A 144,179-nucleotide genomic window follows, 5' to 3' on the forward strand; every position below is an offset into this window, starting at 1 on the left:
ACATCAGATTATTTCCATCATCCACTCAAGTTGTGATAGAAAGGGAGTGTAACTTTATAAATACCATATGAATAATCAAAATAGGTGGCAAGCCTTCTTTTCTCGATGTGGGTGTATGAACAAGACATTTCATAAATGGATTTTTTGGCACAATTGTTTACTGATTCGTATTGTCATTTTGGTTATCGTGAGCATTGATTACTATCGTAAAAGGACACAAAGGGTGGATTTGGCAAGACGTAGAAAATAATCTAGTAATGATCAAAATGACATGTTAATGAATTCCTGCACAAGATATAGCTGGCAACGATCATTTACGGATGGAAAGAGAATGCTCACATGTGCCATGAAGAGTGGTTTTTTTTTTGACAAATATTGGGGGCATATGATGGTCATGCAATGCCTATTTATTTTATTTGTTGAGGTTCTTTATCCAACAACTTTAGAACCTGCAACAAGGCTATGTTGTCTGAAGAATTAGTGGTTGATCTGGGTGATAGCATGGGTAATAGTGATTGCATTGAACCAGTGGGTGTGGAAGATAGCATTCATAAAAGAAAGGTGGTGATGGTTTACTTGTAGGAAGGTGGCATGTTACTATATATGGAGGCTATGGTGAAGCACGATGAGATTATATCGATGCAATTCTTCTAGACTAGGAAGGATGGGAAGGTAACTATCAATGGCATGAGTTTTGATATTTCAAAGGAAATCATTGTGAGAGATGGTGAATTTTCTATAGAAGGAAAAAATAGGTGGAGGCAGGCCAAGGTTAATGAGGAAGCTAACTTACAAGAATTCTCCAAAGCCAAGGAGCAACCAGCGAGAATGCATAAAGGGTTTTCATAGGTAGACCTTCCTAAGCTTTGGGATATGATCTACTATGTTATCATGTGGTACATCACCTTGGAGGACTATTTTTAGGCATTATATATTACTACCATTTCTCCATCCTAAATCATTTTAGGAATCTACACCAGTTCTCCTTCCTATTTCTATTATTGCATTCACTAGAGGATTATATTTTTAAGGCTGGGAGGAAACACAAGGACGAGAAAACCTTCTACCTCATCCACTAGGGGCTAATGAATAAACTTTATATCCAACATCTGCCCTAAATCCACTACTTTTGGTTAACCCTCTTTCCTTTGTCACCCTCCAAGCTTCCCTTGACACTAGCCCTAGCCCTAGCCCTAGCCATAGGAAGTTCAAGAAAACCCCTACCACAGATGCCAAAATTAACCCCAAGGTTAAAATTAGCCTAATAGATTCAAATTCGAACACTAGCAAGGATAAGAAAAGCGTTAGGAGGGCAAGCAAACATCTCCAGATAGAAAAATTTAAGTCCCCCCCCCTACATGATTCCATCTTTGGCTCGTCTGAAAGTCATATCAAACCTGCTAAAAAGAAGAGAATTCCTACGGACAAAAAACCTACCCCTGACCCTATAAACCCCTTCCATGTCTCTAACACCCTTGAGGTTACCCTGGCTACAAGTGGGTGGGGAAGATATTATTTCCTTGAGGAAAGAAACCCCCAAAGGTGTTGGCAATAAAGGAAAGAATAGCCATAGAAAGGTGAGATTGGAAAGGCTGGAGAAATCCACGAGAGACCTGGTCGACAACCAAACTGCTATCTACTATAGGTTTGAAACCTTGGTGGAGATTTCAACCAAGGTCATGCACTCTATGGCCACCACCCTCTTCTTTCTACAGGTGAAAAATGAGGAGAAGGACTTGGTCAAAGTCATTGAGACCACTCGATCCATCTATGGGTTCCTAGCTACAGATTGGTTAAAGACCATCCTAGAAAAACTGGTTAAATTGGAGGAGGATGTGGACAAGGATGTTTTTGAGAAGGATGACAGTCATGGGCTAGAAGAGGGTAGTTAGCCATGTGTCCTTTGTTTATTTTTGTATTTTTTAGGATTATGCCTACAAACTTGGTACCCCACCAGGTTTTTATGTTTATATCAATTAAGGGGACCTATAGTAGGGATTTTTATAAGGGTTGTTTTATTTTACAGTATGTTATGCATATTATTTTAAAGATTGATAGTATTGTTAAGCTAACTATCTACATATATTGTTTTTTGATGTTTAAAGTTGGTATTGGTTAGTTGACTGGGAGGTTAGCTCCTGTTGATTTATCAGCCTTTTTCCTACTTCAAGGTCAACCCCCCATCTTTTTGGCTATTATCAATTACTTCAAAAAAAAATTCATTTTTTTAATAAACCTTCGGAAAATTGTAAACTAATTGTTTGATGTATGAATCTTCGAACTATAAATATTGAAGTATACATAATTAGGACACCACAATCAACTATTTTTGTCATATTCCATATTGACAAGATCATTGTAATATTTTAAATTCTTCATTAGGAAAACTCATATGTTTGATGTATACACTATAATATCCCAATTTTTAAAATTATTATTGTAAACTTTATATTAAATGTAAAATTACAATGCATTCAACAATTAGCAACAACAACAACAACAACAATAATAATACTCTAGAATGTACTTTCTATCTTTAATATTATTTTGTAAATTCTTTATGATCTACTATCAATAATATTGATATTTTATTTAATTTTTGTAATCTATTTTGACAATAGATCATTATTTCTTGAAAATTAATTTCTAACAACATGAATGTAAATATTAAACCTCTTTTGAACCACTTTGATCTTTGTTACAAGATAACAATAAATTTATTTTTACTACTAAAACTATTTTGAATATATAGTCCCTTTCAAAGTGGCCATGCTTGTTTTTAATTAAACCAAAATTAATTCTAACGGGACTAGAAACTTTCTTACAAAACAAATATACAAATAAAGAAAGAAAACTCTAAACATCTTCTAGACAAAAACTAATTAAGAACCAAAGAAATAAGGGGGAAACCCCTAAATTTCTAGGAATTTTTTAAGAAAGCTACAATTTATATGCATAATTTCCTCATTAATACTATATGCCTTACTCATAGTTTCATGTTGATGGAGGAATCTTTTTATCCTTTCTTCAGAGTCTAGTTTTTGATACTACAAAGCAACCAGAATTAGGGCTAACCTAGAGACAAACAACAAGGCACAAAATCACTTAAAAGTCCAATATTTTTTCACAAAAAAGGAAATTTCTAAAATAAAATACCTAAAAGAAAAATATAAAATAAGAGCAAATTCTGCTTCTTTTGGGGTCTATTTGATCCATGGAATTGTAGAAATTAGGATTTCTACAAATCTTGGTTTTGCAAATCTTCATTCCTATTTTTGGGATTTTACTCGAACTGTTTGTTTCACTCAAAGGATGTGTGTCAAGACACATTTTTATGTGTAAACTTGGAGCTGATTTCAAAAAAAGTCCAATCTATATTTTTTATACTCTCAAAAAAACATAACCAAGTTTTGTTTTTCAATTCAGACTTACTAGTAGGAAGTCAGAAAACCTAGTTTTGACACAAAATTAGAAGTTGCAAATTCTAATTCTAATTTTCCAATTTTGAAAAAAAATGCAAAAAATTTCAAATCTAGATTATGAAAAATCCAATTCATGTCATCTTCCACAAAACAAAAGGATGCTTGATTTTTTGGGGTTCTCCAATTAGAGTTACAACCCATCATCCACCAGGAAGCCATAGAGTATGGGAGTAGTCTCTGTATCTTCGGCCTCATTGATCTCGTCCTTCCCAACCTGTAGAAGATGAAGGCTAGTAGTCATGAATGCATGACATGAATAGAAAAATTAGCCACCTTATCAAACATGTCCTCTAGGTCCTCATTCTTTTTGATGAGTTTCGTGATGGTTTCCTCTAGTTTGGATAAATCCTCCTTGATAGGAGGATGTTTATCAATACTTTCTTGGTCCTAGAATTATCCCCATTTGGATTATCATCCCCCACATCATTCTCAACCTGAGTCTCCATATTTTTCTCAGTCCCCAGGCCTTGATTTTCCATGTTCACATTCCTAATTAGGGAACTAATTGTCCCGTGATCACCAATTTCACCCCCCACTTTAGACTCATGGGTATTGATCTCATTTTTAAAAGTATCTGACACATGGGACAACATAGAACTATCCTAACCCCTGACCATGGTATTGTCTTCGCTACTTCTATCCTCTTCTACCTACTCCCCATAGTTTCTCCTAGTGGCCTTCCTTTTAGGTCTTCGATGACTTTTTTTCCCGATGTTCTCAATAGATTTTGAACTAATCAATTTTTCATGGCCTGGGGGGTAGTAAGCTTCTTGTCTCTCAGCCTCTTGCTAGACTTTGAGGTCCACATCAAGGACCTCTTTCTTTTCCATTTTAACCTTCTTCACATGGTAGAGTGTTACTTATCATCAAGGGTTTGAGGGAGAGGTCGATGTTCATTTACCATGATTATGTAGGGCTTCATCCTAATCATTAAGTTTCTTTAGGCCCTAGACAAAGTGGTTATTCTTTTTACAATGATAACGTTGAATAATTTTCTTACAAACTCAACTTCTACCACTTCTTGGACTTTGATCTCTTATACCTCTCTCCACTTGAGTGGTTCTAATTAGTGTATTTTCCTTCCATTATTTTTCTTCTTACTATTGATACTTTTATTCTTTGTGATCTATGACTTTGCAAAAATTATTTCTCATCTCTTCTTTCCAATACTATTTTTCTTCGTAACAAAAGAGATATGCCTTTTCTATCAAAATTTAGAATATTTATTTTTCTCAATAACTATTACAACATAATTCCACCTTGGTATTAGATCATATAACACATTTTAAACTACAACCTTTTTGTTCACAAATTTTTCAAGAGTGGCAATTTAACTACATCCTTTATCCCCACACAATAATTGTTTATACTCATAACTTCTTACATCTTCAAATTCTCTATTTAATATTTAACTTAACAACTTTAACTCGATCATAGCCTTAATGATCTTCTATATGCATCATTGTCTATGCTTATACTTACAATTTATTGGGAAAAAAACCTCATTATGTAAATCCTCTTCTTAATCCAAACCTATGAAAGAAATTCAGAAGCCAACCGTCTTCTTTAAGTCAATTTGAAAACCAATTGCAATAATAGAACAGATTAAAATTGCAACATATACTTGCTCAATAAGATAAATTACTCACAGTTAAATCAAACTTTTCATACAGCTGCAATTGAATTTGTCAGTGAATGTAATAAAAAGCTATAAACAGCTCTTCAACACCTTTGACGGTTTTGATGTTTGTTCTCATTCAAAAATAACGATGAGGTATCTATTGTAAATAAGTATATCCACAGACACACTTAACTCGGCATAATCAACTTGCCTACAAAATAACACTCCATGAAACTTAGAACAAAAGGGAAAAAGAGAAAACAGACGAATCAATGCCGAGAATGTGCACTCGCATTTAAAGAAACAATTCTCAAAATCAATGGCCCGGCGTAAGAGAGATGCCATCATCTGACGGTGGCGAATGTGGATACGTGGATATAAATTCCATAGAAAATACGCCGCCTTCAAACACCACGTGAATAATAAGCGGGTCAACATACATCAGTTATCAATTCCTACTTGTCTTCAACCTCCTTCTCTCTCGGTGCAGCCAAGTCACAATCATTCTGAATTCTAAGGTGAAGAATATATTCTTTAGTAATTCTTTAATAATGATCTGATATTTCAGTTGCTAGATTAGATGTTATTTATTATACACATCTGGTTTCCAATAAAGCTCAACAGAAAAATAAATTTAAAGTATTTATTTGGATTGCCTGTTTAGTAATTTATTTTTATTATATATGATTATTGAATATAAAAATAATGAAATCTTATACTATATCTATGAGAAATATTTTATATTTACATATGTATGAAACAAAACAAAAAAATCTTTTTGTCCATTTTTTCAATGAGATTGTTTATATACTTGAATTTGAATTTATAATTTGATTTGAAACATTTTTTTATTTTATTGTGAAATTATATCAATAAGATACTTTTAGTTACTATCATATCTAATAAAAATATGACTATTCCTATCTTTAAATGACTTTATTTTCATGATTATTATTATTTTCTATTGTAAATTATCTTATGACACTCACTTATTCAAATATTAGATATCTTGAAGTACCCATTCTTCTTGATATTAGATTCCAAAATTTGGATATACTTTTCCTTTTCAAATAACCAATCAAAATGCTCCTTGAGTTTTTAGTTAATACTTATTTAAATCTTAAGTCAACTACAATTGAAAAATGTATGGATAGAGGGAGATTTTAATAATCTTGTCACATGCCTTAAAGAGGAATGTAAGGCATCTTGGAATAGAAGCCATATAATAAGGGAAGCTAAAGATATTAGGCAAGCATTGAAAAAAACTTAAATAGCACATTCATATCAGGAAAAAATCTTAAATAGCACATTCATATAGGGAAGACATTAATGTGGTCAATTTTTTTCCTAATAGTGGTGTTAACATTAATGATATAATCATATGGGAAGGAGAGGTAAATAAAGATATTAAATATCTCATTTTACTTGATCAGAAATCCTAAAATGGGAAAAATCAGCTATCTTCGATAGGGCACATTACCTCCTTGGCTTTCATCATAATGATGTGATTCATCCACTATGATAACCAACTTTAAAGAATAATAATGCATCATATGCTTTGTGGGTTTCATAAAAGGTTTTGTTCTTGCTTAGTTTTCTTTTTTGCATCACCAAGAGCCAGTATCTACATCAATTTAGCTCTAGGAACATTGGTGGAGATTTGAATTGAATTTAATCTACCTCTTTCTATCACTTGAAGAAGATGCCAAAGGTCTTGTAGAAATTGAAGAAAGGAGGGGTAATGAGTTAATTAGAAAAGCTGCATGGAACTAATATTTTGGTCACCAATAATTTTATTTAGTGTTAGGACAATTGTATCATAACTCTAGTTGGTAGAGAGACCATCATAAATGAAAAAAATTCTACTGCATTTTATGGTCTTTTGACAAAGGGGATGAACTTCTACAACCACAAAAAGACTTCAAACAATGTGATTATCAAGTCCCCCAAGATGGATGAAGAGACAAAATTTCTAGAGAAAGTTTTAAAAATTCTTTTTATGAACCTGAACTTTAATTCGAAAATTTTACAGGAAGCTTATTAAACCCATAATAGGATATTTTACTTTAGACAACATATATAAGAAGATTTATGGGTATCATTTTGTTATGATGGAACATTTATAGTGTGTAAGGCTTTCATTTCTGTCACTTTTTATCTCATGTTGGTTGTAAATTCTAGTGTTCAAGTTCACAAAGAAAATTGTAAGATGAAGATTAAATATCAAGATATCATCCTATTATTTTTTTATGAAATTCATGTGACCACTCCCTATTCTTGCAGTAAAAAAAGAAAGCTTGACCTTAAGGAAGGGAATTCTATTGAATGGGTTGAGGTCTTGGACTTTGATGACAAAAAGGACGCTTTCCTGAATTTCCCATCTATTTTTTTTTTTTGAATCCCCAACCATAAACAATGTGTATACTTATAAGGTAAATTCTGATTGGAAAGACCATGGGATGGATATTGGGATGCTGACTCTAAGAAGGTTCCCATTCTTAGAGGAAGCACAATAGTTCTCTGAAGAAACTTAGATCTTCTAGAGCTTGGGTCAAATGAGGGGAAAGGAGATGGAGACAAAGGAAGATGAGGATGAGAGTTTACCAAAAAATACTAAGAACCAAGTGGCCAAAAAGGTGGTCTCAAAGTAAAATCAATAAGATATCACTCCATTTCCCCACTCATGTCTAAAGGTAAATCTATGAAAACGGTAATGCAATTTTTTGATCCCTTGTGTCTAAGCCCAATGTTAGTATAACATATGATAGAAATGGTAAATCCCCAATGTTGGACGATTATAATAGAGCTACTGATCATTATGTTCCTATCTTCTAGTCCTCTTCAAAGGATTCAAATCATGTGCAGGATGATAATTCTAGGTCATCCTCTAGCTACCTTCTTCTTTAATATTTTTAGGATAAAAGGGAGGAATTGACTCTTGAGGTTTTAGATACCACTAAAGTTGGTTCTCTATATTTTTTCAGTCTAATTAAATGGGTGCTCCATAAAATCAAGACTTTGAGTTTAAAGTAGTCTTCCCTTTCTTCCAAAGTAGAGTAGTCAAAGATGAAAATCCTTGAAACCACAAACACTCTAGATTATTATGTTGATGTTTTGTGTACTCATTACACTAGATTATAGGTTTTCTTGTGTATAAATATTGACCCAAATTTGACCAAAAACCAGCCTAGCTCTAGTCTTCATACACTGACCAACAGTTGACCAAAACAAGTAGTGATGCCTTGTAAACTGGTTTATTCCAAAACTCTAATGATAACCCAGGAATTCTAACCCAAACCTAGACAAAGGCAAAAACATTATCCTCTGAATTCCATTTGGGAGCCCATTTTTGAAAAGATTGGTTATTTTCCCAATCATCTAGGGACCCCAGAAAGAATCTGATTACAATCCTCTTTATTAGAGAATTTGAAGGACAAGAAATGCTTGGGAAAGCCTGCAATCTCAACTTGGATTTCAAATACAATTTTTTATTACATGGGAATGAACTTCCTTGATAATGGGACAGGATCCAAGAAACTTACCTGTAAGTGTCAACTCCAAAGCTGAAACCGAAGAATCCAAAATAGGATCATGAATAAAAATTAAGAAGTCCCCATTTGGCATCCCACTTTGACCAGTTCCACAAGACATGAAGGCATTTTTATTCAAGGTGGGCCCAAATAGTCTCCCCTAATCCTTTTGTTCCCATTTGAAAATTCCATTGATAGGGCCCAAAGCCCACATTTGAAGGCTTCATGGGACCCTCTTTGCGAGAACCAGAGGGTCTTTTAATCTATTCGGCTTCTTCTAGGGATTTGAACTTAGGTGGGTGGCATTATTTCTTACAGACATTCTCAACAATTATGCTCAATAGATATATATAACTACAAACCTAGTAGTATTTTACAAATTTGTCTTTCTTGAATAACATTATCAAGAATTGGGACATTCTCCTACTTTATCTATTCAAAACTTTTAAACTATTAAAACAAAAGAATTTAAATTCTAATATCTTCTTCTTATTTATGAAAGTTCAATAAAAATGTCATACAAACACTATACTCTATATATAGAATATAACGTTCCAATAATCAGTACATACATTAATAAATAAAAATTAAATTAAATGATATTCTTAGATATAAGGTATATGACTCCAACCCTTACACGTCTACGCCACAGTCCAAAAATTCTGAACTAGCTGCGTCACAAACAGAGGAACGAGGGAGACACATGGAAATTATTGAAGAATGGCCCTCCGATTGTGCCCGGCATAACGCTCACCGTGCTTTTATTTCAACCAAACACAATTCTTAGTCAATCATAGCCACCACTTTCCTCTGTGATTGACAAGTCTGTCATTGTCCAAGTGGAACTTTTAGCCCTCCTTCGAAACCCTTCTTAACCAATACCATTCAAACAATACCATTAGCTGCCGCCTCGAGTGATCAAAACCAAGTTTTCTACGATGACCACTGAGGAATATAATGCAGCTCTGCAACGGATCTCACTATATTTAGTGGGCGATCCATTCATCAGTTGGTAGAGAGCATATGACTCGTAGCATTACATCGGAATGGGGGAAATATGATTCCTCAAGGCATGGGGTTCGAGTTTGACTTGGCACTTTTGAGACTGCAGAGGCGGCGGCTGTTGCATATGACTCTGCCGCTTTGAGAATAAGAGGATCCAGAGCTCTGCTCAACTTCCCACTCAATGTTTCGTCCTACGCTCACTTGGGCTCAGCCGCTCATCACATGGACTCCAAAAAGAGAGCTCTACAGGAAAAAAACAAGTGGATGTACAACGGCAGCCGGGAACAAAGATCAATTTTTTAAGGTGAGTTAATTTTAAACACTAAAAAATGTTTGACCTTCAAAATTTTGCCTGAGTTTTCTCTTTTGTTGTTCATATGTTCTCAATGACAGTTTTATGGTATGGATATATGTATTCTATCAGATTATTTTTCATCGTGTATAAAGATTCTCCCTCTTTCTATATAGAAACTTAATTAGAATTTTGAATCAGTGTTCTGATGTGAGTATTCAACCCTAATAATTTGTAGATCTTAAGATTTATCATATATTTTCCATTTTGCTTCTGTAGTATGCTTATCTGCATTTTATTCGACACTTTTGTATCCTATTTCACTCCACAGATTTGATTAGATTCAGTCTTTTATGGTGAGTTTATTAAACCCTAAAAAAATTATAAACCTTAAAATTTGCCAGTTCAATTTCCTAAATCTAGGTTTTATAGTATGACCATTTTAATTTTATCAGATATTCTTTGCATTCTCTCAATAAATTAAAAGATTTAAAGATTCTATAAGACCATAGTTATTTCATGAGATATTCTTTGCATTCTATCAATAAATTAAAAGATTTAAAATTCTATAAGATAGGTATAATTAGAATTTTGATTCAACATTTTAAAAATAACCATAGTCATTTTCAAAGAGAACCTATCGGTACTACTAACATTAACAAGTGCAACATAGTGGCTAAGTACTTGCCTTTAGTTCTAGTAAAAATAAAATAGAAATAATTTAATATTTAATTGTAATATTATGGTTCTATTTTAATTTGATAATTTTAATAATAAAGTTATAATATATTTATTTTATATAATGATAATAGGAAAATTAAGATTTAAATATAACTTATCTATGATTTTAATTTGGTTTAAATAATTTATTACATTTAATTCTACAATTTATACAATGTAAAACTATAAAATTATAAATATAATTTTTTTAATGAATTTTAGATTTAAATATAACATGTAATATGAATCATAAATTTTATTTTAACCTAGACTTTTTAATTATAATATTAGTTTATATTATTTATCTAAAAATATTTATTTTATTTTATTTTCATATGTTATATAAATTATTGATAAAATAATTAATTGAAATTTTAAGAAAATAAACATTTTTAAATGTATAACTAATATATAGTAAAATTAGTTATCTAAAATTTAAATATAAATAAATATATATTATAGTATACTATATTTATAATGTTTTTATTTAAATTAGAATTCTTTTGAAAAATGTATTTTGAAAATAAACTAAAGATTTTTATTTATTAAAGTATTTTTTAAAAATTATTTGACATACATACATCAAGTTTGTCTAAAATGAGCAAGAATTATAAAACTCTCCACTATAAGACATTAGATGATTTAGCCAATCAAGTCATCAGTAGATAATTCATTAGAAAATATAAACTTATTATCAACTTCATCATATAAAATATAAAGTTTATTAGAAATGTAAAGAATGACAATTTCTAATTCATTGATATGTATAATTTTAATGACAAGTTAAATGGAGTTATTCAAAAAGTGATACAATAGTACTTAGCCTACGGGCAAGTACTAATAACTTAAAATATTTAAACATTCTATAAGATTTTATATCTTTTTCTGCATAGATTTAATTAGAATTTTGATTGGACATTTTTAAAATAACTATAGTCATTTTCAAAGAGAACCTATCACTACTACTAACATTAATATTGTCATAGGTAATAATTAAAAATGTCTCAAGGAGTTTTTATTTCTTAGCTAGTCATTAGACTGTAAAAAATTATCCCAATCTGTATAAAGTATGTTAAGAAACCTATGCAAAGAGAGCCTATCACTACTACTACTAACATTAATATTGTTATAGGTAATCATCAAAAAACATATTAAAGAGTTTATGTTTCTAAAAATACTACTACCACTAACAGTTTTTATCCTCTTAGAGTCCAAATAGTTCAACAGAAAATAACTATGTTGTGACAACACAAAACTAATAGTAAGTTTATAACTACCATAAGGAAAGTAGAATAACAATAAGGAAAGCCTAAAAAAAGAAAAAACTAGTCATTAAAGAAATGAAATGAAATAATTGTTGAATTAAATATTTTCATTCATCAACATAGTACAAGAGCCAAGAGTTTATGTTTCTTAAAATACTACTACCACTAATAGTTTTTATCCTCTTAGAGTCCAAATAGTTCAACAAAAAATAACTATGTTGTGACAACACAAAACTAATCATAAGTTTATAACTACCATAAGGAAAGTAGAATAACAATAAGGAAAGCCTAAAAAAATAAAAATAAAAAACTAGTCATTAGAGAAATGAAATGAAATAATTGTTGAATTAAATATTGTCATTCATCAACATAGTACAAGAGCCTTATAGGGAAGAAATTCTCTTTTGAAGGTCTCGTATCTTACTTTGGAGGTTATGAGAGTTAATTTTTTCATGCATAGTAAGGGAAACTATTATGTTATCTTGAGGATCATTATTAACATGGGTTTAGGAATTACACACCATATTTACCATATTCTCCAATTCATTCAACTTCAAAATTATCTTCATCATTTTTTCCTTTTCTTCTTCCTCAATATCTCTAGCCTCCTCAATAAAACCATCATCATCTATGCTCTTAGTGTACTCATCCTCCTCTTCTAGATTCTACTCCAATCCTTCCTTTAGGCCATTTCCTCAAAAAACTACTTTTCCTTTTTTTTCTTGTAGAGGAGATGAGTGAACCTTCTTTCCCCAAAACTACAAATATGATTAGGCTTCTTGATGTGTTTAGTTTCCTCATCCCTAGTCTCCTCATTATTAATGTCAATAAAAGGCAATCATCCTTTTATCCTTTATGTTTTGGTACTTTTTTGTTGTGGAGAAGTGGGTTTAGTTGTAGTGGATTTTTTTTTCTTGTGGGGGTTGTCAAGAAGGGTCCATTCAAGGGGGATTCCCTCCTTAGTGGTTTTCATTTCTTCTTCATCCTTTTCCCAAAATGGTTGGTATTTTTCCTACTATAATTGGATATTTTAGGAAGACCATAGGTATCAATTGCATCAATTTTGATAGATCCATTGGTCAAATTTTCATTTTCATTTTGGTCCAACTAGGGGTAAGAGAGAAGACAGTTTTGAAATGGAAATTTTTCAAATTCATGTTGGTAAAGGACTAGATTAGGCCTTGGTGGAGAAAAAGTGAGGTACCCTTATCTATGATACTTCTTAAGGTTGAATAGAGGGGAAAATGAAAAATAATACTATGGTCATTTCTGAAGTGATTAAAGATATAAAAATGATACTCATGGAAGGGGTATACTGACCTTCTAGGGAGAAGTACTTCATAACAAAGACAAAAGTAAGATTATAAAAATGGGGTAAACAAAAGCCATCATTCCCATTCTCATTGGACACAACAACCAATATTTCCCTTTTCTAAGTTAGTTTCATGAAAAGCTTTCACTCTCTAGAGATCCTCTTCTCAATTATGTTTCCCTCTCATTTTAAGTCTGTAGTTTCAGCTACCAACATAGGTTCACACAAAATATTATGCTCCCAATGGTAATATTACCTTTTCTCCAAGAGTCATATTACTTTATGAATAAAGTGGTTTTATAAGCCCTCATTGCATAGTATTTAAAAGTGAAATGGAGGCAAATGAATTTTAAAATATAAACTATGTGAGATGAATTCATTAGCTAACCACTTTCACACTAGCATTAAAAATAAAAGAGAAGGAGGTGCTTCCAAATATAACTCAAGATTAATTAGCAAAACCCCAGTGGCTAAAGGGATGCCAATTCTAAACCTAGATCTACATCAAGGAATTACACAAGAAATTCCACTTTCATGCAAACTAAATTTTGATTAAAGATGTGCAAATGTAAATCTAAAATTGTACTATTTATTTAAATAAGAAGTATAAGATATGTCTAAGAGCTAAACATATGGAATTAGCCTAATAAAGATATGGAAATAGGAATTGATTGAAGAGTCGAATGAATGATGAATTACTCTCCTTGAATGTGCAAGGGAATATGCCTCTTTTTACTGATAGACCATTTTTATTAATAAAATATATAAAGTCACATATTAAGAAAAATGGATCAGGGGACAAAGGGTCACCCCACGATAGTAACTTAGCTCCAAGGATGGAAAACCATAACTATAAACTATTCATCAAAAAAATAGTTTTCAAAGACCTCAGTATGTGCCTTTTTACTCCAATGTTTTTTGGTAATTATAAAGTGAAATTCATTAAAGACATGATAAAAAATAGGATAGGATATTTGAGAATATAAAATTTGTAATCTAACAATAACTTCACTAACTATTTCTTTAACATTTTTCTCACAATGCATTAAATCAATCAAAGAAATTTGAGGACCAATAATCTCATGAAATTGTTGAATGAAAAACTTGCAAGCATTTGAAAGGAATAAATGGAATAAGTGGGTAAAAAGAAATACCATTTCAAAGCTTTTTCTATAAGAGTATGCCCAACTTAGCCATGAGTCTATAGTTGTGAGAAAAATCACTACATATAGTTTGGAAAGTCCTAACATGAATAATAGGATCAACCTTACCATTATAAGTCTCAAGATGAGGTATCTCAATCTTTTGTGGGATAAAAACAAGAGGGATGTCTAAGGAAATGGTATTAGCAATATCACATGTAGGGATATTGTACTTAGATTGAATGAATTAAGCCACTTGTTGATTCAAAGTGGTGATGGTTTGAGCCAAGCTACTAATGGTGGTATTAGAAGATGCAATAATAGGCATGCACATATTGGATGTGTTAATAAAGCTTTAAAGTGGAAGGTAATGTGCGAAGATATTGGTTTAAGATTGTAATATGTGAAAGGAACGACATTGTATGAAGGTAACAAAGAAGGTAAGTATGTATGAGGAATTATTTAGGGAAGGGAAAGATTAGGAAAACCAAAACTTACAGAATTAGATACTCATATTGAAGTTGTCAAGAGAAGTGACACCTAAGTGGTAAGACTAGGAAGAGTATTGGAAATAGGAATTGAAGGTTCAATGGTTGTGGAAGGAGGAGTGTATCCTAACTCTTTAGAATACCCTATCAAATTCTTAGAATGGATGTTAATAAGGTGATAACACACAAAATTAAGATGCTAAATAATCATCATAAGTAAGAATCTTCTTAATAGTCTCAATAGAGGCTGCACTATTAGGATTTTGGTTCGCTTACAAAAACTAATTTTCTAACTTATCAAACTCATGAGAGATCTTATTTAATGCCCTTCTCAAAAATCCAAGAGAATTTAACCTACTATGTTACAATATTTTGCTAAACATTTTTTTTTAAAGTTTGTACAACATAAGTTAACAATGCAAAAGCAATATACACATAGACATCTATACATGAAATGTTACAAATATATTTTTCATTTCCTAAAGGGTTCCTTCATGTTGAGTCACATTTAAGAAGATTTTATTTATTAGTTTTAATCTTAAGCACAATGTCCATAATAATAAATGAATAACAGATACATAATCTCACAAGAAGGTACATAAGAACAACTAATACAATTAAGTACATCCAAATAACAACATCCACTACACATATTGTAAGGTATGTAATAATAAACACAACTACATCAAAATAAAATGCATCATCCTGTAGGATCTTAAAATACAAGATAAATGATACATAAATACAATATCTAAATAGAAATTTCAAAGATAAGAATAAGAAGATAAAGGTACAATTGCGTCAACAAATATCCAATGTTTGTGTCAATCTAAGGGGAACCTAAATGGTAAAAAGTCACTACCTCCTAATTGTGTGGCAATCTAATTAGGATACCATTCCCACCATGTAGGGGAGATAATGTACAATCCACATACTAATAATCAAATTATAAAATAAACAAATGAAACCCTAGGAAACGATCCTAAAAGATCTCTACAATAAGTATTAATACTCATACATAAAGATGATCCTATAGGCAACCCAATTTTTTTATTAAAAAACATTATAAGTATAAATAGGAAACTTAATATGCATATGGGGAAGAGTCATCACATGAGTCAACTCTAAGGTTACCATGCCAATCTCTCTAGACCTTGACCCTCTTGAGACTCTATGCGGCATTTGTAATCCTTTTGTACAGATAAGGAGACTAACTATCCAACATCACAATAAAGCATCTTCTCCCACTCGCATCCTAGCCTATACTAGCACTAAGACATGGGTGAGGAACACTTAATATCTTTTTTAATTCATTGCAAAGCCCCCCATTTAATGTGTAGTATTATCACTTAATTGAATAACTTACAATGAGTTACCCTAGTGGCAACTTAGTTCCCTAGCCCCTATTTCAACCCCATTCCCTACTATACACCTGGATAACCTACCCTAATGCTCCATTTAAAATAATCCAATTAATACAAAAAATATTGTCATAAACCATAATCATGAAAGTCGGCCAACGAAATTAATTGAGCATAGGAAAGAATATCACAACCACACAAGGATTCATTATCTATGTAAATATAACATCTCATAAAATTATCCATCGCATAATGGATATTTCATAATAATAATAACAATCATAAAGCCTCATAATCACAAGAAACAATAATAAATCAATATCAATAACATCCATCTCCAAAATAAAGTGCATCACACATAAAGATACTCATAGAATAAATCATAAAGTAAAATAATACACAACACAACCATCCAAAACATACATCAACATAAATGGTAATGTAAGGTGACTAGGTAAATCAGACTTAATAAAATAATGTTCGTCACCATTTTTGGTTAAAAGGGTTAATGGTCAGAGGTCTAATTAAGACATAAAAATGGTTATATCATTTCACATGGTAAATAGAATCCCATAGGCTATGGTATTGAGTACTAATTGTCCAACAAAATAACCCCCAAACATCATAAAAGGAAAAAAAAATAACAAAACCATATATTAAAAAAGTTCACACCAATAATACAAATCTAGTTTTAAAAATTTATATTTTAAAGTTTAATTCGGCTATAAGATTTGATGTTCAAAGTCATGCATGAATACATATGATATAACTATAAATAAATTCTTCATATTTATTAAATCACCATGATTAAACAATTCTATAATGATTTTATTTTCTATAATTTATCAAATAATTTAATACTCAACTTAACAATTACCTCTTAATTAAATATTAACTATTATTATTTTAATAATTCCAACTATAACATATTACCATGTTATTGATTTCAATAGTTCTAAATCATAAAAGACTTAACTAATAGAATAAACCATTAGATTAAATATTAATATTAATATCATTAAATATTAATATTAATATCATTCCTAGAGTATTACTTTAACTTCCATATAAGTGAAATATTAATATTTAATTTAACATTGACCTCATAGTTCAAGTACAGTCAACAAGGAAAAATTTTGATGGAGTTTCAAAACTCCATGTTTCACGGGCATTTTAGAGACCTGATCTTTTTCGAACTAAACCAAAATTAGTGGTGATACAAGGATACTTTCAATAGGAGATTCCATACACCTCACTTGTAGTTTTCAATTTTCCATTCAAGAGCTATTGTACAATGGAGTCATAATCATCTAAATTCAATTGTAGAATCTAGGGTTTTAGAGAGTAAGAGAAATTTTAAAGGGAATGTGATCGTTTAGTGAGCTAATCCTTGGAGGAACAAGAAAGATAAATCCTTTCCTTTAAAAAAAAAAAATCCCTTTGATAATTGTTTCGAAACTCCACCAAAAATGCTAGAGGAAGGGGGTGAACATTCTGACAAGCCTTTGGAAGAAGGGAAGATTTCTACAAAAAATAAAGTCAATCATAAATCAACTTCTAATCTTTATAAGTATGAACAAAGTGGATCAAAGGACTTAAAGGAAAGCTACATTAAAGGAAGTTATCTATTTTGGATTCCCTTCAATTCAAAGAATAACCCAATGGGAAAAAAAAACTATGTCATGCCTTCTTCAAAACCCTTGGACAAAAACCCTAAAAGCTGAAAACATGAAATGGTTGAGGATTCACATTTTGGTTGCATTAACAATTTGTAGGTAATCCCACTATCAGATTCCCATCTTCATACCTTGGTACAAAATATACGGGTATATTCTTTAATTTTTAAGTTGTGGACATCCAAACCTAAACTAGAAATTAAAATAAAGTTCTTTGTTTGATATGGGAGGGTAGTGAGAATGTCTTCTATATTTATAGGAAATCTAGGGTTCTTCTTGTTGTCTTTCAAATAGCTAGTTTAGGAGATAAAGTTTATTGTTTCTAAACATTTTTCTATCTTTGCCTTTAGTATATCTATGTAGGCTTGGACCCCTAACTTTAAGGGCAACCATTTTCATGGTAAATATTTTACTTTTTTGGTTTAGCATCCTGGACTTGCCTTGGAATACAGAACTTGGGAGATTATTGAAATTATGGCCAATAGTTTAGGAATTTTCTCCAAAATAGATGAGGGTTTTTTGGGGGATTTAAATCTACTAGTAAGATTTTGTGTGATGATGGATACAAATACCTATTTCCTAAAACATATGAAACTGAAATTGAAAGTTAGGTTCCTATGTCCATATTGTTTTTCAAGTCCCAAATAAAATATGTCACATTTATTAAATTTTAGACCACAAATCTTCAAAATGCAATGGGGAAAAGAAAATTTTTTATCGTATTCTTTAAAATAGGGGCATTTCATCTAAAATTCTATAAATTAAATTGTCAATTCCTTCTCCTAAGGAATTGAATCCTAGTCAATGCATTCCAAGTACTAATAGGTCCCCTATCCCACTTGATCAAACTAAAAGAATGGATCATATGGTTCTTTTGGAAGGCTTTACCACCTCTTCATTGTGAGATAATCATTGGAGTAACATGATTTAACCTACAACTATTAAATCCTTGTTTCCTTTTACCTAATCAAATTCTGGCATGAAGGATAGTTTGGGTGTTACGCTGAGGGACAAGATGTGCTACACTTTTCCTTCAAGATTTTATTTGATGATAGCTTGGCCTTTGTTTGTTTAAGATATAACCTCATGAATAATAGGGGAGACTTAAAAGAAGGTTTATTTGATAATATGGTTACACTTGAGGGGAAGTGTCAACTTATGTCATGTAATATGCTTCCATCTACTATGATTCCTTATAAGATTTCCCAAGATAATAAGGGAGTTGGTAGTAGGCCTAAAGAACATACAATTACATAGGAGAAAATTTATAGAGATAGTGATATTGACTTATAGTTGTTGCCACAATTTCAAGATATAAAAATAGAGGAGATTAATAGAGGAGAGATGGATAATTAGATTTCTTAGACTGTGTAGTTTTTAGGATCAAATGATGATGATATCCCTATCTTATTAAGAAAGAGGCCTCCTATTTTTCATTCTTCTATTTTTGACAATATGATTAATGAAGAATATATTAAGGGGCCAGAGGAGGATGATTTCTTCAAAATCCCAAGGATGGGAAGTCCAGAGATACACATTGATTTTACCTCTATTCTTGAGGTGCAATTAACAATAGAGAAATCAATAAGAATAGATCATGATTTACAAAGCTAAAATAGGGATTTAAATATAAATTTTGACTTTTCCCAAGTTTATTCTTTAAACCAAACCTCCATGATTGACAAGAATCTAGCCAAAAGACCAAGAAAGAGGGGTAGCAAGCCCAATGTACAAAAGGTTAAAGATCATATTGATTTAGGAATCCAAACAACTCTTCGTGGTACATTCACTATTAGAAAAAAGATGAGGAGTTCAAGATGCACTCCTCAAAGGAAATGAAGATCATATCATGGAACTTTAGATGCTTAAACACATGTACCAAAAGGGCTCATATCAAAAAATAACTTGATACAAGTAGTAAAGATGTGATGAATTTACAAGAAACAATTTTTTTAGATAAATCATATGCAAAGTCAATAAAGAAATGAGGTCTATGGATCTCTACCACACTCAAGCTCAAGGTGCTTATAGGGGGTTGTGCATCATATGGTCTCCAAGTAGATGCAATATCTCATTGCTACACAATTATCCAAATTGGCAAAAAGCATGAGTAGTTTTCTATGACTTGGAATTTACTCTCTTTAATGTTTATTGTCACTACTTCATAGTTGAGAAGGCATCTTTATGGAATTATTTATCATTAGAAAGTGCTTCCCTACATTCTCAATTGTTCATATTATGTGGACATTTCAATTCCATTACTTCTTTGCAAAACTCTGGTGGAATCTCTCCTTCAGTTAAAATAGTTGCATCCTTTACTAGCTTTAATGATAGAAATACTCTTTTGGTTGTCCCTTCTTTAAATGGTTATTTTATCTAGACAAACACGAGAAAAGACAATATGCAAATAGCGGTGAGGCTGGATTGATTTCTTTTATCTCACTCTTGGGTTTTGGTAGACTACCTAATTTCTTCTAAGACTTTATCATTGGTAACCTCAAACCATTTTTCCATTTCACTATCTATTATGGATAGGTCAAATTATTTGGATCATATGTCATCCTTAAAGTTTGAGAAAATATGGTTCAAACATCCAGACTGTTTATACCTTCCCAAGAAATGGTGGTTAGATACACCCTATGTCAAGGGATCCAAGAAGTACCAATTTCATATGAAGATGAGATATTTAAAGAAGAAAATCATATTTTCCATAATAAATCTAATTTTAGAAAATATTATTGAATAGAAATCGGTAATTGAATAAGAGCTGAAACAAATATAAGAACAAATCTTCAAGCATGGACTTGATCAGTCCACTTTCTTAAGACAAAAAGAGTTACATTCTCAATGGGAAGAACTATGTTACAAAGAAGATATTTATTGGCAACATAAGTCTCATGAAACTTGGTTACAAGCAAGTGACAAGAACACTAAAAATTTTCATCATTCTGCAAAGGTAAAGTAGGAAAATAGGCTATTTTCTCAATTCTTCATTCGGCAATAGGAGGTCTCCTAACTAATAAGATTGAGAGAGCTCAGGCTAGAAGATACTTCTTTCAAAATTTATTTTCTCCTTGTCCTATCTTTGATGGTAATTCTATTGGAGGGGAAGAAGAATTATCAGAAAATCTACCTTCCATTATACCAAAAGATGATAAATTATATATTCTAAAATCATTCTCTCCAAATGAGATTAAAGGTGTTTCCTTTTCTCTAGTGGAAGATAAAGCCGCAGGTATGGATAGTTTTACTACGTTATTTTTTCACCGATCTTGGGAATTCATTGATTTTGACCTTATTTTATCCATGGAAGAGTCTAGGAAGAGAGGGACCATGCTATCCCATTTGAATGATACTAATATTGTTCTCATTCTAAAGGTATGAAACCCAAAATATTTTGTGGACTTCCATCTTGTCTCCCTTTGTAACTCTATTTATAATATATTCTCTAGGGCTTTGTACCTAAGGGTACAAGGCCTACTTTTGCATGTCATTTCACTACACAATGGGGATTTGTTCCTGGAAGGGAGACTGCAAATGGTGCTATTATAGCTCATGACATTATGCATTACATTAAGAAAAAAAAATTTCAGCATGTATAATCAAATTAGACATGGTCAAAGAATATGGTCAAGTCAACTGGCCATTCTTGACCAAGGTCAGTCTTAACTTTCATTTTTTGAGAAAATGGTGCAAAAGGATTTTCAATTTTCTAAAGAGTGCTTGATTTTCTATGCTCATCAATGGATCATCATGTGGTAAGTTCAATACTTCTCATAGGGTTAGACAAGGATATCCTCTGTCATCTTTTTTATTCATCAACATGGTAGAAGCATTAAGTCATATGATTATTGCTTCAAATCTACAAGGGTCATGGTTTGATATCTCAATTCCACAGATAAATATGGCTTCTATGCACTCTTTGTTTGTAGATGACATGTTGTTATTTTATAGAGATTCGATTATGGAAATCTGCCAGGTCAAAATTGTGATTTCATTATATAAGAATGTTTCAAATCAACAAATTAATCAATACAAATCATCCATTTTTTTAAATACAACTCCAAAGATCAGGATGGCAATTTTATTGCATATTGAATTTTCGGAGGCCAAGCTACCTAGCTCCTATCTGGGTATTCTTCTTTTTCAAAGCACTAAGAAGAAACAATATTGGGTTGGCATTATCGAGAGGCTTATGTCAAGAATCTAAGTTTGGATTATTAGATGGCTATCATTTGCTGGTAAACTAACTATGGTAAAATTAGTCTTGGCTTCAATTCCAAATTATTCTTTTGTGGTTTTGAAATCCCCTAAGTAAATTATAAAGAAAATAGAGAAATTAATTAGGATATTTTTGTGGAACAATAATATGGACGGAAATAGAAAATTTCTCTAATTTCCTAGGAGATGGCATATTCTAAAGAATGTGGGGGATCAAGATTACATCATTTGGCTAAGAGGAACTTAGCATTTTTTTGAAATTGGTATGGAAAATATACAACAAATCAAACATGTCATGGTGTACATTGATACGTGCTAAATATCATGATCCTATGAATCCAACTAGGGTTTTTACCATTTCCAATCCCTCAAATGATTATGAAATGTGGAACTTCATCATGACTTCCTGTCATCTCATTATAGATTATATTTCATTGGAAGTTCATAGTGGGGAAGATGTTTTATTTTGGTTAGATTCTTGGAATGGTCATGTTTCTCTAATCTGTGAGGCTCATTTCCTTGATGTACATGATAGGCTATCTGAAGTCTGGGGTCCTTATTTGATTGATTATGTATATTATGTGGAACTTAATTTAGGAAGGGTTTATTGGAAGGATATTGGATCTCTTCCTTTGGATGGAGACATTATATTGTTTCTGCAAAATATTTTGGATGAAATATTTTTTTTGGACAATATTCTATTTATGTGAATATTCTATTATCTAGTTGCCCTCTTTATTTGGACAATATTCTATTAAGGCTTGTTATAAAGCCCTTTAAGAATGTGAAATTCAATCTACTTTGTATCAAGCACATAATTTTTGTTGAAGTAATGGCATTCCTATAAGGGTTGGCACATTTACTTGGTTGACTATAAAAAAGTGTGTTCTGACAAGTGATAGACTAGGTAAATTTACAAAATTAGACACTTTGAAATGTGTATTATGTGGTGATTCATTTGTAGATCTAAGTCATCTTTTCCTTCTATGTCCTTTTCTTATGAATGTTGGACCTTTGTGCTAGCCAAGATGTACTTTATGTCTCCTCTTCTAGCCAAGCTTTGGGACCTTTAGCAAGCATGGCCAACTTTATTTTCAGATTCTTTGTTCCCAATCCTTTGGGTCATCATTATCGTTGTTTTTAATTGGTCTATTTGGTGGGACAGGAACAAGCAAAAATATTGAATTTACCCCTCATCCTTAGAATATGTTATAGCCAAAATTGAGCTATATATAATTCAATTGGTAAGTGCATTTTTGGTAAATAAAGCTTCAACTAATAGAAACTTCTCCTCAGGGGATAGTGAAATGATTAAAAATTGGTCTAGAATTAGGATCCTAATTCCTAGCTCTATTATTCCCAACCCAAAATTAAATAGAAATGATATTAGGTGGCATTGTCCCTCACCTCCTTTGGTTAAGATGAACATTAATGGTGCCTCATGGGGAAATCTAGGATCTTCAGGGGCAGATTTTTGCTTTCATGATTGTAAAGGGAAATTAATAATGGCTAAGGGAATCCCACTTATTCAAGGAACCAATAATCAAGAAAAAAAAAAAATTTCTCTTCTTAATGGTCTTCAATGTACTATCCCGCTAGCTATCTTTATGATTCATATTGAGGGGGATTTTCAATTAATCATTTAGGCTAAGAAACAAAGGTCATGTTAGAACTTGAAATTACACTACATCCTTCAATAGTGTTGCAGTATAATTGACATTTTTTCTACTTTTCAGATGTATCACTCATATTAAGAAGGTAACTCATTTACAGACTACATGGATGATTTGGAAATTGATAAAAGCTCACTGGTAATCACATTTGATTTTTAGTATAGGGACCTCTTTCCTAATGTCTTTAAAATCATGGATAACGAGGCCTTAGGTAATTTTTAGTTTAAGCAATTTTACTCTATTAAATGTATAGATATGGAAAAGCTTTTTTAATGTGAGGCTTCACACATGGCTCTATTGGTTTTATTGTCATATACAATTCATCTTCTTAAGGAATTTATTCAAAATACAGTCCTTTTTTATTATTTCTTTCAATATCATTAGCTGTGTTACCTCTAGTCAACATTACCTAACTTGGTGTCCACAGTGGCTCTTAATTCATGGTTACACTAGCAAATATTGAATTATTTGAATTTTGTCATGACATCAAATCACAGTAAGTCCCCAAGGCCAACTGGTTTCCCAATATTCTTCTTCCAAATTTTTGGGATGTTCTAGGATCAGACCTCTTTACTATTGTCAACAAATTCTTTGAATCAAGACAATTTCTCAAGGAAATTAACTCAACTTTCATTTCCTTAATCACTTAAAAAGCTGGTGCTAGAATTGTGAATAATTATAGACCTATCAATTTGTGTAAATCTATGTACATAGTGTTCTCCAAAGTGTTGACTTTGTGTCTTCTCATTTTTCTATCTTCACTCATCAAATTTTGGATTCTATTGTAAAAGTTTATAAAGTTATCCACTCAACTGAGTGTTCTAAAACCCAAGGATTTTTCCTAAAACTTTATATCTCTGAAGCATACGACTATGTGGACTAGGCATTTTAGTTAGAAATCCTTAATTCTTTTGGTTTATGTGACTACTTCATTCAGCTTTTTTTAAAGTTGATCTCGACCTCTTCAACATTGGTTTCAATGAATGGTTCTTCTTCTAGTTTTTCAAAGCCTACTAGGGGTTTGAGGTTGGGACATCCTATTTCTTTGATCCTATTTTCTCTTATGGCAGAATCTCTTAGTTGTCTTTGGAAAGAAGGAGCTAGTTTAGGTTTTCTTAAGGGCCTCAGACCTTTTCCATAAGATCTTATATTCTCTCAAGAGAATTCTTTTGTTGACATGGTGATTATGGGAGAGTCTACAATAAAGGAGGCTAAAGTGTGTAAAAGCTCCTTCATTCCTACAATCTGGCTTTAGGTCAACTTATAAATTAGGAAAAAAGCTTAGTATTTTTTGTTAATACTTTGGATATTAGACAAGGAAGAATAGATAGAATATTGGACTACCATATAGGGCCCTTACCTATGTCCTACCTTGGTTTGTCTCTTTTTTCTAAACCCCCATATTTTTTCTAGCCTTCCCTAGTGGATAGATTTAAAAGAATGTTTTTTGGATGCAAAGGTTTGCTTCTTAGCCAAGCTAGAAAACTCACAATTCATAAAGTCAACTCTTCAAAGTCTTCCAATATATGACTTAAGCTTGTTCCAAATTCCAAGAAAGCTTCAAGAATCTATCAGAATAATTCAAAAAAAATGCCATGGTCAGGAGTGGAAGAAAAGAAAAGACTTGCACTTGTAGCCTAGGAACTAGTTTGTAGACTCAAAAAGATAGGGGGCCTAGACCTCAAATCCATAAAAACCATGAATCTAGCTCTAATGGCTCATTAAATTTGAAGGATTTATGGTGGAAAAAAAAGACTTGAATAGAATAATGAGAAGTAAATACTTAAAATAGTATCCTTTATTGGTGAAATTTCTCAATAATAAAGAGAGCATATCAGGATCATCCTTCTAGAAGGGTATCTAGCAGGCCATAGCGACTTTCAATCTTAAGGCTAGGTGAAAACTGGGAGATGGTTAAACTATCAATTTTTGGAAAGACTTGGATTTTTGAGAAACCTATGGCTTCAATTTTTTTTGATAACCTAATCATACATAGATGTGATCAAATGCTAGATTCTAAAGAGGGTGACTATGGGAGACGTGGGAAGTTGGTGAGAGTTTCTGATATAAATCCTTGTCTAAATTTTATTTAATCTAGTCTTGATTCCTTTATTCTTTGGGTAGACTCTGTTGACTCTTTGATTTGGGATGGAATTCCCTCACATGTCTTCACTATTTCTTCAATAGTTCAAGTTATGCAAGTGACTAATAGTATGCCTCCTATCTAGATATCAGTATGGATAAAAAACTTATGACAAATATTAACATATTTCAGTGGATTTCTTTGTAAGACAAAATCCTAAATCTAGACAACCTTGGTAAAAGAGCTTTGTGTTTTCCTAATAGATTTTTTCCTTGTGCAACCTACATTAAATCGGTAAACCACATTTTTATTACTTTCTCTTTGGCATAGAATACTTGGATGGAAATTTTTAAGTCCTAGAACCTAGGATGGATAATGCCAGATAATATATTGAAACTTTGGAGGATGTGGAAGGATTTCAAAGTGACCATTGAAAAAGACTTTGGATGCTTGTGTTCCCTCAAGTTATATGTTATCTCTAGAAGGAAAGGGACAATAGGGTCTTCAAACATAAATCCCAACCCTTCCCTCTTCTGGCTAATCGCATAAGGCATAGTATTATAGAAAATTACAATACTGTATACAAGGAGAAGTTGGTTTTTTACACTAGAGGTAACTTAAATACAAAAAAAAGGATTATGAAGATGAAGAAAATCAAAAATGCAAAAACACAAGCTAGGACCGTCATCCTTTGGGTTGGATCAAAATGAATTTTTATCGAATTTCAAAGGGAATTCCTAGCCATGTTAGGTGTGGTGCTATTAATAGGGATGAAGAGGGTAATATGCTCAAAGCTAAGGATATTCTACTATGTACACAATTCAATCATGTGGCAAAAGCAATGGGTCTTCATGACTGGATTAAGATGGGAAGAAAAATTTCAACAAGGGAATATGGATAGAAGGGATTCTCTTAATATCCTAAATTATATTTCTGAAGGAGTGGTCCCTTTGTGGATGATTGAAAATATGATTAAGAAAGCCAAAGGTCTTCTAGTTAATTTCAAGAAAATGTATATTGCACACTTGTATAGAGAAGAAAATAAGGTAGTTGACTCATTTTCCAATGTAGCGATAAGTAAAGGTATCACTTGATTTTGGAGTAATGAGGAAAATATTAATTATGAAACTAAGGTTCTTATTAACTATAAAAAGACGTCTAGCAAAAAAGGAGTCATTGTATTTACTTATGTTAAGGACATGAGATTTTTGGTAAATGTTTGAGCTGGAGTGGTGAGGTAATTATTGCTTCACATGTTTTATGGGTAGTTTTAATGTTATGCCTTCATGGTGAAGTTTTACTTTTTGTGAAATTCATAGGGAACTCAGCTCTACAACTTGAAAACATGGGTGGTAAAATGAGAAAAAGGGAATCTAACAACTGTGAGAAATGGAAGAAGGAGAAATAAGTGTGGGAAAATTTGGAAGAAGGAGAACTTATACCTTATATGGAAAAAATGAAAATGTTGAAACATGAAGTGATGGACAGGTTATTAAATGGCTGGAATAATGGTGAAGTCAGTTTGGGAGGGAGGAAATTGAAGCTTAACATTGCAGTAATGGCAAAAATTACAGGGTTCAGTGCCAAAGGTAAGCTCTTGTTTTAGGACCTTAAGTACTCTAAATTGAGTGTTAAGAAATTCCCTAAAGATACAGATGGAAAGCTTGGTAAAGGGGAGGGTAGTATTTTTGTTACTTCTTCTATTAAATTTCTATGGTGGTGTACTCTTACCATAGTGATGGAGTACATTTCCCTTTATCGAAAATATGATAGGGCCCATACTTACATAATTATGTTGGTAAACCACTTTAGATACAAGAAAAAGGTGTGCTTCCCCATTTATCTAGTGTTCTCATTGTCTCACAGTATTAATGTGTTGAGATCTAAACCTAACAAACCCATTATGCATGAGGTTTTAATGAGAATGATTATTTTTCTGTTGAAAAAATTATTTCTAACTAGATTACAAATAAAATTAAAGATCAAAGTGGTAAAAATCCGAGCTCAGTGCAAAATGTGATCAAGCGTAAAAGAATTTCAAGGGAATCAAGGCTTGAATCCCTGGGTCTAAAAAAAAGAAGAAGGAAAAGGTAAATTACGTAGATATGGTCTTGGATAATGAGTATGAAGAGAGAGAGAGAGAGAGAGAGAGAGAGAGAGAGAGAGAGAGAGAGAGAGAGAGAAAGGAAAGTAGAGGTGGAAATAGACAATTTGGAAGAAGAGGAAAATTTTGAATTAGTCAAAAGAATGTTTGGAGGTGGTACGAAGTGCCTCCCTTGCTAGGCTTTGTGTAGAATGAAATCATTTCTTTGGTGGTTATGGATAAAGAAAAACAAGTGAACGAAGATGAGACAAACACCCCTAAAACCATCAAGAAAAATAATAATGTGTCTTTTAAGAACAACGGGGATGAGGAAGAACCTAGAGAAGCCATCAGACCTGTGGATTATAACGAGTCAGTAGACCATGACATGTATAGGGTCTAGGAATGGTATAAAATCCCCCTTAAAAGATTTTAAAAGTAGATTTCAAAAGGGATGTGAAACCAACATAGATGAAACATTGGAGAAAGATATTGAAAGATAAATGTTAATAGTAAAAAGCTAGACTAAAGTTGGCAAAAAGGTAGTAGTACAAAGATAGAAAATTGAAAAACTAACTTCCAACAATAACCTAAAAGATCAGGCAAAACACCAACAAGAATCACTAGATAAGGTACTACCCCTAACTCATAATCATGAAAAGTAATATCAAACACCTTCGCCACATTATGATCAGCCACATGAGACTAAGTATCATTAAACTACTTGAATCTTTAAAGGAGAGAGAGAATTTCTCTTTGCCTAAGCTGAGTATTAACTTGGCACCTAAAGCCGACATGGGAGTTAAGATGGCACCCACAACACAAGTGGAGGCCCTGGGAAGCTCCTAGAAATTATCTAGCTTGAGAAGAGAGAAAAATAACAAAGAACAATCTACAACAAAAATGTTTGAGGAGAAAACCCTAACCCACCATAAGAAAGCATCATCAATAGAAAGGGGGCAAGAAACCAACCTCCCAAAATAGATCTCATCCACACCATAGAAACACAAAACCACAGGAGAGGCCACTTTCAAAACCATCTCTCCTAATAATAACCTATAACAGGAGGAGATGTGTCCTACCCACGATCGACTTCACCTGCAAAGCATATCATCACTTCCATATATGACGTCTTCGCCTCAATGGGAGCTAAGAATAGAAGAGAAAACATCAAAATATGATTGTCTAACTTAAAGAGTATTAAAAGGTACCATAGAAACCATAAGGACTTCACCTTAATAAAGGTGTCCCAAGGAAGAAACAAAAGAGAGTGTTAAGTCCATAGAAAATTCAAAAATGAAGCACTTGACTCTAATAAAAGAGAGGGCCCCAAAAATAAAATTTTCACTTAACCAAAAACAATCAAGATCCTAGAAAGGCCCTTGAAAACTAACAACATCTGCTTGGTACCCATAAAAAAAGTTGAAGTACAAAAGAAAGAAAATGCATTTAATCTATTTTTGGAAATGAACAAGCTTGTGCAGCCACACACCAGCAAAACAAAAAGAGTCATCTTAGCTAGAAACACAATAGTAGAAAGGGAGTAGAAGCACTAGAATTCTCGAAAGTTTGTAGAAAGCGGCCCACATCAGATCAGCGAAATTCTGACCAACTCGAAGCTAGCTACCAAAACCAACTATGTCAAACATCTTATGCATATCACAAAATTCCAAAGTGCCAATAAGATCATCTAACAATAGATCTACAAAGAAGGTGAACACCAGAATAGAGACACTTTTCTTCCTCACAAAAGCATTCATCGTAGACCCTGAAAGGAGGACTAAACTAAAAAGAAACTATTGCACTCCCTGTAAAAACCAATCTCCTCTACACAACCATAGACCCTTCAATGAAATGGCAGAGAGAGATCCATACATCAATATACACGCACAACATCCACCACAAGAACCTCATAGGCGACCAGAATATGGCAACCAACCAGAATAAAACCACAACCATACAACATAGGCCAAACCCCTAAAAGGGGCTAGCATCCAAACTGTCTGACCATACTGACAAGTCCTCTCCCAACTACTATGACCTATGAGAGATACATATCAAAGAATGAAAGGGGACCAAAAACCTACACCAGCAGTAAAATTTATAGCTTTGACCTTATTCCACGCACTTAAGGTAGAGGTTAATGGAGGAGAATCCGCCAGTAAATCCCACCAAGAAACGCAGCGACCTCCCCAAAATCTACAAGCATCATAGAAATACTCCCAATTGAAGACAAAAAAAAAAACCACAGAGCAGCTAATAGACATCTCTGCAACCACACTTCCATCTAAGCCATCCCCATTGGACTTATCCTCGTCTTCAAAATAAGCAGAAACCATAGTTGTACTTTTCCTGTTGCTCAACCCATTATATAATTATAAAGTAGTTACATTGAATTATATTAATGAATCACCTTCGAGTCAAACATTCTAACAATTGAGAAGGTGAGACAAACCTAAACCATGATAGGCCCTTATGGCTTAAGCTAGGTGGTCGGTCTGAAAACCAAAGCGGAGAGCCACAGCTGAAGGAAACTGCCATTCTCATCCCTTACTACTCCCCGGCACTCAAATAGAGACAGAACTAGGAGGAAGAGTCCAAGAAACTCCATCCCCAATATTCTTAATAGCTGTTAAAGCATTAGATGTCAAATTTAATTTTACATGAAGTAGCTACCCTATAATTGTAATCTTGGCATATTTCTTTCTCCTTAGCCACAAAGTTAGCTTTGAGACCGTTAAAATTATCCCCAGTGGCTTTGAATTCTTTTCCAAAAGATAGTATTTGCTGGAAGGAGAGTCGCTCTAAATATCATATTGTCATGTTCCTTCTAGATCCCAAAATATAAATTGGGAAATATAGTACTAGAGGCCTGATTGGAAGAAGGTATTTTCCATTAAGTGTATAAATGTAAAACAGATTCCCGAAAAACCCTACTGAAATTCTAGAGCACAAAACAAAACTTGATGGGAGAAAGAAAATGTCAGAGGTAGTCTATGCATCATTAAAACAAAAATAGAACATATTGGATAAATAGAAAGCCCTCTTAAGATGTCAGATTTTTCATCTACTAAAAAATCTTTATTTTAGGTGTTATATATTTCATCTACAAATTTTTATTTTATTTTAGGCATGAGATCTTCCCCAAAAACATTTATAGACATTATGTTGAACAAATAAAGGTAGAATTTGAAAGAAAGTACTAACATGTTTGACTTTATGACGTTAAATTTTGCATTTTCTTAAAAATGTAGTTCAATATATTTCAAAATTAAGCCTATCAAATTTTAAAAATACTATTGTCATACTTTTGTATACCAAATTCATTGTAAAGTAAAAGAAAACTACCCATAGCTTTTGAACAATTTAAATATCCTAATGAGATGTTATCAAGGTATGATAACTTTGTTAAATTTAAATAAATTAACTAGCAAAAAGGTATGTCCATATTATCTGATATCTAAGATAATAAATTATATTTTTTCATATTAAATATATTATTGTACCTCTTTCAAATAAATTAAGTTTTAAATCATTAACGAAAAGGAGTTTGGCTAAAGCATCTTCATGTAAATTAAAGGTGTCAACCCACCTTTCAATCAACTCTTTGAATCATATTTATAATAGGAATAGGTGTTAAAAAAATTAATAGACTATTTAAAATTTATACAATTTATTAATTATATAATTATTTATATACTATCCACATCTAAATCTTTTATAGAAATATCTTAAAATGATGTAGGAGGGACACTCTGTCCAACATTGTCAAGAGTTCAAACCTTTTTCTACTTTATCTCTTGATAACTATTAAAATAAATAGATTTAAGTCTCTAATATCTTCAACTCTTATCTTTTTAGGAAAAAACTGTACTGTTGCAAATTTTAATGCTCCAATAAACAATACTTATATAATTAATAAAAATTAAATTAGATGATATTTTTGGATCAAGGGAGGAGGATCATGCTTATCATCATAATATGCCTTTTTACTCTAATCTCCTTTTGCAAAGTAGAAATGAAAATATATTAAATACATGATCAAGCACAAGATAAGATATTTGACCATACAAAGTTTTGTATCTACCAATAAAGTTACTAACCATTTCTTTAAAAAATAATCTTACAATGCATTAAATCAGTCAAAGAAATTTGAGGACCAATATTGTCTTCAAATTGTTGAATGACAACATTTGAAAGCAATTGGATGAAATCAATAGAATAAGTCGGTGAAGAGAAATACCATTCCAAAGCTTTTTCCCTAAGTGGATTCCTAAACAACTTAGCCATGAGCCTATGATCGTGAGAAAAATCAATGCATAAGTTTAGAATGTCCTAACATGAGTCACAAGATCATCCTTACCATTATAAGTCTCAAGATTAGGTATCTCAACATGTTGTACAATAAAAAAATGAAGGTTTCTAAGGAAAGGGGATTAAAAATGTACATGAAGGGATATTGTTCTTAGATTCAATGAATTGAACCACTTGGTGATGTAAAGTGGTGTTGGTTATAGCCAAGCTACTAATGATGTGTTTAGAAGATACAATAATAGGCATGCACGTATTGGATTTGTTAACAAAGATATAAACTAGAAGGAATGTGCAAAGACATTGGTGTAGGATTAGAAGGAATAGGAAGATAATTAAAATATGTGAAAAATGACATTGTACGAAGTTTAAAAAGAAGGTATGTAGGGTAGGGGGAATACTTGAGGGAAGTGAAAGATTATGAAGACAAAAATTTAAATTATTATAGATTTGTGTAGAATTTTTCATGTGAAACACTAGTGAGGCACTATGGAGGTGGCTCTAACAATAAAGTTGAAGCACTAGTGCTTGTTTGGGGGTTGAGAATTAAAAGAGCTTAGGGACTCAATAAGCTGGTAATTGAGGGAGACTCCATGTTAATAATTAAGGTTGCTAAGGGTGAAGGCAAAAGAAACTAGTCAATTAAAGTTATAATCAATGAAATCTGAAGGTTGATGGAAGATTTCCAAGAGATCCACATTGCCCAGATATATCGTAAAGGAAATGGCATGGTGGTTGGGCTGGCTAAATTTCACCATGGTGTCATGCATCTTGTGGAATGACGTTAGATTGTTGCCATCATCCACTCAAGTTGTGATAGAAAGGGAACGTACCTTTATAAATACCATATGAATAATCAAAATAGGTGGCATGTTGGAATATTCAAATATGGAAAGAGTACTTATGAGAGGGGGGGTGAATCATAAGTATCACACTTTAGCCAATAAAACTTTTAACTGAAAGTAAACTGCATGCATGTAAATACATCAAGTAAACATGAAATTTAACACATGCATCAACTACTCATAACACTGGAATTTGGTAACCCAAAAACCCTCTAGGAATAAGAAGGTAAAACTGGGGTGGGGATGATACCCACAAAAATTACTGCAGCAATATTGTTCAACCACTTCTGATGGTCTGTCCTGTTAAAGGCTTTACACTGTGTCAATAGTGACCTGGTTAGAGGATTTCAAACACTTAACATGAAGTGTCACCCTGTTAAAGGATTTTAATCACCTAATCAAAGGATCTACAAAATAGCTGTTAAGCTAACCTATCACCATAGGATTTTCATTCTAATACAATTGCTAGAAAGTATTAGGTATAATGAACTTGATAGATTACAATCCTTGATTGCTGAATGCAGGCACCTTTTCTGCTTTCTCTGATCTTGATCCTTTTGTGATCTGATAACCCTCGCTTCTGAAAATAGTTTTCCCTTGTGCACCCTTGTATGTCCACTCATGTATATTTACAATGAAATTTCATCTTCCTTATAAAGACTTCAAAGACTTAGGGTTTGATTTGGATCTACAATCCATATTGAATCTCAATTTCATGCTCAATACTTGTCTTTTATTGATTGGTTGCATGCCTTTATCATTTTTCTTATTGGCTGCATGTAGATTGCATAGGAAAAATAAAAGATTTGATCTCATCATTAAATTCTTTGAAGTTTACCTTATGTCAGCTGCAAAAACTGTTTGCATCATAGTTTGTGCAATTTCAAACTTTTATGCTGATATTCTGTGTTACTCGGCTCCTGAAGCATTGTCGATGCTCGACACATGCTATTTCCTAGATAACTCGACACCTAAATAAAACTGTATCACTCGGCACCTATTAACACTTGGCACTTGTTAACACTTGGCACTTATTACCACTCGGCACTTGTTACACTCGGCACTTCTTGACACTCGGCACTTATTACCACTCGGCACTTATTACCACTCGGCACTTGCTACACTCAGCACTTGTTGACACTCGACACCTACTATTACTCGGCACTTGATATAGCTCAGCACTTCATCTTACTCGGCACTTACTCTTGATCTTGGTTAAGTGTATTGACACTCAGTTGTTAAATTTATTCTTTAAGCTAACAATCTCCCCCTTTGACATGAGTGGCAAAAAAACTTAACTAAGATCCTTGTGGCTCCTTATTAATTGATCCTGTATGTACACTCAGTGAGTTCTGTCCTGTTCAAAATTTGCAATCTCCCCCTTTTATCATATTTATCATTTCATATATTTAGTACTTAACTCCCCCATATTTATTCTCTCCCTTTTTGACACTTATGTCAAGGGTCTTATAAGGAAATGCCATACTTGGCCAAAAATGTACTATTTACTTCAAGGAGTACCTTCAGAGCTGCATCCCAATTTGCTAATGTGACATCCAATGTCTTATGTTGGATGGCAATCTCTGCTACTAGGTGTACAAGTCCATCAGATGAAGAAAGATTGGGGTCTTTCTTAAGGACTGTCTCTGCATTTATCTGCTCCTTGTGAAGTAGTTCCAAATGAGGAGTTATTGATGATTGAATTTGCATCAATTTAGCTTTTTCGGTTGCCTCCTCTGCTACTAAGACAACTAACTCTCTTTGTGTGTGAAGCGATTGGACAAAATGCTTCTCAGTCTGAGCTAGACTTGTGGGGAGTTGCATGTTGGAAATCTTCAGATTGTTTTCCAAGCTTAGTATTTTCTGGCTAGTATCCTGTGTGAATGTGGAAAAATCACACAACTTGTTGTACAGGGAAAAGATGTTCCCTAGTATAGTTTTAACTATTATAACTTTCTTTGCCAGTTCTTCTTGTGACAGTGCTATATCACCAGATATTTTACTATTTACCTTGCCTTGGAACTTCCGTTCTGACCATTCAAGCAATCTAGCATTTATTTCCTGGTCTTCATTAGTCAACTGGTCAACTATATCAGATAGTTGCTCTATAATTGGTCTTGACTCATCTGGAGACTGTAAGAAAAAAGCTTCTGTGAATATATCTTTGATTTCATTCAGCGTAAGCTTATGCTTATGTTCTTTTCTTAATGCTTCTTGTCTCCTTCTTCTATCCAATGCACTCTGAATTTCATTGATCTTTTCTTCAGTAAGAGTGCTAGATTCATAATATGGGATCTTTATTTCTTCATCAAGCTCAGGAACTCCATAGTGAAGTTTCCTGACTGCCTTTGATGAGCTCAAGCCTCCTGTCTTGATTTGTAGCTGTAACCCATCTATGCTCGGCTACTGAAGAGTTTGTGTTAGAGTACCAGATTTTGGTAATGAAACCAGTGTTTGTATTGATGTCTCCTCCGTCTTCTTTGTCTCATCTATTTCTTCAGCTTGAGTGTCCCTTCTATGACTGCTCGATGGGGTTGAACTTGTTGGTTGTTCAGATATTTCTTTTATTTCCCCTGTTGTTGTACTCGGCATTTGAAGTGTATATGTGACTACACTTGGTGGAGGTGGTGCTGGAAGAAATAGAATACCAGTAGTTTGTATGGTCAAAGGTGGCACTTGATTTTTTACCTTGACTATCTCTATTTTAACTTCTGGATTATGTAATTCATCAACACTAACCAATACAGGATTTGAACTTAATTTTGCTACTAGCAATGATTGGTCAAGGATTTCTAAATCCTCTGCAGTTAATGGATTGATGTTTGGATTTGAAGTGTCTGTAACATCTTTTATTTTCATAATATCTGCAGGTGTGATGATGGCATGAGGAGGACTAGGAGGAGATACCTGTATGTCTTCCATACTTTGATCTTGTGGCTCAGCTGTATCTTTCTCTTCCTTTTTCTCCTCTGTATGCGCCTCTTCTCCCTTTTCTTCTTCACTCTTCTTCTCCACTTGTTCCTTCTCTTTTTCTTTGGTTCCTGACACCTTCTTTTCCCTTGTCTTGTCACTTGCCTCTGCCTTATATTCTTCATTAAATACATCTTCTATTTTCTTGTAAATTGTTTTCCACAATCTTGTGGATTTAGTAACTACCTCTTCAATTTTATTCTGCAATATACTGAATACTCTATACTTGGGAGTGAATCTGTTATTATGCCTTTTTACTGCATTTTTTACTTGATCTTTAGTCAAATCAGGCAACAATCTGGCTAATGTTGACTCCCTTATCTCTTTTTCCATTTGTAAACAAAAATGCCATTTATCCTCTACAATTTTATACAATTCTTTTGTCATAGATTCATCTAATTCTAGAGGTGTGTGCTTAGATTCAACCATCATAGCATACAGAGATTCCTCTAATTTATTTTGCTCTTCTTTGGTGAGCTTAGAAAAATTCAGGTTCTTAAAACCTTTCAAATTATCATTCCTAATTTTTGAACATAATTTATCAACAGCAGTCTGGGGTTTGTGTCTTACCACTTGAAATTGACTGTTGTCCTCTGATTCTGTCTTCTCCTCATCTGTTTCAAGCTGGGGAATGAATTTTCTTTTCTTTGAATCAGCAGCAGTCTTCTTTGAGTCTTTCTTCTTTCCTTTTACCTCCTCTTGGGCTTTTTGTGCTGTAGCCCTTGTGGTAGGTCTCTTTGGTGTAGGAGCAACTACTTTCTTCCCCTTGGATTGAGGTGCAGGAGGAGTTGTGGTCTTTCTTTTAACTAGTGCTTCCTTGGCTTCTTCTACCTCAGCACTTTCCTCTTTGTCTTCTCCTAACCCTTGAGTCAGACCTTGAAGTTTATCTCCTTCTTCTTCAATGTCTTCTCCTTCCTCTTCTGTTGTTTCTTCTTCTTCAACGCCAAATTTTCTCTTGATTTGTCTCACCATTTTCTCTTTCTTCTTTACTGCTGAAGCAATCTTCAAATCTTTTATCACCCTTGATTTGACAATATCATAGGTTCCAAAAGTTTTTGCATTTTTATCAGCTTCTTCTGCAAGTAGGGTTGTTATTGCTGCAGAAGCTTGATCAATATCAAGTTCATAACCTAGTGGCCTAAGCCATCTTGCTCTAGGTATAACTGCTTGTATGTAGGTATAATCTATATCTACAAGAAAACAAATGTCCTTTTCATATTTCTAAGTCAATGAGACTGGAATTCTCATTCTTTGTTTCAGGGACTTTTTGAAGTCCTCAAAGTAACGAGTCATTTGGGCATCAAAATTTTCACCCATCTGTTCAATGTATCCATTGATTTGTTCAAAAATTTTTTTGTCTGGATTCCATCTTACCTTACCCATAGAAGGGAATTCTTTCATCAGATAGAAAAACATGCACATTAAAACTAATCCAAATTTGCATTGAGCTCCCTTGCTCTTCCTTATAGCTCCTAGATTTTCATTAATCTGTTGAAACATGAGCTCTGCTAAATCATAAGTGTGATCCTTTTTTATTATCTTGTATGCAACATCAACTACTATACAAGGTACACTGTTTAACCTGCTTGATTGATAGAATTTGTGTGAAATGATTCTCACAGCAAAATCTAGTAGGGGATCTATGACTGTGTCAATAGTCATTCCTGTGTTGTTCAATTTAGCACCTGCATTTTTCTCTATTACTTCCCTTTTGTCACTTCGCAGGGTCTTTGGTCGATCTAGGGTTGGAATACTAGTAACCCTATGAATAGTTTTCTTGGTGAATTTTACTGGCCCTGACTCTAACCAAAAAGCTCCATCGTGTATTTGGCTCAGAACTATCTGTACCCATTCAGTTTTGAAAATAATCGAAAATGCTAGGGTTTTGGTTAATCCTTATCTTTCTATTATTGAGAACTCATCTTTTAGTCTTTTGTTCTCACATAGTTTATCATATGCATTATAGATTTCTAAATCTCCTATGGCACCAATTTTGCAATTATAACATCTGCGAACATCTTGGACCATAACAACTTTATCCAAAATAACTAATAATGCACCCGCAGGATCATTTTTGTATGCTACTTCTAAAATGGGCTTAAATTCAGGTTGTTTAACTTCATTGCTGACCAACTGCACCTCATGACTCTCTCTACCCTTAGTGGTTCCTGACCCAGATGCCATTGTTTGGCAAACTAGGGTTTACGATTTAAACAAGTTTATAAGTTCTACGTAGCTCGGCACTTAAGTAAAATACCTCAAATCGATGAAACTTGTCCTGAATCATTGTTGAAATCTTCACAAATGGCTTTTGAGCTGATCTTGATCTTCTCCGTTCTTCTTGGCTTTACTTCTTGTTTGAATGGTGGGAAAAATGGTCAAAAATCGGATTTATGTACCCTTCAAAATAGAGTAATTAATGCTTAGTGCATTGCCAACTATCTATTTGGCACCTGAAAGGTTTCGACATGACTCGGCTCCCATTGTAGTTTACTTTACTCAGCTCCTATTGATATTTCATAGCTTGGCATCAATTATCAACTCGGTCGCTGTTAGCAACTCGGCTCCTGAAGACAACTTTGATAGATCTTGCAAAGTTCTCAATTTTGACTTGGCATCTTTGCTTATGCTGATTTCTTCTTTGCAGTTCTTCTATGTCTTGGGACTGATGTATAATATGACTTGGTTTATCAATCTCACACTTATTCTTGCTTAATTTGATGAAGTATGATCACTTGACCAATTAGGTGAAGTGATCTCTACACTTGATGTGTTATACTCATCTTTCTTCTTCCATGTCTTATTCATTTCACTTCTGATATGTCCAGCATCTATCTTTGCCTTTCCATTACTGAACTATGAACTTGATGCCTTTGACATTGTTGGGCAATTCTTGCTGACATGACCAGTTTTTAAGCAACTAAAACATGTAGTTTGACTCAACCATCTTTTGTAGTTCCCTCTAAAATGTGTTCTTATGCAGTTCTGTGGTATATGTCCATATTCTTGACAATAGTGACAGTTGTACCTGGTGTTGTAATCCCAAAATTCATGGTTTGATGTCTTTGCCGGTTGATTTACTGTCAACATAGGCTTTGATCTACATTCAAAAGCTCTATGTCCGTACTTTTTGCAATTATAACAATGTCCATCAAATCTTGATGTCTTAGTAGTTTTGGTTCTGCACTCATATGCTTGATGACCTTGCTTCTTGCATCTATGACAATGATTTATGCTTTTGGGTTTATCAAGCTGATGGGCATTCTTGCTTCTACATACATTAGATGTATGTCCTTTCTTTCTACAAAAATGACATATAGGTTTAACATCTTTACCTTTATCACTTCTTTGTTCTACACTCTTTGATGATTCTCCAACTTCAGTGTTGTTGTATCCAAGTCCTGTTGTATCATGGGTTGATCTTGGAGATTTCAGTATTTGCTCAAAATATTTGATGGCTTCACTTGATTTTTTGAGATTTTCTGCCACCTTTCTTTCTCTGTTCAATTCATTCTGCATTTGTTCATTTTGCATCTTCAAAGTAGAGATCTCAATATCTTTCACATTGATTTCATGATGAAGGTTCATCATTTGAGCAAGTCTATCCATCTGCATGTTTAAGATCCTTGTCAATTCAATACATTTTTCTTCAAGTCTTTTTGCAAGATTTCTTTTGTCATTTTCCATCATGACCTTATCATCAACTGTTCTTTTCTTTTGTTCAGTAATTTCACATATCATTATAGCTTGTGATTCATGTTCCATCTTGAGAGATCTTATCTCATCTGCTTGAACTTTGTTTTTTTCCATTAATTCTGTTATTGCTACATCAAACTCTTTTGTATCTCTGTTGGAAAATATGTTGGTGGTATCAATCTCTTTGTAGTGTATGTCATTTTCAGCTATGGCTAGATCCTTCCTTTTTTTTAATGAGTTTTTCAACTTGTTTCTAAATTCCTCCAAGCTATGCAGAGCAAGTTTTGCATCTATCACCTAATTTTCAATGATCTTTCCAAGTTTGAAAGCTTCCATCTTTAGATCTTTTCCTCCAAGTTGTTAGGCTTTTCTTTGTGAGAACCTGGATTAGCTCTGATACCAATTGTTGGAATATTCAAATATGGAAAGAATACTTATGAGAGGGGGGGTGAATCATCACACTTTAGCCAATAAAACTTTTAACTGAAAGTAAACTACATGCATGTAAATACATCAAGTAAACATGAAATTTAACACATGCATCAACTACTCATAACACTAGAATTTGGTAACCCAAAAACCCTCCAGGAATAAGAAGGTAAAACTAGGGTGGCAATGATACCCACAAAAATTACTAAAGCAATATTGTTCAACCACTTCTGATGGTCTGCCCTGTTAAAGGCTTTACACTATGTCAATAGTGACCTGGTTAGAGGATTTCAAACACTTAACATGAAGTGTCACCCTGTTAAAGGATTTTAATCACCTAATCAAAGGATCTACAAAATATTTGTTAAGCTAACCTATCACCATAGGATTTTCGTTCTAATACAATTGCTAGAAAGTATTAGGTATAATGAACCTGATAGATTACAATTCTTGATTGCTGAATGCAAGCACCTTTTTCGCTTTATCTGATCTTGATCCTTTTGTGATCTGATAACCCTCGCTTCTGAAAATAGTTTTCCCTTGTGCACCCTTGTATGTCCACTCATGTATATTTACAATGAAATTTTGTCTTCCTTATAAAGACTTCAAAGACTTAGGGTTTGATTTGGATCTAGGATCCATATTGAATCTCAATTTCTCGCTCAATACTTGTCTTTTACTGATTGGTTGCATGCCTTTATCATTTTACTTATTGGATACATGTAGATTGCATAGGAAAAATAAAAGATTCGATCTCATCATTAAATTCTTTGAAGTTTATCTTATGTCGGCTGCAAAAACTATTTGCATTATAGTTTGTGCATTTTCAAACTTTTATGCTGATATTTTGTGTTACTCGGCTCCTGAAGCATTACTGATGCTCGGCACATGCTATTTCCTAGATAACTCGGCACCTAAATAAAACTGTATCACTCAGCACTTGTTAACACTCGGCACTTGTTACTCTCAGCACTTGTTAACACTCGGCACTTATTACCACTCGGCACTTGTTACACTCGGCACTTGTTGACACTCGGCACTTGTTACACTCGGCACTTGTTGACACTCGGCACTTATTACAACTCGTCACTTGTTACACTCGGCACTTGTTGACACTCAGCACCTACTGTTACTCGGCACTTGATATAGCTCGGCACTTCATCTTACTTGGCACTTACTCTTGATCTTGGTTAAGTGTATTGACGCTCAGTTGTCAAATTTATTCTTTAAGCTAACAACCTCCCCCTTTGACATGAGTGGCAAAAACACTTAACTAAGATCCTCGTGGCTCCTTATTTAATTGATTCTATATGTACACTCAGTGAAGACAGCATTGAATCAGTGGGTGTGGAAGATAGAATTCATAAAAGCAAGGTGGTGATGGTTTACTTGCAAGAAGGTGGCATGTTACTATATATGGAGGGCATAATGAAGCATTATGAGATTATATCGATGTAGTTCTTCCAAACTTGGAAGGATGGGAAGGTAATTACCAATGGCATGAGTTTTGATATTTCAAAGGAAATCATTGCGAGGGATGGTGAATTTTCTATAGAAGGAAAGAATTGGTGGAGGTAGGCCAATGTTAATGAGGAAGCTAGCCTGCAAAAATAATCCAAAGGCAAGGAGGAACCAGCAAGAATGCATGGAGGGTTTTCATGGGCAGCCCTTCCTAAGCTCTGGGACGTCATCTACTATGCTATCATGTGGTACATCACCTTGGAGGACTATTTTTAGGCAATATATATTACTACCATTTCCCCATCCTAAATCAGTTTAGGAATCTAGACCACTTCTCTTTCCTTTTTCTGTTATTGCATTCATTGGAGGATTACATTTTTAACGCTAGGAGGAAACACGAGGAGGGGAAAACCTTCTACCTCATCCACAATGGGCTAATGAATTAACATTATATCTAGCATCTTTCCCTGAATCCACCACTTTTGGTTAACCCTCTTTCCTTTGTCACCCTCCAAGCCTCCCTTGACCCTAGCCCTGGCCCTAGCCATAGGAAGTTTGAGACTACCCTAGATGCCAAAATTAAACCTAAGGTTAAAATTAGCCTACTAGAGTCAGATTTGGACACTACGAAGGATAAGAAAAGTGTTAGGAGGGCCAATAGACATCTCTAGATAAAAAAAAATTGAAATCCCCCCTCCATGCATAATTCTAGCTTTGGCTCATCTAAAAGTGATGCCAAACCTGCTAAAAAGAAGAGAATGCCAGAGGACAAAAAACTTACCCCCAGGCCTATAAGCCCCTCCCATGTCTCTGACACCCTTGAGGCTACCCTAGCTAGAAGTGGGGGGGTGGGGTGGGTGTGGGGAGATATTTCTTCCCCGAGGAAAGACACCCCCAAAGGTGTTGGGAATAAAGGAAAAAATAGCCATAGAAAAATGAGATTGGAAAGGTTGGAGAAATCAATGAGGGACATATTTGACAGCCAAACTGCTATTTACCATAGGTTTGAAACCTCGGTGTAGTTTTCAACTAAGGTCATGCACTCTATGGCCACCACCCTCTACCTTCTGCAGGTGAACAAAGAGGAGAAGGACCTTGTCAAAGTCATTGAGACCACTTGATCCATCTATGGGTTCCTGGCTACGGATTGGTTAAAGACCATCTTGGACAAACTGGTTAAAGTGGAAGTGGAGGATGTGGACAAGGATGTGCCTAAGAAGGATGATAGTCATGGGCTGGAAGGGGGCAGCTAGCCCAGTGTCCTTTGTTTACTTTTTTGTGTTTATGATTATGCATATGAACTTGGTACCCCATGAGGTTTTTATGTTTATATTGATTAAGGGGACTTGTAGAAACGATTTTTATAAGGGTTGTTTTTTAATTTTACAGTATGTTATTCATATTATTTTAAAGACTAGTAGTATTATTAAGCTGACTATGGACATATATTATTTTTTGAAGTTAAAGTTGGTATTGGTTAGTTGTGATTTATCAGCCTTTTTGTACTTCAAGCTCAACCCCCCATTTTTTGGCTCCTATCAATTACTTAAAAATAAAATCCTTTTTTTAATAAACCTTTGGAAAATTATAAACTAATTGTTGGATGTATGCATCTTCAAAGTATAAATATTGAAGTATACATAATTAGGACACCACAATCAAATATTTTTGTCATATTCCATATTGACAAGATCATTGTAATATTTTAAATTTTTGATTAGGAAAACTCATATGTTTGACGTATACACTATAATATCCAAATTTTTTAAATTATTGTTGTAAACTTTGTATTAAATGTAAAATTACAACGCATTTAACAATTAACAACAACAACAATAATAATACTCTAGAGAGTACTTTCTATCTTTAATATTATTTTGTATATTCTTTATGATTTACTATCAATAATATTGATTTTTTATTTAATTTTTGTAATCTATTTTGGTAATAGGTCATTATTTCTTGAGAATTGATTTCTAACAACATGAATGTAAATATTGAACCTCTTTTGAACCACTTTGATCTTTGTTACAAGATAACAATAATTTTTTGTTACTACTAAAACTATTTTGAATATATAGTCCCTTTCCAAGTGGCCATGCTTGTTTTTTATTAAACTATGATTAATTTTAACAAGACTAGAAACTTTCTTACAAAATAAATATACAAATAAGGAAAGAAAACTCTAAACATCTTCTAGACAAAAACTAATTAAGAACCAAAGAAATAAGGGAAAAAACCCTAAATTTCTTAGATTGTTTTTAGAAAGCTACAATTTATATGCATAATTTCCTCATTAATACTATGTGCCTTACTCACCATTTCAAGTTAATGGAGGAATCTCTTTTTGCTTTTTTCAAATTCTAGTTTTTGATATACAAAGTAGCCAAAATTAGGGCTAACCTAGAGATAAAAAACAAGACACAAAATCACTCTAAAGTCTAATTTTTTTTCACAAAAAACAAATTTCTAAAATAAAATACCAAAAAGAAAACTATAGACCAAGAGCTAAATCTCCTTCTTTTGGGGTTGGTTTGTGGAATTGCAGAAATCAAAATTTCTACAAATCTTGGTTTTACAAATCTTTATTCCTATTTTTGGGATTTTACTTGAACTATTTGTTTCACTCGAAAGATGCGTGTGAAGACACATTTTTTAGCATAAACTTGGAGTTGAAGGAAGACTTAAAAAGTAGTCCAATCTTTAGTTTTTACACTCCTCAAAAAACATAACCAGGTTTTGATTTTCAATTCCTTCTTGCTAGTAGAAGTCAGAAAACCTAGTTTTGAGACAAAATTGGAAGTTGCAATTCCAATTCCAATTTGCCAATTTAGAAACAAATGCAAAATGTTTATGTCTAGATATGAAAAGGCCAATTCCTATCATCTTCCACAAAACAAATGGATTCCTGATTGTTTGGGTTCTCTAATTATAGTTGCAGTCCATCATCCACCAGGAAGCCATAGAGCAGGAGAGTAGTCTCCATATCTTTAGCCTCATTGATCTTATCCTTCCCAACTTATAAGAGATGAAGGCCAATAGCCATGAATGTATGACATAAATAGAAAAATTAGCCACCCTATCAAACATGTCCTCTGGGTCCTCATTTCTCTTCATGAATTTTGTAATGGTTTCCTTTAGTTTGGATAAGTCCTACTTCACAGGAGGATGTTTATCAATAGTTTCTTGGGCCTAGGATTATCCCCCTTTGGATTATCATCCCCCGCATGATTCTCAACCTAAGTCTCCATATTTTTTTTAGTCCACAAGCCTCGATTTTTTCTTCAGGAGCAAGTGCTAGGCATAGGAATTTTTGGTTTGCAATTGTGATGGTGTTTAAATATTTTTTGTTATTATTAAATTTTAGGGTTTGCATTGAATTTGGGGTGGTTTTTAATTTTAGGGCTTAACTTAATATTTTGTTATAACTTTAGTAAAGGTTTAAACAAAACCTTTACGGGTCTGGTGGTTGCCAAAACCAGTTCTCAATTGTTTGGCTCTGTTTATAAATTCTCTCTGAAATCTTTTGGGAGATTATGATTTGAGATTTTATTTTCTATGTGAAGAAGGACTGAGATATTGAGAAGATTATTATCCGGCCTTGAATAGATGAGATAAATAATATTTGTAGTGTTTTCTTGCTACTTGGTTTTGGTTTTATTTTGTTCTGAATAAAGTAGAAGTATCATTTTTTTTGGGTTTCAAAGTTATTGTTGTAGGAAGCCAAACTCACACAAGAACCTTTGGAAGTGTATTTGGGAAAAAATTCCTCTTGCTCACGTGAACACCATGTGAAGTGGCCTGAGTGTGGTGGAAAGCGGGTAGGAGGAATGTACATTACTCTCTTCATGGCAATTTGCAAGAATGGGCTATAGTTTGAAGAAACATGTGTTTGGTAAGGCAGCATCCCTATGTGCTTGCCATGAATAAACACATGTAACCTGTAAGGTGCTATTCATATTTGGTATTTTCCCTGTAGTTTTTTTTCAGTTTCTTCTTTCCATTGAATATTGAGCCTATTATAGGCTTTGTCCTTTTTATCTCCTCATCATATTGGTATCAGAGTGTAATGGGCACCCTTGGATGTCCCAAAAAACTAAACCAATTTGCTGAAAGAAATTTTGTAAAACAGTTTGCATTCAACCTCTTATTTCTTCGTTTAATGTTTTAAACCCCTTATAACTCCGAAAATCAAACATTTATTTGTTTGTTGTGTTTTGTGCATGGAATTGGTATCATACAACATAAACCAGAAAGAAACTACAATAATATGCAAAGTGGAAATGAACTGTTGCTAATAAAATGTTATTTTCAAAATTCATAAAACCAAATACATGGCAGATTTATCAACTCACTAATTACTTCAGCAGTACTGACATAATACTCCAGCCCATGTTTTCGAACTTTCTGCTATAGTGCTTTGTCCTTCAATCAGTCCACTACCTTCATGATATCATTCCCTCAAAGCGACATAAGCATCGAAAAAGTAGTGAAGAAGATATGAGCAAAATACCAAATCTACCTATAGCTGGAAATGCAACTAAATTGCCTAATAATGAAGCCAATAACAAAGAATTCCAAAAGACAAACCCCAAGGGAATGATGTCTAGAATGTTACAAGAGAGGATAGACGTCCTCAAATGCCAAGAACGGAGCTGCAACTCACACACCAATTTCTTCTCATATTCAACTTGGCTAATGAAGCCACAAATGCTTCCTTTTATTCTATTTCCAAGGGTCCACTCAAGTCATATGGGCAATGTGGGATAAAAGATGTGTAGTATATAAAACATATATTAAAATACCCTTTATGTCTCCCTTGGGTACACATCCCCATAAAATAAATATTAAAGTAACACTTTAATATTTTACAATTAAATTAGACGTTACTTTAATAAAACTTCAAGCATTAAAATGTATTAGCAATTGGACTCTAAATAATGCGAGTGATAGCTCATCGAAAAGCTCTCACCGAGGAGTATCAAATCCAATCACCAAAATTATCTTGCACTGTGTCCTGCTAACTTACTAAAAATAGTAAATGTGCCTAAAACTGAGTAAATCAACTTTGTTTTGGCCCAAACTGGAAATGACTAGGCCAAAACACTCCAGGATCCCATTAAACCCTTCGTTAGCCCTCGGGACCATGTAGAACAAGGCTAATGCACACACACTTGGTCAACTACTAAAATGGGGACATTATAGGCCGCCCCCTTTGAAATTGCTTATCCTCAAGCCATCTCAGTCCAGCCTGCTGAATAACCTACTCACTCTCCCATGTAGAATCTTCCTCAAGTAGGTCTCTCCATCTAACCAAATACTCCTTCACTATCTTGTTTCTAAGCTTCCTCTCTCTAGTGTCCAGAATAGCGTTGGGTACTAACACAAGCTTCCCCTCCTCATCCAAAGGGGGTAAATCTGCAGAAGGAACTACATTCTGACCAATGGCTTTCTTAAGCCTAGACACATGAAACACATTGTGCACTCAATTGCCCTCTAGAAGCTCAAGCTCATAGGTGACTTTGCCCACTTTGCGAATCACCCTGTAGGGACCATAAAATCTAGGTTTCAACTTTTCAACTCCACTCTTCTTGAAAGATGACTGTCTATATGGTTATAGCCTCAAGTAAACCATATCCCCTACCTCAAAGCTACACTCTATTCGGTGCTGATCAGCATACAATTTTTGTTGATTTTGGGTCTGTCGTATATTCTCTTTGAGCACTTTCAAGATGTCCTGACTATCCTGCAATAAGTTTTTGGCTTTGGGCACTCTACTGTCCCCCAAAACTAAATCCATGAAGCTAGGTGATTCATAACCATAGAGTGCCATGAAAGGAGTCATCTTGATGGACATATGATAAGTGGTGTTATAACAATACTCTCCCATATGCGACCATCTGATCCAAGCCTTTTTTTGTGTAGTTACATAGTTCCTCAAATATCCTTCCACCCATTTATTCACAATCTCTGTTTGCCCATCTGTTTGTGGATGATAACTAGTGCTAGGTGTAAGATCCATACCACACAACCTAAACAACTCTTGCCAAAAAAAACTCATAAACTTACTATCCCGGTCACTGACAATGAATTTGGGCAACCCATGTAACCTGAATATCTCTCTAAAGAAAATATCTGCCACCTATGCTATTGTGTAAGTGGATGGAATAGCAAAGAAGTGAGCAAACTTCGTCAAGCAGTCCACCACCACATAGATGCAATCTCTTCCCTGCACTCATGGTAAACCAGTGATGAAGTCCATCGAAATACTTTCCCATTTCCTATCAAGAATGGGCAAGGGCTATAATAAACCTACAGGAAATGTGTGCTCTCCCTTATTCTATTGACAAACCACACACTCCCTGACATACCTCTAAACATCATCCTTGAGCCCTTTCCATGAAACCCGCTCTTGGATCTACTTGTAGGTCTTGAAGACCCCTAGATGTCTAGCTTTGGGTGCATCATGAAATGCCTTCAGTATCGCCTCTCTCAAATGTGATGACGGAATCAAATAAACCCTATCCTGAACTTTGATCAATCCATCTATCACCTCATAGTGATCATCCTGTATGGTACATGAAATCAATCTAGAAGCCCAAGCATCTCCGACATACTCTACTATAATCCGATCTCTCTAATCTCCTAAAATCTCTGTTAGAGCACATAAGTGAGGTCTCCGAGATAAGGCATCAGCCACCACATTTTTCTTACCTTTGACAAACTCTATGTCAAAGTCATAAGCCTGCAATTTAGTCACCCATTTTTGTTTTCGGTCATTAAGATCACGCTAGCTCATGAAGTATTTAATACTATTGTGATCATTCTTGATCACAAAATGTCCACCTACCAAATATGATTGAAATTTGGCCAATACATGCATTATGGCCAACATCTCCTGGTCATAGATAGAATAACTCTTCTCAACTCCCTGGAGCTTCCTACTCTCAAATGCAATGGGATGCTTCTCCTGCATCAATATAGCTCCAATCCCATCACTTGATGCATCACAATGAAGCTCAAAAGGCTTCATGAAATTTGGTAGAGCTAGAACTGGACATGAAGACATTACCTGCTTGAAATGCTCAAAACACCTCTATGTTGCCCCTGTCCACACGAAGGCTCCTTTCCTGGTAAGATTTGTCAAGGGTGTAGCAATCTATGAGAATCCCTTTAAAACCCTCCTATAAAAACCACATAAACCAAAGAATCCCTTAAGCTGTGTAAGGTTTGTGGGAGTAGGCCACTCTACAATAGCTCTAATCTTTTTAGGATCAACCCGAATGCCATCTGCACTAATGATATGCCCAAGGTAAAGGAGCTCAGTCATGCCAAGCTCACATTTAGATTCCTTAGCATATGATGACTCTCTTTTTAGAATAGATAACACCTCCTCCAGATGATGTAAGTGCTCCTCACATGTCTTACTGAAGACCAAGATGTCACCAAAGAAGATCAAGACAAATCTCCTCAGCTGCTTCCTGAATACCTGGTTCATACAACTTTGAAATGTAGCGGGTGCATTGGTTAGACCAAATGGCATAACCACGAACTAAAATTAGTCATAGTGACATCGAAAGGTTGTTTTCTCAATGTCCTTTGCTCTCATCCTAATTTGATGGTATCCAGATCGCAAATCAATTTTGGTGAAGAAGCTTGCTCCATGCAACACATCAATCAACTCATCAATCCTAGTAATGGGATACCTGTTTTTATTGTTTTCTTATTCAGTGCCCTGTAATCGATGCACATGCGCATCGTCCCATCCTTCTTCTTTACCAATACTACTGCTGAAGCAAAGGGGCTGTTACTGGGCCTGATATGCCCCATCTCCAACAAATCCTTAATTGCCTTCTCTATCTCATCCTTGTGTTTCTTAGGATGACGATAGGGAGTAATCATAATTGGTTTGGCTCCCTCCTCGAGCTCAATAACATGTTCCATCCCTCTGTCAGGAGGAACCCCATGAGGAATATTGCTAAATAATTTAGCGTGTCTATCAAGTATCTTATGGATATCTACTGGATGACTCTTTTCTTGTGGCTCTGGTGAAGTTGGCATAATGTAGCACTCTGTCGCCCACTCTATGTCATCATGACAAAAAAGTCTCTACATTCTCCTAAAGGACACTACTCTACACCCTCCATCTAAAAGACCTCTACGTACCACAGTTTTACCCTCATGCTAGAATCTCATCTCTAATTTTGCTAGGTTTAGTGTGAACTCCACTAATGAAGTCATCCATGCCATGCTGAGGATGACATCATAATCTCCCATATCCACAACATAGAACTCATCCTTCAACTCGTAGCCATCTCCAAACCTGATGTGAAGATTAGATATCTTTCGAGTGCATAATAATTTATCATCGTTAGCCACCATGACTCTAAACCCATGATGCTTCTTTGTCTGTAACCCTCTCCTGGCTACCAACTATGCATCTATGAAGTTATGTGTATCCCTAGTGTCAATAAGAGATATCACTTTCTGCCCCTGGATAGTACCCCTGACCTTAAATGTGATTGCCTTTTGGGCCCCTTTCAAGCATGCCAATGATCTATCATCCTTAGGAATGCTGCTCTCCTCTATAGTGTTACCCTCATCTAAATCGGAGTGTTGATCCTCCCCCTCTGACTCTGAATCTTCTGCTAAAAAATACTCCATTTGATTTGCCTTAGCCTTGAGAGAACATTTATGAGATAAGTTCCAAGGCTCTCTACAATGGAAGCACAGCTTCTTCTTTTGAAGTTTCATTCAAGGTTTCATTGTCTAGTCCTTTTGATCCTTCTTTGGGTTTGCTATACTCTTTCTGAAATGGTTTTTTGTCTTTGTCCTTGCAGTAGGAAGAATCTGTTGAATGATTTTTTCCTTTGTATACCGAAGGGGCTAAATCTTGTGCCTTTTTAGTTGCTTCAGCTAAGGTGAGTGGATCATGTCCCTTCACCCAACCTTGTAATGGATCAGCAAGACCATCACAAAATAACACCACCAATCTCCTAGGAGAGATATCAGTAACAAGTACAGACAAGCGCTGAAACTCGGCAATGTAAGCATCCACAGAACCTGACTGTTTTAACTGTGCTAGTTCCTTGAAATGTAACTCGGGATCCCTAGTGTCAAATTTGTCAATCAATGTTTCGATGAATTCCTCATAGGATGAAATCTGATTATGCCGCAAAGTCACCATGCCATGATGCCACCATTCATGTGCAACACCATCCAAGTGCATAGTTGCATACTTGATAGCCTCCTCCTCAGGCATAGGATTTAGCTGCAAGTATGTATCTACCTTCTGCACCCAAGCTTGTGCAGTCATCTTCCCTGAAGCATCATAATAAGGTAAGGAAATTTTTCCAACTTTCTTTCTCAGCTCAAAGTTTTGATTCCTCCCTCCTACTCTAGGAATGTGTCTCATCCTCAAGTCCATATAATCTCTGAGGGAAATATCTACCTGAAACTCTGATCCACTAGCCTCCGAGTCCCTCCTGAACTGATCTTGTAACTCGGTAATCTATGGTTTGTTTATTGGTTGAACCGGATCTCTGGGTGGGAAGGTGGGTAGAAGAGGTCTTGAGCTTGTAGTCCGCGCTGGGCATGCAACGTGTCTAAAGTTATCAGCCTCATTCCCATTGTTTTCGTGTCCATTATTACCATTAACGTTATTCTCAAGACCATTGCTTTTGCCTTGGACTCCATGGTTATTGTTTCCCCTATTGTTATTGTTTTCCTCATTGTTATTGTTTCTGTTGTTGGCATCACCTGGATTAATGTTGACACCCATCTGTCTAGCAATGAGCTGCAACATCATGTCCATTCGCCTATTTTGCTCCTGCTGCATACGCTACCCCTGCTCTAATGTATCTAGTAATTGTCTGAACATTATGTCCCCCTGATCTGGACCGGCATTCTCGCCTTCGCCTAATCCTGTATTCCTGTAATCTCGATCAGCCATATTGTTGTCCTGATCAAAGAATATCTCCTCTGTGTCTATATGGCTGGATTCAATCTCCCCCTACATAGATGTACTAGACTATTTTCTTTGCAAATCCAAAATCTTATTTTGTCTTGCTCTAGTATCATGAAAATTATAAGGCCCCTATCACATGCTCAAACATAAATGCTTAGCCTGTGTTTTTTTATTTTTTATTTTAGTGTTTTGACATTTCGTCAAACACTTTTCCCTCTATCCGACTGTTCCAAATTCCCTATAAGACCTCCACAGGATGGTAGGACTTATAGCTCTGATACCACTCTAATGGGCACCCCTGGATGTCCCAAAAAACTAAACCTATTTGCTGAAAGGAATTTTGTCAAACAGTTTGCATTCAACCTCTTATTTCTTCGTTTAATGCTTTAAACCCCTTATAACTCTGAAAATCAAACATTTATTTGTTTGTTGTTTTTTGTGCATGGAATTGGTATCATACAACATAAACAAGAAAGAAACTACAATAATATGCAAAGTGGAAATGAACTGCTGCTAGGAAAATGTTCTTTTCAGAATTCATAAAACCAAATACATGGCAGATTAATCAACTCACTAATTACTTCAGCAATATTGACATAATACTCTAGCCCATGCTTTTGAACTTTCTTCTACAATGCTTTATCCTTTAATCAGTCCACTACCTTCGTAATATCAGTCCCTCAAAGCGGCATAAGCGTCGAAAAAGTAGTGAAGAAGATATGAGCAAAATACCAAATATGCTTGTAGCTGAAAATGCAACTAAATTTCCTGATAATGAAGCCAATAACAAAGAATTCCAAAGGCCAAACCCCAAGGGAATGACATCTAGAATGTTACAAGAGAGGATAGACATCCTCAAATGCCAAGAACAGAGCTGCAACTCACACACCAATTTTTTCTCATATTCAACCTGGCTAATGAAGCCACAAATGCTTCCTTTTATTCTATTTCCAAGGGTCCACTCAACTCATATGGGCAATGTGGGATAAAAGATGTGTAGTATATAAAACATATATTAAAATACCCCTTATGTCTCCCTTGGGTACACATCCCCATAAAATAAATATTAAAGTAACACTTTAATATTTTACAATTAAATTAGACGTTACTTTAATAAAACTTCAGGCATTAAAATGTATTAGCAATTGGACTCTGAATAATGCGAGTGATAGGTCATCGAAAAGCTCTCACCGAGGAGTATCAAATCCAATCACCAAAATTGACCTGCACTGTATCTTAGCTGACTTACTAAAAATAATAAGTATGCCTGAAACTGAGTAAATCAACTTTGTTTTGGCCCAAACTGGAAATGACTAGGCCAAAATACTCTAGGATCCCATTAAACCCGTCGTTAGTCCTCAGGACCATGTAGAACAAGGCTAACACACACACACACTTGGTCAACTGCTAAAATGGGGACATTACACAGAGCGAGACAAAATCTTTCTGGGAAGTGTATGTTTGCAGAAGAATCATAGGCTGAAGCTGAGGCTTACACCATGCCTCCAAAAATTATGACTCCAGATGCCATCAAAAAGATGATGGAGGAACTTATGGAAGAGAATTTCAAGGAGTTCAAGGAGTCCAATAACAAGGATAAGAAGAATGACGTCGAAGAAGGTACCGGTGTAGATGAAGAAGGAGAACAGCACCAAGATCTACCAAAGGAATTGCCTGCAGATCAAAAGGCATTCATTGATTCTTTAAAGTCAATAAGAGGAGATGTTGCTGACAAGATACCTACATATGGAGGCAGTCTCAATAGTGAGGAAGTGATTGAATGGATTGAAGCAATCACCAATCACTTTGAGTTGAATGAAGTTCCAAAGAATGATAGAGTAAGGATTGCAAAAGGAAAACTGAGGGAATCTGCTCTATCATGGTGGAATTATATTCAAGGAGAAAGGATACAAAGTAATAAAAGTATGATTTCTTCATGGGAAGTAATGAAGGCAAAAATTAAGGCACAATTTTTGCCTGCAGATCACGAAGTGCAGTTGTTCAAAAGGCTACAAAGCTTGAGGCAATGAGAGATGGATGTATATACCTATACAGAGGAGTTCTATAGATTAACTCTTAGGGCAATGAAACAAGAGGAGGAACCAGAAAGAGTGGCCAGATATTTAAATGGTCTGAGAATGAACATACAAGAGGAGATCAGCCTCTTGCCCCCAGATACATTGGGGATGTGTTTTCAACTTGCTCTTAAGGTTGAAGAGAAGTTGAAGAGGAAGAGTGATCAACAACAAGGATGAAGAAGTGGAAGGAATGACCGAGGCAAAGGAAACTTCAACAATAGAGGACAAGGCCAGAGGTCCCAAGGTGAGTCTAACCCTAAGGATCCAGCAGGTGACTCAAGTAGCAGAGGAGGCTATGGTGGAAGGAGATCTAATGGAGGAAGGTTAGATGGATCAGGTAGCGGATCCAGGTTCTTAGGAATGAAGTGCTACAGTTGTGGTCAGATAGGACACCCAAAATATAAGTGTCCACAAAGGGCATCTACTTCTCAAAATGGTGAAAGGAGAGTCACTTATGCGCAAGAAGATAATGTGAGTATGAACTCACCAGAAGTTCAGTTGATGATAGAGGCTGAAGGAGAAAGTCTCATGTTAAGGAGGACACTTCTTAAGGAACTGCTAAAAGAAGGTACTACTCAAAGGAGGGCTCTTTTTGAGTTCAATGCAAGGTGAAAGGTAAGGTGTGCAAAGTAATAATTGATTTAGGTTCCACAGATAACATCATCTCACTTGAAGCTATAAAAAAATTGAAGTTAGAGAGACTTCCAGATTCTTGTCCATACAAGGTTAGTTGGTTGAACAAAGGGCAACAAGAAGTTGTGAATGAGCAAGCTTGGGCAGAGTTTAGTATAGGGGAATATAAAGATAAAATATTGTGTGATGTCTTGCCCATGGATGCTTGCCACCTCTTGCTAGGAAGACCTTGTCAATTTGACAGGAAGGCACACCATGATGGTGATAAGAATTCTTATAGCTTCCAAAAGGATGGAGTAACATACAGATTGAATTCTGAAGGAGAAGAGAAAGGGTTTGGTCAAGTTGGACCAAGTGTGTTGATGGTGGGTGAGAAAGAGTTCATTAATACTCTTGAAGAAGATGGAATAGGCTTTGCATTGGTGCTGAAGCCTAAGGAAGATAGGAAGAAGGAGCATAGGAAAGCAAACCCAAAAGAAGTTGAAGAGTTGTTGAACCAGTACAAGGAAATCATTGCTGAGTTAATGCCTGAGTCTCTGCCACCAATAAGAGACATAAGTCACCAGATTGATCTTATTCCTAGAGCAGTGCTACCCAACAAGGCAGCATATAAGATAACACCACAAAAAAATGAAGAGATTGCTAGGCAAGTATAGGAGTTGCTTGACAAGGGGCTGATAACGAAAAGTCTTAGCCCATGTGTCATACCCTCAGTTCTTGCTCCAAAGAAGGATGGTAAGTAGCGGTTGTGTATTGATTCTAGGGCTATTAATAGGATAACTATAAGATATAGATTTCCTATTCCTAGAATAGAAGATTTGTTGGATTGTTTGGGGGAAGCTTCATATTTTTCTAAAATAGATCTCAAAAGTGGGTATCATCAAATAAGGATAAGAGAAGGGGATGAATGGAAGACAACCTTTAAAACTAATGAAGGCTTGTATGAATGGTTGGTTATGCCATTTGGTTTATCTAATGCTCCTAGTACATTTATGCGACTAATGAATGAAGTTTTGCATGGCTTCATTGGGAAGTTTTTTGTTGTCTAGCTTGATGACATTCTGGTGTATAGCAGAAATAAGGAAGAGCATTTGCAGCATTTGAAGATGGTTTTTCAAAGGCTACAGGAGCAAAAGTTGAAGATAAACTTGGAGAAGTGTGACTTTTTGAAACAAGAGTTGGTGTATCTTGGATTTGTGATATCTAAGAGAGAATTGAAAATGGATCTGTCTAAAGTGGAGGCCATCATTAATTGGCCAAAACCAAGGGATGTTGGAGAGGTTCAAAGTTTTCATGGTTTGGCCACATTCTACAGGAAGTTCATAACGAACTTTAGCAACATTTGTGCACCAATTTTAGACACCATCAAAGGAGGAGGTAACACAAAATTTGAATGGAATAATGCAGCAAATAAGAGTTTTGAGGAACTCAAACAAAAGGTAGCCAAATATCATGTTCTTGTTTTACCAGATTATAATAAATTTTTTATAGTGGAATGTGATGCTAGTGGCTTTGCAATAGGGATTGCTCTTAGTCAAGAAGGTAGACCCGTTGCATTTTTCAGTGAGAAGATGAATGAGGCAAAGAATAAATATTCTTCTTATGATTTGGAATTGTATACCATGGTCCAAGCATTGAAAAAATGGAGGCACTATTTGTTGCTTAATGAGTTTATTGTGTATAATAACAACCATGCTCTTAGTTTCTTGAATGGGAAAGAAAAACTCAACCATAGGCACATGAAATGGGTTCAGAGTTTGCAGGCTTATACTTTCACAATCAAACATAAGAAAGGACAAGCCAATAAGGTGGCTGATGCACTTACTAGAAGAGTGTTAATAGTGCAAGAAGTACAAATCCAAAACATGGGTGTAGATGCATTGTAGGGAATGTATGCGGAAGATAGAGATTTCAGCGAAGCATATGAGGTTTTCACTGAATTGGAAGATAGTTTTCATTCTAATTTTTTTGAATTTATTGTGCAAGATGGATTGTTGTTTAAGGGCAGCCAACTATGTATTCCCAAATGCTCTATGCAGGAAAATGTTATTAAAGAAAAACATTTTGGAGGTCTTTGTGGTCATTTTGGACACAACAAGACATTAGAATTGGTACAAAGATTTTATTATTGGCCTAAGATGCAAACAGACAATAGGAAGTTTGTGGAAGGTTGTCTGGTATGTCAAAGGGCAAAGGGAGTATCAACAAATGTTGGACTTTATCAGCCTTTATCCATACCGAACAAACCTTGGGAGTGTTTGAGTATGGATTTTGTAATGGGATTACCAAGGACAAAGATAGGTTATGACAGCATATTTGTGGTTGTTGATAGATTCAGTAAAATGGATCACTTTATTCAATGTAGAACCACTAATGATGCTAGTTATATTGCAGGACTATTCTTTAAGGAAATAATTTGTATTCATGGTTTTCCATTGAGCATTGTATCTGACAGGGATAGCAAATTTGTGGGTCACTTTCTGAGAACCCTATGGAAGAAGTTGGGCACGAATTTATCTTTTAGTTCAGCCTATCATCCTCAAACGAATGGGAAAATTGAGGTGGTTAATAGATCCTTGGGAAACCTTTTGAGGTGCTTGACATGAGAACATGGAGGTAGTTGGGATGCTATCATATCTCAAGAAGAATTTGCATATAATGACTCAGTGAATCGTAGCACAAGCATGAGTCCTTCTAAAGTTGTTTATGGGAGACATCCAAGGGGAGTTTTGGAACTTAGAAATATGGATGGTTTGGAGAAAAGGAGTGAACATGCAGAAGACTTTGCTGAAGCAATGGTGGAAGTACATGAGCACGTGAGGAAAACTCTACAATAGAATAACCTAAAGGTGAAGGCTAAAGCAGATTTGAAAAGAAGAAATGTAGAGTTCCAAGTTGGAAAAATGGTTATGGTTCACTTGAACAAAGATCGGTTACCTCGAGGCAGCCATACAAAGTTGATGATGATGAAGATTGGACCGTGTGAAATTTTAGAAAAATATGGAGAAAATTATTACAAAGTGGCATTGCCTCCAGATGTAGCTATTTCACCTATATTTAATGTCTCAGATCTCACATTATATAAAGTTTCAAACAAAGAAGTTGGTACAGGAGCAACAACACATGAATCAAATGATTAGATTCAAGAATTGCCTTCTAAAGAGACACCCCAGATGGAAAGTATCATCAACAACAAGGAAGCAATGAGGACAAGACACAAAGTACACATGGAGTATTTGGTTAAGTGGAAGGGCCTTCTAGATTCTGAAGCTAATTGGTTGCCGAAAACAAAAATTCTAAGGCAAGGTGGGGATATACAACAGTTGGTCTCCAAGAGGACTTGAGACAAAATTCACCCCCGGGAGTATGCTGTAGGAGCAAGTGCTAGGCATAAGAATTTTTGGTTTGCAATTGTGATGGTGTTTAAATATTTTTTGTTAGTATTAAACTTTAGGATTTGCATTGCATTTTGGGTGGTGTTCAATTTTAGGGCTTAATTTAATATTTGGTTATAAATTTAGTAAAGTTTTAAACAAAACCTTTATGGGTCTAGTGGTTGCCAAAACCAGTTCTTAACTGTTTGGCTTTGTTTATAAATTCTCTCTGAAATCTTTTGGGAGAGTATGATTTGAGATTTTCTTTTCTGTGTGAAGGACTAAGATATTGAAAACATTATTATCTGGCCCTGAATAGATGAGATAAGTAATATTTGTAGTGATTTCTTGCTACTTGGTTTTGGTTTTATTTTGTTCTGAATAAAGTAGAAGTATCATTGTTTTTTTGGTTTAAAATTTATTGTTGTAGGAAGCCAGACTCACACAAGAACCTCTCGAAGTGTATTTGGGCAAAAATGCCTCTTGCTCGCGTGAACACCATGTGAAGTGGCCTGAGTGTGGTGGAAAGCAGGTAGGAGGAATGTACATTACTCTCTTCATGGTCATTTGCAAGAATGGGCTACAGTTTCAAGAGACGTGTTTCGTAAGGCAACATCCCTATTTGCTTGCCATGAATGAACAAATGTAACCTGTAAGGTGTTGTTCATATTTGGTATTTTCCCTGTAGTTTTTTTTTAGTTTCTTCTTTCCATCCAATATTGAGCCTATTACAAGCTTTGTCCTTGTTATCTCCTCATCAATTTTTTGTATTCATGTTCCTAATTGGGGAGCTAACTATCCTGTGATCACCAGTTTTTGAAAGTATCTGACACATGGGATAGCATAGAACTATCCTAACCCCTAACCATGGTATCTTCACTACTATCCTCTTCTTCCTACTCCCCATAGTTTCTCCCGGTGGCCTTCCTTTTAGGTCTTGGATGACCTTTTTTCTAGAAGTTGTCAATAGATTTTGAACTAATCAATTTTTCTTGGCCTGGAGGTAGTAGGCTTCTTGTCTCTCAGCCTCTTGCTAGACTTTAAGGTCCACATCAAGGACCTCTATCTTTTCCATTTTAACCTTCTTCACATGGTAGAGTGTTCCTTATCATCAAGGGTTTGAGGGAGAGGTCGATGTTCATTTACCATGATTATGTAGGGCTTCATCCTAATCATCAGGTTTCTTATGGCCCTAGACAAAGTGGTTGTGCTTTTTACAATGATAACATTGAATAATTTTCTTACCAACTCAACATCTACCACTTCTTGGACTTTGATCTCTTATACCTCTCTCCACTTGAGTGGTTCTAATTATTGTATTTTCCTTCCATCATTTTTCTTCTTACTATTGATACTTTTATTCTTTGTGATCTATGACTTCGCAAAAATTATTCCTCATCTCTTCTTTCCAATACTATTTTTCTTCATAACTAAAAAGATCTACCTTTTTTATCGAGCTTTAGAATATTTATTTTTCTCAATAACTATTACAACATAATTCCACCTTGGTATTAGACCATATAACACATTTTAAACTACAACCTTTTTGTTCACAAATTCTTCAAAAGTAGCCATTTAACTACATCCTTTATCCCAGCACAATAATCGTTTATACTCATAACTTCTTACATCTTCAAATTCTCTATTTAATATATAACTTAACAACTTTGACTTGATCATAGCCTTAATGATCTTCTATATGCATCATTGTCTATGCTTATACTTACAATTTATTGGGAAAAAAACCTCATAATGTAAATCCTCTTCTTAATCCAAACCTGTGAAAGAAATTCAGAAACCAACCGTCTTGTTTAAATCAATTTGAAAACCAATTGCAACATATACTTGCTCAATAAGATAAATTACTCACAGTTAAATCAAAATTTTCATACAGCTGCAATTAAATTTGTCAATGAATGTAATAAAAAGCTATAAACGCTCTTCAAGACATTTGACGGTTTTGATTTTTGTTCTCATTCAAAAACAACGATGAGGTATCAACTTAACTCGGCATAATCAACTTGCCTGCAAAATAACACTCCATGAAACTTAGAACAAAGGGGAAAAAGAGAAAACAGACGAAACATGCATTGAAATGAACCGATGCCGAGAATGTGCACTCGCATTTAAAGAAAAAATTCGCAAAATCAACGGCCCGGCGAAAGAAAGATGCCATCATCTGACGGTGGCAAATGTAGATACGTGGATATAAAATCCATAGAAAGTACGCCGCCTTCAAACACCACGTGAATAATAAGCAGGTCAACATACATCAGTTATCAATTCCTACTTGTCTTCTCTCTCGGTGCAGTCAAGTCACAATCATTCTGAATTCTAAGGTGAAGAATATATTCTTTAGTATTTCTTACTAACGAACATTTGTAGTGTATATCTTTCATTAATAATGATCTGATATTTCAGTTGCTAAATTAGATGTTATTTATTATACACATCTGGTTTCTAATAAAGCTCAAAAGAAAAATAAATTTAAAGTATTTATTTGCATTGCCGGTTTAGTAATTTATTTTTATTATATAAGATTATTGAATATAAAAATAACAAAATCTCATATTATATATATGAGAATTATTTTATATTTACATATGTATGAAACAAAACAAAAAATTGCTTTTTTTCCTTTTTTTCAATGAAATTATTTATATACATGAATTTGAATTTATAATTTGATTTGAAACATTTCTTTATTTTATTGTGAAATTATATCAGTAATATACTTTTACCTACTATCATATTTGTTGGTAAACAGATTTGTCACAGTAGAATTGCCCAACAGAATGTGTGGCAAACCGTTCACAACAGTTGGATAGGCCCTTGATATGCAGCCTTCCTCTGCGTTTAGAGGGGCAGCTCCCTCGTATGATATAATTTTTAAAGGGTTTTTTGATTAAAGAATCTAAAACTTCAAAGTTCAAGAGAAAGTCGTGGAAGACGAATGCACCATACGCCCTCACAACCTTCGGTGGTTAACAAGATCGATAACAGAGGTGCTCAAGAACTACGCTTGAAAGCAACCTGTATTATTAAGCACATTCATTATCATCCGTAAACATTCGCACAGTACCATGAGAATGTCCACTACAACGTATAACAATTTGGATTTTAAAATAAGAAACCCAAAGCAGATCTCATTTCATTTCCTTGCACCAAGAAAAGTAATAGAGATTTTTCAATTCAGAGATAAAAAGTGTACATACTTTCCAAAATTTATCCCTAGATCAAAATTTCAGCATAGTGTTCCCTTATTTTTCCAACCAAAAAGTTCCTTTACAAAGCGAAAAGGTGTACTTATATAGACATAGAGGTTAATAACTACCTCTCCGTGGTTAATAACCACCTCCAAAATACGAAATTTTGGAAGGTTAATTAACTTTAAGAAAATTAACCTATACAAGGAAACTCATAAAAACAAAACTTTAGCTAGAGTTTCTAAAAACGTTTGCATATACAATCACCAATTTTTCTAGCTACTAGCCCTATCTATCCGAACATAATTGATCTATCTCGGAAAGCTCTGTAAGCATCTCGGATGAGCATCATTGATTCATAGTTTGGAATGAGCACATTTTCCATCCTGAGTTTGGCTGTGAGATATCTATCTTGGATTTCTTCTGACTCCTGCCGATAAGCTGAAATGTTACAATCTCCTAGCATGACTGCAACCAGGCTAAGCTTCATCATAGTTTCAGCATTTGATACACGGTTCTCTATTTCTAAATGAATGTGAACACTGAAGGAATCAAGGAGAAATTGACAATCAACATGTTGAAGATCACTTACTGGCACCCCACCTGTGATAGTGGAGATTAATTCATCTGTACTTTTTGCTTTCAGTTGCTCCAAAGAAGTTATTAACTTTTCGAACTCAGTGATCCCTTTGTTGATGTTTATCATCTTCCAACCAACACTTTTACTCCAGATACGTGTTTGGTTGTCGCTTGGATCAGCAATAATTTTCTCAAGGAGTAGGGTGCTCGTATCCAGCTTGGCCATTTCCTTTAATTCATCAGCTACTTTTTGCCAGTTGGATTTATGTTCTTTGCTATTTTCTAGCTCTTTAGAAATTTCCTGTATCTGCGTGATGGCTTTCCCACATATCTCTTTTACTCCGGTTATAAGTTTTGAAGCATCTTCTATCATCCTATTTATCCAAGCCTCGATCATCATACTATATGACTTTTGTTGGTCGATTCTTTGAACAACAGTATGATCTAAAATACCATCAGGACCTGTTAGAACCGGCGGGGTGGCCACGACTTGGGTATTAGAAGGATTGCTGATTGAATTAACATAAGCTACCATCATTTGAAGTTGTTCTTTGAGTTGCTCTTTGGCTCTTCTCTCTTTCTTTGCTCTTTGCAACATCTGAGCGGCAGTCAATTCAAAATTTTGAAACTCTCTTTCCACATTAGAAGGACCAAGGTCGACGTTTTCTAGAATGAAATCTGATTCAGATGCTTCATCAACATTCTTTTCTACTATAGGCTTGGCTAATTCCACACACAAATTGCCTGAAGTTTTATCAATAGCTAACCTGGACATCACTTTGGTCTTTTTTTCCTTAGAAGGCTTCTGAAGAATGCTAGAGACCATATCAAATGGAGGTGGAACCATTTGAACAACTTTCTTCATCTTCTGAAGACTATCCTGGAACCATGAATGTGTAACCTTTGAAACTTGTTCGGCACCTGTTACATTTTCAGCAACCATCATTAAGTCTTTCAAATTAGATAACGAGTCATCTAACTATGTAATGTCTACTATGGGCACATCAAGAGGAGGAAGACTCAAGTGAGGAATCGTTACATCATGAGGGGATGCAACCAGAACATGTGATTCAGCAATTTGAGGGCTTCTTTGGTCTTTTTCATTCCTTCTACCTTTCATTCTTGTCCTTTTCCTTTGGACTGTAAACTTATCCGGCTGATTCAAATCTTCATCTTGATCTTGAGCATCTATATCCAGTTGTTGTATCTTCTCACTAGAAGTGGCCTCTATCGCCATCTGAGATGATTCCCCTATATTATTTCTCCCCTCTTTATTTTGAGATACACCAATTTCTTTTTCGGTTCTGACCTTACTGATCCAGTCTCTTGTTCTTTTAAGAACATAGGAAGACCTCTCTTTCAAGCTTTTCAATTCGAGAATTGACCAATCAATAGGAGGGAGCTCTAGCAATTCAATTTTCTCATAATAATAAGGATCAACCAAAGAAACCTCATCATCATCTATGCATGTTACATCAATGTCTAACTTGAAGTCTATTACCTATCGTATTGTAAGCTGCATCCAATCTCTCTTCCTGACTTCGAAGTCATTTTCACAATCTTCCCAAAAGTCTTCTAGAGCCGGGAAGTGACCAAGACTGGGATTTAACTTCAATTCATTCACAACGTAGCCCTTACTATCATAAGGGAAACGTTGTTAGATTGTGGTGACTGATCAGGAAAGTACTGTACATACTTCATAAATAGTGGGGTTCGGGGCATCGACCCAAAAAAAAAAATTTGGGCAGTAGCTGACATGGTAGCTGACATATTATGGCTGACATATGGCCGACATGTTATAACCCTAAAGCGGTTTAGTACTTGTATAAAAGGGCTTAGGGTTGGGTATTTTTTATAATGTTGTGATACAAAATTGATTCTTGCGGCGGTATTGAGCTATAAGGGATTACAGATTGTAATTAGGTTGTAATCACTGGATTGTAATAAGATCGGACTTGCTATTTGGTGGACGTAGCCCAAGGATTGGGTGAACCACATTAAATCTTGGTGCCTTGTGTTCATTTCTGTGTGTTCTATTATTTTTTGTTATTGGTTATATTTGCATGTAGTTTTTATTTCTGTCCCTGGTTTATCCTAACAAGTGGTATCAGAGCGAGGTTGTCTTTCAGTTATCCTCTGCAGAAAAGTCTCACAGTTAAGTGGGAGTCTCACAGTTGAGTGGGAGCGATGGCAGATGAGGGTAAGTTGAGGGTTGATAGGTTTAATGGGCAGAACTTCTAGTTATGGAAGATGCAAATGGAAGACTATTTATATCAGAAGGATTTATGGAAGCCGTTGGAAGGAAAAGCCAAGAATCAGGGAACTATGTCAGAGGCTGAATGGGATCTTTTGGACAAAAAGGCACTCGGAAGCATTCGGTTATGCTTGGCACCATCGGTGGCATTTAATATTACAAAAGCAAAGACGACAGAAGATTTGATGAAAACCCTAGTGACACTATATGAAAAGCCCTCCGCTTCAAATAAGGTATTTCTCATGAAGCGTTTATTTAATATGAAAATGGCAGAAGGTAGATCTATTGCAGATCATTTAAATGAGTTTAATACTATTACTAGTCAATTATCTTCTGTGGGTATCAATTTTGATGAAGAAATTAGGGCTCTCTTGATTTTCTGTTCTTTGCCTGAAAGCTAGAATGGCTTGGTAATGGCGGTGAGTAATTATGTTCCTGGATCTAGTACCCTAAAATATGATGATGTGATCGGTGTTATTTTAAGTGAGGAAACTCATAGAAAATCCTCAGGTGGATCTACATCAGGAAGTGCTTTAAATGCACAAAGCAGGTGCAGAACGAATGAAAGAGGAAGTAACTCTGGAAATCGTGGGAAATCAAGAGGAAAGTCAAAGGGGAGGAGGTCTCAATCGAGAGGACCAAATGATTGCTGGTACTGTGGGAAACCAGGGCACAAAAAGAAAGATTGCTGGAATCGAAAAAAAAATGAAGGGGATAAATCAGATGGAGACAAGGAGGCAAATATGGTAAGTAACAAATCCGAAGAGGATGCTTTGCTTCTGTCTTTAGAGAGCGTTGATGATTCATTGGTTTTAGATTCTGGTGCTTCATTTCATGCTACACCTCATAGAGGTTATTTCATTGATTATGTCCAAGGGGATTTTGGACTTGTTTATTTGGGGGATAATGAACTCTGTCAGATTGTTGGAAAGGGAAAAATTAAGATTAAGTTGCAGAATGGGAATCATTGGCTACTACATGAGGTAAGACATGTTCCAAAACTAAGTAGAAATTTAATTTCAGCAGGGCAACTCGGTGATGAGGGTTGTGTAGTTACTTTTAATGATAAAAATTGGAAGGTTTCAAAAGGTTCCCTTGTAGTAGCAGAAGGTCTGAAAGTAGGCACCTTATATCTTTGTACAGGTCATATTGTTCCTTCTACTTTGATTGTTTCAGAGAAAAATGAATATTTAGGAACAATTACTGCAGTTGAGCAGGGAGAACAAATAGCTGGTGTAGATTCTGATACAGCGTTGTGGCACAATAGACTTGGGCACATGAGTGAGAAAGGTATGAAAGTACTTCGTTCAAGGAAAGTTTTACTAGGTCTAAAATGTGTGAATATGGATTTCTGTGAAAGTTGTGTGTATGGAAAACAAAAGAGAGTGAGTTTTGTAAAGATAGGGAAGGAAAACAAAAAGGAGAAATTAGAGCTTGTGCATACAGATGTATGGGGACCAGCCCAGGTATCTTCCCTTGGTGGCTCTCATTATTATGTTACATTTATTGATGACGCAACTAGAAAAGTATGGGTTTATTTCCTTAGACAGAAATCTGATGTATTTCAAACTTTTAAGAAATGGAAATGCTTGGTTGAAAATGAGACTGGTAAGAAATTAAAATGTCTCAGATCTTATAATGGTGGTGAGTATTGTAGTCATGAATTTGAAGATTATTGCTCCACTAATGGTATTCGTAGACAAAAAATTGTTCCAAGGACTCCACAGGAAAATGGAGTGGCTGAACGCATAAACAGGACTATAATGGAGCGCGCAAGGAGCATGAGGTTGCATGCTAGGTTGCCCTTACACATGTGAGCGGAGGCTGTCAATACTGCAGTATATTTGATTAATAGAGGTCCCTCTACTCCTTTGGACTGTGGTATTCCAGAGGAAGCATGGACTGGTAAGAAGGTGAGTTATTCTTTTCTCAAGACCTTCGGTTGTGAAGCTTTTGCTCATATAGACTCTGAAAATAGAACCAAGCTAGAAGCTAAATCAAAGAAATGTGTCTTTGTTGGATATGGCATTAATGAATTTGGTTATAGGCTTTGGGATTTTGAAAATCTTAAAATTATTAGAAGTCGGGATGTCATATTCAATGAGAAAGTGTTGTACAAAGATCTGTTGCAGCAAGATGAGAAGAAAGAAGATGATTATGTAGTGCTGGATGATACTCCAAAAGCTGATGTTTCAGCCATTGCTCATGATGTGCAACAACTGCAACAACAAATACCACACACACCAGTGAATGTTAGATGGTCAACAAGGCAAATTAGACCTCCACAAAGGTTTTCTCCCTCTTTGTATTCTATTTTAGTTACTGATGCTGGTGAACCTGAAAGTTATGATGAAGCTGTGCAGGTGGATACTAAGATTCAGTGGGAGTCTGCAATGAAAGATGAAATGGACTCTTTGCTGAAAAATAAGACATGGGATTTGTGCAAGTTGCCTGCAGGTAAAAAGGCTTTACAGAATAAATGGGTTTACAGGTTGAAAGAAGAGGAAGGAGGTAAGAAAAGATTTAAGGTCAGGTTAGTTGTAAAAGGATTTGCACAGAAAAAGGGAATTGATTTTGATGAGATATTTTCTCCTGTTGTTAAAATGACTTCTATTCGTACTGTTTTAAGTCTTGTGGCTACTAAAGATTTTCATTTAGAGCAGATGGATGTTAAAACAGCCTTTCTTCATGGTGATTTGGATGAAGAAATATATATGGCTCAGCCACTGGGTTTTGAGGTCAAAGGTAAGGAGAACTTAGTGTGCAAATTGAAGAAAAGTTTATATGGCTTGAAGCAAGCACCTCGGCAATGGTATCTGAAATTTGACAGTTTTATGCATGAGCATGGATATAATAGGTGTCATTCAGATTACTATGTTTATTTTAAGAGGTTGGATGATGATAGCTACATTATTTTATGTTTATATGTTGATGATATGCTTGTAGCTGGGTCTAACATGGATCATATTAATGGGCTGAAATGCCAATTAGCACATGCATTTTCTATGAAGGATTTGGGGGCAGCAAAAAAAATCCTTGGTATGAAGATTTGCAGAGATAGGAAGAACAGAACATTGACGCTATCTCAAGCTGATTATGTTGAGAAGGTGTTGCAACGTTTCTCTATGGAGAATGCTAAAGCTGTCAGCACACCTTTACCTGGTCATTTGAAATTGACTAAAGTCCCAAGACACAGGAAGAGGAGGATAAGATGTCCAAGGTACCCTATGCTTCAGCTGTAGGAAGTTTGATGTATGCTATGGTATGCACTAGGCCAGATATTGCACATGCAGTGGGAGTTGTTAGCAGGTATATGAGTCATCCAGGATTTGAGCATTGGAATGCTGTCAAGTGGATTCTCAGATATTTGAGAGGAACATCCAATAAGTGTTTACACTTTGGGGGCTCTACTACTGATTTACAGGGCTATGTTGACTCAGATTTGGCTGGGGATATTGATACTAGGCAGAGTACTACAGGTTATGTCTTTACTGTTGGTGGGGCAGCCGTGAGCTAGGTTTCTAGGTTACAGAAGATTAATGCTCTCTCCACTACAAAGGCAGAGTATGTTGCTACTACAGAGGCAGCCAAGGAGATGATATGGCTTCAGTTCTTCTTGGAAGAATTGGGACATCCTCAGAAGGATAATTATTTGTTCACAGATAGTCAGAGTGCCATTCATCTTGCTAAGAATTCAGCTCTACATTCTAAGACCAAACACATATAGTTGCGGTACCATTTCATTCGGTCAGTTTTGGAGGATGGACAGTTAAAGCTACAAAAGATACATACCAATGACAATCTAGCAGATATGTTGATAAAGGTTGTAACAAGGGAGAAGCTGAACTCCTCTTCAGCTTCGGTTGGTCTTTTAGACTGAACATGAATAAAAGAATAGTAGAGTCCAAGATGGTTTGATCCAATGGGAGCCCCATGTGGTAGTGGTATTGCTACAGGATTAGTCTCCAAGTCAGAGATTGTTGTTTAGCGTGGAGCCTGATCAGTCCCCAAGTGGGAGATTGTTAGATTGTGGTGACTGATCAAGAAAGTACTGTACATACTTCATAAATAGTGGGGTCAGAAAAAAAAAATTTGGGCAGTAGCCGACATGGTAGCCGATATGGTAGCCGACATATTATGGCTGACATATCGCTGACATGTTATAACCCTAAAGCGGTTTAATACTTGTACAAAAGGGCTTAGGGTTGGGTATTTTTTATAATGTTGTGATACGAAATTGGTTCTTGCGGTGGTATTGAGCTGTAAGGGATTACAGATTGTAATCAGGTTGTAATCACTGGATTGTAATAAGATCGGACTTGCTGTTTGGTGGACGTAGCCCGAGGATTGGGTGAACCACGTTAAATCTTGGTGCCTTGTGTTCATTTCTGTGTGTTCTATTATTTTCTGTTATTGGTTATATTTGCATGTAGTTTTTATGTCTGTCCGTCGTTTATCCTAACAAACACATCGTGTAAGGATGCAAATTTATCGTGGCAATAGATCTTTCAATGTTCCTAGCATCTGATGCAGTGTCACAACTATAATATCCGATCCTGATAGGAAAAGTTATCTCATATGTCCTCCTGTTCCTGCAAATTTTGTTGATTTGATTAATTTGCCTGCACATTTCGATTAAGACTAATTTATCATCAACAAATCTAGGTAACATCAACAGACATCCATCATAGGCGGCTAGCCGGATATAAGTAAACTTCAGAAATTGTATAAAAACACTTCCATATTTTTGCACTTTCATCGCTGCTTCTGGTGAAATCCTAAGCCTAATGTTCCCCTGAATTTCCCTTACAGTTAGCATGGTGAATGCGTCATTCACTCTTCTGAAATGGTGTAGGCTATTATCATACTAAATTTGAGGAAGATGATTATAAATGATGGTCGTGTCATCATAAATGCCTTGCTGGTTAAGTCCTGGCCAACTTTTGGTACTTGCAATAGCGTAGAAAAGATATGAGGTCATATAGAAGTAGTCATTTTCTTGAAGTCCCATGAGCTGTCTATGCAGTGAGTCACTGATAATTTCAGCCCAATCAATGTATTGTTTTCCTTCGCAGACCATATTAATGAATAGAAACATCCAACCTTCGAACTCGTGTGAATCTCGAAGACCAACGATCCTGCTCAACAAGGTTACCATGTTCGCCACATCTTCTTTCAGTGATGATCTGTGAATGGATTTGCCTAATTGAGATTTGCCCCTTCTTGGTTGGAAGAACCACGATCTTGCCATAGTATTTAAACATTGGAGTTGATTAGCAGTAAAATATTCCTTGGTAGTTCTTAGATTAATGCTGGCATATTGCATCCTAGTGGGCAGTCAAAAAATGATAGCAATAGAGGCAGGGTACAGGTGAGCAATTGTTTCATTGTTCGGTGAAAGAACTTCTCTAGTGCTAGGATGATAAGCCTTCATGCATTCCAACACTAATTCTGGGAATTGTACGGAAATGGGATGCCCGCCTGCTTGGGCCAAGCCACTGTTCAATATTTTTCCAGCTAATGGAGTCCTTTCTTCATTTACAAGAGATGACCAGAAGTCTTGAAGACAAACATTTCCTAAAATGGTATCACCGATATCTGGAAGCATACTTCTTAAAATAGGAGCATAATCCGGCCTCTAATACTTGTACTTCATGGTTTAATTTCCAATCCTTTTCTCAAATATGCCAAGTCACAAAGAAAGTAAGAATGCTGATTCGAACTCGGGTGACTTAATGAGTGGAGCTTCCAAAGCTGCAGGTCAGGAAAGAGTATTTTGTCAAACGTTTTGCCAACACCCTGTATGTTCGGTTTATGTTCACCACCCTTTTTTTATCTTGGCATTACGTCAAACAAATCAGGGGAGATCTCAGGAGCTACTTGCATCCCTATGCAACTTGTTCATGGATCTTTTATCTATAGTGAGATTGTATCAACGAAGGACGTAGACATCTTCCATCTCTCTGCTCATTATTTCACTGCAAATGTAAAATCAAAATGTTTTGACAATCTAATGATCCCTCATCAAGCAGTTATATCCCTAACCTTCATCACATATATCTCCGGTGATCACACCTAATTAATTGATGGATGATAATGGAGGAATATCATCGGGACATGGATTACTGCATATGGCTTTAGATGTATTCAGTTAACTCCAAGGTACTATAAATACCAAATTTTCCAAATTTATAAAACCTTTGACTGCGGACCCATAACTGAATTATTAGGCTCAGAGGTAAGGGAATGCTGAATGAACTCCTTTTTCTTGTTTTGATTATCTCTTGACAAGATGTCACTAAGCTTGCCGATTGATTCTCTCAAACAAACTCTATTCTTGGCAATGGTATGAGAATTGATCTGAATGAACATGGGACTCGTGTTCCTCATACTTTATCATTCTGCGCTTAATTTGCTTCAGAACATAGACCATCATCCATGTTTGCATATGCACTATGCCAAATGATTTATATACAATTCAACGAATACCTTGATTCACATCCATATTTACATACCAACCACGACGAGTCTCGACCATCTTAAATTTCATTCCTTGCAGAATTGGGCTTCTCCATGCTCACTATGAAATCTCATGAGCTTACAAATTAATGTTGTGTATTCATGACCTTCATCCTTTGACCCCAGCTTGAAGCTCATCACGGTGGTGGCATTGGGATTACTGTTCCATCATTCATCTATCATGTCTCATCTCCTTGCACATGATCTGATGAAACATGCTCTTCAAAATACACGCTCCCATATTTCTAGTTCGTGTGGTGCATTGAAGTTCTATTTGCTTCACACCGTCTGGCTTGCCAACTCGTAAAGTATCCTGCTACTGTAGTAGGAGAAATAACTGCCGGTTGAGCAAGCATGGTATGGGGTTTAATCGCTTCTTTAAAGATGTCTTTATCGTGCACTTGGTGAAGAGGACGATCTGCACATGGTCAGATATGTTCCAACCTATTTCCTTCATAAATCTAGACTCCCATAGTTGACGGCAAGCATTCAAACCTCAGTATCACACCCACTATATTCGAGCCAAAAGAATTTACATATGGTTTATATAATTGGAAATTTTCAAGCAGGTTAATAACCGTCTCATGGAGGTTAAGAATTACGTGTTTTTAATCACTATCATTAACCTATTGGAGAGGTTAGGAAAAACGTATTTTTAGTGGTTAACATTAACCTTTTACTTGGAGGTTAAGAAAAACACGTTTTTGATGGTTAACATTAACTTTTAAGAAGTTAAAGGTTAAGAAATATGTGTTTTTGGCGGCAATCATTAACCTTTTACATCTTGAGGCTCAGAAGCTGGATTTCAATGATCTCAAGTGCTGTGCGGAACTGCTAACAAGCCGGGGACATGGAGACTTAAAGATTTGCAGATTTCACAGATAGAATGATCAATTTAAGGCTTAAAACCAGGCAAGTTTTAAATACGAACCATGGCTCATAGAATTGGAACAAATTCTATGGTCGGGCAACAGCTGGCTCTAACTAGGGACAAGGACTGACAAGGGACGAAGCTCGAATCCAAAATGAATAAAGTAGTGCCTTATCCATTGGGCTGTGAAATAGAGTCATTTGAGGGACCAATTTACAAAAGAGGGAACAAATATCAAAAATAGGACAATAGAAAGAAAGGCCAAAACAACACCAACCAACAAGAGCACCCCAAAAATGGGACAACCTATATACAAAAAGGTGTACGGACACCTTCTACTGATGATAATGTTTTAGGTGTTGCCCATTATAACGTAAGGGCAACTGGGTACCGCTCAGGTATGACAAAATAAAAGAGTTCTTTCCGCATACCTCTTTGATCTGGAAAGGGCCTCTCCATAAGGAGTCAAATTTTCCATGTAATCCTTTTGGCTCTCTGCGCTTATCCCAAAGCAAGACAAGATCACCTTCTCGAAACATCCTCTTCTTAGCCTTTTTATCAAATAACTTCTTGACACAGGATTGATGTTCCTGAATTCTATCAACAACCATCTCTCTTTCTTCTTCCAACTTTGTCAAATACAACATTCGTTTCTCAAGAGCATATTTGAATTCAAGATTCTCAATGGCACTCTGTAATTTCAAGGTGGATAGCTCTAAAGGAAGAGGAAGAGCTGGCTCAGTTCCATACAGGATCTCGAAGGGAGAAAATCCTATTGCTCTCTTTTTAGTAGTACGATCTGCCCACAATGCATCGTACAGGTGCTTGTGCCAGGATCTATGATTAACATCTATCAGTTTTCGCACAATGGTCATAATATTTTTATTGCTTGATTCCGCCTGACCATTTCCTTGTGCAAAATAATCAGAGGAATGAGAGAGAATAATCCCGTATTGATAGCAAAATGATGATATCTCTTGAGAAGAGAAGTTGGTAGCATTGTCGGTAACAATTTTATTCGGCACACCAAACCTAACCAGAATGTTTTGTTTGATAAAATTGCACACCACTTTTGAAGTTGTTTGTTTTACTGGGGTCGCTTCCACCCACTTGGTAAAATAGTCAGTTGCCATCAAAATATGAGTATGTCCAGCAGAGGATGAAGGATGAATAGCACCTATGAAATCCAAACCCTGTTGTTGAAAGGGTTGTTCGATCACCACTGGTTTCAAGGGCAGTGCAGCCAATTGAACTTTTCCTTTGAAGTACTGACAAGAATCGCACTTATTCACCCATTCTTCTACATCTTTGAATATCTCAGGCCAGTAAAAACAATTTCTCAGAATTTTGTAAGCTCTTACTAATGCGGAGTAATGACCTCCACATGCTTCATTATGAAATAACTAAAGCAACTCCTTTCTTTGTTCAGAATCAACACATCTCAGAAAAGTACCATCTATCCCTTTCTTGTATAAGGCGTCATTCCAAAGAATGTATTTTGCAGATTTCAATTTTAAGGTCCTCTTCTCTTTAGGTGATAAATGAGCAGGACATTCCCCATATGTCAGAAGATAGGTAATATTTGAAAACTAGTCATCAACATTACTAATGAATAAAACTAAAGGCATTTCTTCCTTTGTCCCTTCTTTAGAAGATCCTTCCGCAATTGCCTTACACAAACCTTTTCCCCTGACAAGCTTTGTAGGTTTTATATCGAGATCATATTCTTGTACTTTAGTTATCCAGGAGGCCCTTTTGTTCACGCCAATTTCTTGTTGTGTCAGAATAGTCTTCACTGCTGAGTCAGGGACAAACACCTTGGAGTGAGAGTTTAGGATGTAAAACTTGAATTGTTTCACTGCTCTAACTAGAGCATAAGCATTTTTCTCGATCAAGGAGTATTTCAATTCATGTTTCTTAAGAGGGATACTCATGAATGCTATTGGGGCCTTGGTATTGTCTTTGTCAGGTTGGGTAAGTATAGCAGATAAAGTGTTTTCGGAGGCATAACAATACAAATGAAAATCCTTAGAAAAATTTGGATAAGAAAGGGTAGGCGCATGAGCAATTTCAGTCTTGATTTGTTCAAAAGAAGCATTACCTTCTTTTGTCCACTTAAAATTAGTATTCCCTTTCATCATATCCACAATTGACTTTGTTATCTCAGAGAAGTCTGGTATGAACCTCCTTATAAAGTTTATCTGCCCAAAGAAAGACCTAATTCCTGGTTTACTCATGGGAAGTGACAACTGTTGGATAGCTTTCACCCATTCAGGATCTATCTGAATGCCCTCTTTGGAGACAATATGCCCCAGTAGTTTGCCTTCTGTCACCCCAAATATAGACTTCTTAAGATTCAGTGAGATGCCTTGAGTTCGACATTGATGTAATATTGCTTCTAGATGATGCACATGATCTCTTCTCTATTTTGAAAACACTGTAAGATCATCAAGATACATAACAATGATCTTATTCTTGAAATCCTCGAATGAATGATCCATGGCCCTTTGGAAGGTGGCCCCAGCATTTATCAAACCAAAAGGCATACGACTATAGGCAAACGTAGCCCATGGAGTGGTAAAAGTTGTTTTATGTTGATCTTCAGGTGCAACATTGATTTGGTTATAACCGGAGAAGCCATCTAACATTGACATGAGTTTAGAGCCAGATACCAACTGCAAAATATGATCCATGACAGGGAGTCCATAATTATCCTTTAGTGACGCCTGATTCAAATTGCGGAAGTCAACACATATTCTTATCTCACCATTCTTCTTCCTAACAGGAACAATATTAGCTACCCATGTTGAGTGGTGAATGGGATAGATAATCTTTGCTTTAAGCATCTTATCAACCCCATTGAAAATAGCGTCTGCCACCTTGGGATTGAATTGTCTTTGCTTTTTCCGAAAGGGAGTTGAACCAGGTTTCAAGGGAATCTGATGTTTAAATTTCCCATCCATGAATTCCTTTAGATCTTCATAACCCCAAGCAAAAACGTCTTGGTAAGCATTCAATAACCTTGTAAACTCTTCTCTCTCTTGAGATGTCAAATCTTTCCCTATTAGAACCATCCTTGGATTTTCCTGAGAACCAATATTTACTTTCTCATAACCCGAACAATTAGAAGGTTTAGTGTCCTCAACTTTCTCTTTCCTTTTGTCTTCTTTATAATGGGACAAGATCCAAGAAACTTACCTATAAGTGTCAACTCCAAAGCTCAAATAAAAGAATCCAAAAGAGGATCATGAATAAAAATTAAGAAGTCCCCATTTGGCATCCCACTTTGACCAGTTCCACCTGACCTAAAGGCATTTTTATTCAAGGTGGCCCCAAATAGTCTCCCCTAATCTCTTTGTTCCCATTTGAAAATTCCATTGACAAGGCCCAAAGCCAACATTTGAAGGCTTCATGGATTTGGCATCCTACTTTGACTGGTTCCACTGGACATGAAGGCATTTTTGTTCAAGATGGCCCCAAACAGTCTCCCCTAAACCTTTCATTCCCACTTGAACATTCCATTGACAGGGCCCAAAGCCCACATTTGAAGGCTTCATGGGACCCTCTTTGTAAGAACCAAAGGGTCTTTAAATTTATTCAGCTTCTTCTAGGGGTTTGAACTTAGGTTGGTGGCATTATCTCTTACAAACATTCTCGCCAATTATGTTCAATAGATATATAACTACAAATCTAGTAGGATTTTAAAAAATTATCTTTCTTAAATAACATTATCAAGAATTGAGACATTCTTCTACTTTATCTATTCAAAACTTTTAAACTATTAAAATAAAAGAATTTAAGTTCTAATATCTTCTTCTTATTTATTAAAGTTCAATTAAAATGTCATACAAAAACTATACTCTATATGTAGATTATAATGTTCCAATAATCAGTACATACATTAATAAATAAAAATTAAATTAAATGATATTCTTAGATATAAGGTATATGACTCCAACCCTTACACGTCTACGCCAGTCCAAAGATTCTGAACTAGCTGCGTCACAAACAGAGGAACGAGGCAGACACATGGAAATTATTGAAGAATGGCTCACCGTGCTTTCATTTCAACCAAACACAATTCTTAGGCAATCATGGCCACCACTTTCCTCTGTGATTGACAAGTCTGTCATTGTCCAAGTGGAACTTTTAGCCCTCCTTCGAAACCCTTCTTAACCAATACCATTAGCCACCGCCACCGCCTCGAGTGATCAAAAACAAGTTTTCTACGATGACAACTGAGGAATATAATACAGCTCTGCAACGGATCTCACTCTATTTATTCGGCCATCCATTCATCAGTTGGTAAAGAGCATATGACTCGTAGCATTACATCGAAGTGGGGGAAATATGATTCCTCAAGAGGCATGGGGTTCGAGTTTGGCTTGGCACTTTTGAGACTGCAGAGGCGGCGGCTGTTGCATATGACTCTGCCGCTTTGAGAATAAGAGGATGCAGAGATCTGCTCAACTTCCCACTCAATGTTTCGTCCTACGCTCACTTGGGCTCAGCCGTTCATCACATGGACTCCAAAAAGAGAGCTCTACAGGGGAAAAAAAGTGGATGTACAACGGCAGCTGGGAACGAAGATCAATTTTTTAAGGTGAGTTAATTTTAAACCCTAAAAAATGTTTCACCTTCAAAATTTTGCCTGAGTTTTCTCTTTTGTTGTTCATATGTTCTCAATGAAAGTTTCATGGTATGGATATATGTATTCTATCAGATTATTTTTCATCGTGTATAAAGATTCTCCCTCTTTCTATGAAGAAACTTAATTAGAATTTTGAATCAGTGTTCTGATGTGAGTATTAAACCCTAATCATTTGTAGATCTTAAGATTTATCATATATTTTCCATTTTGTTTGTTTAGTATGCTTATCTGCATTTTTGTATCCTATTTCACTTCACAGATTTGATTAGATTCAGTCTTTTATGGTGAGTTTAGTAAACCCTAAAAAAATTATAAACCTTCAAATTTGCCAGTTTAGTTTCCTAAATCTAGGATTTATAGTATGACCATTTTTATTTTATCAGATATTCTTTGCACTCTGTCAATAAATTAAAAGATTTAAAGATTCTATAAGACTTTTATAGTATGACCATTTTTATTTTATCAGATATTCTTTGCACTCTGTCAATAAATTAAAAGATTTAAAGATTCTATAAGACTTTCTATCTTTTTCTGCATAGTTATTTCATGAGATATTCTTTGCATTCTGTCAATAAATAAAAAGATTTAAAATTCTCTAAGATTTTGTATCTTTTTCTGCATAGATTTAATTAGAATTTTGATTCAACATTTTAAAAATAATTAGTCATTTCCAAAGTACTACTAACATTAACAAAGTGCAACATAGTGGCTAAGTACTTGTCAAGTAAAAATAAAATAGAAATAATTTAATATTTTATTGTAATATTATAGTTCTATTTTAATTTAATAATTTTCTTAATAAAGTCATAATATATTTATGTTATATAATGACAATAGGAAAATTAAGATTTAAATATAACTTATATATGATTTTAATTTGGCTTAAATAATTTATTACATTTAATTCTACAATTTATACAATGTAAAACTAGAAATATAATTTCTTTTATGAATTTTAGATTTAAATATAACATGTAATATGAATCATAAATTTTATTTTAAACTAGACTTATTAATTATCATATTAGTTTATAATATTTATCTAAAAATATTTTATTTATTTTATGTTCAAATGTTATATAAATTATTTATAAAATAATTAATTGAAATTTTAAGAAAATAAATATTTTTAAATGTATAATTAATATATAGAAAAATTAGTTATCTAAAATTTAAATATAAATAAATATATGTTATAGTATACTATATTTATAATATTTTTATTTAAATTAATTTTTTTTGAAAAACATATTTTTTTTAAAAAAAATTAAAGATTTTCATTTATTAAAGTATTTTTCAAAAATATTTGACATACATACATCAAGTTTGTCTAAAATGGAGCAAGAATTATAAAACTCTCCACTATAAGACATTAGATGATTTAGCCAATCAAATCATCAATAGATAATTCGTAAAAAATATAAACTTATTATCAACTCAATCATATAAAATATAAAGTGTATTAGAAGTTATAAGAATGACAATTTCTAACCAGTTGATATGTATAATTTTAATGACAAGTTAAATGGAGTTATTCAAAAAGTGATACAATAGTACTTAGCCTACGAGCAAGTACTAATAACTTAAAAGATTTAAACATTCTCCAAGATTTTCTATCTTTTTCTCCATAGATTTAATTAGAATTTTGATTGGAGATTTTTAAAATAACTATAATCATTTTCAAAGAGAACCTATCACTACTGGTAACATTAATATTGTCATAGGTAATAATTAAAAGCATCTTAAGGAGTTTGTGTTTCTCAGCTAGTCATTAGACTTAAAAAAAATTATCCCAATCTGTATAAAGTATGTTAAGAAACCTTTGCAAATAGGGCCTATCACTACTACTACTAACATTAATATTTTCATAGGTAATCATCAAAAAACATTTTAAAGAGTTTATGTTTCTCAAAATACTAATAGTTTTATCCTCTTAGAGTCCAAATAGTTCAAGAGAAAATAACTATGTTGTGACAACACAAAACTAATCATAAGTTTATAACTACCATAACGAAAGTATAGTAACAATAAGGAAATCCTAAAAGCAAAACAAACTAGCCATTAGAGAAATGAAATGAAATAATTGTTGAATTGAACATTGTCATTCATCAACATAGTAGAATAGCCTTATAGGGAAGAAATTATTTTTTGAAGGTCTCCTATCTTACTTTAGAGGTTATGAGAGTTAATTTTTTCATACATAATAAGGGAAACTATTATGTTATCTTGAGGACCATTATTAACATGGTTTTGGGAATTACACACCATATTTACCATATTCTCCAATTCATTCAACTTCAAAATTATCTTCATCATTTTTTCCTTCTCTTCTTCCTCAATATCTCTTACCTTCTCAAAAAAACCATCATCATCTATGTTCTCAGTGTACTCATCCTCCTCATCTAGATTCTACTCCAATCCTTCTTTGGGGCCATTTCCTCAAAAAACTACCTTTCCTTTTTTTCTTTGTTGACGAGATGAGAGAACCTTCTTCCCCCAAATTAAGAGTATGATTAGGCTTCTTCATGTGTTTAGTTTCCTCATCCCTATCCTCCTAATTGTTAATGTCAATCTTTTATCCTTCATGTTCTGGTATTTTTTTCTCTTTGAGGAGTTGGTTTAGCTATAGCGGATTTTATTTTCTTGTGGGGGTTGTCAAGAAGGATCTATTCAAGGGGGTTTCCCTCCTTAGTGGTTTTCTGGTTCTTCTTCATCTTTTCCCAAAATGATTGGTATTTTTCCTACTAGAATTGGATATTTTAGGAAGACTATCGATCTCAACTGCATCAATTTTGATAGATCCATTCGTCAACTTTTCATTTTCATTTTGGTCCAACTAGGAGTAAGAGAGAAGATGACTTTGAAATGGAAATTTTTCAAATTCATGTTGGTAAAGGACTAGATTAGACCATGGTGGAGAAAAAGTGAGGCACCCTTATCTATGATACTTCTTAAGGATGAATAGAGGGAAAACTAAAAAATAATCCTATTGCCATTTTTGAAGTGATTAAAGATATAAAAATGATACTCATGGAAGTGGTATACTAACCTTCTAGGTTGAAGTACTTCATAACAAAGAGAAAAGTAAGATTATACAAATGGGTAGAGAAAGGCCATCATTCCCATTTTCATTGGACACAACAAAAAAAATTTCCCTTTTCTATGTTAGCTTCACGAAAAGCTTTCACTCTCTAGAGATCCTCTTCTCAATTACGTCACCCTCTCATTTTAAGTCTATAGCTTCAGCTACCAACATAAGTTCACACAAAATATTAAGCTTCCAATAGTAATGTTACTTTTGTTCCAAGAGTCATATTACTTTATGAATAAAGTAGTTTTATAAGCCCTCATTGCATAGTATTTAAAAGTGAAATGGAGGCAAATGAATATTAAAATATAAACTATGTGAGATGAATTCATTAACTGACCACTTTCACACTAGTATTAAAAATAAAAGAGAAGGAGGGCCTTCCAAATATAACTCAAGATTAATTACCAAAACCCAAAGGCTAAAGGGATGCCAATTCTAAACCCAAATCTGCATCAAGGAATTACACAAGAAATTCCACTTTCATGCAAACTAAAGTTTGATTAAAGATGTGCAAATGTAAATATAAAATTGTACTATTTAATTAAATGAGAAGTGTAAGATATATCTAAGAGCTAAACATATGGAATTAGCCTAATAAAGATATGGAAATAGGAATTGAGTAAAGAGTCGAATGAATGATGAATTACTCTCCTTGAATGTGCAAGGGAATATGCCTCTTTTTAATGATAGTCCATTTTTATTAATAAAAAATATAAAGTTACATACTAAAAAAAGGGGTCATGGGACAAACGGTCACCCCACGATAGTAACTCAACTCCAAAGCTAGAAAACCATAAGTATAAACTATTCATCAAAAAAATAGTTTTGAAAGACCTCAAACTAAAAGAGATGTGTTAGCTGAGGGAGGAGGATCATTCTTATAATAAATATGTGCCTTTTTACTCTAATGTCTTTTGCAAATAAATGAAAATACATTGAAGACATGATTAGGCACATGATAAGATATTTGAGAATATAAAATTTGTAATCAAACAATAAATTCACTAACTATTTCTTTAAAACTTTATTACAATGCATTAAATCAATCAAAGAAATTTGAGTACCAATAATGTCTTGAAGTTGTTGAATGACAAAATTGGCAAGAATTTGAAAGCAATAAATGGAATAAGTGGGTAAAGAGAAATACCAATTCAAAGCTTTGTCCATAAGAGTATGCATAACTTAGCCATGAGCAATATCACATGTAGGGATATTGTACCTAGATTGAATGAATTGAGCCACTTTTTGATTCAAAGTGGTGATGGTTTGAGCCAAGCTACTAATGGTGGTATTAGAAGATGCAACAATAGGCATGCACATATTGGATGTGTTAATAAAGCTTTAAAGTGGAAGGTAATGTGCAAAGATATTGGTGTAGGATTATAATATGTGAAAGGAATGACATTTATGAAGGTAAGTATGTTTGAGGAATTCTTTATGGAAGTGAAAGATTAGGAAGACCAAAAATTAAAGAATTAGATACTCATATTGAATTTGTCAAGAGAAGTGACACCTAAGTAGTAAGACTAGGAAGAGTATTGGAAATAGTAATTGAAGGTTCAATGGTTGTGGAAGGAGGAGTGTATCCTAACTCTTTAGAATACTCTATCAAATTCTTAGAATGGATGTTAATAAGGTGATAACACACAAAATTAAGATGCTAAATTATCCTTATCAGTAAGAATCTTCTTAATAGCCTCAATAGAGGCTACACTATTAGAATTTTGGTTCACTTACACAAACCAAGTTTCTAACTTATCAAACTCATGAGAGATCTTATGTAATGCCCTTCTCAACAATCCAAGAGAACTTAACCTACTATGTTACAATATTTTATTGAACATTTTTTTTTTAAGTTTGTACAACATAAGATATCAATGCAAAAGCAATATACTCATACACATATACACATGAAATGTTACAAATATAGTTTTCATTTCCTAAAGGGTTCCTTCACGTTGAGTCACATTTAACAAGATTTTATTTATTAGTTTTAATCTTAAGCACAATGTCCACAATGATAAATGAATAATAGATACATAATCTCACAAGAAGATACATAAGAACAACTAATACAATTAAGTACATCCAAATAACAACATCCAAGGGTAGAAGCCTCTTGAGAAGGATGATGAGGGAGACAGCGATGATGAGGAGGAGCCGGAGTTTGAGGAGGTGGTTAAGGAGACGCAGGAGGAAATTAAGGATGAAAGTGGAAGGAAGAAACACAAGAGGGAGAATTTGGAGGAAGCGCGCTCTCAATTTGATGAGGCATCAGTGTTGCCCCTATCTCATGTCCACCTCCAAGCCCAACCTAAGGAGCAGAAAGAGGTGAATGTTGGGAATACGAAAGGGGAACTGCAGGTCAATGATAGGAGTAAAGCTTGGAAAAACTTTAATGTTAGGACTTTGAAGATGGGCATCTTCAAGGAGGCCATGAATCCCCAAATCCTCGTGGAAAATCAAGATGAACCATGGCTGGAAGAACTAATTGAACCAACGATAGTGGCTATTTAGGACAGAGCCAGGGAGACAGGGATGAACCTCTTGAATAATGCTCATAATAGTATGATTGACAATTTTAGATCAATCAAATGGCTTTTCTATGAGCTGGAGGAGGTCAAAGTCCAGGTGAGACATATTGAGGTAACAAGGAATGGGATGGATGCTAACAAGAGGACAGATTTGGCAAACAGGCTCAGTCTAATGGAAAGAAGGATACAAAACTTGGAGAACTACAATCACAACCTTGCGAATCAGATGTTCTCTTTGTTAAGCTCCATTAACAACAACATCATCTCTCTTACGGGCTGGATCAAAGATAGAGAAATGCAAGATGATGAGGAAGGAAAAGACAAGGAAGAAGCCAGAATGGAGGACGACTCTACAAAGGACAACACCATTCTTGATCAGGACCAGGGGGACCAAAGGGTGAAATAGTTGGAAGTGGAGGAGAATCAACTAGCCTTCGAGGCTACTCAGGTTATGCAAGAGCTGGAGCAAAAGAACGAGGAATAACTCTCCCTTGTTCTTTTGTTTTTCTATGTCTTTTGGCTTTTGTTCTAGCTTTAGGCCATGGTAATACTTGTCTTTTTTCTTGGTCTTTTCTCATAACTTTACTTTTTGGTTGGGCTTTATGCTTATTATCAGCCTCTAAACTTTTACTTTTTTGATTGGGCTTTCACGCTTATTATAAGCCTTATATGTTTTAACTACTGGGTTTTAGGATCCCTATAAAACAACATCCACTACACATATTGCAAGGTATGTAGTAATAAACACAAATACATCATCCTGTAGGATCTTAAAATACAAGCTAAATGATAAATAAATACAATATCTAAATAGAAATTTCCAAGATAAGAATAAGAAAGATAAAGGTACAATTGCAACAACAAATATCCAACGTTTGTGTCAATCTAAGAGGAACCCAAATGGTAAGAAGTCACTACCTCCTTATTGTGTGGCAATCTAATCAGGATACCACTCCCACCATCTAGGGGAGATAATGCACAATCCACATACTAATAATCAAATTATAAAATAAACAAATGAAACCCTAGGAAAGGATCATAAAAGATCTCTACAACAAGTAGTACTACTCGTACATAAAGATGATCCCAGAGGCAACCCAATTTTTTTATTAAAAAATAACATAAGTATAAACAGGAAACTTAATATGCATATGGGGAAGTGTCGTCACATGAGTCAACTCCAAATTACCATTTTTATGTCTGATTGAGACATAAAAATGGTTATATCATTTCACATGTTAAATAGAATCCCATAGGCTGTGGTGTTGAATACTAATTTTCCAACAACATAACCCCCAAAATGTCATAAAAGGAAAAAAATTAACAAAACCATATATTAAAAAAATTCACAATAATAATACAAATCTAGTTTCAAAAATTTATATTTTAAAGTTTAATTCAGCTATAAGATTTGATGTTCAAAGACATGCATGAATACATATGCTATAATTGTAAATAAATTCTTCATATATATTAAATCACCATGATTAAACAATTCTATAATGATTTTATTTTCTATAATTCATCAAATAATTTAATAATCAACTTAACAATTACCTCTTAATTAAATATTAACTACATCATTATTTTAATAATTCTAACTATAACATATTATCATGTTATTGATTTCAATAGTTCTAAATCATAAAAGACTTAACTAATAGAATAAACAATTAGATTAAATATTAATATTAATATCATTACTAGAGTATTAGTGTAGGATTGTAATATGTGAAAGGAATGACATTGTATGAAGGTAACAAAGAAGGTAAATATGTATCAGCAATTCTTTAGGGAAGTGAAAGATTAGGAAGACCAAAACCTAAAGAATTAGATACTCATATTGAAGTTGTCAAGAGAAGTGACACTTAAGTGGTAATTCTATGAAGAGTATCAAAAATAGGAATTGAAGGTTCGATGGTTGTGGAAGGAGGAGTGTATCTTAATTCTTTAGAATACTCTATCAAATTCTTAGATTGGATGTTAATAAGGTGATAACACAAAATTCAGATGCTAAATTATCATCATAAGTAAGAATCTTCGTAATAGCCTCAATAGAGGCTACACTATCAGGATTTTGGTTTGCTTATGCAAACCAATTTTCTAACTTATCAAACTCATGTGAGATCTTATGTAATGTTCTTCTCGACAATCCAAGAGAACTTAAACTACTATGTTATAATATTTTACTTAACTTTTTTTTTTAAAGTTTGTACAACATAAGATAAAAATGAAAAAGCAATATACTCATACACATCTACACATGAAATGTTACAAATACAATTTTCATTTCCTAAAGGGTTTCTTCACATTGAGTCACATTTAAGAAGATTTTATTTATTATTTTTAAACTTAAGCACAATGTCACCAATAATAAATGAATAAAAGATACATAATCTCACAAGAAGATACATAAGAACAAATAATACAATTAAGTACATCCAAATAACAACATACACTACACATATTGCAAGGTATGTAATAATAAATACAAATACATCAAAATAAAATACATCATCCCATTGGATCTAAAAATAAAAGATAAATGATACATAAATACAATATCTGAATAGAAATTTCCAAGATAAGAATAAGAAATGTAAAGGTACAACTGCATCAACAAATATCCAATGTTTGTGTCAATTTGAGGGGAACCCAAATGGTAAGAAGTCACTACCTCTTGATCATGTGGCAATCTAATCAGGATACCACTCCCACCATGCAGAGGAGATAATGTATGATCCACATACTAATAATCAAATTATAAAATAAACAAATGAGACCCTACGAAAGGATCCTAAAAGATCTCTACAACAAGTAGTACTACTTGTACATAAAGATGATCCTAGAGGCAACCCAAATTTTTTATTTAGAAAAAAAAAAGTATAAATAGGAAACCTAATATGCATTTGGGAAGTGTCTCTCAACCTCGACCCTCTTGAGACTCTATATGGCATTAGTAATCCTTTTGTATAGATAAGGAGACTAACTATCCAACATCACACTAAAGGATCTTCTCCCACTCCCATCCTAGCATATACTAGCACTCAAGGCATGGGTGAGGAACACTTAATATCGTTTTAATTCATTTTAACTTAGGTCCCTGGCCCCTATTTCAACCCCATTCCCCACTATGCACCTAGATAACCTACCCTAATGCTCCATTTAAAATAATCCAGTTAATACAAAAAATATTGTCATAAACCATAATCATGAAAGTTGGCAACCTAAATCAATGGAGCATACGAAATAATATCACAAGTACACAAGGATTCATTATCTATGTAAATATAACATCTCATAAATTTATCCATCCCATAATGGATATCTCATAATCACAATAACATTCATAAAGTCAACTCTTCAAATTCTTCCAATATATGCCTTTATCTTGTTCCAAATTCCAAGAAAGCTTCAAGAATCTACAAGAAAAATTCCAAAAAAATTCTATGTTTGGGAGTGGAAGAAAAGAAAAGACTTTCAATTGTAGCCTAGGAACTAGTTTGTAGACTCGAAAAGACAGGCGGCCTAGGCCTCAAATCCATAAAAACCATGAATCTAGCTCTAATGGCTCATAAAATTTGGAGGATTTATGTTGAAAAAAAAAAGAGACTTGAATAGAATAATGAGACGTAAATAATTAAAATAGTGTCCTTTATTGGTGAAATTTCTCAATAACCAAGAGAGCATGTCAGGATCTTCCTTCTAGAAGGGTATCTAGCAAGCCATAGCTACTTTCAATCTTAAAGCTAGGTGAAAACTAGGAGATGGTTAAACTATCAACTTTTAGAAAGACTATTGGATTTTGGAGAAACCTATGGCTTCAACTCTTGTTAATAACCTAATCATAGATAGATGTGATCAAATGCTAGGTTCTAAGGTGGTTGACTATGGGAGATGTGGGAAATTGGTGAGAGTTTCTGATATAAATCTTGGTCTAAATGTTATTCAAGCTAGTCTTGATTCCTTTATTCTTTGGCTAGACTCTATTGACTCTTTGATTTGGGATGGAGTTCCCTCACATGTCTTCACTATTTCTTCAATAGTTCAAGTTATTCAAGTGACTAATAGTATGCCTCCTATCTAGATATCAATATGGATAACAAACTTATAACAAATATTAACATATTTCAATGGATTGCCTTGTAAGAAAAAATCTTGAATCTAGACAACCATGGTAAAAGAGGTTTGTGTTTACCTAATGGATATTTTCCTTGTGCAACCCAGGTTAAATTGGTAAACCACATTTTTATTACTTGCTCTTTGGCACAGAATACTTGGATGTAAATTTTTAAGTCCTAGAACTTGAGCTGGATAATGCCAAATAATATATGGAAACTTTGGAGGATGTTGAAGGATTTCAAAGGGACCATTGAAAAAGACTTTGGATGCTTGTGTTCCCTCACATTATATGTTATCTCTAGAAAGAAAGGGACAATAGGGTCTTCAAGGATAAGTCCCAACCCTTCCCTCTTCTACCTAATCACATAAGGCGTAGTATTATAGAAAATTACAATACTGTGTACAAGGAGAAGGTGGTTTTTTACATTGGAGGTAACTTAAATTGAAAAAAGGATTATGAAAATGAGGACAATCAAAAAAGGGAAAACACAAGATTGGACTATCATCATTTGGGTTGGATCAAAATGAAATTTGATGGCATTTCAAAGGGAATTCCTAGCCATGTTAGGTGTGGTGCTATTATTAGGGATGAAGAGGGTAATATGCTCAAAGCTATGGATATTCTACTAGGTACACAATCCAATCATGTGGTAAAAGCAATGGGTCTTCACACTGGGATTAAGATGGCAAGAAAAATTTCAACTACGGGAATATGGATAGAAAGGGATTCTCTTAATATCCTAAATTATATTTCTAAAGGAGTGGTCCATTTATGGATGATTGAAAAATATTATTAAGAAAGCCAAAGGTCTTCAAGTTAATTCCAACAAAGCATATATGACGCACTTGTATAGAGAAGCAAATAAGTTAGTTGACTCATTTGCCAATGTAGTGATAAGTAAAGGTATCACTTCATTTTGGAGTAATGAGGAAAATATTAATTATGAAACTAAGGTTCTTATTAACTAGGACAAGACATCTAGCAAAAAAGGAGTCATTATATTTACTTATGTTAAGGACACAAGATTTTTGGGAAACAAAATTTGTTAATTTGGGAAATGTTTGGGAAAGATTTCATGGTGAAGTTTTATTTTTTCTGAAATTCACAAGGAACTTGTCTCTACAACTTGTGAACATGGGTGGTAAAATGAGGAAAAGGGAATCTAACAACTGTGAGAAATGGAAGAAGGAGAAATAAGTGTGGGAAAATTTGGAAGAAGGAAGGCTTATTCCTTATATGGAGAAAAATGAAAATGTTCAAACATGATATTATGGACTAATGGCTGGAATAATGGTGAAGTTAGTCTGGGAGGGAGGAAATTGAAGCTCAACATTGTAGTAATGGCAAAAATTATAGGGCTCGGTGCCAAAGGTAAGCTCTTTTTCTAGGACCTTAAGTACTCTAAATTGGGTAATAAGAAATTCCCTAAAGATACAAATGGCAAGCTTGGTAAAGGGGAGGGTGGTATGTTTGTTACATTCTTCTATTAAATTTCTAATTTCAATGCTGGTGTACTCCTACTGCAGTGATGGAGTAAATTTCCCTTTATGGGAGATATGATAGGGCCCATAATTACAAATTTATGTTTTTAAACCACTTTAGATATAAGAAAAAGATGTGTTTCACCACTTATCTAGTGTTCTCATTGTCTCACAGTATTAATGTGTTGAGGTCTAAACCTAAAAAAACCCATTATGCATGAGATTTTGACAAGAATGATTATTTTTCTGTTGAAATTTTTATTTCTAACCAAATTACAAAAAAAATTAAAGATCAAAGAGGTAAAAATTCAAGCTCGGTGGAAAAAGGGGGCAAGTGTAGAAGAATTTCAAGGGAATCAAGGCTTGAATCCCTGGGTCTAGAAAAAAGAAGAAGGCAAAGGTATATAATGCAAATATGGTCTTGGATAATGAGAAAGATAATGAGTATGAAGAAGAGAGAGAGGAGAAAGTAGGACAAGGGAAAGTAGAGGTGGAAATAGACAATTTGGAAGAAGAAGAAAATTTTGAATTAGTCAAAAGAATGTTTGGAGGTGGTATGAAGTACCCTCCCTCACTAGGCTTTGTGTAGAATGAAATCATTTCTTTGGTGGTTAAAGATAAAGAAAATCAAGTAAACCAAGATGAGACGAGCACCCCTGCAACCATCAAGAAAAATAATAATGTGTCTTTTAAGAACGACGGGGATGAGGAAGAACCTAGAGAAGTCATCAAGCTTGTGGATTATGACAAGTCAATAGACCATGAGATGTGTAGGGTCTAGGAATGGTATAAAATCTCCCTTCAAAGATTTTAAAAGTAGATTTTAAAAGGGACATGAAACCAACATAGATGAAACACTAGAGAAAGATACTAAAAGATAGATGTTAATAGTACAAAGCTAGACTAAAGCTAGGAAAAAGGTAGCAATAGAAAGATAGAAAATTGAAAAACCAACTTCCCACAATAACCCATAAGATCAGGCAAAACCCCAACAAGAATCACTAGATAAGGTACTACCCCTAACTCATAATCACGAAAAGTAATATCAAACCCCTTGCCCACATTATGATCAGCCACATGAGAATAAGTATCATTAAACTAGTTGATTCTTTAAATGAGAGAGAGAATTTCTCTTTGCCTAAGTTGAGTATTAACTTGGCACCTAAAGCCAAGATGGGAGTTAAGATGGCACCCACAACACAAGTGGAGGCCCTAGGAAGCTCCTAGAAAATATCTAGCTTGAAAAGAGAGGAAAATAACAGAGAACCATCTAGAACAAAAGGGTTTGAGGAGAAAATCCTAACACTACAGAAGAGAGCATCATCAATAGAAAGGGGGGAAAAACCAACCTCCCAAAATAGATCTCATCCACACCATAGAAAGACAAAACCATGAGAAAGACTACTTTCAAAACCATCTCTCCTTCTAATAATCTCTAACAAGAGGAGACACATTCTACCCATGATCGACTTCACTTGCAAAGCATATCATCACTTCCATATAAGACATCTTCCCCTCAATGGAGCTAAGAACATAAGAGAAAACATCATAATATGATCGTCTAACTTAAAGAGCTTTAAAAGGTACCATAGAAACCATAGGAAGGACTTTACCTTAATAAAGGTGTCCCAAAGAAGAAACAAAAGAGTGTTAAGTCCATAAGAAAATTCAAAAATGAAGCACTTGACTCTAATAGAAGAGAGGGGCCCGAAAATAAAATTTTCACTTAACCAAAAACAATCAAGATCCTAGAGGGCCCTTGAAAACTAGCAACATTTGCTTGGTACCCATAAGAAAAATTGAAGTACAAAAGAAAGAAAATGCATTTAATCTATTTTTGGAAATGAACAAGCTTGTGCAACCACACACCACCAAAAAAAAAAAGAGTCATCTTAGCTAGAAACACAATAGTAGAAAGGGAGTAGAAGGACTAGAATCCTCCAAAGTTTGTACGAAGTGGCCCACATCAGATCAGCAAAATTCTGAACAACTCGATGCTAGCTACCAAAACCAACTATGTCAAACATCTTATGTATATCACCAAATTCCAAAGTGCCAATAAGATCGTCTAACAATGGTTCTGCATATCACAAAATTCCAAAGTGCCAATAAGATCGTCTAACAATAGATCCACAAAGAAGGTGTACCACCAGAACAGAGACATTTTTCTTCCTCACAAAAGCATTCATCATAGACCCCGAAAGGAGGACTAAACTAAAAAGAAACTACTGCACTCCGTGAAAAAACCAATCTCCTCTACACAACCATAAACCCTTCAATGAAATGGCAGAGAGAGATCCATACATCAATATACATGCACAACATCCACCACAAGAACCTCATAGGCAACCAGAATATGGCAACCAACCAGAATAAAATCACAACCATGCAACATAGGCCAAACCCCTAAAAGGGACTAGCATCCAAACTGTCTGACCATACTGACAAGTCCTCTCCCAACTACTATGACCTATGAGAGATAGATATCAAAGAATGAAAGGGGACCAAAAACGTACACCAGCAGTAAAATTTATAGCTTTGACCTTATTCCACGCACTCAAGGTAGAGGTTAATGGAGGAGAATCCGCCCGTAAATCCCACCAAGAAACACGGTGACCTCCCCAAAATCTACAAGCATCATAGAAATACTCCCAATGGAAGACAAAAAAATGCCACAGAGCAGCTAATAGACATCTGTCCAACCATACTTCCATCTAAGTCATCCCCACTGGACTTACCCTCGTCTTTAAAATAAGCAGAAACCATAGTTGTACTTTTCCTGTTGCTCAACCCATTATATAATTATATAGTTACATTGAATTATATTATTGAATCACCTTCGAGTCAAACATTCTAACAATTGAGAAGGTGAGCCAAACCTAAACCATGATAGGCCCTTATGGCTTAAGCTAGGCGGTCGGTCTGAAAACCAAAGCGGATTGCCATAGCTGAAGGAAACTGACATTCTCATCCCTTACCACTCCCCGGCACTCAAACAGAGACAGAACCAGGAGGAAGAGTCCAAGAAACTCCATCCCTGATATCTTAATAGGTGTTAAAGCACTAATATCAAATTTAATTTTACATGAAGTAGCAACCCTATAATTGTAATCATGGCATATTTGTTTCTCCTTAGCCACAAAGTTGGCTTTGAGACCGTTAAAATTATCCGCAGTGGCTATGAATTTTTTTTCTAAAAATAGTATTTGCTGGAAGGAGAGTCGCTCTAAATATCATATTGTCATGTTCCTTATAGATTCCAAAAGATAAATTGGGAAATATAGTACTAGAGAAACTTCAAGGCCTGATTGGAAGAAGGTATTTTCCATTAAGTGTACAAATGTAAAACAGATTCCCGGAAAACCCTACTCAAATTCTAGAGCACAAAACAAAACTTGATGGGAGAAAGAAAATGTCAGAGGTAGTCTATGCATCATTAAAACATAGATAGCACATATTGGATAAATAGAAAGCCCTCTTAAGATATCAGATTTTTCATCCACTAAAAAATGTTTACTTTAGGTGTCATATATTTCATCTATAAATTTTTATTTTATTTTAGGCATGAGATCTTCCCCAGAAATATTTATAGACATTATGTTTAACAAATAAAAGTGGAATTTGAAAGAAAGTACTAACATGTTTGACTTTATGACTTTAAATTTTACACTTTCATATAAATGTAGTTCAATATATTTCAAAATTAAGCCTATCAAATTTTTAAAATACTATTGTCATACTTTTGTATATCAAATTCATTGTAAAGTAAAAGAAAACTACCCATAGCTTTTGAACAATTTAAATATCCTAATGAGATGTTATCAAGGTATGATAAGTTTGTTAAATTTAAATAAATTAACTAACAAAAAGGTATGTATCTGATATCTAAGATAATAATAAATTTTATTTTGTCATAATAGATATATTACTGCACCCCTTTCAAATTGATTAAGTTTTAAATCATTAACGAAAAGGAGTTTCGCTAAAGTGTCTTTATGTAAATTAAAAGTGTCAACCCACCTTTCAATCAACTCTTTGAATCATATTTATAATAGGAATAGGTGTTAAAAATAATAATAGACTATTTAAAATTTATATAATTTATTAATTTTATAATTATTTATATATTATCTACATATAAATCTTTTATGGAAATATCTTAAGATGATGTAGGAGGGACACTATGTCCAGCATTATCAAGAGTTCAAACCTTTTTCTACTTTATCTATTGATAACTATTAAAATAAATAGATTTAAGTCTCTAATATCAAATAAGACAAAAACTATACTCTTTGCAAATTTTAATGCTCAAATAAACAGTACTTACATAAATAGATAAAAATTAAATTAAATGATATTTTTAGATATAAGGTGTGTGACTCCAATCCTTTCACATCTACCTTCGCAGTCCATGTCGAAAACCTTCCAAAGATACCCAAAGAGACCTTCCACCGACATACAGAGGAACAAAGGAGACACATCAAAATTATTGAAGAATGACCCTCCCACATAGCTGCATCACAAACAAATAACGCTCACCGTGCTTTCATTTCAACCAAAACACAATTCTTAGCCCTCCTTAGAAACCCTTCTTAACCATTCTTCCATTCAAACTGCGACAAATTCATTCTTAACCAAGTTTTCTACGATGACAACTGAGGAATTCAATGCAGCTCTACAAAAGATCTCACTCTATTTGTTGGGCGATTCATCCCCACCCACTTCACCCTCTGCTCAAATTAACCCAGACTTCAAAGACGCCATAACTTCATCAGTTGGTGGAGAACATATGACTCATGAGAATGTACAAAAAGGCGGCATAATAAGAGAGACTGCAAAAGAGAAGCATTACATAGGAGTGCGGCGCCGCCCGTGGGGGAAATATGCGGCGGAGATAAGGGATTCCTCGAAGCATGGGGTTCGAGTTTGGCTTGGCACTTTTGAGACTGGGGAGGCGGCTGCAATTGCATATGACTCTGCGGCTTTCAGAATGAGAGGATCCAGAGCTCTGCTCAACTTCCCACTCAATGTTTCATCCTACGTAATGGATGACGTAGAACGGCAGCCGGTAACAAAGATCAAGAGGTACGCAAACCAGCATAATTTTGCTGAAATACGCACTTTGATTAGAACTTTGATTCAATTTTTTAAAGTGAGTTATTATCATACCCTAAAAAATTTGTGACCTTCAAGATTTTGCTTGAGTTTTCTCTTTTGTTGTTCATATGTTCTCAATGAATGTTTTATGGTATGGGTATCTGTATTTTATCAAAAAAAAATCCATCCTACCTACAGATTATAAGATTTAATGATTTTCTCTCTCTTTCAATACACAGATTTGATTAGAATTTTGATTCAATATTAAAAATTTGTAAATCTTAACATGTATGGGAACTATTTATTTTGTTGTTCAGATGTTCTTTGCACCCTATTTATTTATAATATGATTATCTGAATTTTATCAGACATTCTTGGCATCCTATTTCACTACATAGATTAGATTAGAATTTAGATTCAATATTTTGTGGTAAGTTTATTAAAACCATAAAAATGACATTTTTCTTTCCTTACTCAGTTTTTGGTTTTCTAAATGTAGGTTTCATGGTATGGTCATCGGTACTTTATTAGATATTCTTTGCATCGAGCTAATAAAGTGAATAAATGGAAGGATTTAAAGATTCTCTAGGATAAGTAGGAGATAATTTCCACAGCAAGTCAAATTGTGATATTGCTATCAGGATCTAACTATGTAACTTTGAGTCAAACTCATTGACCCATGTTTCATGAGTAGTGATTCAACATGAATCCATCTCTCATGAGAATAAATGGAACACTTAGCACTCATTGGATCTAGGTGATGCTCACAGGGGTGAAGTCCCGGGAGGTCACCCATCCCAGTAGTACCCCAGCCTGAGTGCACTTAACTACAGAGTTTCCATGCTGATAGCAATATCACAATTCTCTAACATTTTCTCTCTTTCACTGTACAGATTTAATTAGAATTTTGATTCAGTGTTATAAGATGAATATATTAAACCTTAAAATTAACCAGAATTATTTACTTTAGTAATGTAGGTTTAATAATATGGCTATCTGTATTTTATCAGATATTCTTTGCATTCTGTCAATTTTCTCTGCACAGGTTTGATGTTTTAAGGTGACCTATTATTAATCTTAAATCAATTGTAAACTTTAAAATTCGCCTGAGTTTTTAATTTTGTTGTTCAGATGTTCAAAATGTAGGTTTTAATTTTGTTGTTCAGATGTTTGAAATGTAGGTTTTGCAGTATAGTTATCTGTCAATAAAATAAAAGATTTTTTTCTCTGCCCATATTTGATTCGAAATAAGATCATTAGCAGACATTCTTTGCAACCGATTTCACAGCACAGATTTGATTCGGGTGAATTTATTAAACCCTAAAATGTTAAAAAACCTTACAATTGGCCACATATTTTTATTTCCTTGTTCAGTTTTCTAAATCTAGGTTTTATAGTATGGTCATTTTAATTCAATCAGAGATATTATTTGCATCCTGTCCATAAATTAAAAGCTTTAAAGATTCTCTCAGATTTTCTATTTTCTCTTCATATATTTGTGTACAATTTTGATTCAGTGTTTTAAGATGAGTTTATTAAACTTCACAGATCTTGTAAATCTTAAAATTAGCCAGTGTTTTTAATTTTAATGTTCAGAGTAGGTTTTATAATATGGTTATTTCTATTTTATCAGATAGTTTTTGCATCATGTCAATAAATTTAAAGATTTTATCTATTTCTCTGGACAGATTTGATTAGAATTATGATTCATTGTTTTAAGTGAGCTATTATTAAATCCTAAAATTTGGGTGGGTTCTTAATCTTGTTGTTCGGATGTTATTTGTTTCCTTCGCCCAGATTTGAGTAGGAATTCGATTCAATGTTTTAAGGTGAACTATTATTAAACTCTGAACGATTTGTAAACCATAAAATTTGACAGAGATTTTAATTAATAATTTTAAAAGCTTCAATGATTTCCTATCGACCTCTTTGCACAGTTTTCTTCTTTCTTCTGTAAATAAATTTTGATCGACTTATTCTTTCTTTCGTAAATTAAGTTTACCATAAAATTTGTGCTTATATTTTCTGGATCTGTACAGTTACTCATAGGAGTTATTAATTGCCATTATTTTATGAATTTGCAGACGTTAGTAAGTTGAAATGCCAGTGTCGCGCTCATCTTTGTGGTCTTGATGTGAACGGCCAATCTCACATTAAGTGGTAGAAGATCAGTCTATTGTGAATTTTACTATGAAAATGAAGAGCGAATGGATTTATATATACATATATATGAATGTAAATATTTTTCAAAATAAAAAGAATGTGGATAGGAGAGTCTTTTATGTTAGATATGATAAGATCTTTGAATTTTAACTATTTTATAAATTTTCTTTTGTCATCGAATTTAATTAGATGATAGACTTCAACATGTTTAATGTAGACATAAGGTACTTAATTGTACCTATTAATTGGTTTATAAGATTTAGAAATTGTTTAAATACATTTGATTGACTTTATAAATATAATATTATATGACCATTGCAATTGTAATATTAGCAACAGTTTATTTTCTCTATTCATTAATAACAAGATTATACAACTTTCTATCCATAAATGAGGTGAAGTTTGACAAGAGAAAAATGATTTTCATCTAATGATGGCATTCTTCAAACTTTTCAATTCCACCACTCATCTTTATAGACATAATGCTCAATATATTATTCACCAATTTGTAACAATTTTTATGGTAAAAATCTTAATAGATTTAGATATGGTCTTAACAATAAGTTACACATTTTTCAGATTTAAAAAAGATTTTTAAGATCAATGTTGCTCAATATATATTGCAAATGATGACTTTAATTGTTTATAGCTAGTTTTTGTATTTTCTAACTAATTGTGGCATGATATGATGATTAAGTTGGTGTGTTATTTTTCTTGTGGCTATGATTAAATTTGTATTGGACATGAAATCCCCTTTTCTTAGTATGAGGTGTTATTTCTATAACACCTTAAGATTAAACTCCCAAAAAAAAAAACTTAATAGTGTAAACTCCCTCATACCAAATATGATCCTCCCTAGCAAAGTCAAGTCTCTAAATATTTCAATTTAAATTTAATTTTGGTGGCAATTATTTGATTTTTGGTGGAAGAAACTAATAGTTTTCTCTAACACTCCCCCTTCATTTTTTCTACAACAATCTACTTTATCATCCCAAATTTTTGTATTTGATATTTACTTGTTCTCATTTCTAATGTCTACCAATTGATATCTCATATTTGAAAATCCATATTTTTCCCCTTTATTTTATTTTAAGAAAAGCTTGCACTCTCTAGAGATCTTCACAGCTATGCCACCCTCTCATTTTAAGCCTATTGCTTTGGCTACCAACTTAGGTTCACACAAAAAATTATGCTCGGTAATGTCACTTTTTTTCCATTAGTCATAGAAATTCATGAATAAAGTAGTATTATAACCCCTCATTGCATAGCTTTTAGTGGTGAAATGGAGGCCAATGAATTTTAAAATAACCTATTTGAGATAAATTCATTAAGTAACAGCTTCCACAATAACATTAAAAATGCAAGAGAATGAGGGGCTTCAAAATATAACTCAAGTTAGATTAGCAAAAAAAAGGGGATAAAGGGATGCCAATTCTTAACCCATATTACATCAAGGAAGTGCAAAAGAAATTCCTCTTTCCTGAAATATAAAGTTTGATTAAAGATGTGTAAATGTTAATCTAAAATTGGACTCATTTTATAAATGAGATGTGTAAGATAGATCTTAGTGTTAAACATATGGAATCAGCCCAATCAAGATATGGAAACATGTATTGACTAAAAAGTGAAATGAATGATGATGTACTCACCTTGAATGTGCAAGGAAAAATGCCTTTTTCTAGTCCCTCTCTATTAATTAAAAATATAAAGTTACATATTAAAAAGGGGGGTTTCAAGGACACTAGATCACCCCATGAGAGTCTCTCATCTCCAAGGCTAGAAGCATAACTATCAACTATTCATAAATAAATAAATAAAATTGAAAGCCCTCAAGCTACAAGAAAAGTGTCAGTCAAGGGAAGAGGATCATACTTATCATCAAAATATGCCCTTTTACTCTAATGTCCTTTTCCAAATTACAAATGAAAATATATTAAATACATGATCAGGCACGAGACAAGATATTTGAGCATACAAATGTTTGTATCTACCAATAAAGTTACTAACCATTTCTTTAAAAAAATTCTTACAATGCATTAAAACAGTCAAAGAAATTTGAGGACCAATATTGTCTTGAAATTGTTGAATGAAAACATTGGAAAACATTCAAAAGGAAAGCTTGTACAATTTATCCATGAGCCTATGGTCATGTGAAAAATCAATGCATATAGTTTAGAATGTCCTAATATGAGTCACGGGATCATCCTTACCATTATAAGTCTCAAGATTAGGTATCTCATCATGTTGTGTGATATAAAAATGAAGGATGTCAAAGGAAAGGGGATTAAAAATGTACATGGAGGGATATTGTACTTACATTTAGTGAATTGAATCACTTGTTGATGTAAAGTGGTAATGGTTTGAGCCAAGATACTAATAATGGGATTAGAAGTTGTAATAATAATCATACACATATTGGATTTGTTAAAAAAGATGTAAACTAGAAGGAATGTGCAAATATATTGGTGTAGGATTGGAAGGAATAGAAATGATTAAAATATGTGAAAGGAATGAAATTGTATGAAGGCAAAAAAGAAGGTATATAGGGTTGGAGGAATACTTGAAGGAAGAGAAAGATTATGAAGATGAAAATTTAAATGATTATAGATAGGTGTAGAATTTTTCATGTGAAGTGGCACCTAAGTGGTAATGCTAGGAAGAGTAGTGGAAATAGGAATGGAAATTTCAATGGTTGTTGAAGGAGGAGTGTATCCTAGCTCTTGAGAATATTTTTTTTAAAAAGCTTAGTGTTAAAGTATAGCTTCAGTCAAAGTGAAATACTCATTATATTGAATATATGTATTCATGATTTGCATGAACATTTATTTTATGTTTCATATTCTTGATAATAATTATATATACTTGTATATATTTATTTATTTATTTTATTATTTATTTATAAATGGCATTCCTTAACTAATCATTATCTTATAATCAGAAGAGACAATTGAAATGTATTTTTCAATCCACCGAATAATGATTGGTTGTGTTATGATCAAATATTATGTCCTCGTAGAGACATGACCCTAGATGGCCTTTGGTCACATAGAGAAATGTCTCTATGGGGACATAATACTTTACATAATTAACATGGAGACATCATGCAGTTTGATATCATTAACAAGGCATACTTAGTCTCAGTGATCACTCTCTCTTTTGCACATAAGGATATTAATCAAATCAAGTTCATCCATTCTCAATTACTGCCCAGTTTCAAAGATTTACACAATCAAGACAACATAGTACATACTATCAGATTGGTAAGTAAATCTAAGTCAATTCAATTTGTGATAATATCTTGTGTCTCTATCAGAGATCTTGACTTTACACTTTGAATGAGTGTTAATAAGGTGATATATAACACACAAAGTTGAGATGTTATTATCATTAAAAGCAAGAATCTTCTTAATAGCCTCAATAGAGGCTACACTGGAAATATTCTAGTACTATGGCACAAACCAATTTTCCAACTTATCAAACACGTAAGAGATTTTATTGTCTTGGGAAGAAGGAACTTTTAATGGTTCACCTTCATCAAGGGAATATTGAGAAGATCTATTCTCCATGCTAGGATTGAGATCTTGAGGAAAATTGTAAAGTTTACTTATAGATTTCTTTTTTCAATGTTGAAGTACATGTATATGTCCTACTAATATAGTCAATGCCAATGAAGAATCCAAAGTGTTGCACAATATATATAATCTAAATGCAAATGATATAAATATTCCTTCAAGTTTGACATCTGTATTGCCTTCGATCTACATACATTAATCAATTTCTATGTTGCAATGTCGAGCGGCATATACTATGTATACAAGTCTAGATGGGTACATACGTGAATGGGCATGTCTCCAAATGGAGACATGACCATTCATGGATGCACCCGGTCGGTGGAATGGTCACACCCAATGTGATTAGTCATAACATAAATAATGCCATTAATACTTTAACTAAGTCCATTGCAATTGTTTAACAATTAGTATAAATATGATTGTTTAATGAATTCATTTCTGAGATATTACTTCAATAATAATATGTATCGACAGTTTTGAATACTATGATCACCATAATGAGATGCAATTATATTCATGCACATATACATATTGGTATTCAATATATCGACATGTATATACACATGAGGATAGTCTCATAAGACCAATGAACTATTTTGAACCATAGCTATTTGTTTCAACACTCCCTCTTAGCTAAGGAAGACAAAGTGCATATGAACTTTTCTCATTATAAGAAGTAATATCCTCAAGATAAATATAAGAAAATTAAGTCTCATGATATTCTTTTTAGTTATGGTGTGTATATAGATATCAAGTGACATGATATTCATGATACCAGATCATGGTACATCCATAGATATTAAGTGACATAATATCCACCATGAATTTGAACATATTGATCTTCAACACATATCAAGTCACATGATATCCACCAACATGCTCTTTTAACTAACATGATCTTTCCTTGAATATCAAGTCACATGACATTCATAATGATAGTAATCTAATAACAATAAAGTCATCACCTTATATTATCAAAATCAATATTCCATTATAAAAGATTATCTCCTTAAATAATGAACATGGGGTAGGCCCATGAGTCATAAAGTCACACATATGAAAAAAACCTTTACACTTCAAACATCTTTATTTAATTAATAAAAATTTACAAAGTTGAGACTCAATCTCATAAACTTACATTTCAATCAAACTAAGTTTCTTTCTGAAATGATCAACTTTCACTTTAGGGAGAGCCTTGGTGAGAATGTTAGCATTTTGATCACCTGTATTAATATATTCTAATTGAATAGCTCTTCTTGCCACCATGTCTCTTACGTAGTGGTAAGGAATCTCTATATGCTTGGATCTATCATGAAATACTGGATTCATGAATAACTTGATACAACTTTGATTATCACAATGAATCAAGGTAGATTTCAATGGTTCACCAAACAAGTTTGAAAGAAACTTTTGAAGCCACACTGCTTCTCTAGCTCCCATAGCTATTGCAATATACTCTGCCTTAGTAGAACTTTGAGCAACAAAAGCTTGCTTTTTGCATATCCAAGAGATCATGGCTGATCCTAAACTGAAGCAGCATCTTGATGTGCTTTTCCAATCTTTTACAATTCTAGCCCAATCATATTAGTATATCCATGTAACTCCAAGCTAGTATTCTCATATTTAAGTTGATACCTAGTAGTGCCTTGAAGATACATCAATATATTCTTTAAAGAAACAAGATGAATCTCATGAGGTTCACAGATGAATTGACTTAATGCATTCACTGCATAATAGATATTAGGTTGATTATTTACAAGATACATCAAGGACCTAATTATCTATTTGTATAAGGTGGGATCAACTAGTATGGATTCAATAGTTGCTTAATTTATTTTGTGAAGGTTGGTTTCCATAGGTGTAGACATAGGTCAATAGTCCCACATTCCAAATCTTTTCAAAATATCAAATAGTATACTTCTTTTAATGTAGAAAGATATTACCAGACTTTTGGTGTACTTCCAAACCAAGAAAGTAATGGAGAATTCCCAAATCTTTCATCTCAAATTTAAAAGCCAAATCTTTCTAACACTAATTAATAAGATGTTCTTCCCCTCTAGTCAAAAGATAATCAACATAAAGAATTAGAATTAGCATATCACCTCTAGTCACTTTGAAGTAGAGATTTGGATCAACCACATTCTTGGTGAATACAAGACTTAAAAGGTATTTGTCAATCCTTTCATACCATGCGCGAGGAGCCTATTTAAGTCCATATAGAGCCTTCTTCAATTTAAATATTTATCAGAGATGTCATCTTTGAGGAAGACATTTCTTTTAGAAGAGCCAAAACCTCTGATGAACTAGATACATTTGACGTATCTCCAGAAGAGACTCCTACTCCTGAGATTCAGAGGAAGTTTCTTGAAGAGACTTCGATTGAAACTAAAACCCTTCTAGAGACTCAAGAAGAGTTGTGATCATTCTAAAAGGCCACTTTGGGAAAATAAAGTAATACAGGAAGGAGATGGATTTGCAACCCCTTTAGGAACCTTCTGAGAAAGCAAGAGACCTAGAAAATTGACATATAATGCTTTTGTATGTGAGAGCTTGAATCTTGAACCTTCTAGCACTTAAACATCAAGCTTGGAAAGATGCCATGGTGGAAGAATACCAGTCTATACTAAAAAATGATGTTTGGGACATTCTGAGACCTAAGGAAAAATTTGTTGTGTCTTCAAAATGGCTCTTCAAAGTTAAGTATGCTACAAATGGTAGCATTGAAAAACATAAAGCCCATTTTGTGGCTAGAGGTTTTTCTCGAAAGGAAGGAATTGATTTTGAAGAAACTTTTGCACCAATTGCCAGGTACACTTCTGTTAGAGCTATAATAGCCATTGTACCAACCAAAGATTGTCTAAAAATCCATCAAATGGATGTAAAAACTACATTTCTTAATGGAAAGATAGAGGAAGAACTATACCTAGAACAACCAGAAGGATTTGTAACTCATGATGCTGCTTCTTATGTTTTATTTAATATTAGTATTAATTATCTATTTTTGAATTTTTTAAAAATAATTTGCGACATGGAAAATAAAGGTAAAAGAACAAGTAAATATTCACGAAGAAGGACTGACAAACAAGAAGAACAAAATCGTTGAATAACTTTAGTAGGATATTATAGGAGGGAAGGTATGTACATGTGCAATATATGTTTTCCAATGCATATTTAGTTCATATTGTTTGCAATTGTATTGTACACTTTTTTAATCTATATAGTTAGGATTAGGGTTTATCCAATTAGGAATATGGTAAATATAAACTTAGCGTTACTATTAACTTAATATTAAGGGTTTATTGATTATGAATATTTAGCATTAGGTTTTATTAAATTATGAATATTTAGTCCTATTAAGGTTTATTACATTATGATTTTTAAATTATGAATATTTAGAATTAGGGTTTATTACATTATGGTTTTTAAATTATGAATATTTAGAATTAGGGTTTATTACATTATGGTTTTTAAATTATGAATATTTAGAATTGGGGTTTATTACATTATGGATTTCAAATTATGAATATATAGAATTGGGGTTTATTACATTATGGATTTAGAATTATGAATATATAGAATTAGGGTTTATTACATTATGGTTTTTAAATTATGAATATTTAGAATTTGGGTACATTTTAAATATGGTGTTTTAAATAATGAATTTATTTATGATGTAGTTAAATAGGACAACCTACTAAGGTTGGAGAAGGTTCATCCCAAGTTCAAAAATGTATGTATGCACACATCTCTTGCAAGTATAGTCTCTTTCTAGATTTTTACCTGTTTAGAGGCAAACTTTATATCTTTGATTTTTAATTTTAGAGATAAATCCTTGAGTACAAACTTTCTTGATTTTATTTTTTATATCGTACACATATAAATTAATTTTCAAATATTATAATTGAATCAATTTTATATTTATAAATTATGTCAAAACTAAATTATGGTACATACATGTTTAAAACTTATCTTTTATATGTATGTATGGACCTTACATTTAGGTGTCGATAGAAGATCAATGCATGCATGCAAGAGGGTAAAGAAGACACAATCATTGTATTTAGTTATGAGTACAAATAGTAACGTGTGGTCATTGTACACAAGAGAATACTCATGTTTTTGTCCTGAATGTGTTGATGAAAACTATGATGGTTGCATTAATCAAGAACATGGATATGTGGGTGAATGGACTTTGTTGCCACTAGATGTTATCAATACGAATGACTTTGAGGATGAAAACTATGATGATATTCCATTGATTTCTAGTGATTATGACCATATTTCAAGATTGATCAGAGTTGGTATGTATTTCATCATTTTCGTTCATACACACACACACACACACACACACACACACACACACACACACACACATGACACATGCAATTTATATACATATACTTTTTGTAGGCAATGTTTTTGCAATCATGGTAGAATCTAAAAATGTAGGTGGTGTTAACTATTATTTATTGCATTGCCCCATACAAAGAGAGAAACTAACAGAGACTGAAATAAGTGATAGAATTATGTTTCCCACAAGTTAGTATATAGTTGAATCATGTACATGTATGTACATCTATGTTTTCTTATGAATTCAAATTTATTTACTTATTTGATTGACTTGTATACAGGTTCTGTTTTTGTACATGGAACTTATTTGAAGCAAATTAAAGTACTTAAGAATGGGATTCATTTCACTGATTATCAACCTAACAATAAGGTATATTAGTATAGTAACCATATTATTGTCATTGGTCTAACTCTTCATCCAGTCAATGGACCTAGAATACATAAGTGGAGGCTCAATATTGATGATCATGGGAAAATATTAAATGGTATCCAACAATGAGCTGACCCACTTGATACGAGATAGAAACAACTTGTTGAACTATTTGAAATCTAAAATTTGGTTCAACTATTTGAAATCTGAAATTTGGCTGAACTATTTGAAATTTGGTTTATTTTGAACTTGTGAAGTTTAAATTGTGATCAAAACTATTTATAGTTAAATTAGGAACTTGTATGCAACTAATTAGGACATGTTCCTCGAGGGGAAGAAATTTGAACACTTGTCTTAAGGGGATCAAATTAGAACTTGTGTCTTAAGGGGATGAAATTAAGACTTGTAACTAATTATATATTACTTTTACTCTTTCATTTAACTTGTGAAGTTTAAATTGTGATTTGTAACTAATTATAGTTCAATTAGGAACTTGTATCCAACTAATTAGGACATTTTCCTCAAGGGGAAGAAATTTGAACACTTTTCTTAAGGGGATCAAATTAGGATTTGTGTCTTAAGGGGATAAAATTAGGACTTGTAACTAATTATATATTACTTGTACTCTTTCATTTAACTTGTGAAGTTTAAATTGTGATTTGTAACTAATTATAGTTCAATTAGGAACTTGTGTGAAACTAATTAGGTCATGTGCCTCGAGGGGAAGAAATTTGAACACTTTTATTAAGGGGATCAAATTAGGACTTTGTCTTAAGGAGATGAAATTAGGACTTGTAACTAATTATATATTATCTTTACTCTTTCATTTAACTTGTGAAGTTTAAATTGTTATTCATAACTAATTATAGTTCAATTAGGAATGTGTATGAAACTAATTAGGACATGTTCCTTGAGGGAAAGAAAATCAAACACATGTCTTAAGGGGATCAAATTAGGATGTGTGTCTTAAGTAGATGAAATGAGGACTTGTAACTAATTATATATTACTTTTACTCTTTCATTTAACTTGTGAAGTTTAAATTGTGATTCGTAACTAATTATAGTTCAATTAGGAACTTGTATTTAGGACATGTCCCTCAAGAGGAAGAAATTCGAACACTTTTCTTAAGGGTATCAAATTAGGACTTGTGTCTTAAGGGAATGAAATTAGGGCTTGTAACTAATTATATATTACTTTTACTCTTCCATTTAACTTATGAAGTTTAAATTGTGATTCGTAACTAATTATAGTTCAATTAGGAACTTTATTGTAACTAATTAGGACGTGTGCCTTGAGGGGAGGAAATTTGAACACTTTCCTTAAAAGGATCAAATTAGGACTTGTGTCTTAAGGGGATGAAATTAGGACTTGTAACTAATTATATATTACTTTTACTCTTCCATTTAATTTGTGAAGTTTAAATTTTGATTCATAAATAATTATAGTTCAATTAGGAACTTGTGTGCAACTAATTAGGGCATGTGCCTCGAGGGGAATAAATTTGAACACTTATCTTAAGGGGATCAAATTAGGACTTGTGTCTTAAGTGGATGAAATTAGGACTTGTAATTAATTATATATTACTTTTACTCTTTCATTTAACTTTTGAAGCTTAAATTGTGATTTGTAACTAATTATAGTTCAATTAGAAATTGTATGAAACTAATTAGGACATGTGCCTCGATGGGAAGAAATTTGTACACTTGTATTAAGGGGATCAAATTAGGACTTGTGTCTTAAGGAGAGGAAATTAGGACTTGTAACTAATTATATATTATCTTTACTCTTTCATTTAACTTGTGAAGTTTAAATTGTGATTCGTAACTAATTATAGTTCAATTAGGAACTTGTATGCAACTAATTAGGACATGTGCCTCTAGGGGAAGAAAATCAAATACGTGTCTTAACAGGATCAAATTAGGACTTGTGTCTTAAGGGGATGAAATCAGGACTTGTAACTAATTATATATTACTTTTACTTTTTCATTTAACTTGTGAAGTTTAAATTGTGATTCGTAACTAATTATAGTTCAATTAGGAGCTTCTATTTAGGACATGTGCCTCAAGGGGAAGAAATTTGAGCACTTGTCTTAAGGGTATCAAATTAGGACTTGTGTCTCAAGGGAATGAAATTTGTACTTGTAACTAATAATATATTACTTTTACTCTTCCATTTAACTTATGAAGTTTAAATTGTGATTCATAACTAATTAGGACATGTGCCTCGAGGGGAGGAAATTCGAACACTTTTCTTAAGGGGATCAAATTGGGACATGTGTCTTAAGGGGATGACATTAGGACTTGTAACTAATTATATATTACTTTTACTCTTTCATTTAACTTGTGAAGTTTAAATTGTGATTTGTAACTAATTATAGTTCAATTAGGAACTTGTATGCAACTAATTAGGACATGTGCCTTGACGAGAAGAAATTTGAACACTTGTCTTAAGGGGATCAAATTAGGACTTGTGTCTTAAGGGGATGAAATTAGGACTTGCAACTAATTATATATTACCTTTACTCTTTCATTTAACTCGTGAAGTTTAAATTGTAATTTTTAATTAGGAATTATGTAAAATTAATTACCTAACCATAACCCTAACATAATCATAATCCAACATAATCTATCATAATTTAACATAACTTCCAAGATAATACAACATTATCCTTGACATAATCTAACATGTCAAAGAACACAATCCAACATAATCTAACATTTAATCTAACATAATAGAACATTATCCAACATAATCTAGCATGTAAAAGAACATAGTCTAACATAATCCAACATAATGTAACATATAAGAACATAAGTATATATGTATGTCAATCATCAAAGATGTAAAATTTGGATGAAATTATACATCAAATAACAAATAACAAAAATATGTGTAATCTAGATGAAATTCTAGATCAAATAATCTCTCTAGATGAAAGTCTAGATCAAATAATCTATACTATATTAAAAAACTATGGATTGTCAACTATAGGACTATCATCACGATGTCTCATCATAGTGTGGTCTAAAGATTCACGATCAGGATCCTCACTAGGATTTGCTAACCCCTATATATTAAAGAGAAAGTGAAATCAATGTACATAATTTCATATTTAATTAAATCTCTTTTAAATTTACAAATTGCATGCAATTTAAATATTACATTTAAAACTCACATGTGTCTAATTAAAAAAAATTAAAACTCACCTATCCACTACTAATATCATCAAATGAGTCTTGATGATGTACACGATCGGGCATCAAAGATGGAGTAAAAAGAAGAATGTCCCCCTACAATACATACATACATGTGTGCAGAAAATCATATTAAAACATGTACACGCATAAATTATTAGTTGAACAGGTATTTGAAATTGAAATTTTAACATGAATGTAAAAAAACTATAGATTTACCTATGTAAGTGCTAGCATCTGATAATACTCAAATTGCGTAGCATCGATCATGTCCACCAATATATCTAGATTTTGTTGGGCCTCATCTAGCTCCACCGCTACATCTAGGCTAGCATGACTAGTGGCTGGCATACATCCCGATAATGATGATCCAAGTGGACTGACTAGATGAGATGGCATAGAAGTAGATTCATCATGTGTCAACAAGTCCATCCATCCTGTGGTTGACAAGCTGAAGTCAACATCATCAAGGTCTACATCTGAACTCTGACCATGCCCTGCACTGGCTAAAAGGTCTGCACTACTATGTATATGTCCCTTTGCAGCAAAAGAGTGACCAGTAGGTAGATCATGATGTGTATTAACCACCATGAGCACTACTTGGTTGATGAGAGGAATGTGGCTAAGGATCTGTCTCAATCCCACCATGGAAATGATGTTGAACATCTAATATGGGTATGCCAAGATGCTCTAATATGAATCTAGATGAATATAATAGATCATTAGCAAGACTACTCATAGTATCTCATTCCAACACTCCAATGAGACCTTCTAAGCTATTTAGTGAAGGGATGGCTATTGCACTCTACAAGTCCTCTAAAGATGAAGCACTAGGAAATGATCTGGAACATCGACATGACATCAAATATTGGCCAACCTCATCACTAGAAATAGATTTGATAGCTGTGGCAATGTCTCCAACTCCCTGAATCACCCCCCCCCCCCGGAACTATGTGCTACGCATGGCCTCATCAACTGACGGACCTAATACAGGGGAAATAATAGATTTTAGTTCTTTGAAAATGACCTATGTGTCAGTGGTGGATGAATCAGCTACCTATCAACTAGTCTACCATGCCCCTGTCCTAAATGCAATGGTAAATTAGTGTAGTTCACTACCCTTCATAAGTGAACCTCAGCATAAATTTCACATGCAAAATAGAGCGAAATTTGGTTGTTATTTGGATAACAACCATGAGCAGCAAGGAAGTGTGGGTATATAAGTGAAGCCATCTATAGATTTTTACACTTAAGGGGAGAATACCCCTTTACATACTTTAGTGGAATATAATGAGGGAAATATTCCCTCTTCAGTGTCTCTTTGGACACTAAGCCCTATACCTGTTGTAGTGAGAGCCCTGAAGAGACCTCTCATCTCTTACTGCCAAGGACAATCTATATAGTATGTGAAGAATATGGAGCAAAACCATGAATCTCATCTCTAATATATGTGAGACTCCGTAAGATGCTCTGACATGTACTACTATACACACTAGAGCATGTGCCACTACCCAAGGATTCATGAAGTCTATGAATCTCTTGGTTAGTGCAATCATAGAGCATGTCAGGTGGGATAGGCTACTGATCTATAGGAATAGTGCACTACTGGAGGGGGATAGGCTACTCCTTAGTGGGGGTAGGAGGTTGCTACGGCTCGAGGGGATAGGAGGTTGTTTCTACTCGAGGGGGGATAGGAGGTTGTTGCTTAGGAGGGATAGGAGGTTGTTGCTTGGGGGGATAGGAGGCTACTCGTGGGGGATAGGAGGCTATTGCTCAGGGGGATATGAGGCTATTGATTTTCCATACAAAGATCAATGTATGTAGTATGCCTACATGTAGTAAACCTAAAATTAAAATTAAAATATGACATTTTTAATAAACTTAAAATTTATCAAGTACAATGACATTTAAGAAACTAATATAATAATTGTAAACATAAAACAAACATAACATATACATATAGTACTACATGTGTGAACTTGTATGTATCATAACTTAAAATATATGACATTTAATAAACTAGAATTTCATAAACACATGAAATTAAATAATACATGTGTTTAAAGTTAAAATCTTACCTGGTTAGGTTAAATTAATTTTATTAGGGTTGACATTCTTGAGGTCAATGTTTTATCATGATTATGAAACTTATATTATGGTTCAAGGGTTAATTTTAGGGCTACTTGGTAAATTTTTATTAAGTTAGGGTCAAGAAAAATTTAGGGCTAGGGTTAAAGTTCGAGTTGTGTTTAGAATAGTGTTCTATGTCAAGAGTAAGCTATTATGACCTTAGAGTTAGGGTTAGTGTTATAAAATTGTTAGAACTTTATATAGTTAGTGTTATGAACTTAAATTTAATTTTAGGGATATGCTTATTTAAGTTAAAACATTACAAGTGGTTAGGTTAAATTAATTTGATTAGGGTTGACATTCTTGAGGATAATATTTTGCCATGATTATGGAGCTTATATATTATGGAACTTAGGGTTAATTTTAGGGTTACTCTATTTAGTATTAAGATTGAGTTTAGGGGACCATTCTTGTATGGTTTAATCATGGTAAATTTTCATTGAGTTAGTCGGTGAGGCAAATATTTATCTGGCTAGGGTTAAAGGAGTGTGTGTTCAAAATAGTGTTCTATGTTGATGTAGAGTACAAGCTATTATGGTTAGAGTTTCCTAGGGTTAACTAGCAATATTAAATTGTACATAACTTATATAGTAAGATCATTAGTGTTTAATATCAATGTGAGGCTTACATTAGCATTATGAGCAAAATTATGATTCTAGGTAAATACCTAATTTAGTGACATTAAATTTTTAGTAAGTTAATATAATCAGCTCATTACCTAGTTTAGTATTACATAGGATTAAAAGGTAAATATGTTATTGTTCACTATAGTTGTACATGGTTACATAGTTATATCATTAGAATCATGATTGAAATGTTACCTGGAAATTTAATATAATGTTTAGGGATCTTTAGGATTAAATGTTTAGAGTTAGTGTACAAATCTCTAGATTAAAGTTTTTAATTAGGAAATTCATAAATTAGCCTATTTCTTAGGGTTAAGAAGTGAGGATCATGTTGTAAAAGTTTAAAGTTAGAAAATTAATATTGTAAGAATTTGGTATAGCTTTGATACCATAAAAGAATTTAGTATAGCTCTGATACCATGTAATAATTTGGTATAGCTCTGATACCATATAAGAATTTTCTTTAGGGCAAAATGAAGCCAAGATCGAGAAGCTCAAGAACAAGAAAAATATTGAAGAAATGATGTATGATCATAATAAAAATATGAGAATGAATAATGTCTGAATCTTTGGATATCAGATCATTCAATAATTGATAATTGATGTGCATACACACTAGGAGTGCCTAAATATAAAGGCCTCTAAAATGACTAGGAGTTAGCAAAATGATAAGGCTCACAACTAAGCACATGTCCACCACGAGTGGATTATCCTCTATTGAGCACAGGAGTTAGTGCGATAATGAGAGGATAAGAATACAAAGGTATGTCACTTAAAATTATGTTGTAGACACCATATGCTTAATTAAGAGTGTGAACAATTGTGTTGTCTATATGAAAACTCAGTTGATTATGAAAACTCCAGTGTTGTAGACACCATGTGCTAAGATAAAGTTGCTAACTCTTATGTTGTCAACTTGACAACTCATATGAGTACGCATACTCCTAGGTGTCTAACCTAATAAATACTAAAATAATGCATTTATCCTAAGTAAACTTAAGTAAAGTGTAAATAATAATTTGGTAAAAGTACAAAGTTGTGTCACCTTTCAAGCTGACTTATCAGAATGACTAAATTTCTATCTAAAAATCAATTTTATTCAAACACATGATCTTGATAAATTTATTCTAGCTAAGTTATATATGGCCTCACACTTTTCCAATTGGAAATGTCTACTAAATGCATGTTTTATACTAGTTAGTATCCAAATATTAAGGAAATAAAATTATTTCAAAAAATTGGCGTTTCAATAAATCTTACTATTTTTTATTATATTTTTTTAATAACATATAAACACCATTTTATAGAGCTCAAATTCATGAATATTCTCATATAGAATTCATAGTGTTTTAATTAGATATAGTATATTGTAATTAAAAAATTCTAGAAGTACGTATTTTAACACTTGAGAAGATGTTGATTTTGAGTAAGAAAATAGTATTAAATCATATTTTAAAAAATTAAAAATTATATGACATTCTAGAGGAGAGAGTTCTCTTCCAAAATCTACAATGTTTCTTTTGGTTAGAATACATTTGTTTTGAAAAATGTCGAGGGAGATGAAAACTATTGATTTGAATAAGTTGAAATTTGAATTGTAATAAAAGAGAAAATATAGGCCTAAAGCCAATTTTTATTTTTGATTTTTTTAGTTACATATGTTACCTATAACATAATATGAGATCAAATAGAAATATGTTTATTTCCATGTCATTTTGTGGTGGGAACTAGACACCTAATTTCTAGCATTTTGTAGCAACTAAAAAGTTATCCTTAAAAAAAGAAAAATATATCATTTCTTATTCTAAATAATTATTTAAAATTATAATCCTAAAATCCATCCATTTCTACATATTTCATTAGTTTACTTCATTTTCAAATTCTAAATAATAATACTAGTTTTATTTCATTGAAGGTGGATAGTTAAATACTTTTGTTAGCCTTTCCCTTTGTAAAAGGGTGACACAGGTTTGTGATTTTACCATATTATTTACACGAACACCCCCCCTTAAGTGCAACTTTGGGGAATGCACTTAAGCTCACAAAAGCTATGATGAAAATGCATAATGGGTCCTGGCTACTAGGCCATATTAGGTACTTAATTACAAATGCAATGTTGTTGACTCAATGCAATGCAATGAAATGTAATCTCTCTGAAAATGGAGAAAGAGGGAAAACCTCATGATAAAAACCTCCCCTAAAAAGAGAGATAAGTACAATAAAGAAATATGCATGAATAGATGGAATAAATAAGACCCCCCCAATTTTGACACACAACATGCATATACAATAGAGAATCCCTCCATGAAATTCCCCCCCTTAGTGAAGGATCTCCTTGTGATGAGTGCTTGAAGACAAAAGAAAATCCATGCCGACAAAAAACATTTCTCCATTTAGGAAGAAGATACACCAAGTATAGGTGCAAGTATGCTTCCCACTACGGATAGGAAGATGGAAGAGGGATCCATATGTAGTAAGTTGTGGATGTTGCCTCTGAAGTCTTCTCATATGTCAACAAGTCCTTGATGAATATAGATGCGATGAACCAATCTAGTGGATGCCCAAAAGAATGTGGCAAACAAAGTAATATGTGCATGTATGAGAGTGAATCAACCTCCAAATAAAATGAAGCATCCTTATAGGAAGATGTAGGAAGAGAAGCAATATAGCCTCCCCTCAATGATGTAGGCACACCCATGAAAGAAGCTCCTTGATGAATGAAGAAGCTGCACAATGAAAGCTAAATGATGTTCCTCCTTGTAGGAGGAAGTGGTGCCATAGGTGTAGTAGGGAATGATCCCCAACTAGTAGGAAGAATCCTCAAAAGATATGATTTTTGGGGAAACTGGAATACAATCTCCAAAGACTAATATGTCTTTGCTGAAGTAAAAGAATCCTTCTCTATCTGTTGTAAAGAAGTGTCCACAATCATGTCAGTCTCAAAAGAAAGCTCAAGTGGTTGAGGGTCAAAGTGTTCCCTCACAACAAGTGAAGAAGAAGTCTCCTCAACAAAGAGAAGATGGATGTCATCGATGATGTCTCCCACATCTTCAATGTAAGACTCCAAAAAAAGCCCTGCAATGTCTGGAAGAAAGTCATCCTATGAAGCTGAAGTAGGAAGTCATGGTATATCCTATTGCATTGAATCAGGAGCATCTATGGCTAGAACTTGATCATTAGAAGCAATAGGAGCATCAAGAGGTAGGATCTCAAGTAGAGGTGAAGGTGCCATAACTAGAGTGACTAGAGGTAGAATGTCCTCTAGAAATGGAGGAACTGTTGGATCTCCATATGCTTTCCAAAGAGCTATCCAAAATTCATAAGGTTCAGTGAACTTGTCAATGACATCAAAGAACTAAGCATTGACACTAAAATAAATGACTAACATAATTATTTTGATAGCTATCAAATCATCATAGGGTATTTCTTTGGAACATGGATAAGGAAATACTTCCTTATGCTCTCTTCTTAGATGATCAATTATCAAGGCACTCAATTTCTGATAGTTTCTCTTTGTCAACCTTGGTCTAATACCAAACTAACATGTGAAACAAAACTCCATGAGATAAATAAATGTATGCACCCCCCAAAATGCAAAAATAATCAATCAACCCCCCCTAATGTATGATTTGGCACTTTATACTTAATATGATTACAATAGGCATTTGCAAATTTTTGCCTTAGTGGACTTCTAATTTTGTTGTTTACAACCTCCTCTTGTAGTGCAAATTTGGTACTAAGCAATGTAGCTGAACTATACAACAATTTTGAATCAATACAATGTAAACAAAGGACCTATTTCTAAAAGTAGTATTTCTTTTCACACAAGCCTATAATCTGATTGTAGATCTGGAAAGTAGTCAAAAAATTATGTACTTTAAAAAAAAATGCAACCTAATTATGTGTCTAGATGAGCCTGTACTAAGCCTTTGAGGTTACAAAAATCGAGATTTGTGATTTGCAAAAAAATTCAGGAATAGAGATATCAAACATCTTGAAACAATGTGTAGATCATGAAATTCTACCCCAAAACAAAAAAAATCTCAAAAAAATGAGTTCGTATGAGGGAGATACCGTTGTTTGAAAATCACCTCTGTAATTATTTTTCCTGAATCACCATTCTCACGCCTCCAAAAATTAAATGACTCTAAATTTCACCTTAGATGTCTTATTTTGATGAAACAAAAGTCAATTTGTGGATTTTTTTGACCTTTTGAATGCAATGCCAATATCTAATTTGCACCAGCAAGCTCCAATCTTCACCTGCCAAAAATCTCTCCTACTGGCTTGATGGCCAAAAAATTTCATAGAATTTCATAAATAAACTGCAAATCTAAAAAGAACAAATGCACAAACACAAACGAAAAATGTAGATCTAAAAATTAAATGCACAGATCTGAAATGATCATATCAATTCTACAAATCGGGTCGTCGAGTGTTGGTTTGCAAAAAAAATTTCCTTAATTTTGACTATGGCCTAGGGTAAGCAAAATTATAGTCAAAATTCACCAAATCAATCCTTTGGATGCAATGGTGAGGTTCGCTTTGGCTCTAGACACTCCCAATGACTACAATACTCTAGATCAGAATTGAGGTCCTTTGAAAGGTGAAGTAAAAATGGTCTCCAATGGCTATGAAATGATGCTACTATGGCTCTAATACCATGCCAAAATTTGGTATAGCTCTGATACCATGTAAGAATTTTCTTTAGGGAAAAATTAAGCCAAAATCAAGAAGCTCACAAACAAGCACAATATTGACCAAATGATGTATGATCATAATAACAATATGAGAATGAATAATTTCTAAATCTTTGGATATTAGATCATTAAATAATTAGCAAAACTATAAGCCTCACAACTAAGCACATGTCCACTAAGAGTGGATTATCTTCCATTGAGCACAAGAGTTAGTGTGATGATGACAGGATAAGCCTACGAAGGTGTGTCACTTAAAATTATGTTGTAGACACCATGTGCTTAATTAAGAGTGTAAACAACTGTGTTGTCTACATGACAACTTAGTTGATTATGCAAACTTCAGCGTTGTAGACACCATGTGCTAAAATAGAGTTGCTAACTCTTGTGTCGTCAACATGACAACTCATGTAAGTACACATACTCTTAGGTGTCTAACCTAATAAACAATAAAATAATACATTTATCCTAAGTAAACTTAAGTATAGTGTAAATAATAATTATTTACACTAACAAATATTCATGGTTAGGTTTAGTGATAACTTTTGGGTTAAAATGATATAACTTTATGTTTAAAGGTTTATGTTTCTAAGGTAACTAAGATTTTATGGTTACATGGTTAGAATCAACCTATCTTGATTCTAGGGTAAATATATAACATGAACATTAGATTTAAGATTAGGAAAAAATTTAGATGAGGGTTAGCATTGTGTTACATGACATTTGTAGGATTAGGATTGCACAATTATATTTATTTAAATTAGATTAGGTTAAATCTAGTCAAGGTTTAATTATATTTTCAAGATTAGCATGAAGAGGTCAAGGTGAAGTTTATATTATGGTTCGTGTGTGTGTTGTGTGTGTATGTAACCCAATGGAACTAATGTTAAAGGGTTAATTCATTGCAATTAAATTATTGGAGGTAAGGTGAAGAGGTGAAGATTTAAACACACACACACACACATGCGTACATATATGAACTTAAATTTTAATAAATTACATTTTTTAAATGTGTTTACATTAAAAACCAAATGTATGTGTACATATCCACAATATGTTCATGTATACAAAATGTTACATGTATGTCTATATATATATATATATAATGTTATACATGCATGTATATACATATGTGCATGCATGTATATATATACATGTACATGATATGAATATATATCATGTACATATATGCATATATATCATGTATATATGCACACACACACACACACACACACATATATATATATATATGTTATATATACATGATATATATGCATATATACATGATATATATACATGACATATATGCATATATGTCATGTATATATGTGTTTATATGCACATATATATCTTTGTGTGTATGTCTGCATGCATATATGCATATATATTTGACATATATGCATATATACATGCACGATATATATGCATATATACATAATATACTTGTACATATATACAAAAAAAAAATTGAATCAAAAAAATATAAAATGTAACTAAAAAGTACAAAAATAAACTAAAAACATATGAAACCATACCTTTTTCAAAGGTCAATAAATTTAGATGCCCTTTCTCTTCTTGTGCTTCTAATGGAAAGTACTCACCATAGTCAAAAATGACATGTGGGGTCGGCTTGGGTCTATTTCAATCTTTCCCCCTTTTTCTAGTTTCGATCAAAACTAGGGAGCCCGACAGCTGATTTAATAAACCATAGTTAGGCTTCTTAGTTCTAATCGAAACTACCTTAAAAGTTTCAATCAAAATTTTTAAGGTAGTTTTGATCAGACCTAAGAAGCGTTAAAAGTTTCTATCGAAACTAAGATGTGAAATTTTTGTGGTCACTTGATTTTGGAGGATTTTCTTCCTCTAAAAAAGTGTAACCCACTATTATGGGTTCACCCCTCAATTCTATTTATTTATGTCCAAGAATGTAGACTCTGTATCCTTTTACCATTTCACTAAAACTAATGAGAATGCCCTTTCTTCTAGAAGGTTCTAACTTAGTCCTTTTCTCCTTAGGTAAATGAACATATATTGGACATCCAAATATCCTTTGGTGACTGATGTTAGGTTTCTTTCCAAAAAATGATTCTCCAGGAGTCTTATTGTCCACATGTGAGTGAGGACATCTATTCTAAATATAGACTATTGTGTTGGATGCTTTAGCCCAAAAGGACATACTCAAATTTTGATTAAAAAATCATGGCTTGAGTAGCTTCTACAATAGTTATGTTCTTCCTTTAAGCAACCCCATTTTGTTGAGGATTGTAAGGGACTGTGAACTCCCTCTTAATTTTAGTGAGTTTGTAGAAATCTTTAAATATTTTAGAAGTATACTCCTTACCATTATATATTCTCAGAATTTTAATATTCTTACTAGAGGAGTTCTCAGTGATAGTTTTGAATTCTTTAAATTTAGAGAGAACCACATCAAATTCTTTGCATTTAAGGAAGTGTATCCATGTATTCCTTGAAAAATCATCAAAAAATATCAAATAGTACAAGAATCCTCCAATAAATGGTATAGATATGGGCCCACATAGATCAGAATGTACTAGTTCCAACACCTCTTTAGTTTTTCCTCAAACTATGAGGAATGATTTTTTAGTGTTTTTCCCTAAGGCACAACCTTTACATGATTCATTGTGAATATGTTTTAGCTTGGGCATTCTACTTACTACCGTCTCCATTGATGTTAGGGCATAGAAGTTGATATGACCTAGTCTTCTATGCCATATTTCATTTGAATTAGAGGTCTCATGTACAAGTGCAAGGTTTGTCTTAGCACATAGCTCATATAAGAGTCCTTAGAATACTCCTATTGTTAGAGCCTTCTTAATGGTTGAATTTTTAGGCTATGCTAGTACTTTCCCTTCCATGAATATAAGTTTATAAACATCATCTTCAAGTGTGAATATAGATATTAAATTCCTCTTAATAACTGGTACATAGAGAACTCCAAAAAGTTGAATAGAATTTTCAAATTACAATTTTATGGTGCATGTCCCAATTCCTTTTATAGAGTGTGTAGAATCATCACCAATTGCAACTTCTTCATATGTTTCTATTTTTATGATTTCCAGGTTATCCTAATATCTAGTGATGTGTTTGGAAGACCCGTTATCAACTATCCATGTATTCCTTTTTCTTGATATTTGGCTAGATAATGCAAAATAGAAAGCATATTTCTCATATTCATTGCCTTCATTTGACTTCTCAGATTTTGCAAAAGATGTTTGAGGTTTAGATCTATCAGGACAATTTATTACATAATGTACATATAGATCACATTTGAAGCATTGGATTTTGGATAACTCTTTGTTCTGTTTGGATTGTCATTTTCCATGAAAATTTCTTTTCCTTTTGTTTTTTTTCTTCTTTCCTTTCTTATGAGAATTTGTATTAAAAACTTGAACATCTTCATCTAGGGTTTTTTGTTTTCCCTTAATCATTAGTCTCGATTCTTCTTGAAGACAATTTGATCTTAAATGATCCAGTTTAGGGATTTTATACCTGGCACTTATAACTTGTATAAAGGATTCCCAAGAGTTTGGAAGTCCTCCCAATGCTATTAAGGGTAACTCTTGATTTTTAATCTCATAACCAAGTGTAGATAATTGATCTCTTAAGTCTATGATTCTCATAAAGAAAGCATTTATAGTTTCTCCTTTATTCATGCTTACACTATTCATCTGCCCTTTAAGAGCAAGTTTTTTTCCCGTATTATTGATTATAAATGCATTTTCAAGAGCTCAAAACATATGATATGTTGTGGTATGTTTTGCCACAATAGGTACTATGTTGTCTCGAACAACATCTACAATTAGCTTCATTGCCTTTTCATTTTTCTGATCCATTCTGTTTTCTTAGGATCATCTTTAGGTTCCTCTTTGTCCTCTTTTACAAATGGTTCCAAATTTTTTCCTTTTAACAACATCATTACTCAAAACTTCTACCATTCAAAGTTATTAGCACTTCTAAGGTGATGTTCGAATCTCATTGTGTTTGTCATTTTGTAGGGAGAGAGGATTATTTATCTTTATTACTATTTACACTTACTTAAGTTTACTTAGGTTAATCTATTATTTTATTATTTATTTTGTGAGACACTTAGGAGTTTGTGTACATTTTTGAGTTGTCATGTTGACAACATAGAAGTATGCAACTCTATTTTAGCACATGGTGTCTACAACACTAGAGTTTGCATCATTCACTGAGTTGTCATGTAGACAACACAATTATTCGCACTTCCTTTTAGCACATATTGTCTACAACACTAATTTGTGTGTTATGCCCTTGTAGGCTTATGCTCTCATCATCGTACTTATTCCTGTGCTTAATGGAGGATAACCCATATCTAGTGGACATGTTCCTGGTTGTATGAGTTATCATATAGCTAATTCTGAGGCATTTTAGATGCATCTCAAAGGCATTTATATACAGGCACTCCTACTGTACTTTAATGCATATTGAATCAAATACATTGTTATTCTGATCATACTCCTTTCTAGTCTACAGTTGTGCTTGTGTTTGAGTTCTTAGTTCTTAGATGAATTTTTTCCTAAGAAAAATTCCTACATGGTACTAGAGCTTGGATATTTTCTCTTCACATAGCCATTTGAGACCATTATTACTTCATCACCTCGGCCTAAATCCGAAGTACTGCACAAATTGGGAGCATCTAGAACTAGATCTAACCTTGCCATTGTGGCCATAATTGTAATTCGGTGAAAATCAGCTATAAATTTTCCTATGTTGGCCTAAAGTCAGGCAAATTTTTTTCGAAATTGAAACCAAGAGGTCCTGATTTGCAAGTTCAAGTATGGTCATTTTTAGATCTGCAATTTAATTTTTTAGATCTGGTATTTTGTTTTTCTCTATATTTTTGAAATATTTTCAAAAAAAAATTGCAAATTTCTGGAAAAAAAAATTCCCAGTTGGGCTAGCAGAGAAATTTTTTTTTTAAAACCAGGCAGTCAAACCCTACCCTTGCAATTTGTAAGGAATATTCCACATTTAGCTTCACAATAGGCATATTCCATTGTTTCTGGTGAAATGCAACAGTTTGAATCTAGCCAAAATCCTAACACAGCTAACCAACCCACCTTCCCAGCAACCAATCCAATGTGCACCATAACCTGGCAGGCTTTGTTACTCACTACTCTTGTGGGTTTCTTTATAAAATATGCACAAGTCTATCGCACAATGCATGTGGGATAAAACCCATGTCACAAAACTTTAACTCAGTAGCGAAATACCTTTTCGACCACCGTATGATGAAATTTTTCAGCCCATAGCTTCATGCTCTGTGCGACATGCAGCCCACTATATTTCTCCCAGGTGGAAAGTAAAGTAGCATCCTTGATAGCACTAGTTGTACAACCTAGTCAACAAAAAATCTAACGCAGCAACTAGTTAGCACCAAGTTAATACACATCAACACCTACGTGAAATCTTGTCAACAAACAGTCAGCCAACTGTGCAGTACATGTGGCCAAGGAGACATTGGATTTTTATTATAGTCCATGTGGTTCTGTACTAGATCCACATCAACACTCTGTATGGTGCCATGTGTCATCCATCTATACAGACATACAGTCTAGTCACTTGTCACATCACCCAAGCAAACTTTTTTTTGCGAACATCAGCCGAACACTATATTAATTTTGATAGTCGTCTGACCATCAAAACTAGGCATTTTGTAATTGTTGCAATGACCATTTGACTACCAAATTTAAGCTATCAATTTTCCTTCTAGACCCCTCTCTAGATTGCTTTTTGATTTGGTAGCCTAACTTCGCAAGCCCATAACTTGGTCATCTGGACTCCAATTCAAGTGCAATTCTTTTTTATTTTGGGTAGAATTTCCTCAACTTTCTAGTGGTGGTTTTTTTCTTGGTTTTTGTGGAAGGATTTTTTAGAAATTGCATCTTTTGGCAACTATACCTAATCAATCCTGCATTTTGCAACTTTAAACACTCTGTACGGGCTCATCTGGACACGAAAATAGGTTCTATTTTTTTTGAAAGTCCATTTTTTTTGTTTACTTTCTAGATCTACATTCAGATCCTAGGGTTGTGTGGACAAAAATCTCACTTTTAGAACTAGGGCTACAGTGTTTAGTGACATATTTGGACCTCAACAGGCAATTGTAAAAGCAAAATTAGAAAGTCTACTTTGTACATTTTGACAAGTAGCATATTGTACACGCACTACTTATAAAGTACCAGAAGCATCTTTTTTGGGGGGATCTTTGATTGAGTGAAAAGGGGAGGTGTGTACTATTTTTTGTGTCTCTCTTTTATTCTCTTTTCATTTTTTGCATCATGGGTTCACCTAAATTTCCACTTCTAACTTCATGTAATTATTCTACATGGAAAGATATTGCATGGAGTAGATTAATGGAAAAGGGTTACAGTCTTTATGTTGATGGTACAATACTCAAACCCACTGATGCTAAAGAGCTCATTAATTAGAAACAACAAGTCCAATAGGCTTTGGAAGCTATCAGGAATTATGTACATAGAGATCTCTTCTTTCACATTGCCAGTTGTACAGAATCCAAACCAGCTTGGGACAAACTTGTAGAATTGTATGGTAAGGTGGATGAGGAAAAGGGATTTCATGTTGAAGATGATCTACTTCTCTTGGATCCAAATAACATTAACATAATTCATGATTACATCAACAAAGAAAATGATTATAGGGCACTACTTAAAGATTGTGAAAATCCCATGAAGGATGACAAGTTGATTCATCACATCTTGAAAAGGCTACCTTCAAAGTATGTTTCATTTGTTTTGAGTTTTAATATACATAGGTTGACCGTGGGAGATTCTTACTAGAAGCCTACTTTTGATGCATTTGTAGAGATGTTGATTGTTGAACAATCTCACTTTCAATAGATTGTAGACTTCTCACATCAAAGACCAAAGCATTGGTGGCTAGTGATGAGCACCAATCAAGTCAAGGAGGGAAAAGTTCTAGCAACAACAAGAAGAAGCAATGGAAGTAGAAATCTAAGACATAACAATCCTCCTCATAACAAGGCAATTCTTCTTCCAACAAGAAGGGAAGTAGTGAAAATGAGGACAAACTTTTTTGTGCATATTGCAAGAAGCCAAATCATGACCAGCATCACTGCAAGACAAAAAGAATTGATGAGTTGGAAAACCTACTTAGGAAGAACAAGATTCAAGTGCTAGGTACTTCCAAGGATTCAACTCCAACCTATTCAAAGGGAAAAGTGCAAGCACTTGTGGAAAATTCAATTTCTTCTTTGAAAATTCAAGTTCTTCTTTGCAATGGACACTTGACTCGGGTGCCTCCTATCATATGGGTTCTTCAAATGAAGACTTTTCTTCATTGAAGAAATCACAGGTGTTGCACATCTTCATGGGAGATGATACTAAAATGGAATTTGAAGAGAAGGGACATGTGGAAATGGAAAATGGGGAATTTAGAGATGTTCTCTACATTCCAAACCTTAGCTCCAATCTCCTCTCATTTTACCAAATCACTCACATTGGAGATGGTCATAAAGTTGAGTTCCTTTTAGATTCAGGGATGGTGCAAAGTTTAAAAGATGATTCATTGGTTGTAGTGGGGAAATTTAATCAAGAACAAGAGGCTTTATTCCTTCTCCCACTTTGTGCCTAATTCTCCTTATCAAGCCTTGTTAACTCAATCCAATTCACAAACCACATTATGGCATGAGCAGTTTGGTCACCTTACCTTCCGCCATCTTCAGTAACTTTTCTCAAAAAAGATGGTCAAAGGTCTACCCAACTTCAATTTTTCTAAGGGTGAGTGTTCATCTTGTTCAGTGGATATGCATCTCGAGGAGAAGTATGATAAAGGGATGTCTTCTAAAGAACCAGTTGTTCTCCAGTTAGTTCACATGGTTTTAGCAGCACCCTTTGTAGTGACATCAGTCTGCCAAGGCTGCTACATCCTTAATTTTTTTGGTGACTTTTCACATTTCACATGGGTCTACTTCCTTCATCACAAGAATGAAGTGGTTGACAAGCTTCAACCCTTTAAGAGTCATGTTGAATGGAAGTCAAGGAAAGCCATCAAGGTTCTACGGGTGGACAATGAGAATATTTATGTGAACAAAATACTCAAAGACTTTTGTAAAATTGAGGAAATTGATCTTCAAAGTCCACCAACATTTAGTCGGCACAAGATAGATGTTGCAGCATTGAGGATTAGGACTCTCAAATCTATGGCAAGTTGCATGATAAATGCCAAGTCTCTTGATCCAAAACTTGAAGTTGTAGCCATTAGCAGTGCTACTCACATATTTAATAGGTCTCCTCATAATGACCTAGATGGGAAGACTCCTTTTGAGGCATGGTGTGGTAGAAAACTAGTTGTGAGTCACTATAGAGTCTTCATTTGTCTAGCATGGGAAAACCTATCTTTTCAGGGATGCAAGCCACTTTCACCTAGGCGTTGTACTTTCATTGGTTATGAAGACAATGTTAAGGCTTATAGGCTTATGGATCTAGATACTCATGAGATCTTTGTGGAGAAGGATGTTCACTTTGAGGAAAGTTCACCTAGCTTATCCTCTTATCCTCTTCGCACTTCATACACTATGGAAATTGATAGTGACACCAGTGATAGTGCTTCGACAGATTGAGACATGTGGGGTTCTATTGATAGTTGTAGAGAGAGGTCGTGACATCACTATAGTCCACATGCTTATATTTCCCTAGTGATAAGTCCAACACAGCAGGGTACATGTTGTCTTCCAGCCCTAGCTTCAGTTGATGACTTCTTAGAAAACATTACAAGTTTGTTCATGGAGTCACACACTACAAATTTAGGAGATAACCTTCATGATTTACATCTTCTCTTTAATGATGATGATCCTTCTACATTTGTTTTGATAGCTCAATCTGACCTTCATGTCCATTCTCTACATGGACGATCTTCACTGGTTGGCATGATTATGGATCCTTATGAACAACACTTGTTAGAGGTCTCTTTATTAGTCAAGGAGATAGATGGTTCATTGGAACAAGTTCAAAAAACATCCTTGCCAAATCTGCATTCGTTCTTTTCATCAAAGTTGGAAGGGACAACTATTAGAATCAACAAAAGGACACTTGAGTAGGTTTCAAAGCCACCATACATCTTCAGGATTATACTTTTGCCATTGTTTCTTCCAAAGGGGAGGAACATCATTCTGCATTCATGGACTAGCTTCTTCCTTGGAGAAGTAATCACTAGTTGGCATTCTTCATTTGGGAGGGGGGGGGTGACTACATTGTCTCTCTTCCTCTTCTTTCTTATGGGGGGTACTTTTTCCTCTTATGAGGTCATGTTCTCCTCATTCTTCACTTATGTATATACTAGATGTATGTCATAATGGGGGGGTCTTGATTACTCCATCCATCCATGCATCCCTTTTCATCTCTCTTTTTGGGGGAGGGTTTTTCCCATGAGGTTTTCCCTGTTTCTCCACTTTATGAGAGATTTCATTTCATTACGTACATGGGTACCTAACATGGCCTAGTAGACGGGACCCATCATGCATTTCATCCTATTTTTTTTAAGCTTAAGGGCATTCCCATAAGTTGCACTTAAGGGGGGGGGTGTTGGCGTAAATATGTATTTACTATTTACACTTACTTAAGTTTACTTAGGTTAATGAATTATTTTATTAGTTATTTTTTGAGACACCTAGGAGTTTGTGTACATTTTTGAGTTATCATGTTGACAACACAGAAGTATGCAATTCTATTTCAGCACATGGTGTCTACAACACTAGAGTTTGCATCATTCACTGAGTTGTCATGTAGACAACACAATTATTTGCACTCCCTTTTTAACACATGTTGTCTACAACACTGATTTTTATTTTATACCCTTGTAGGCTTATCCTCTCATCATTGCACTTACTTTCGTGTTTAATGGAGGATAACCCATATCTAATGGACATTTGCCTAGTTGTATGGCTTATCATGTAGTTGATTCTGAGGCATTCTAGATGCATCTCAGAGGCCTTTATATACAAGCACTCCTAGTGTAATTTAATGATTATTGAATTGAATACATTGCTATTTTGATCATACTCCTTTCTGATCTATAGTTGTGCTTGTGTTTGAGTTCTTAGTTCTTGGGTCAATTTTTCCCTAAGGCAAATTCTTGTAGTCTTAAAGTAAAAATATGATTCAATAAACTTAGCGTGATCTTTCCTTAGCCAAGCTATTATACCATGTAAAGTTTACTTATAGATTTATTTTTTCAATGCTGAAGTATGTATATTTCCTATAAGTACAAACAATGCCAATGAATGATCCAAAGTGTTGCATAGTATATATGATCTAAATGCAAATGATATAAATATTCCTTCAAGATCGACATCTATATTTCCTTTGATCTGCATACATTAATCAATTTCTATGTTGCAATATAGTGTGACATATACTATGTATACAAGTCTAGATGGGTACATAGGTGAATGGGCATGTCTCCAAATGGAGACATGACCATTCACCAATGCACCTAATTGGTGGAATGGTCACACCTGATGTGATTATTCATAAAAAAACTAATGGCATTAAGACTTTAACTAAGTCCATTGGAATCATTTAAAATTCACTATAAATATGATTGATTACTAAATTCATTTATGAGATATTACTTCAATAATAATATGCATTGACAATTCTAAATACTGCAATCACTATAATGAGATGCAAATTATATTCATGTACATATACATATTAGTATTCAATAGATCAACATGTATATATACATGAGTATAGTCTCATGTGATCAGTGCAATTTTTTAAACCATAGCTATTTGTTGAACAAAAAAAATTGTTGGTATCATCATGGTTCCTAGGAAGAAGAGACAAATCATGATCAAAAGAGCCCATGAGTCTACAACTTATCCTAACAAGAATGCTATAAGTTGGACTTAATGAAATCAATATTGTAAAACAAAAGGAAACTATAATGAGATCAAACCACATAAATATCAATCTAACAAGGATCATAAAAAGAGAGATCTAACCACTGAATATAAAAAAAAGTGAGATCGGGGGATCTAACTCCAAATTCAAAAGGAAGAGTTTTGTCAAGTTACAAAAATGTTTACTAGTAAAATAAAGGCCAATCAATTTAAGAATACAAACTATGTGAAATGAATTTATTAACTTACCACTTCTACACTAGCATTCCAAATACAAGACAGAGAGGGTCTTCCAAACATAACTCTAACTATAACTCAAGTTAATTAGACAATCCCAAGGAGATAAAGGGATGCCAATGCTAAATCCAAATTACATCAAGGAAGTAAGAAAGAAAATCCTCTTTCATGCAATGCAAAATTTGAATAAAGATGAGGTATGATTTCTAGATTAGATTGTGTGTAGTTTTTTACCATCAATGTTTCGGATCATAATACATGATCCATCATCAAGATGCTAGAGAACATGAAGAACAAAAAAAAAATTGTTTTTCATGTTCTCTGGCATCTTGATGATGGATCATGTAGTATGATCCAAAACGTTCATGGTAAAAAACTACACGCAATCTAATCCAAAAGTCATAATTCATGTTAATGGATTGTGGAAATTCTATAGATCTAATTGATTAAGGATGTGTGTATGTAAATGTGAAATTGGACTGATAGATTAAATGAGAAGAATAAGATAGATCTATATGCTAAACATATGCAATCAACTCAATTAACATATAAAAATAGTTTTGCAATAAAAATTGAAATGACTGATAATTTGCTCACCTCAAATTTTGTAATGGAATATGCCTTTTCACTCTAATAATCCTTGCTCAAAACCTATGACCGAAATTTTGACTACAAAATTAAGATAACAAAAGAAAACCCAAAAAATGTTGTTTTCCTCAATCCTCTAAGAATATATTTACCACTAGTAAAGTGTCCAAACACTTTATGAGAAGATTGACATGTTCCTAGGATATAGTAAAAAATTCTATCCAACTTCTTTGGAAATGTTTCACAAAGTAGAACTTCCAAATTTGTGATTACAATTTGGCTATCTTGCTTTTGCACATTGTAAACATTTTTTATTATTTTGGGTGGATGAGGTCTTTCCTTGGTCAAACCGTAGGTTGAGGAATCATCCTTGAAATTGAAATGTGAACCATGTAAGGAAAGAAAGAAAAATGTAAGTAGTCACCATGCTTCTAGAAACCCTGGTCAATAAGGATTTGCAATGCTCATGTGTTGTAGATTATGAATTTGCAATGAAGGATGTAAGAAATCTCTAGAAATGAAATGGATCTATCACATGGATGTAAATTTTCATCAACGAAAAAAGATTTTGAATGACTCAATTCATATCTCCTCCCTTCGTGGCCAAAAAAATGATATATCTTCAAGAAGAAATGCTCACTAAGGGTCCTTAAATATTTGAATGCCTTAAATCCTTGATGAAAATATTCTTGATTAAATGCTTGAAATATTGAATTTTCACGTTTGATTTCTTTGATGATTTTTAATTAATTGTGGGTGTGAAAATGAGGTTCCTAGGATTCTTTTTATGATAGTTTCTGGGAATGAAAATAAAGCAAGTCAATGGGGTCACTCGAGTTTCTAATTTGTAACCCTGAGACAAACTTGGCCCTAGGATTCAAAATTACTAGGGAACAATTTGACAAATTGACCTAGTCTATAATAGGTTGACGTATTGAAGAATGGGTGGACCTAGATTAACCTATTCTAGGGTTAGCTCAAAAGGAGTAACCCAGAGGTCTCAGATATATTATTGATGAAAATGGAAGATGTGGGATAGAATAAGAGAAAGAGTTAATTGAGCATGAATCCATCCATCCTCCATAAGGTCACTAAAGGATGAGACTTAAAAGGTCTTAAATGGCCGATTCTTCCATTTTAAGATAATAGAAATGGGACATAAGATCATCTCTAGTAAAAATATCTAAGAGATCACTATTTTTTAATAGCTCACGATTGTGTTTATGCTTTAAACGCTTCTAATGGTCCTCCACACTCCTAACCTACGTGAGATTCAAATGCTAATTTGAGGACATAAGAGGCTTGCCATTACCATACTCTATGAAAAATAAAAACCATTTTCCCTCTTCTCACTAGAATGTAAGAAAATTTTCTCAAACAATAAAAAAAGCCTTCGAAAAGAACAAAAATGCTTGATATCATAACTCATAATAATGACATGATATCTTTGGTTTCTATGAATTTTGTATGGTTATTTTTATAAAGTTGACAAGATAAACTCCCTTGATAAAAGTATTTAAATACTTTATTTATTAGCAATTCATTCACTTGTTCATAAATTATGTAGCAATGTTTTTATGATAGATGAATTTCAAAATCAAATGCCAATTTGATTGCTAGCTAGATTCTATACTCAAATGATTGTACTTAGAAAAAGTATTGTATAAAATGTCTTTATACTAATTTATCCTACATTTGATAACATTATTTAGTATATCATTCAATATTTATAATTCCTAAAATTTTCTTTTCAGAAACATCTGAGAACAAGAAAAAAACACGTGTGTTAACATTGCAAATTGATTTCTTCATAGGCTTTGTTAAGATTATGTGTGTTGGAAACATTGCATAATATTATTTATATTATACTATTTTACCTTATTGTGTAATATTGCACCTAGGAGCACCTAGATGGACATGCAACATCTAGGAGTTCCCATGAATTATCCTTGATGAGTTGTATTATAACATTGAGATCTAATATTTGACGTAATTATTTAAAATTGGGGAAAAATAATTAAGTGCCCAATATTAGATGTGTTAAAACAATGTGCTACCTAACCCATTCACCCCACTTTTGATATCAATTGGGCTTTTAATTTATTTTCCCCCAATATTAAATAATTTCATCAAATATTATCACAATGTTACAATACAACTCATCAAGAATATTTCATGGGAATTTTATATATGTTCCATGTCCATCTAGGTGCTCCTAGGTGTAACATTACAAAATAAAATAAAATAATACAATCTTGAAACAATATAATGCAATGCTTGCAACATGTAAGGATTCTCATGAAATATTCTTGATCAAGTAGGATAACTAACTAAGCTTGAATTCTTCTCTGCAAATATTTATAGTTATTAATGGTGGCCTCTACATGAGATAACTTGGCTCCTTCATATCATTTGTCTACCCTGACCTCTAGCTAGTTATGTCAAATGGGATGAGACTCGATGTTGGAGTACCTTTGGATGCAGGGAGTTGACTTCTTCAATTTCCTCAGATCTGCCAGTAGATCTAGCACTTCTATAGTATTCTAATCCCAAGGTCCTGCGGAATGAGTCAGGAATGGATAACCTTAAATTGAGCTAGAAAGGTGTGTTGGTGCATCAAAAGGACTCTAGCCCCACACCTGAGATTACCCCAACTATCTTGTATGGAGACTCTGGTCTACAGATTTCCTTGCTAGACATAGTTGTAGAAAATGTTTCTGAAGGTTTCTCTATGAGCCTTGTTGGAAGGTTCTTATCCTATAGACCCACCATAGAGATTGTTAGGAAATGGGTCTCTAATAGGTGGAAGTTGAAAGGCTCATTTATGGTTGCAACCATGGAGGGGGCATTGTTTCTATTTAATTTTACAAATGAAGATGATAGAAACCATATTTTGGCGGTCTACTAGAGACTGGGGAAAAATAATCTAGTTGTGGCTAAATTGGAAGCTAGATTCAATCTTAGACTAGATCTATATAGAATGGCCTCAATTTGGGTTCACCTTCCAGGCCTAGCACTTGAATTCTCAAATGAAAAATTATTTCAATGTGTTGGGGATTTCTTTGATTATTTCATTGAAGTGGACGTTGTTACCCAAAATATGTCTCGCTTTTGCATGAATTTGGTTTTCAAAAATACCCTCCCAAGAAATATCATCTTGAACTCAAAATGGGAAACATAGAGGCAAGCTATTATTTATGACAATGCTGACTTATATTGCAAAAAATGCAAGCAGTATGGTCATGTGGGTTCTAAATGCAAAGTGGGCCTAGGAAAAAATGGTGGTGGAAAAGAGTTCAAGAAGCCATAAAGGAGGTGGTTTCCATAGATTTGGGTCATGGGGAGTCCTCAGAGACAAACCACCATTAGTCCCTATTGATGGGGAATATGGTGGGGCAATTCAAATAGGTGGGGGATAAGGATCGAATAGATAACACTATCTACATGGTGTTTAACAAGGTACCATGGGACCTCTTGAAGGAAGGATAATTCCAGATAGAGGCTATTGAGGAAAGAGTGACCCAAGCTATTGCAGAAAGAGTGACTGGAATTGTTGAGGAAAGGGAGAGACAGGTTCAACTAGAGGAGGTGTGTGTGGAGATGGGTGACAAAGATGGGTTGAGTTTCTCCTTGTCACATGGCACACTCATAGTTAATATTCCTTTTATTAGGTTTCAACTTTCCTCTAAGATGGGCTCTCTGCCTTTAGTTTTTGGTACCCCTTTGAGGATGGATGGGAGATGGAAAGAACCTAGAAGGAAGGGGCATGGCCAACCTAAGGCTAATGTGGGCTCTAAGACAAGAACTAGAAGGACTCCAACAAAGGTTACAAGAGCCAAGGCGACCACTCAGGACATCACCATCAAGTCATAGTAGACCTTGGAGGATACACAAAGAGGTAAGAAATGAAATTAATTTCATGGAATATTAGGGGCTTCAACAACTAAAGAAAACAATTTTTTTTGAAATCTATGATCAAAGATCATAAGGTAGATATAATTCTAACTCAAGAAGTTAAGATGAGTAAACAAAATTTTGAAAAAATTGCCAACTATTTATGGAAAGGGGAAAAATATGTCTATAGTGAAGCCACTGGTGTGTTTGGGGGGATTTCTACTATGTGGAACCATAAAAAACTCAATGGTGTGGAGCTCCAATATCACCCCCACTTCATTGTGATTTCTTCTAATGAGGAGGTCAATAATTGGGTGTCACTAAATTTCTACACTCTGAACATGAGGGGAGGGCCCTTTCACCTTTGGGAATAAGCCCCTATAAGCACGAAGAACTGGAAGGCCTTCGTCATGTGTGTGGGAGATTTTAATACCCCCTTATACCCCTTTAAAAAGAAGGGAGGTCTAAATGATGTTTCAAAGAGCATTCAGGATCTGGAGGGATTCCTATGGGGAAATGACCTCATGGATGTCAAGCTATAGAGAGTCTAATTCACTTGGCCCAATAGTTGTATGGGAACCAACCTTATCCAAGCAAGGCTTGATAGAGTGCTCATATTGGAGGAATGGGATGTCTTTTCATATACTTCCTTCTAGGGATTCTTGAGATCTATCTTGGGCCACTCTATGCTTATGTTCACCTGGTCTACCAACATTCATCTTAAAAATACACCCTTTCACTATGAAATAATGTGACATTTGCAACCTTAGTTTAGAGATTGGACAAATTCTAGTGGACCACTAAAATTCATGGGATAGCTATGTTTTTTAGAGTGAGGAAGTTACGAATTATTAAAAGGGATGTTATCAAGTAGAGTAAGATCTACTTTGGCAATATCTTCAAACAGGAAAAAAAAAATTGAAACAAAGCTCAATGAATTAGAAGAGAGGATGGCAGAAGGAGACCTCTCAATGGCTATGTGTGAAGAGGAATAGGGGTGAAGTAGGAAATGGAATCAAGTAATTGGAAGAGAAGAAGTTTTCTAGAAACAAAGATCTTGGGTTCAATAGCCTTTAAAAGGAGATAGGAACACAACCATTTTCCATAGGTTTCCTTCTAAGCATAAGAAAATAAAAAAGAAACACTATTAATAATTTGATTAACAATGATTATGTTGAACTTAATGATGAGAAGGGAATAGGGAGGTGGACTACCAACTATTTTCAAGATATTTACAATCCCCCAATGAATCAAGTTAGCCCTTAAACTGAGATAGACTTACTATAAGTTTTACACCTAGTTGTTGATGATAGAACTAACCAAGACCTGATGAGGAAAGTGACCAAGGATGAATTTAAGAAGGCATTCTTTTCCATGGGAACCTTCAATGCCCCTATACTAGATGGTTTTCCCCTGGCATTCTTTCAGCAATTCTAGGAGATTATCAAGTATGATCTTGTCCATGAGGTGAGGGATTTTATTAGAACTGATAAAATTCTTAGAGAGATAAATGAGACTTTAATAGTTTTGGTTCCTAAAACTAATGACCCCACCCAACAAGAAGAACTCAGACAAATAAACCTCTATAATACTACTTACAAGATATTTTTCAAGGTGATGGTCAATAGAATGAAATTGATTTTGAATTCAACTATTAGCTCTACTCAAAATGGATTTGTTCTAGGGAGGCAGATCCTGGATGTTGTGATCACCTCCCACGAGGTCTTGTACTCTATGGAAAGAAGTAGTAACCCTGCAATGGCCTTGAAGCTTGATATTTCTAACGCCTATGACTAGGTGCCAAGGGAATTTATTATTAAAATTCTTAGGAAATTTGGGTTAGAGGAGAATTTTATCACTTTAATTGGAGAAATGAAAAATATTGTTGAGTTCTCTATTCTTGTTAATGTTTCACTAGGGCCTTGTTTTCCCATCGAAGTAGGGGTTTAAACAGGGAGATCCATTGTCACCTTACTTTTTCATTTTGGTTGCTAAGATTCTTGGTAGGAACCTCCTAACCTTGGCATCTTGACATGAAATTATGGGGATTAAACTAGCTTTGACCCTCCCCCTAAGGTGCTACAATAGTTTATTAATGATACATTCCTTTATGGAATGTCTTCCATAAGGGAGGTGAAGGCCTAGAAAAATACTTTGAATGGGTATGCGGAAGTGTTAGGGCAATATATCAATTATCATAAAAGAAAGTTATACTTCTACAATACAAAGATGGCTTTGCAACAAAGAATTATCAGGGAGTTTCAATGTCGGGTCGTTAACCTCCTTGACACTTACCTTTGTCTTCCCCTTATAGTCAAGGAAGTGACCCCCCAATTCTAGAATACTATGATAGAGAGGACGCATAGGAAATTGGCAAGTTGAAAAGAAAATATCCTAAGTAATGCTGGTTAACTTCAATTAATTTTGGCATCTTTACAAGGAATTCCTATTTTTTTAATCTTTATTTAAGATATCTAGCAAGATCATGGATATTATTGAGAAAATAAAATTGAATTTCTTATGGACAGAATCAAAGAAAATGAAAAGACTAAGCTTGGTTAGTTGGGACAGGATCTATAAACCAAAATCTCAAGGAGGTCTGAATCTAAGATGAATTGGAGATCTTAATATAGCCATAATGATGAAGGTCAGTTGGAAGTTGGCCTTGAATTTGGCATCATGGTGTCATATTATGAGTGTTAAATACTTGAACTAGCATCCTTTCACCTAGGCTCTCTTTGGGGAAGGTTTATTGATGGGTTCAAGGATATGAAAAAATATCATCAAGATAAGAAAGTAATTGAGAGGGGGCATAAGATGGAGCATTGGAGATGGAAACTAGATAAGATTCTAGAAGGACAAATGGATATGGGAAGTTCCCTTAAATGAAATGAAGTTCTCTACTTTAAAGGGGAGGGGAGAAATTGAGATGGAGAAATGGTGAAGCACTACATCCATCACAAAGAGTGGAAGGCCTTCAACATTGATAACTAAATCAAGATGAATAAAATTTTATCTAAAAAATTATATGCTCTCCTTAAGGATATTCATATTCCCTCCTTCGCTGTGTTGGATAAAATAATGTGGGATAAAAATTCAAGTGGGAGATTTAGTGTGATATTGGCTTATATTTCCCTAATTGGAAAGGAATGAGCTGAGGACTAGAAGAATTTTTTCAAATCTCACTTTCTCCCCAAAACTATTTTTTTTGGTGGTCGATTATGCATAACAACAATCTCACCATTGACAACCTTAAGAGATGTGGCTTTCAGATGTGAAATAGGTTTGTGATGTGTTTCCATAGCAAATATTCCATCCCTCACCTTTTCATTCATTGTCCTTACTCTATGCAAGTTTGGTATACTATTCTTAGTTAGCTCAGAATATCACGAGTCTTCAAAAATAATGTTTCCTAATTTATCCTCAGATGGCCAAGCCCTTCACACCACCCCCTGATAAAAATGATATGGAAGACCATTCCCCTATAAATCTGTTGGAACATATAGAAAGAATGAAACAATTGTATCTTTAAAGATGCAAATACTCCCTAAGAGTGGTCATATGTAGATGTATGGGAGGAATAAGTGAGGGTGACTTAAACTAGAAATGGAAACCACCTTCCCACCCCCTACCCTCCCCTCCACCCCCACCCCCCGCACACACAAATTACATGGTACTAGGAAAATCTTTGCGGCATCAACCAGGTAATAGAGAGAGCTGATAATTATAAGCTCAAGGAGAGGTTACAAACTAAATGGCAGCCACCTCCCCCAAATTGGTGGAAATTAAATATTGATGGGTCTAAGCATGGGGAGGGTGTTATAGTGGGAGGAATGATCTAGAATGCCCAAAGGTGTTGGTACTAGAGAATAATCTAGAAAATGTGGTAGCATTTCGAGCAATGAGGTAGAAGCACTTGGGCTCTTGTGGGGAGTGAAATGAGCCAGGAACATGGGAATTCAAAATTTAATTGTGGAGAGAGATTAGTCACTAAAGTTGTCAAGGGGGATATTAAGATGAGTTTGCATGCCATGTCGATTATTAGGGAAACCCAATGTATCCTGAATAGGTTTAATAACATTAGGATGCAACATGTCTATAGGGAAGGAAACCAAGTGGTGGAAAACTTGGTAGGATATAGCCACAAAGTCATTAATGCTCAAGTTTTTTAGAATGAGCAAGATCTTCCAATGGTGATCAAATCACTTGTTCATAAAGAGTCCTTTAAATGATAGAGTGCAACTTGTGGTACGACAAGGATTTTCTCATCATGATGGGCTTAGAGATGGCTATTTACATGATCACTAACTACCTTTCTTGTTTAGTGGGTTGCATCATGATCATGATAACTTTTGAGGAGGCCTTTATGTTATTAAATCATGTTAGCACTACCTCTCATGAAAAGTTGGCAATCATTACTTGTGATGGGAATTGGAAAGCCAATATTCAATGAAATATTTGGGACAATATTTTACATCATCCAATATGGATTTCCAAATCTCGAGACTAAAATGCAAAAGAAAATTACAAATATATTATGATCTAGCACCTTAAAAACAATAATTATTTATGCACTTAGGGTTTTCATAATTTCAAACATCATTTCTTGGTGTGTGAGGTTCTAGCTCTAGATTTTCTCACCAATTTGTTCAAATAGGTGAAGGATGTGGAAGTCAAACTTAAGGAAGGGGAAGAATTTTTGGTTGTGGACCTTAATGACAATGAGGTTATGGAGGGAGAAAATTTGAAAATTGATCCATCGAGAATTCAGAGTTGTTAAGGAAGATAGAGTGGCATGGTCTTATTTGAAGGAAGGTGGTTTCATCCCCTTCATGGAAAGCATTGAGGGTCATTATCAGATGGTAACCTAATAGTTTGTCTATTCTTGGAAGAAACATTGGGTTACTATCGACGAGATCTCTTTTGAATTTACTAAAGAGTTGATAGCTAACACAACTGACCTATAAATGAAAGGAAAATTATGGAGGAAGCATCATAGTCTAGCGATTGAGAGGAGCCTCAAGAAATTATTTCACTCTAACAAAACCCTTGTCTGCTTCCATGGTTGTTTTGCACAGGAATAGCTTCCTAAACCATGGGATATGGTCTATTATGTCATTATGTGTTATGTTACTATGGAGGTCAAGGCTAAGGTTTGTTATTACTATCACTTCCCTACTCTGAATCACTTCCAAATCAAATATTGTATTTCCTTCCCTTGTCTCATGTTAGACTATGTATAGGATTATGTGTGGAATATTAGGAAGCTATATGAGGAAGGAAAAAAATACTTTTTTTATCGTCAAGCTTTAATTTTTTGTCTTTTTAAATTTTAGAAAGGCCTCCACCCTCAAATTTTGATATTTAACCCTTTGCCCCTAAAAATCACTGGTCAAAATTCCTCTCCCCTACTAGATCCAAGCTATATGAGGACCCCACTACCTTGGCTAGAAAGATTAAGAAGGAAAAATTGAAATCTTGGATGTTGAAAATACTAGCATCACCTCTAGGAAGGGGATCAATCGGGCGAGAAAAAGGATGAGAGAGAAAAACCCCTTGACCACTCCATGCAATCCTAATATGGACAACTTGGGATAAAAGTTTTGCCTTAGACCTAAATGTATATCCACTCAAGGGAATTATGGGGAACATGACAAGGAATAAACTAAGAGTGAGGATGTAATGGAGGAGGGTCAGAATAGCCTTCTACCCTCTAAGGTAATGGAGGAGGGTCAAAAATATGAGAATGTTGAGGAGCGGGGAATGGTCACTTCACTAGTTAGGATGGCCAACATGGATAGCCATACCTAGGTAAAGATCACTGAGAGAGGTTGGGAAGATAAGGGTAAGTCATCGATGGTTGAGCACACTCAATAGAAATATACCATGGTGGAAATAGATGAAAAAATATAGGAAAACCCAAAGGTGGAGAAGTTGGAGAGGTCAATTGCTAATTTAATCAAGAGGAACATGGACCTAGAGGATAAGTTCAATATGGTTGCTAATTTCTCAGTGTGTTTTATCAACTCAGAAAACACTACGCTCTATGTCATGCAGACTAATAAGGATAGTGTAACTAACAACAAGGAGGTGGAGACTACTTGCTCTCTATACGTCTTCCTAGCCAATGACTAGCTTCACTTGCTACTGGAGAACCTGAGGAACCAATGACTAGTTTCCTCCTACAGGTGTGTTTTCAATTTTATTTTGTGCTTATGTTTGTTAGCTTCTCTCTAAGCCTTCTAACCCTCTCATGTTTTTTATGTTGGACTGGTATTTTGGCCTATTTGTCTCCAATGGACAAGTTTATGTATATTGTTAATAATTTTGTTGTTTTTAGAAGTACTTACTTACTATTATGCTAATGGGAGAGTTTTTGAAATTCAAAAAGGTGTTGGGTAATTTCATTGTAATTACTTCCAACTGATCATCAGACAAATGTTTTTCTCTATTATGAGTCAGCACACTACCAACATAAACCACCATTAGACAAAAGACTAACTAAACATCAACATAGTTCCAAATGTCTGCAGAAACCAATAGAGTTTAAGAGCAACTAAGCTAAAACCAAGCCAAGAAAACTAGCAAACTACGAAATTCAACCAAACCAAAATTGGCATAATAGGCCAACCTGAGTCATAATTATAGTTGTAAACCAACAAAACCTTAACAAACAGTAAAACATAAAAAGGCCTTGGATCCAAGGATCTCAGTAAACTAAGAAACTTAATTTTCTTTTTTCCCTTTCCCCTTCACATCCAGTAGGATCTAGGCCCAGTCATCAACAAGGAACTTGAAGAGCAGCTTGTGGTCCTGCATATCCATACCCGTGTCCTCCTTTTCCTGTGCCAGCAATTGAAGGGTGGTGGCTACAGCATGTGTGACTTTGAGGCCAAATTTGGAGAAGGTAAAAATCCCTCCTCCAAAGTTTTAACCCTCCTTTCAAATTTAGCATATTGTTCCTCTAGCACCTCAATCCCTTCCTTAGTCTTTGCTTCCACCTTTAAAGCTTCCTCCTTAGTTTTTAGAACCTAGATTTCATCCTGCAAAACACTTAGGTTAGAGGAAACCTTAGAATTATCCTTAACTAGTGATGAAATAGCTATGGGGGAAGTGTCCATCTTGTTGCTCTCTTCATAAAATGCAATGGTTTTGAGGGAAAAGATGGCAGACACATGGTTAATCTCCATATTCAAAGCATTACCAACAGACACCTGGGTCTGGGCATTATCCACCGAGTTATCCCCTAAGTTAAAAATTTTCTCCACCTCCTCCTTTCCATCATCCTTCTTGGAATAAGAATTATCTTCCTCCTCCCCTCCTTCATTATTATTTTCTGAACTATCTTCCTCAACCTCCTCAACCTCCTCAACCAAATATCTTAGGGATTTCTATTTGCACCTAGCCTTAGATTGTGCAAGCCTACCAGATCTCCTCCTAGCCTTACCCCCGATCTCCTCCTTTGAATCCTCTCCATCAACCTCAACTAGTTTTTCAATTTTTGTCTTCTTGTTTCCCCTTTGTTCTTCTATTGTATCAATTTTTTTCTTTTTCTTGTTTTCCCTACTAGGGGAGGGTCGAGGGGTGTGAATTTTAGTGCCCATATTGGAGCTCAGGGGTGAATTCTAGCAGTGGCACTAGTTATCCACTACCACCACCCTAAGGGGGCATAGGGCCAAGTGAAACTGATAGAGGCAAAAGATTAAACCTTGATGAATTATGGTAAAATTTAAACCTTTACTTCTTTTTTCTCTAACATCAACAACCATATCCTCAAGGGAATGCAGAAGATAAAAGGGGATAGAAATGAAATCCCTATTCCTAAAATGTTTGACAAAGGGAAATGATGGTAATAATAAACACCAAACCTACCCTCTAGTGTCAGATACTTCATAAGGACTAGACACACATCATCCCATGGGGTGGGCAGCTTGTCTCTTTTAAACCCTCCTCTGTAACATATCATTGCCTCACCTTCTGCGAAGAAGCTATTCATATTGGCCTCATCAATAATTTTGGTAACCTTTCTCCATTTTTTCACCTTCATTAAGAGGCCATTCACCATGGCAATCACTTCCTCAGTGACTTGGAAGGTGATACCATTAATAGTGACCTTCCTCTCATTCCATCCATTAACAAATTAGAGCACGTAGTTCTCATCATATCCTGCCATCGACTGCATGTAGGGCAGAAAACCCCCTTCCTTCAGAAGAAACCAAGTGGCCATCCTATCTTTAAAATTCTCCATTTTCATGGGTTCCAACCTATTCAAGTCCCCACCCATCTCTATTTCACCAATTTCCTGCTCCCTTTCTTCAGTAATACACATCTGAACATTCTCAACAAAAATCTCTCTGCAACTACTCTCTGCCTTAAACCCTTTAACAATGAGCAAATAAAATTCACAGACCCATGCTTGATAAGCTCCAAAATCTCATGCAAGATTATTATAGGATTTGTGAATGTATAAAATCATAATTTTCACACCTTGACATTTTCTAACATCTTGATTAATGATATCTTTCATACTTCCAATTGGGAAGTAATTTGCAACTCGCAATGGGTTACCATAATTATGAAGTGACATCTCTCTTAATTTGCAATCACTTCGATTACCATTTGTACAGTCATGTCTTCCCATTATTTCCAAAAAGCTATTGTTAAATTTAGTGAACATTATCACCATGTTGCCAAAGTTGGCCCTACATTTAAAATTTATAGTCATCATCATATATTATTCCCACCTCTTTCCATGATTATCAACGACTTAATATCTTTGTTGAGATCAACCTAATTCCTCCAACACATGATTTCCTTAGCGTTAAATCCCATGGTAGCTGTTGCATTTGCCAACTTGTTTCCTTCCCTATAAATGTGTTGTAGGTGGACATTTTCCATTCCGTTCAAGACTTGCTTGATATCCATACTGGTGTTTCGAATATTCCAAACCGATCTGGCCACTCCCTTAACGAAGTCAACAATTAATTTGGAGTCCCCCTCAATTGTTAACTCCTTAATTTACATTTCCCTAGTTAGCTAAAGGCCCCATAATAGCACCATGGCTTTAACCAAATTATTGCTTCCATTTCCCACCTTTCCTGCATACACCAATAGCACATCACCATTTCTGTCCCGTAGCACTCCTCCTGCCACTCCTATACCTCCATTTGAAGCACCATCAAAGTTCAGTTTATACTACATTAGGGTGGGGGGTCTCCATCTTGTCTACTATCTCATCATCATTTTTGAGTTATCAAAGAGGAAAAAATCCTCATGACAACCCCATCTTTCAGCAACTAGGCCTTCATGTCTAGCTGTTCCTCCTTTGGCATTTTACATGTAGCCAGTCTTAAATTTTCCTTCAAAAATTTGTCTATTATTCCAAAAACCACATCCTCTCATTTAATCTCCTCCCTAAATAATCTTTTATTTCTTTCTTTCCATATGTGCCAGAAAACATATGGTGGAACAATTTTCCATAGAAAAACTAATCTAGGGTGATAAAAGGGACAACACCAATTCTCCACAAACTATCCCAAATTATCTTTCATAACCCAGTCCAAGCCAAATCTTTCCCAGACCTTAGCCCAAATCTCTAAAGCATACTAGCAATCTAAGAAAAGGTGGGAAATACTTTCTTCCTTTTCTTTACAAAGGCAGCAATTATTTGTTATATAAAAACCCCTTCTTTTCAAGTTGCCAAAGTTAAGGTTTAATGATGTTGAGTCATCCACCAAAAGGGATTTTGGTTTTGTTGTTATGATGGGTTGTTGGTATATTTTGGGCATGTAAGATTATTAGTCAAAAGGATATTTTGGATGTTTCATTAAAATGAGGATTTTAGGGAGGAGCTTGCACTATGACCCCTTGGGAAAAACCACACCTTGCCATTGGATTCAGGTTGGCCTTTCCATAAATGTTGATATATAATATGCCCGAGTTCAACCATGTTGAGAGAAAATGCAAAGGTTTTTAGTTTTAGGCCATAATGGCTGCAAATTTAACACTAATAGAATTTTTGTCACCAAAACAAAAATCTCTTTGAAAATGGTAAAAAGGTTATTTTTTCTAAAATGGCCATAACATTGAGTCGGAATGTCAAATTCTAGACATCTTATAGTCATTGGAAAGCTACTTCAAAATACTACAATTTGGTATACGTTTAATTTTGTGATGTTTACATTATTTCATGTTTTATGAGCCCAAAAGAAGATGTTATTTATTTTTAGCATACATTTATTTATTTATTTGTTTGTTTGGGCATAACTTGGACATACAGATTCATATTTTGGACTTAGAATGACCAATAGAAAACTTTTGGAGAGCTCTACACATTAGTTCAGATTTTGGGTAGGTTTGGCATAGTTCAATATGTGATATATTAATCTAAATGGTTTATGATATATGATTTTGATATTAAGCAACCAAAATCAGGGCTAACCCATACAAAGAAAAACATAGATTAAGAATCAATCAGAAGTCATTAGCATGCAATTACCCAACCCCCTTCTTAACCATCAAAAAGCCCCATGATAAAGTGTTTTTATTACTACTACTAGTAAAAACCATTGCCATGTCAACATTATGCATAAACTTGATTCACAGTGGTCATTAAACCAATCAAGTAAAAACTAATAGAGAGAGCCCTCATGCCAATAAAAAACCTACTAAACATAGAACAAAAAATTAAACTGAAAGCATAGAAGCAGCCACCAATCCTGCTTGCTCTGGGTCCTTGGGTTCCCAGGAAGCAGTTGCAGCCAGGAAGTCAAATAATGAGTGAATTGTCTCCATGTCATTAGCATCATCAGTTCCTTCCTTGTTATTCTACATGAGGTAGAAGGTGATGGCTACCAAATGCATCACCTACACTGAGAAATTGGCAACCTTTTCAAAATTATCTTCCAGCTCGGCATTCTTCTTGACCAAGTTTGGTATAGACTTTTCTATCCTCTCGATCTCTAGGATCCCCTTCTCTTTTCTTTTTCTCCCATAGTGGCCCCATCTAGCTAAATGTTATCTCCCTCTATTTGTTTAGGAATCTTCCCATCCTCTCCCCCAATTACCTTCACTTTACTTTGACTCCCCAAATTCCCAATTCTCATGAGTGAAGTAATCTTAACTTGTTCGAGCGAACATTCTCCCCCTTCTTAGAATCCAGGGTAATGGTCTCTCTTTTGAAGGTGTCAAAAACCCTAGAGGGAAAAGGAATATTTGGTTCATCCTCCATTTATTCCTCATCTTTACCTTCACTTTATGTTTCCTCCTCCTCTTGCTCCCCATAGTTCCTTCTAGTGGATTTACGTTTGGATCTAGAGCTAGACTTTCTCCTAGAATTATCAATTCAAGTAGATGTATCAGATTTATGCAAACCAAGGTTGGGCAAGGGATTTTTCTCTATAAGTCTTTTGCTCAATTTATTGGTTCCCTTCCTAATGGTGGTACCAACACTCTCTAAGTTTATGATATATGTTGACTATGGTAACATTGTGAGTTTATGACATTGTATGCTTTGGAGATTTGACATTTGATGTCATTGTATACTCATCTTATATTTTATATTCCTCTCATGATAATATGGTTATCATTGTTTGGTTTGGATATATATGATGACTTATTGGATCTACAAGTTGTGCGCTATTGTAAATAGTCTATACTTACAAGTTGCATTTATGGCTTAGATATGGGTTTCCTTTTTTCATTGATATTTCATTATTGATGAATATTCATATTTTTGGATTGGATTTGATTTATCTATACCCTTTGTCACATGGATTTTTTATTTCTCTTCATGTAGAAGGGGCGAGATGTTGTTACCAAGTGAAATCATGGTGGGGGATTTTGGTTGACTATCTTATGTTGGCAAATTGGACACTTTGAGAGTTAGATTCTCAATTCATGGATGTGATCATGGTCCCATGGATTTTGGTATTAAATTCAATTGGATATACAAGTACTTTGCTAATGTTCAATGATTGAGATTCCTAATTTAGTTATGGTGTTATATCTTCTTGGTTGAGGATCATTGTTATTTGGTTTCTTTTGAGAATCTCATGATGTGCACTATGAGTTCTTTGATGGCTAAATGCCTTGGCTAATTCTCATAGTTGGATAATGATTTTTTATCATGATTTCATGGATATCTTGGATACATGGTTTAGTGGGAGCTTGTGATAGTGATGAGGTGGTTGTACAGAATTAGTTCTTGGTTTAGTTTGTATCTTTTAGGTTTGGACATCCTAGTTTCACTTGGTACTACCACTTTTTTGGGTATGTAGACCTAGAGGATCTTCATGTAGGAGATGGATTTTATGATTCTATGGGTGACTCAATACCACGATGGAGTGGAAGTTTTTGGCATTGATATATTTATTGAGTGTTTGAAGATTTTTGAGAATATCTTAGATCCTATTAGTGCAAAATCATCTTTGATATTTGCATCTTACACTTGTTATTATTGGTTATCTTCATGGTGTGTGGAGATAGTTGCATCTTGAGGACTCATGGGGTTCTTGGTAGAGGTGTGGTTTATGCTTTTATTTGACATGTTATCCTAGGTGTTAGGATGGTTTCATTACAATCTCATGTTATACTCTTGATACCAGTGTACCAAGGGAAATTTTCAATGCTTGAGTTATAGGGTACTCTTCTTCCACTTGATTAAACTATGTTTCTTCCAAGTTAGAATCTGTTAGAAAGGTTAATCTTTCCTTGGATATATATTTTAATTGGGATATTCCAAGGGTCCCTACATGTAGTTTGTCCACTTGTACACATGTGGAGGACATGTCATTGTTTTTCCTTTATTCCACATGTAAGGACAACTCTTGTTTATTTCTTTATTTAGTTTATCCTCCTTAAGAGGATTGTGACACTTTGCACACACCTATTATGAATGTGGCATTCATAGAAATGGGAGTTACAAATGCAACTCCTCTCTCATCTCTATATAAGAGATGCTCCTCCTTCTTTCTTCACAACAACACAACACTCTTAGCACTTGATGTTATTGTATTGAGCTACTTTTGCTCCAACACTCTCTCTCTCTCTTCTCTAGGCATTTGCCTTCATTCATAATACTCACAAGGGGTTTTCTTTGCTTTCCCCTTATAAATCCTTGTCTCCATTTTTGAACCATCTTGGTGTATGCTCTTGGAGTTGCTTATCTTATGGTAACATTGTTTCATTCTTAACTTACTTGGATTGTTTCTCATTCCTTGCTCAACATTATCATTTCTTACAGAATCAATCACGATTTTGGCTAATCCTTTACCTCTTACTAATTTGGTAATTTGAATGTTGATATTGAATTCTTGGATTTGATTAATCCATTGACACCTCCTTCCTATAGTTTATGTTTGTGTAAAAATGTCTTTGACTGCAGCATTGAGGACATATGTTATTACATCATCACCTACCCAATATGACCTAAAAGCTTTAACTTCTTTTACTAGAGCATAAGCTTATTTTTCATTGATATCATAATTTAAATCTAAGATTTTCAACCTTATGCTAAAAAAGGCAATTGGTTTTTCATGTCCTCCTTCATTTTTATGGAGAATGACTATAGCAATTGTATGATATGATGCAAAGGAGAAGTTTTGAAAAGGTTTCATAAAGTCTAGTTCCTTGAGAACTGGGGCTTCCTTTATTGCTTTCTTTATACATACAAAAGCTTGTAAAACTTCATCATCCCAAACCAAGTTTTCTCCTTTCTTCAACATCTATGACATAGGTTTAATAATTTTTGTAATATTATAACAAATCTCCTAACAAAATTAATCTTCCCAAAAAATGACTAAATAACTTTAATAGTTTTATGAACCTTTTTATTATCAATAACTTCTACTCTATTAGGATATATCCTCACACCTTCTCTAGATACAATATATCCCAATAATTTTCCTTCTTTGACTCCAAACTGACATTTTTTTGGGTTAAGAGGTATCTCATATTCAAGGGTTCTCCCAAAGATCATTTCCAAATGATTGTAATTATCTTCTAATTTCTTTGAATAGGTAGTAGGATCATCTTGATAGACTACCAAGATGTAATCAATAAGTCCTTCAAATGCAACATACATTGCTCTTTGAAAAGTTTCTCTAGCATTTATTAATCGAAATGGCATTCTGGCATACACATATGCTCCCCATGGAGTACTAAATGTCATTTTGTATTATTATTTTCCCTTGACTTTCACTTGGTTGTAACTAGAAAAACCATCCATCATAGACAAAATTTCATTTCATGTAACCTTTTGCTATAAAACCTCCATATTTGGGAAAGCATAATTATCTTTTAATTATTATATATTACGATATTTGAAATTAAGGCACAATCTTACGTCTTGATTCTTCTTTCTAAAGGGAACCAAATTTGAAACCCTTGTAGAATATCTAATAGGCTTGATTATACCAACATCCCTCATTTTAATCAGTTCTTCTTTCATTTTAGGGGATAACATTGGGTTTATAGGTCTCTACATCTACCTCAAAAAGCTTGGCATTTGTTTTGAAAAGTATTTCATGATGAGAAAAATATTCTCTATATGCTTTTAAATTTTCATATGACCAAGAAAAACCATGTCTATAATTCCTTAATATAGAAATTAACTCTAGCTTTACTTTATTGTATAGATTTTTGCCAATAAAAACCTCCCTAGGAGAGTGCTCATTTCCAAGATTAATCTTCTCAATCTACTCCTTCATATTAATAGGGGTGTGTGTCTTGAGAATTTCATATTCATCGAATATTTTATTCAAATTCACTAATCCCATTAGTATTTTGTTAAACTTGAGTTGCACAATTTCTTCTCCAAGAACAATGTCCTTGTCATATCCATACCAATGTCTTGATAATATTCTTCACATGTTAACAATTTCATAAAATATTTACCATCTTCAAAAACTTTCCAATTGTACACATTATCAGGTATAGAAGTTATATTCTTCATTTCAACCTACACAAGTTCTTGTAACAGGATGTCAATTTGTTTGATAGCTAAATTAGCTATCATATCAGCTAAAAATTTATCAAATCTATCAAACCAATTAATTTAAAATGCATCAAAAAAATCAAGTCACAAACATATTTTTTGTATTTTTTTAACCTTGAGTTTTTTGTCATCAATTTATCTCTAATCTAATATATTATTAAATCTGAATCTCCAAATACCGAGAGCAAAATTATTTTATGGAATCTTGCCATATTTAATCCTAAGTTTAGAGTTTTATATTTAGCAACATTATTTATGAATTCAAATTTTAACAAAAAGGCATACCTGAACACCTTACCTGATGGGGATG

At 34.2% G+C, this 144,179-nt stretch overlaps 1 protein-coding gene and 1 long non-coding RNA gene across 5 annotated transcripts; one reads left to right on the plus strand and one right to left on the minus strand.

Annotated features, from left to right (window-relative positions):
* Positions 1–4,765: 4,765 nt before the first annotated feature.
* Positions 4,766–5,423, minus strand: LOC149550968 (uncharacterized). Its single transcript, XR_016353273.1, has 2 exons — positions 5,132–5,423; positions 4,766–5,015 (listed from the first exon to the last, which is right to left on the minus strand). It is a non-coding gene; the product is annotated as an uncharacterized LOC149550968 (long non-coding RNA).
* Positions 5,424–9,290: 3,867 nt separating this feature from the next.
* On the plus strand, positions 9,291–94,566 carry LOC149550969 (ethylene-responsive transcription factor 2-like). 4 transcript variants are annotated; one of them, XM_089786523.1, is made up of 3 exons: positions 9,513–9,942; positions 91,436–92,112; positions 92,624–93,133. In XM_089786523.1, exons 2-3 carry the CDS (start codon positions 91,676–91,678, stop codon positions 92,682–92,684), a joined length of 498 nt encoding a protein of 165 aa, XP_089642649.1. In that variant the 5' UTR covers positions 9,513–9,942; positions 91,436–91,675; the 3' UTR covers positions 92,685–93,133. The 4 variants fall into 4 exon arrangements, 3 of the variants coding, with proteins under 3 accessions (XP_089642649.1, XP_089642652.1, XP_089642650.1); XM_089786526.1 differs by lacking the exon at positions 92,624–93,133 and adding an exon at positions 94,209–94,566 and having other exon boundaries at positions 9,514–9,942; XM_089786524.1 differs by lacking the exon at positions 9,513–9,942 and adding an exon at positions 74,920–75,750.
* Positions 94,567–144,179: the final 49,613 nt, after the last annotated feature.

This window comes from Cupressus sempervirens, chromosome 6 (assembly GCF_028749045.1).
Source record: "Cupressus sempervirens isolate cs-2001-9-10 chromosome 6, ASM2874904v1, whole genome shotgun sequence".
In the NCBI taxonomy this organism is placed as follows: Eukaryota; Viridiplantae; Streptophyta; class Pinopsida; order Cupressales; family Cupressaceae; genus Cupressus; species Cupressus sempervirens.

Coding starts and splice junctions, on each gene's coding strand:
- LOC149550969 (XM_089786523.1), top strand. CDS start 91,676: ATGACAACTGAGGAATTCAATGCAGCTCTACAAAAGATCTCACTCTAT. Junction 92,113..92,623: donor CCGGTAACAAAGATCAAGAG/GTACGCAAACCA, acceptor TTCTAAATGTAG/GTTTCATGGTATGGTCATCG.